Below are 141,139 nucleotides of genomic sequence, written 5' to 3' on the forward strand. Positions count from 1 at the left end.
TGGTTTATTTAAAGTCATTTTCTTTGAGACTCAACTTTCAGCTTCAATCTTTTACTGGATCAGTAGGAACTCATCTAAAATGTTTTGGGGTTTTTTTCCTGTTTGGGCCGATCAGCTCTTATATTTTCTAGATTTAGTTACTGCACATTACAGAATGTCACTAGCACCATATGCATTACGTCACTTTTATCAGCTTGATCTTGTTTGTGTGTGTGTGACAAACTGGGGATCTGCCACACGTCCTTTTATTAGGTCTTTTGGGTGTAGGACTTGACAATATGCTAACCTTGCTTGTATTTCAATTTATATAACCAGAATTTCTTAAATCCCTTTACAAAAATTTACTGTTATTGAGTCTGCTGTGGATGTGGTTTATTTAAAGTCATTTTCTTTGAGACTCAACTTTCAGCTTCAATCTTTTACTGGATCAGTAGGAACTCATCTAAAATGTTTTGGGGTTTTTTTCCTGTTTGGACAGATCAGCTCTTATATTTTCTAGATTTAGTTACTGCACATTACAGAATGTCACTAGCACCATATGCATTACGTCACTTTTAAGCTAGGGCAATTTTGGGGAACAGAGCTGTTATCTCAAACTTTCAGGCACTTTAGATAAGCAGCCTTTAGCCCTGCCCTTCCTGTGACGAGCACTTGGGCCTCTGTCTTCGTCCTTGTAAGCCAGAAGACCTGTTGTGGAGGATCCTGGGACTTGGATTCTCAGCAAAACAGAGGTTTTTTAGGTAAGTGCATGCATTTGTCTAACTATATATAGAATCTTTTATATATTTGTTAACTACCTTGCATAGATTGTTGAGAAGACACTGACAAATGGGATAACTAAACTTTGAGACAGGGTCTACATCAGAGAGCATTTTAGGAGAGGCTGGTGGTTAGGTATGCTCCAGATCCATCCACTTCTCCTCCAAGTGAGTCCATCCAGGGAATGTGCAGATTTCCTCAGGAACACTGGCAGATTGCAGACACTCTGCAGGTGTCCAGCCCTGCAGGGTCATGTGAGCCCACGGGAAGGTGCACTAATGCACCTCTCTGCTTGTGTCAGCACTCTGCTCCCAGACACTGACCTCCAGCTCTAACTGCAAAGATATTATAGGCTGTAATAACAGATCACAGCTCTAATCTAATCTAATCTTTACAAAGAGAAATTTAGCTATTAAGGTATAATAAGTTAAAACCAGGAAAGAATTTGTATAGTCCATAGTACTGTTTTACTACATAGTACTATGATAAAACTATCCAATTAAAGTACAGTATAACCATAATAAGTATTTATGTCATTATGGTAGAAGTTATTCTATTCTATTTATTTATTATAAATAAATTGTACTATAATAGTTCTATATAGGAAGGTTAGAGTTCTGATGGACTACTGCACAGGCTTTATCTTGCTGGGGGAAGCCCCTTGTCTGCACCACACAAACATACCAGGGCAGTGCCCCAAAAATAAAGTAACATCTTGGCTTTGGAAAGCCAACTGCTGGCTTGAGATCAGCCAAGCCTCTTGATTCATTTGCAGAATCTGTGTTAGGATCCCTGCAACTGAAGGTGAGCAGCTGTTTGCTAGAAGAGTGGATCAGAGCTGGGTACATCATGGTCTGCTCTGTGCCTCAGCCCTCCATGTGAAGCTCTAACCATGTTTTAAAAAGAGAGAAAGAAAAATAAAGGAAAAAAAAAATCTTCATTATTAGGCATCTGAAGGATCAACAAAAATTACAGTTAACAAGCTTGTGTCCATTTACTGGGATCAATCCCCCAGAGAAGCAGGAGCTGAGCTGAAGCAGCAGATGAGAGCTGTGAGGAGAGCGGCTGCTCTGCCCGCCTGCCTTGGGTGTAATCAGCTTTTCTTGTTAATGTCTGAAATCCCCTGTAAGTCAGGACCACGGAGATGCAGTGGCAAAACTGATCTGAAGTGCTCTGCATCCCCCTTTACCTGATAACCCAATTGCTCTGCATGCAGCACCCACTGCCTTTGGCTGAGGGCTGTGGGGAAAGGGCCCTGCTGAGCTTAACCAGAGGCATGCAGGTGGTGAGAAATCTTTTCTTTAATGAGCAAGAAATCAGATTTACAGATATTTCAGGTGATTTTTGTGCTACCACATATATATGATGATCTGCCCTGCAATGGACACAAAGGTCACCACTCCCATCCTGTGCAGCAGCGTGCCGTGCCCAGTACCACCAGGCAGAAACACCTCACTGCACTGGTTTCTGCCACATTCAGTCTGCACCTTCAGTCACTGTGGGGATTTGCCCCTTTTTGATAGCAAGGACCAGAATGTGGAGGACAACAGGTTTGCTAGGTGTGACTGCAGGGGAGAACTGGGACTGGGAATCATAGTGGGAAGGGAGCAGTAATGTGGGGAAGGGAAGGGAAGGGAAGGGAAGGGAAGGGAAGGGAAGGGAAGGCTAAAGAAATGTGGTCCTTGGATTGGTTTGGCCCTGTATTGCAGCTTCCCCTGGTGTCAGTTAAGAAAGCTTTTTTCCTCTAAATTCTTAACTGCCCTCTACAATGTTAAAAATGGAACATTGTTAATGTGGTCAATTTTTATTCTTACTGACCTTTGTTCTCTATACACTTCAACATAGCAAATAAAATTGTCAGCCCACTTTACATTCAAAACTTATTAGAGGCTGAGAAACCTTGAAGGAATTTTTGTTTGGCTCAGAGCAGTTTCTTCTGAAATGTGGAAAAATTAACTCCCTGTCACACAAGCTTGTTTTAACCAAACCAGGATATCTGACCAAGTTTCCATTAAATCCTGGAAACTTAAAAAAAAAGCTCTATTGCCTCTCATAGCTGAGGAGTGGAGGGAAAACTGAGCTTCAGCCATCATCCTCCAGCCAACCTCTTGGACTGGTTGTGATGGAAAAACAACTGCTCAGGACAAGTCAGAGCAGCCTGGGAAGCTGGCAGCACCCTGGGAGAACGACATGCCTTGTCCTGCCAGAGCTGAGTGCTGCCTGCCCTGCCTGGGCTCCAGGGGAACAGGGTGGGAATCAGCCCTGAGAGGGCCTGGCCTCACACCACCAAGGAATTTAAAGGAGATTTAAACTAAGAGGTGATTTTGCCCTGAGTATCTTAAGCCTTTCAATATTATCTACTCTTAAGACAGGAAAACAGGTGTGGAGTAAGCACAGAAAGAGAAGGAGTGGCCAGAAAACTGATTCTGCAAAATATCCAGCCATATGCAGGGAGGAGGAGACTGGTGCAGGCTGCACATCTGACCAAACCAGGCACTGGCTTCCAAGTGTCACTGGGGTCACCTCAACTTTGGCTGCAGCATCTTAAAACTGTAATGTAGCTGGAGCAAAGCACTTCTAAAAGAAACAGGAATTGCCCCAAATCAGTGCTACAACAATATCAGCTAATACCTTAAGTGAATATGTTTATCTTGCATTTTCTGTTTCTTAAGGATTAACTGCCTTCTCTCATTTTGTTTCCAAACATTTGGGTTATTTGATAATTACATATTTATTAGCCAGTCTTTCACAGCAAGCTGAGTCATTTCTCCTGCACACACAAGTAAATAACAACTTATGGCCTGGTTAGCCTTTCCGAAGTGACAAATTCTCTATTCTGGTCACTGACATTGCACCATCCCTGCCAGCTGGGCCCACAAGAGAACCGTGGACTCAGGGAAACTGAATGCTTAAAAAAAGTCACTGAGGCACAGGCTCCGCATTGAATGTATTTGCATACATTCCCCGAGTGTTTGAACAATGGGGCTTGTTTCTTCTCTGCCAAGAACCAGTCCCATTCCTGGAAGTGTTCAAGGCCAGGTTGGACAGGGCTTGGAAGAACCTGGTGTAGTGGGAGGTGTCCCTGCTCATTGCAGGGGAGCTGGAACTAGATAGGCTTAAAGGTCAGTTCCAAGCCGAACCATTCTCTGATTTCTTTTCCCTGTGGCTGTCCGGAGGTTTCTGTGGCCCAATGCTGGCACGGGTGAGATTCGCTTGGGCACCACACGGAGCCGAAGCGCTTCAGTCCCACCGGGCCGGCCGGGCGTGCGGTGCCAAAATCTTAGCGGAGGAGGGTGAGTCAAAGGGAAGGAAAATCCCAGAAAGGCCGAGTAGGAAGCAAACACTGGGAGGGAAAGTCAGTGAGTCAAGCAATAGAGTGAAAACCTGAGTTAACTCTCCTCGCCTCTCCACTGCTCGTTCCACAGGCTCCCACAGCTCCATTTCGCGGAGGGGGGAGCCGAGGCAGGAGGCGGCCGGGCTGTGGCCGCTGGCGGGGGCAGCCCCCGAGCGGGGCCCGAGGAGGAGGCGGCGGAGGCGGAGCGGAGCCCCGTGCCCGTGTGTGAGGGGCCGCGCGGGGCGGGCGCTGAGGGGGCGCTGCCGGCACGCGCCGCGCGGGGGGGGCGCGGCCGGCCCGCGCGGCGCGGGGGGGGCGGGGGCTCCCGGCGGCCTCGGCAAAGCGGGCGGAGCCCAGGCAATCTCAGCCGCCGCCGCCGGTGCCGCCGGCTCTGCCTTTCCTTCGTTGCACCGGCACCAGGTAACTCCCGCCGCGGCTCTCGTCGTCGCGTAGGTCCGGGCCCTGCGCTCCCCCGGCCGCCCCCGGAGCGCGGGGTTCAGCCCGCCCCGACCGTTGCCAACCGCCCCCCGCCCGCGCTCACCCGTTCCCCGCCCGCCCCCGCTTCCCGCCGGGCCGGGGCCGCGTGTGGCGGCCGCCCGCCCGCGTGGGAGCCCCCAGGGCGCGGTGTCTCGGGTCTGCGGCCTCCTCCGAACGGGGGATCGGTGTCCCTGCCTCGGGCAGCGGCGCAGGGGAGGCAGCGGGGCGTGAGGCGCCGCGGGCTGGAGTCGTGGGGCGGGCGCTGACCCCTGGTTAGCCCGGAGTTCTGTCGGTCGGCGCTGTTCGCGGGGAGGAGAGAGAAACCTCAGCTGCCCCGGTCCCTCTGGGCCTGGCACCCGGAGGGTTTCCTTGTTAGAAGAAGCTATAACCTGCAGCTTGCTGCCCTGCTTGTGAAAGAGCTGATAAGTGCGCGGTGGTGCCGGCGCTCGCCGCGGCTGCCGAGCCTTGGTGCAAAGGTAACGTGCTGCGATGGGTGTGGGGCAGCACAGGTAGACAGACCTGTCCGCGCTGTCCCCCGGCTGTCACCTCAGGGCAGCTGCTTCTGTGGGGAAAGTGTTGTCTAACAGACGGGTTTACTGTGGAAGAGTTTGGCATCGCTCGCCGAGTGAGTGACTGCTCGTGTTTTCACAGCAAAATGTGCTATTTTAGTGCTGTGCTGCTTTTGAGGTGATAGTGCTGTGTTCCTCATGCCATGTTCACGTTTGGCTGCCCTTCAGTAACCACAGGGGGAGAAGTGTCAGGAACACTGGAGACAGCACCTGTTTTCTGACAGTTCCTGTAAGTTTTAGGTCTGCTGGGAAGAAAAAGTATTTGGTTTACCTTATTTTGCGTTCCTTATTTTATGTTGCCTTATTTAACATTATACTATGTTAAAATAAAATACATTTTATAAATATATTGTTTATAATATATTAGAGGGAAGGAAAATATTAGCAGCAAATTCCGGGTTTCTGCAGCATTTGCAGGCCCCCCCATCTTACCATCTGGTTTTCAGTTTAACATTACGCAAAAAGGAAGTTCAATATTTGCTAATTTTTTTTAATGTTTCTGTTTCATTGCTTTGCAACTGACTATTCCAGGCTAATGCTTCTCTTGAATTTCCCAGTGAATCCTAATGTTCAATTCTTGCTTTTGCGTGTGGGGGTGAATTACTAGTTGCTGATTTTCATACCGGTGTTTGGAAGTGAGTTGCAGAGTGTTTTTCATCCTGAGTGAGCTGGACGGAGGATTTTATTGACAAGCTTAGCAGGCTTTTTACATTGCTCTGTTAGTAAATGTGGTGGTGTACAGATATCCTTAAATCTGCGCTGCTTGGCTTGTAATTTTGTGATTATAAGGCGTGGACGTTTAGGCATTCAGGTGTCCCTTATAAAGAGCGAGATGTGGGGGTTTAATTTGATCGCTGATACTGGGGGTGTTTTATGGGGCAGGTGAAGCGCTTCAGGAGCGTGACGGGCGAGGTAAAGCACGCCTTTTGTTGTGCGCCGGCGGGCCGGGCAGCGGAGCCGCAGGGGTTAAGGCGGTGGGGTTGGCCGGGCCGCCGCCTCCAGTGAATTCAAACTCGGCGAGTGACGGGGAGCGCGGGGGCCGGGCCGGCGGGCGCTGCGGGCTTTGTTGGGGCCGGGAGCCATTTTGGGCTCGATGGCACGGCGTGTGCCGCCCGCCGGCCAGCGCGCCCTCAGCCCGGGCCGCGGCGCATGGCGGAGCGCGGAGCTCGGCCCGCGGGGGCGCAGGGCCCGGCCAGGCCCCGGCGCGGCGTGTGCGAGCGGGCCCGAGCGGGCCGGGCTCTGAGGCGCTGTGCTGGCAGCGGGGCCCTGCGTGTAAACAATGAACCGGCACGCTGCTTGTTTCAGCGCGGCTGAGCGCGTGGCTGGTTTTTGTCAGCGCCTCCTTTAAAAAGCGTTTCGAGAGGTACAGAACGTGAATGTGCGTGTGGCGGTGAGCCTGCGTTTTGTTAGTGCTGTAGTTTGACGTCTGTGTTTGGGGATCTGTGCCGTAATGCTCAATGGTAACATCCACTGTAAAATACCGGGTTTATTACTTGTGGGGTTTTTGTTTGTTTGCTCTTGGGTTGCTCTTTTAAAGGAATAATAATGTTTTATGAATGTGTGTTTTAATAAAATGTTGATTTAGCTTGGAGCTCTTTGCTCTTCAGCCTGTTTAAACCAGTAATTAACTTGCTATGGTGAAACATCCTTTTGTGGAGTATGTATTCGTAGGAATTTGCGTTCTTTAACCAAAAACACTGGTTTTATTGGTTATTCTGAATAAAAGAGTGAAATAAAAATTGAAATTACAAGTAAAAAATGGGTTGCTCTCAGAAACTGATGGAGTTTGCATGTTCCAGTTTCATTGTTATTGGTAGTTTGCCCAAATCTGTTTACATATGTGGCATCAAATGTTAAGTCATAGTGACTTAAACTTATTTGGCTTTAAAATGTGAGGGTAGTAAAGGTTCTATTTGAAACACTACTACCAATATCTAAGGCTTTATTGTGTAATTTATTATCCCTTGTAACATAAAAAATAAGACATGCTGTCTTGGGAATTTTCTCATTGTTTAACTGACTTTGGTGAATATTTCTACTCTGCCAGGGTCCCTTTTGTGCAATGGCAATTTACCACTTCCTTTGTTTCAAAAGGGCTTCATGAGGAACTGCCTGGACAGTATGTTTGTAAAAGTCTGTGTACCCCAAAAGCCATCAGTGAGGGTTTGTGTCTGTCCGTGTGAGGTGTTTGTAGTCATGGTCAGTGTTTGGTGTTGCTCCCCCTGCCTTGTGATGCTTCAGTGCGAAAAGGCCACTTGTAGAGCATTTCATCATCTTTCCTGGAAGCCAGGAAGCTTGCTGCCATGGTGCTAGCATTTTGTTTGAGGCTGGCTGATTGTGAAAGTGACTGTCAGATAAGCTTTTTTTGAGCTAGTGGTGCAGCCTCATGTTACTCAGAACCTTCGAAGTCCTTTGGAGACAGCCAAGAGCCTTGTGTGCAGGTAAATTCTGCTGCACTGATTACAGGAGTTCCTGAGCTTCCTTGTGTTCTGACAGAGTCACAATCTGTTTTCTCCCGCCCTTCTGCTGTGCTGATTTATTGTAACACAGATTCAGTTTAATTGCAAGGGAGAGATGATGCTTAGGATGACTGTTGTGCCTGCTTCCCAAAAAAAGGCAAATAATCCAGCTGTCCCCTCTGCAGGAGTGTGGAAGTTGGCTTGTAAGCTGAGGCTCACGGAGCATCCGCTTGCATTGCAGTGGATCTGTGTGCTTCCCTGTAATTCACTGTGGGCTGTCTTATCAGAGTGTTCTTATCACTTGGGGCTTTTATACAATGACAGGCTTGGTTCTTGCACTATACATACTTTAGTATTAGAAGCAGATGTTTATGGGCTTCTACAAAAGGGAAAAAGGCTATTTTGGACTTTGAGCCTGGTAATCTTGCAACAAAGCTGAGACTAAAAGTCTACATGAAACTGAGTCCAGACAGATCTGTGGTACCTAAAGCAGAAAGGTGTTGGGCACCCAGAAGTGTTCAAGCTGGATCTAAGTACAGTGCCTGCCTCTCAGGTTCTCTGCCAACTTTTTTGATTTAAGATTTTCAACATATTTTATTAGCATGTCTCTTTCTGTTCCAGTTGTGTATGAAAGTTTCATAAGCAAGAAGAATGATAATACATGAAAGGTGGAGTGCTGTTAAACATGAGTGAACAAATTAGAGTCAATGTCCTCCACCCACCCTGTGTCTGTTTTGTAATACAGATGTATTTAGAATATTTCTAAATAAATTGGGTTGATCATTTGTTTTGAAGAGGTGTATAACTAAGATTAAGCTGTTGAACTAAAAGTCAGGCTTAAAAAATCCAGTTTCATAGTAAATTCTAGATGCCCATTTTTGCAAATGGTGGTGGTCATCTGTGAAGATGACTTTCAAATGCTTTTTAAGGCAGTTAAGTCTGTGTTGTTGCTTTGAAAAACTGAGTAGAGATTTCTCCTCTTGAGTCAGAATTAATTTTAGAGCATCAGACAAGCAGTGAATCAAACCAAGCCTCTAAATCTTCCAAGAGTGATTTCTAAGTGTGGTGTTTAGATGGCAAACCTGATATCTTCACTGGAGAGCTGGGTGCTATCAAACCCAGCTATTAATAGACCTACGAGGCTTTGCAGTTAGCACTGCCTTTGTCAAACACATATATTTTATCTATAATAACTTAATGATACAATTAAAACCTTATCAAATAAGAAATATTGTTTATATTCTAGCATTTGATTTATTCAGAAATTAAGTAAAGAGAGAACTGGTGGTGAGAGGGAAAAGAACAGGGAAGAAGCTGAGCCAATATGTTGTTTTTCAAACTCGGCCGTTGCCGTGCCCATATGGGCAGTGCAGACAGGGAGGAGCTGGGGAACTGCTCAAAGCTCACTGGCATAGCTGAGCTTCCCATGTGGGAAAATGTTGCTGCAAGTCAGAAGGATTAGCTACTGAGTTGCCAGTTAAAAAATAGGTTTTATGATGAAATGATGCGTGCTAAGCACACACATCAACTCCAGTGGAAACTGAACCAGTTTTTTCTACCTTGGGGTTTAAAAATCTTTATTGGCATAACCAATTCAAACAGATCAACCTTAATCATAGTTTTCTGCTTCAGCAGTCATGTCTGAGAAACCTGTTTTGCTGTTTTTTAATACCAGTGCTCTCTGATGTTATCAGCATCCTTCATCTTGAAATTCACAATATTTCCATGTTCATTCCTGGCGAGCCATTGCTCTCTGGTCCCCATTTCCTATGTGCTAAATTGAGCTCCTGTTTGTTGATAAAGTGAAGCAGCAGTTGTTGCATATTCCAACAGAAATTGCTGCTCATTCTAGCAAAAGAATGAGGCTGCTTTGCTAATACTTCCGCACTACTGATTTGAGCTTCCTGTAAACAAACAATAAATTTATATACAAGTTAGTGAAAACATTATGGCTCTGGGGCAAATGAAGTGAATGTAGAGGATCACTTAATGGAAATGTGTTCTCTATAATAACAACACCAAAAAAAAAGTAAATAGCAAGAGACCTTATTTTTCATTAACTTCACTTTCCATGGGAGGTGCTTGGATTTAGGAACTGCGATGCTTAGGCCCGGAAGTTTGAATGTTTTTAAGTCTTCAGTAGTAATGGAAATACTCTCCTGCCTTACTGACCTCAGGATTTGGAGGCTGCAGGTAGACTGACTAAGAGCATTTTAATGTTATGTGTACAGATTTCTTTTGAGCTGCTTTTGCCTGTACCTGCTTTTTGTCCCAATTTCTTATGCATATGTAGCTATACAAAATGATAACTCTTATTTCGGCATAGGAAAGTGCATCTCCAAAATGAGATGCTTGTTGATGTTGATTATGAAAATTAGCTGGGGATATTTTTATCCTGGTTCAGATATGTCATCACAGATGTGTGGAATATCTTTTACTGCTGTTGAAACAGGAGCCATAGATAATCTGCAAGTAGCCAGGATTCTGCCTTGCTAACCCTGCAAATCCAGAATAGCCAAATCCCTGTTTGTTAACTACAAATAAGCTATCATCTAAGAATGTTTTCTACAAAATTAAATTTTTTTTTTGCTAATAAAACTGAGGAGGACTGAAGGTTTTTTGCAAATACTTTGAAATTGGAAGTCAGGTTGTTCGTAGTACCACAAGTAGTGACCCGTGCAGCTCTTCAAGTTAGTTGATATGACAACATCAGTTTTTATTTTGTTTACTTTCAAAGGCCCCATGGAAAGTTTTACAAATGTTGCTTGGGTGGTTTTGATTTGGTAGCTTTGGCTTTGGGTTTGTTGTTTTTTTTGGAAGTGGATGGCACTCTGGAAAATGTGCCTAATTCTACCCTATGAGTCACTTTGCAGTTGGCTCTTTTGCTAGGGTGTGTATTCAGTGGTTTTAATGACAGGAATAAATTATGTGAAATGAAGGATACTCCCTCGCTGCTTAGTGGATGGTATTCAGAAGTGCTAGAGCAAAATGATTTGACTATGTGTAAAAACTTTCTCAAATTTCATCTGCATTATTCTTAGTTTGGTGCATAGAGCAGCCTGTGCTTTGCTCAGAGGGCACTCAAAGCAAAACACATTTTGAAGAGATCTCTGAAACATGGCTGCATGGTTCTTTAGATTTTTATACTTAGCTTCTTTAGGGGATACCACAGTAGTTCCTGTGGAAGTGTTGTAATTTGGTTGTGATAAGAGTTTGGCTCGTAACTGCCATGTTCCAGAGAACTTGGAAACAGCTGAAAGTGGGGTATCATAAAGAAGGTCACAGCCAGAAATACCCTGAGCTTCCTGTAGCAGTGATAAGAGATACCTGGCACTAGCAGCAATACTACTCCACTACTGAGAGCTCCATGTTTCTGGTAATAGCTCTTTTATTTCAATGCTTAATAACACAGGCTGAACAGTGCAAGGGCTCCTAGAGTGACTTGATGTAATTTTAAGTCATTGCATTACTTTATTTTCACCTTTTACAGTATGATTTGAAACTGTCACCATGGACTTTTCACGTCTACACACGTACACCCCTCCCCAATGTCTGCCAGAGAACACTGGCTATACATATGCACTCAGGTGAGAACCCTTTTCTTCTTGTAGACAAACTGTCTGTTCTCTGAATGTTGCTAATCTGGAGAGTTGAGCTTTCATGGTAAGTAGCTGACTTCTTTGAAGAAGTGGGCTTTTTCTGGTCTGGTTTGAAAACAAGTGCTGTGTTCTAACTGGAGGAAAGAAAATGTTGAACTGCCAGGACAGTGACTAAGATAATGACTCAGTGTTTATTAGTTGCTATGAATAACTTGTGTCCGCCTAGTTACAACTGCTGTTGGATTTCTATAAATATGTCCTCAAAATTCTTCGATGTTTTGTGTCTTGTAACTTCGGTGTGTGCTTTCTTTTGTGACTTGGGACCACTTTTCCTTTAAAACACTGATTTTTGTGCACTCATTGCTGCTAGTGTGGGACTTGGCTGGAAGTAACACATTGATTACTTCTTTTAGCAAAGCTGCTTGTTGGGTGATTATGAAATCTGTGTTCTAATGAACTTGCTTTTCCTTGTATCTTTTTTTGTATCTTCTAATTATCTTGTTTTTTTCTTGTATCTTTGTTTTGCTTAAATCACTTCAGTTTTCTAGAAACTAACTGTGGTGTTTGGTAGTTTTTGTATTATGTATTCAGAATAAGTGTTGTGATGCTTATTTTGAGTTTTTTACTATTAAAGTAACAGATTGTTGCTGTTCTGTGAGCTTTTCCTGCTGTTGCGATGTATACCTCCTTCAAAATATATCGGTGATTCGAGTTATTGCTTTAGCTAATTTTAAGTTCAAAAAATGATTGTTTCTTAGGATGCAGTATGAGTTTTTCTTTTCTATTCCCTCTGTACATCATTACTATGTGTTGTTATTAAAATCCGTTATGGAGATAGGAGAATACTTGGCTACTTGCCAATAAAACAGAAGTTGGAAAAACTGTAGCATTAAGAGATTACTGAGTTAATGCTCTTCTTTTGTGTGCTCCAAAACTGTACACTTCCATTTTCTGTACCTGTAGCCTAATGTCAGTAGTGCTGCAAAATGTGACGTGTTGTGTTGCATCAATTAAATTGCAGTTTTTCCTGAATTTTACGAAAAACTATTAGTAAAATGTTGGTTATATACAAGTGGGTTTTCTAATGTCAAGAAAAGCTTGCTGGGCAATGAAAGATGATCTACATGCCTTGTATCCAGCAGCAGTTTCACTTCTGTATTACTGAGTGAATTTAGTTACTTTTGTGTTGCAAATGTACCTTAGAGATTGACTGATATATTGTAACTCCTGACAGGTTAAACTCCTGTGGTATTCTTATCCAAAATTCTCATCCAGTGAAACAGTGGGCAAGTAGAAAGGAAGATGCAGAATGATAAATCCTCTTGGACATCTGGAGGATATTTTGACTTTGGTGGGGTTTATTTAGGGGACAACTGAGTGTTTGTCACACTGCATAAATGAAGACTGCTTTGCAAAACTGAGAAGTTGTGAAGGCGTTATTTGTCCTGAAACTTCCCAGCTTGCCATTTTACCATGTTAAACTATTAGGCATAGGCAATTGGAAATGGACAGAGCTGGGTGAGATGAAGTTTAATAACAGAATTAATGAAGGCCAGTATAGTTAAACTAGGTTGAAATTAATTTATTGTAATTCTTCCTCATGTAGAAAAGAAGGATTGGCAAGCTCTTTCTTTAAAATTGTGTGAAGCCCCAAATGTTAAAATAATGGGGGCAAACTACTTGCTACACTGCTATGACACTGCTTTCAGGGTGTCAAGAGAGTAAACCACAGTCTTTTGTGCAGACTCTTGCTGTGCCTCTGCTTGCTCTGTATGTGCAGAATGACATCTATTATTGTAGCTCTTCCTACTCTGGGTCAAACAATATTTGAAGACTCTGAGGAAATTGCTAATCAGAAATATTTTCATGTTGAAATTTGTTCCTTCTTACCCCTCACCTGTGTTTGTTGTGCTTATGTTCTAATCTGGTTTATTCTGCCTTTGACAATTCAATCTTTACAGACTCTTTTCTTTAAAGAAATTGGCTTGGGATGTAGCCCTGCAGAAGTTTGCTACCACAAAGCTATTAATAGAGTTGGCTATGATTTATTAATAGAACTTATATTAATACTCACTGGAATCACTGTGCGTTCATAGCTGTAGTGCTTCTGCTTTGTGCCTCTATACTCCTCCAGCCCAAATGACAAAAACATTTAACTGATATACCTAAATAATCTTTATCTTCCTACAAATGCAAGTCAAACTTGTGAATACCACCCACCTGTCAACATGCAATTTACACCCCACTCTTATGACTGATCTTTCTTTTTAGTCACCATCATCTTTTGAATTGTGTTGTCAGTTTGGGTGGCTTTAACACTTCTTCACAAATATGGGTTAAATCAATAAGAATTTGGTTTGATTTTCTGTGTCAGAACATTCATCTGGGATGTAATTTTCTGCACAGTAATTGAATAAAATCCTTTGAGGTTTTTAAGTATGTTCTGGGTCTGACTGAAGAAATAACTAAACAATTCAAGGTAGTGTCCTTGTTCACTTAATGTAAGTAATGCCCCCTGGTTAAAAAGCCTGTGAATTTTTTTGTATTGACTATATGTCTGTCCATGTTAGAAGATGCCTTTTCAGTTGTAGATCTCTAGGTGTATTGCATGTGCCTGTTATCCTGAGTAGTCAAGAACATCACTGCCCATTTCATTGCAAGGAGTATTTATAAATAAATGATAATTAAGGTCCTTCAGACAAGCTATAGGCATGCTAAAATTGGCAGACCTCATTCTCATTCCACTTGCTTGGATAAATAACCTGCTGAAGTCTAGGACATTCTTAGTGTGTAGAAGCTCATGTGAAGAAGGTATCAAGAAGCTGGAAATGTAAGACTAGATCCAGTCACCAGCTCTGCCAGCAGCCGTGGGAGCTGTTTGCTGGGGGAAGGAACCAGAGTCCTCACTGTTTGCAGAGGTTATCCAGGAGTGTAGGCTAACTGCATCCCACCTTTAGGTGTTTCTTGGTTAGCTGTACATATTGCGTAGGAGGACATCAATGTACAGGTTCATTTCTGGCCCTTGAAAGGAAGGGAATGGTTTTTTATTTGCTGTAGTCTTTTCTGTAGACGAAAAAAGGCTGCATTCCAAAGTATGGGAAGTGAGATGGCAAGTTAGGAGACTTCTAGGTACTGTCCTGCTGCCAGGGGACAGATAATGTGAAGAGAATTACTACCCTGCATAAGTGGGAGACAAGCCCCTTTTGTTAAACAGATTCCATGATGATTTGTTGGGTTTATTTCGATAGTAGAGCTCAAATTCAAACTATTTATTTAACCCACATCGGTATAAATGCTCATTGAGATACTTAGTAACAGCAAGTGTTCATAAACAGAAACAAATTGAGGCCGGTCACAGCTGTCATCTTGTTCTGTGTACTTTGTGTTCTTGTGAATTGAGTATCTGTAAGAAACGTGGGGTGAAGATGAGGAAAAGCAAATGCATAGTGGCAAATGTAAATAGCAAAACTGAGTTCTGAAACAACTGTTTAGGGAGGGTCTCAATAGAAAACTGTTGTGGCTCTGACCCTTTCAGAATAACAGCAGGACGAGCCACATTTAACCCATATTCTTTCTTCATATCTGTCAGAGTATGAGTCGTTTATATTTAGTATTTTTGAAAACTGTAAAATTTAAACTCTTTAGTCTACAATTGGTGGAGTACATGAGAAAACATGTTATTTCTTCTCCCTCTTCCAGCCAAATGAAAGCAAGGAATAACAAGCCTAATGTATTTAGTATATATGCTGGGTTTGTTAAGTTGTGCTGAGGCTCTTTGCTGCCTTGCACAGGGTTGCACTGCACGTGCCAGCATTCTCAGGGCAGACCAGTGAGATCCAGCGCACAGAACCAAAGCCCTGCCATCCAATCTGTGCTACTCTGGGCCGTGGAAGCAGCTACTTTGGACAGACTCTGGTCTGATCTAATGGGCTGAATGCCCAGCTGGTTTTGGAGCCATGAGATATTTTCCAGCAGTGTGTTGTCTGGGTTAGTTTTTTAGCCAACAGAAGTGCAGTTGACATGCTCTGACAGCCCCATCTTACATACTTTGTGTTGAGGAACAATGAAGAAACTGATTTCAAAAGCACCACCTTGTCAGAATTACATCATTACTGTAAGTGTAGCTTCAAGGCCTTCTGGTGTGAACTTATTTCTATGCTGAAGCAATACAATACTTACCATATTATTACTTTGTGATGTTCTGAGATCTTTAATAATGGTGTGAGAAAACTATTTCCATTAAGTCGTTTTTACACAAATACGTTTTATAGTAGCTGTTTGTATGTATTTTTAAAGGGAAAGCTTCCATTTAAAATACAGGTTGCACAGTAAAATCTACTCATTCAGATCTAATTTGCTTGTTTGTTTTTGTTTGGGGAGAAAGAACTGCTGTCATAAACAATTCTTTGCTTATCTCTTCTGAAAAGCCAAACAAAGCCTCCAGGAGTACTGAAGTGCTGTTACATCTCTGTATATCCCTGTGGCCCAAGAAGGGACAGAGTCCTCCTGAAAGCTGGCCCAGAGCACTTAGCATTTGGATGCTGTGGGTCACAGGGCTGAGCAGTTCTAGATCCTGACCTGCTGTGCAGTGCCCTGTGTCAGCAGCCTCTGCTCACTTGCATAACTAATGTTTCCTTTGGTTATAAGTATGAGAATTCTGCTTCAGGCCGAACTTCTGCTTTGGTAAATGTATTTCTTACAGACTCCTCAGCTTAATCTGTTTGTGTTTGCCTTGTGTTGTTGCTTTGTCTTTGCTGTAAGTTTTCATGGAGGCTCTGAGAGAATCACATGTCAAAATGTGGAGTTTGTGGGGTAACGACATGAAGACTGTCTGTGTGTAAACTTGCCTCTGTGGAGAAAAACAAATTGGATTATCTAAACATTTTTTGTTAAATATTTCTAATGGTTTGCATTAGATTGGGAAATATTTTTAAACCACTTTTTTAAAAGCAAGTAATGGTTGTTGAACTGAAATAGCTGAAATAGAGAAGTCTTTAAGTATCTTAGAGGGAGGAAGTTCCTACTTGTTGAGAAGTGGAAATTCAGGGTAATATGGCATATGAATCTTCAGTTCTCAAAACAAGGACTTGGCAAGCAGAAAATCTACAAAAATGAACTTAGACTGAAAATTAATCTTTGCCTTGCAGCTTGGAGTGTGTAATTTTTAATTTGCTGCTAGGCATGGTGAAGAAACTGTGTCATGAATGGCTTCCACTCTCAAGTTGGTCCCAAAAGAATGAGTGCTTGCTCTGGCTAAACTTCATACATTGTTTCCATGGTGGTTGTTTCTTTCTGTGATTTGTTTTCAGTCCTAGAACTCAAAATATGAACTGCCTAGGAGAACCTTGAATATCTACATATATCTAGATTATTTGGGTTATTTGGTATATCTTGTGGGGATTGTACCGTAACCCCAAATAAACTGCATTTAGTGGAAACTTGGACTAGCTTGAAAAACATGTTTGTTACCAGGTTGAATTCTCCCAGTAACTTTGCTGTTCTTATTTTACTGCAGTTCGAGTTATTCTTCATCTGCTTTGGATTTTGAGACCGAGAACAAAATAGATCCAGTGTTTGATTCACCCAGAATGTCACGGCGTAGTTTACGGTTGGCTGCTGGAGGATACAGTAAATCAGATGATGGACACAGTGATTCCCTTCATGACAGCTCTTATGCTGGAAGCATGTCCTTCAGGGATCAGTCTAAGTAAGCATTTTTAGTCATCACTAGTAAATCTTGAGTCTTACTGTTTGAACACAGTAATGCAAAAAGGTTACCTAGAGGTCTTATTTTTTGTTCTTGGTGTTTGCTGCCATACTCTGAAATTTATGTTCAGTATGTGGTTTGCAATGATAATTTTTTACAAAAGTCTTTGTCAAATTATAGGTGCTTGAAGGCTAGGACTTCCTTTTAAACCTTGTTTGCTCTGTTTAGTCACGTCAGTGTTGAAATGACTGTTAATTAATTTATTAGTAAAGTGAGAGAGTGACAGAAATATGTGTCTTTAGTGCTATGTCTTACTTGCCTTTGTTTCCTAGGGCGATGAAGCAACGCAGAAGTATGAACAAGCAGTCTGGCAGTGGGAGACATGTGCCAAGGAAAAATCTGCCCAGCTCATCTATTTTTAGCCAGAGCAGTTTCAATAGCCATGCCAGTGATACATCAATGATGTCCAGTATATTGGATGAGTCTCTGATTCGGGAACAGACAGAAGTTGATCATTTCTGGGGTAGGCAGTAATTGCTATTGCTTGTATCAAACTGTGCAAACTGTTTGTTTTGGTGTGTATAAATTTATGATCTTTGCATCACCTGTTGTCCATCCTATCCCCAAACGTGTGCATTTGCACTTCAGCTGTAGGGGTCTGCTTGCTAAGATGCCCTCTGGAAATTCATGGTCCAGTGTGTAAATTTGGTTTAGTGGCATGGTTAACGTCAAGACGTTCACAGTCAAGTTAATATGCCAGCAAACATAAACACTTCTGTGATGCAATGCCATAATTATCTCTTGTCATTGCTTTCTTCAAAAGGTACACAGAGTTCTGTATTGAAAGAATGGTAAACATATAACTTGTTTTTGAAAAGTCAAAGGAAAAGCATTGTCTTACTTGTTTGTAGGCAGAAATGTGTTTCTTTTTAACTTACCTTAATATGAAAGTTTCAAATTAGTGACATTTCAGAATTTCCCAAAGGGGTTTTTGTGTGTGTGTGTGTGGCTGGCTGGTTTGGCTTTTTAACTGTACCAAAATGTATTTTCCTGGAACCTTTTCTCTTCAATGAAGATAAAATATGAGAGTTGTCTATATAAAGTATTGTCTATGTGAAGCATTGTGTACAACCAGATCAGCAATTTGTTAGATGTCCCAATTCAGACTCTTTCTTTGTTTCCAGTCAGAATACTTGTGACCTTCCCAGAGTCCTAGTGGGAAGAATTGTGTCGATCTTGGTAGAACCCATTCTAAATTTTAGATAACCTGGCTCTTAAAACAGAATTTTAAATACAGTAGTATCAAAGTCATTACCAAGCAGCAGAAACATTGTAAGCTTGTAATTAGCTGCTTTAACTTCTTGTGAGAACTAAGTCAAGGTGCAGTTGGCATTCATGTTGCTTTGCCTGCCCCTTCTGTGGTGGGATGATTTTCACAGCTATTACCCTACTACAATAAGGTCTGGATAGATGTTTCTCTGATGGGCTGCAAAATACGTTAAATGTTAAACATAAAGAGACTTCCTTTGAACTCTTAAAATTAGTGGGACTTCTAACTTGAGTTTGTCAGATACTGTAATTCAGCTTCTTATATTTGGGACCAATTTCTTGTTTTTTTTTCCATTCACAGGCCTTGATGAAGAAGGTGACCCCAAAGGTAAGTACACTTGGCTTTTCCCTCCTCATTGTTTCTGTGTGACAGGCACGGTGCTGGCAGTGCTGCCATGGCTGCTGTGCTCTGTGTTTGCAGGCAGTGACACCACGCTGCTGCAGGGGAACGGGGGCATAGCAGCAGCAGAGCTGCAGCCCACGCTGAACGGCTACACGTGCAGTGACTGCAGCATGCTGTCAGAGAGGAAGGAGGTCCTCACTGCCTACTCACCTTCCCACGTGCCATCCTCCAGGATCTACAGTAGGGACAGGAGCCAGAAACATGCAGCTAGTAAGTTACTTTCTCTTGTGTTTGATTTCTACAGTGTTATTTAAGTATCTGTCTGACCCTGATGAACTTGTCAATAACTGAATTCTAGAGATCAGCTGTTATATGAAATACCTTTTTCTGCATCAGTTGAAATTTTATGTACTTGTTTATGATTCTGATACATGGTAATCTACTGATTTTCAGTGTTGCTGTAGGAATCAAACAACTACAAAATTCAAATGCCCTAGTATCTTAAATTATAAAATTATTTGGCCAGCCAGTACTGATTGTAAGTCTCCTAATCTGACAGATCTGTGTGGCTCTGCCTGTGAAATATTTGGTCATGGTTTCCAGATGCAAACTTTCTATGCTTTTTGGTTTACAATTTTTTATCTCTTATGTGATTTGAACTTTCAAGGTTGAGCAGAATTGTTACTTTGCACTGCTTGTGTTATCAAGGGAGTCTCTGAGAGGCCTTTCTACTTTCTGCTTCCTTCTTTCCTCCTCTTTTAACCTTGCAGCTTTTTATAGTGTTTCTAAAAGCTAAACATCAACTACATGAAAAATTGAGCTCCAAAAGGAAGAACTGATTCCAAATAGTCACTCTAGTGACTGCATTCGTAAAGCTTGAAAAATTGAGTCTGTATAAATGAGATTCTGCCTTTCCAAGACAATCTCCATTCAGTGGATTGTTTTCCTCATTGTCTTGCCCATGTCTGCCTGCTTCTTGCACCTGGAGTTTCATGAGTACTGGTAGTCCTCAGTTACCACAAAGAATTTGTTTCCTTAATGACCTTGAATTAGAAAGAAGCCAATTGTGGAATTTTATAGGCTTGTTAAGTCTTGAATGAAGTTTGTTTTCAGTACAAGAAAAATAAATTAGTCTGTTTGAGCTATATGATATGACTTCAAATACTTAAGTATTTCTTTTTAGTTAGTGTGTAGCACAGGGTGGAATTCTTTTGACTTGAACAGTCAACTACATAAGTGGCACTGCATGAAAACTCTTTCTGTACTTCTGAGTTTGTATTCACGCAAGATTTTTCCTCATCTTTGTGCATTCCTTTGAACTTTAATCTAGGGGTTTGAGTCAAACTTTGGGGATGTGTGGGTGGGGAAAGTCATGGCAGATTTTTGGGATGTGGCTGAGTCTGGGACAGTGGCAGTGGTGGATTTTGGCTTTGTTCTGTGGCTCTGGAGAGGGGTGTGTCTTTAGCACTTCAGGCAGACTTCTGTAGGAACTTCCTCTGACGTAACAGCAGGGAAGATGGTGAGCAGTCCTCACTCCTTCAAATCCAGAATAACGCTGTAGTGTCTCTTTGGAACTGTGTCCCCAAAATCAGGATCAGCAGTTCACGTCAGTGAGGAATCCTGAGTTCCAGAAGCAAGGAATTCATTGCTCTTTGGAGTTCTGCAGTCTCACTAAGCAAAGCTGTTCTTGCTGAAGTTGTACATTTTTGCCTTGAAGTCATTATCCAGGGTGTGTAGTTCTCACAAAAGCTTTCATGCAATATCTAATACACCCAGACTTTTCAAACCACACTTTCTGAAGTTTCATACTCTTGGCTAAACAAAGGCTTTCCTTGTTTTGTCCTCACTCTTACACAAGCTAATGGTGACCAGAGAGCAGAAGTACATATTTCTATGGATGAATAATTTGTATTCACACTGTTTTTTTCAATAGGAGGAACATATTTCTACATGAGTAAGATTCTACGATTGGTCAAAAATACTGCAGCATCTTTTGCATCACTATTAGTGCAACTATTTCAAATGGTTTTGCTGAAGCTGGGTTATGAATATAAAGGTACCATTTCAGTTGTCTTCCTTGGTCTGCAAACAAAGACAGAGTGTGTGTATTGGTTTTTTTTTCTTATGGACTTCATCTTTGGCACTATGGTGTTCTTTAGTCTTTTGGCTGGCTTGTCTTTCTCAGTTTTTGTTTCACTTGTGCTACACTTCTCATACCTTTACTATTTTGAAAGTATCAAGATTCCCTTATATGAGATCCAGATGTTGATTTTATTAGAAAGTGGTAGAGAATAATTTTTGAATTGAGAAACTTGTGTTGATTTTTAAAAATTGTAGTGATAGTATCAAATTCTAATTTTTCAATGCCTTTCATTCTCTCTTATCACCCTTAAACCTGCTGTGCACTCAAAGCTCATTTAGATCTGTCTTGCAAAACTCAGACACTTGCTCTCATCACTCTGCACTACTTTAGAGCACATCCTGTTTTCCCTGAAAATATTTATTTCTTCTTTGGTGCTTTCTCTTCTATAATACCTGCTCTACAAGTGACGTTAAATTGCCATAGGCAGAAGGGAACTGATTTTTGCATGTGAGTAGAACTTTGCTCTCCTCCTTCTCTCTGCTCAGAGCCTTATAATTCCTAATGCTTTCTTCTCCTTCTTGTAACAAGCTTGTTAAAATCAGCACAAATATGTAATGAATTGCTGACCCATTTGATAGAATGTTGGGAACAGGGACTTCGTGATGAGGGGTTGTTTGTTTGTTGAGGTTTTTTTTACAAATTTTGCTATCTGAAAAGAAGCAGAAGGATTTTTTTTTTTTAACTAAGAGCCCCCCTGATATTCAAAGAAGAAAGAACAAGATTACACAGAGTAGGCTTCTTCCTCAATACTTTTTCAGGTTTCCTTAGAGTAATCTGACTTTAATAGTGAACCAAGCCAGTTTAGCTGAAATCTGTCTATTAAAGGCTTTGAATTTGGTAATTAGAATCTGTGTGCTTTTTGGATGTGTTGCAGCTCACTCAGACTACTGTGGAAGCATGAATGTAAAGGAGTTCTACAGAGAAGATCGTCACCTTGGTGTGAATGAGGAATCAATATGTAAGTATAGTGATTGATGTAGTCTGTCCTGGGCTCTACACAGGTTGTTGCTGTAATAGTAGTATCAAATTCCCCCTTCCACAACACTGTGGAAGCTACAAAGTAAATGTTTGGTTTGCAACTTAAATGTGGGGGGGATGGTGATCCCCTGGTATACTGTAGTATTTCCCCCAGCAAGTTTCCTTCTCTGAAGTTTGCTTAGCAGTTTTTGGGTTGATAACTGATGATGTGAGATAGACTTGTCCAAGTTATCTTGTAACAGATCTTGACTTGATCCTGGCTTTATCCCATTAATCAACTGTTACCACAACCAACAGGTGATGACTGTAAAGGGAAGAAACATCTTGAAATGTACACCACAGACCACATGCAGTCCTCATGGGCTAAAAGGGTAGCAAGGACCATTTGGCACACCTTTTCTTCTGCAGGTTGACTTGGATATTTTTGTTTGCTTTTATCTTGCATCGCAGTCTCGCAGTGTTAATCACATATGTTTTGTGTTTGGGCTTTTTTTCCTTCCTTCATCTATCAAAGTAGGGTAGAAATGTAAAGTGCCTAGACAACTAACTTCCTTAACACCTCTTCTGTCTGAATTCTTGCTCTGATTTTGGTTTTTTTACAAGCTTGGCAGGCTGCTTACCTAGTGAAATCAAGGTGTAGGGTAATGTGCACCTCATATGTTAGAAGGAACAAGTCAAATTAATTTATTGCACTTTGGGGAGATCTGTATGCTTGCTAGGTTGAAAAGCTGACTTTAAATGAAAGCAAGGTATGAGGTACTGGTATGCAGATTATTTGAATAAAGGGGTTTTAACATTTTATTTTTGTTCTAGTGATAGTCAGTTTTTACAGGAATCTTATATAGGGATAGAATCTACCCTGTGAGAGTGCGTTCTCTAGCTTGAATGACAGAGGCATAAAGGATCTGTTGAGTGCTCTTTATTCCACAAAGGAAAATGATTTGAGACACTTCAGTCACCTAAATGATTTGCAAAACATTGGGTTGGTATATCTATGATCCCTCAGATTAACCCAGACATATCTGCTAATCTAAGAATGTAGGATTATTTTCTAAACATATATGGTGTAGTTTGTTCTGTAGAAAGATTGGTCCTGGTCTTGGACATAGTATTTGTTGGCCTCAGCAGGCTTTAAGTTACAGCATTTTATTACAGTGCATTGGATGGGGAGGTTGGTGGTAGTTTTGTTCTCTTTAAGAGATACAGAACTGTCCTACTGAACATCCTTGGGAACACTCAGCTTAATGTAAATTTACTGCTTGCAACCTTTAAGTGGGAATACTTTCTATTATTTATCAATATTTCTTAGACATCACTGGAATTTTAAGTTTTTAATTGTTCTCGCTTCTGCACATTAACCCAGATAATGAACTTCATGTATAATTTTGGACAAATAAGATGCTTTTAAAGTAATGATGTGCTTAAAGCTTGTTTTTGTGGTAGTACTCTTGCTATTCTCTGCTACACTTTGCATGGCATTGTTAGATAAACATATTACAAAATGTAAACTTTGATTTGGGAAAAGTGATATTCTAACTGCACAGGTGGTGTTCAGTCTGTTTATCTCTGTCCATGAGAATTCAGTTTCTAAACTGTCTTGGTTTTACTTGACTTCATATTTATTAGTGGCTTGCTTTGCTTTAAAGTAGTGAAGAACCAAGTTTGAGATTACTGAAAGGTACGGTTTAAAATTCTGCAGAACATGTGATGGGCAGGGGACTGAGTCTGTTTCACTGCATGTACTGAAGAGACCTCCAGCTCCTCTGTGTGTGTTACCACATGGAGTTCATTTGTTGTAATCCAGGTTACTTTATGCTTCACGTGTTGCGAACAGCGGGAGCGACCGGATGGCTTGTGTCGCAGAAGGTGTTGTCTCTACTTTGGCTGGCCATTCTCTCTCCAGGTTACTATTCTAATCTGTGTGTGTGTGTGCATTGCCTGTTCCTTTTGGCAAATTAGGGGACTGCAGGGGCTTACACTAATTCAGCTGTGCTTATGCTATAGCTTTTGTGTCTTGAAATGCATGTGCTGCTTTATTGACCAAAATATGCTTCATGAGAGGGTTTCTGTGTTTCTGTTCACAGGCATTACAGGAGACTGACCAGAGGGAATGAGTGTGTGAATATGGGGTGTCAAGAATAATGGGGTGTGTTTGGTTTGGCAGTCAATTGCTGTATTGGTATTCCTTTTACCAAAAACTGCTGCTGCTAATCTGTTTTTCCTGGAGCATACTGAGGTCTCCAGTGTGTGATAAGTTGTGCTCAGGCATTAATACTGAATTTCCAGTGAGGTAGCGTTGTCATAACAAATGAGCATTTTATCTCTTTGCATGGCTGTTTACCTTGTTGAGTAGCTGTTGTTGCAATGCTGTCATACTTGTGGTATCTAGATGTCAATATGCTTTATGCATTGCCTTATTCATGCATTTCTCCAGTCTGCAAAGCATTGTTGGCCACAGCTGCATGTCCCTCTGCTTGGTTTCTTTGAACATGTGCTGCAGTTATTACATTTCACACTCCCACCTTTTGTCTTCTAGGGAGGGCAGCTTCTGGCATGTTCAGGTTGCTTAGAACTGGGTGGTATCAACTTGTTACTCTGATGTCTTTGCTCAAGGTGTTTCTTGTAAGAAGGTGTGTATCCTTTGAAATAATTGTTTTGTGAGCAAGTTATTTACCCAGTTATAATATAAATCAATTAATTATGGTAAGTATGTTCTTTCTTGTAAACTGTCCTCTCTTTCTCTAGATGCCTTCCAAAGAACTACAGGTGGTTACTGTTTCTTATCCCACTCCTGTTTCTACTAGGTATGTCAATTGTTCCCTTGTAATACAAATCAGTGTGTGTACTACAGCTGCTCCAAAATAGCATTTTGAGTTGATTTATGAAGAAGATGTAGAACTGAAAAAGAGCAAGTTTGTTTGTGAACAGGGCAGTAATTCAAGCTTCCAGGGTACTGACAAGTCAGCAAGCTTTCCCCTTGTCACAAAAGCAATATCCTTGATTTAATTGCATAGAGCTCTTTAGAAAAAGTGGCTGAGAAAGTAAATGCACTGGAGTCCTTTTTTTCTTTACCTCCCTTCATTGGAGTAGCAGTGAAAGAGTAGGCTGGGTAGTTATTGCTTTGTCAGTCTCTATAGAAGTGTGGTTAAGTTTTTACCAACTCATCCAAAGTCTTTCCTTTGCTCTAGACCCTGCTTTAGTTGCTTAAGATACTGCTGACTTTAGAGTGGTTAGTAGACAGTATTCCAGCCAGCTGTCAACTGAAATGAAACACATTGAAGTACTTACCAGAAGTGCTGGGCCACTTCTGAAAAGCAGATTCATGTCTTTATGACTCTTAAAAACTTGCAGCTCTTTTGTGGAGAAGATGAAGCTTCTTGGAAAATTACAGTGGGGATTCAAAGTCCTTTGTATAAGGGTGGAAAAAGAAAGAATTTACCCTGTGTAGAAAATGCTGCTACTTCCCACTAAGATATTGCCAAAATAAGTGTAATCTCGTGAAATGCTGTTTTATTTCTACAGAAGCCTAAGTTTCTTCCAATTTTTATTAGCTCTTATGCAACATGATATGTAGTAAGTGTATCATGCAACATGTTTTCCATGGAGATAAAGAGGAGCATTTACATCTGCCTTCAGAAAATGTGGCCTGTCTTAATCAGCAAAGGTGACCAAGGTGCCTGGGAAGCAGTAGTATGAGTTTAGGCTTGTACCATGATACATAGAAGTGCAAGCTGCCTGTCTCACAACTATGTGAGTGGCACTGATGGATGTTCCCTAATATTCTTGAGTGCTTGATTTAAGAATTTTAAAGCCGGCTCATGGTGATGTTTGTTTAAACTGGAGCAGTGTCCATTGTGTGGCACCTGCCTTGCAAACTGAAGGTAGCTGTGTCCTTCAGAAGACCATTTGTAGGTATAAGCAGTTGGAATGGAGAATTCTTTTGAGCACATGTTGCTTTTTGTTTCTGTTCTAGGTTTGTGGTTCTGGGGGCTTAATAGCTTCATTTCATTATTACCTCCATTGAACTGGACAAGAATTGGCAGAATACAGAGAGCAGATGATTCTGTTTGTGTTTCTGAACCACAAGATGATACTTTTCATTCTGTGCAACCTCCAAAGGTAAGGGAGAACAGTCTAGGGAAGAACTTGCATATATTTTAAGGTCTCTTAACTTTCATGTCTTCAGTATTTTGCAGTAGCTGCTTGTTGCACAACAGTAATGTAGATAAATTGATTTTTATATATTGAAGCATTATCTTTCTATTTTAGGATACCATAAGTATCTTTGACTTTGGTCGTATAAGTGAGCTGGAAAAGCAAATGGCCTTCGTGTCTGACAGATGCCATGACCGAAACAAAGAATACAACAAAGTGATGAGCCTACTCCAGAATCTTCAAGACCAGGTTGCCACGATGAGTGACAGAAGTGAAACATTGAATTTAATAAAAAATGTCATGAGTCAGTATCTTAAAGATATGAAATTGGAGGAGAAGGTAAGACAGTCAGTTATTGATGTTTCCTGATACAGACTGTTCTGTTTTATAAATGCAGATTGTGAGCGATTTGACTGGAGGATTCTTTTTCTGCTCTGGAAATAACCAATAAGTAGTAAGGATGAGGGAGTAGTTGTGGGCATTTGTTCCTCCTTTGTTATTGCTGACAAAGGATTCATTCCAGACAGGTGGCCTAAAGTAGATTCCTACATTGCTGAAAAGCTGCTAGATTTGTCCTGTTTCTGTACTGATAAAGAAGACTATAGGAAGGACTAGTGACAAAGCAGGGATTTTGTGGTAAACTTCCCTGTATATAACCCCTACTGCAGCTAAATCAGACTTCTGTATTTATTACAGACTGTAATTTCTCACACTACTTGCAGGATAAATCACTTAAAGGTCCACAGAATGGAATGAAAAGTGTACTTTGCAGAAAATATCAATTACCAAAATACACCCCTTTTTTCTTCTCTGTTTTTTTAAGACTGACTTCCTGGCTTTACATAAAGAACATGAGGTGCGCATCCGGACACTGGAAGAACTTCTTAGAAAACTCTCAGCTGAATCCAAGGTATTGATAGTGAGCTTTGCTGACTTGTTCTGATTGTAACCTGTTGATAAAACACACTGACTTTTCCAAGCAACAGTTTCCTTTACTGTGGCATACACAGTTCCCTAAGTCTCAAAACTTGTTTGTATTTGGGTTCCCCCTTCTTGGAGAGGGTTACATTCATTCCAAAGTAACCCTCTGTATAACATTACCTCGTTATACAGAGGCACAAACACAATTGTGTGCGCAGTCCCATACGGGTGGTGCTAAAATTTGTTTTCATATAACATTCTTTATACTCTTTGTTTCACTTGAATTTCTTTGTATATGTTAAAACTTAACTTTTGTATTTTTTAGGACATCCAGAAGGAGTTTGACCTAGCCAAATCAAAATCAGTGAGGTATAAGCACTTTTCAAATACATTTTTCTTTTTCACTCCTAATGCCAACTGACAGTGATCCTTTTCTTATGTCAGTTAACAGACCCTGCAAGGTTGTATTGTCAGCAAGAGCACTTCTGTCTTGTACTGGATTTCAGCTGTGGTGCTGAACATCAGCACAGGACCCTACTTGAGTGTGGGGCAACGCTGCAACTACATTTTCATTAGAGAAAGCTATATAGGATAGGAGGATGAGGGACTTAGCATCCTCTTATAAATGCATTCGTTTTCCTTCAGATCACTTAGTGAAACATGCAGTGACTGCTTTTGATGGGCTTTGTATTTAAATTCTTGAACTGTATCAATTCTAATTTTTGTCTCTTTGCTTATTTGCTGAATTGCCATTTGAATTAGAACTAAATGTAAAATGGCTTTAGAATGATAGTTGAGATCTTTTTCAGTAGCATTCACTGGACACTGATCTGTATTGGTCATATATGAGTTGCCATTTGTAACTCAGCACTGCCTCTGCAGTTACTCTGGTTTGAGGTAGCCTGAGACTTACTCTGACCAATGACAAACTCACACAAAGTTTGACTGGTTTGCCAGAAGCCCTTAAATTCCCCCAACTCTCTATATGTTTGAATTATTAACTTGTCAGCCTGGTGATAATCTGAAGTCGTCACAGCTGGATCTTTCCATTACTTCAAAATACTTTGAATATATTAATTCTAAGTATGCCTTAAGTAACAATATGTTAGAAGTTCAAGTTCTCTGTGTGTATGTGGTGAACAATTGAACTAGAAGAACACTTTGTATTAGACAAGTATATTCTCACACCTTTGGAATTTGATGGAATGATTCCAGCTATTCTTTCCTAACAATTGACTCCTTGTTTTTGTCAGAGATGATGATCAATACAGTCTACTTATGTCCAAAATTAAAAACCTAGAACTAGAGCTGGCATCTATGAAATCAGAGCTGGTATCTGGCGAAAGTGCGAAGATGAGTTGTGAGAAAATGGATGTCATTCATGAAAAAGTAGGTTCAGCAACTTCTCTAACTGTCCCAGTAAAATTTGATACTACTTGGGTTTGTTCACTAACTTTCTTGAAATGCACTGCAGTCGGTAACATGGGGGTGGTACTAATATTGAAGAATGACAGTGTTGTATGTAGGGTTACTGTGAATTTTTCCATTAGTGAATAACACTACTAGAGAGGAGTTTATTGCTTGTTTTCTACAATGGCAGGGGTTTGCTTGGAAGTTATGACATAGTAGCAGTTCTCTGCACAGTACTTCGTTTATGTATTTTGCTAACCCGTGGAAATACAGAAAAGAAACTCATGTGAAAGCAAATTTGATTGGTTATCTGAGAATTAGTTCTAAAAAATCCTGCCTAAGTTCTTTCGAAGCCTTTTAAGAGGTCTGACTGGAATGCAGCCAACAAAATACAACAATACTGAGATGGGATTATCAACTTAAATAATGACTTGTGATAAAGGTCTGGCTGTGTGCCTGTTGCATATTTTTATATATATATATTTATAAAAACTAATAATTATAATTATTAATGGCTTCTATTAGGTAGATGCCCAGGTGAAGGAATCTGTCAAGCTAATGCTTTTTGGTGATCAACAAGAAGACTTGCCTGAATCACTTCTCCAGTGGCTTACTTCCAATTTTGTGAGCAAAAGTGACCTACAGACTTTGCTGCGGGATCTTGAGTTGCAGATCCTCAAAAATATTACTCTCCATACGTCTGTAACAAACCAAAAAGTAACATCTGAAGTAGTTACAAATGCTGTGACTAATGCAGGGATTTCTGGAATTACAGAAGCGGTGAGTGATTTTAAGGTCTCAAAAGTTCAACTGAAACTGGAGAGAGTTTTTTCATGGGCATTTTGTGGAGCATGACTGTCAACATAAATGTTAATGATTTTAGGAGATGTCAGGAATATCAGCTGAAATGAGGAGAACAGCAGAAAATGCTTTATTGAGTGTATTCTTGCAGTGTCGATTGTTGCCTGTTGTCAACACTTGTGTTTTTTTTGAAGTGTGCTATCTTGAAAATTGAATTCCCAAAAAACAAGTACACGAAAGAAATGCAGCTCAGGGCCTTGGGAAGAAGGAATGCAAATTAAAAAAAAAAAAAAACCAAAAAAAAAAAAAAAACCCCAAAAAAACCCAAACAAACAACCCTCAGTCAATTTTCAGTATGAACTTGTATTTTAAGACAGAGAGCCATCCATTAAAAATGGCCTCTGTCTTGACAGAGGCTTTCAAGGACTTGTGATGAAGTGCAGCATCTCAAAAAGATGCTTGCAACTTCACAGATATGTAAATATCAATTATTTTATTGCTTGATCTTATTGAAATATTTTTCCTTCCATTCTCTTGTATATGTACACCTCTAGCAAGCACAGATTATTGTAAATAATGCACTGAAACTCTACTCTCAAGACAAGACTGGGATGGTGGATTTTGCCTTGGAATCTGGAGGTAAGTAGTAGAGGAAACACCATTTTACTATTCATGCTTTTAGTAGTATTTACTAGAAATATTAAAAGGAAGAGTAAAGCTTAGTAGAGCAATTTTATGTGTTGCCTGATCATCAGATCATTGCAATCTGTGATGGTGTTTACAGGCCTGTACATCAGCCTAGGTGTGCATGGACATGAATAGAATAGTTCTCAATATGTCTACAACTGGATAAGAAAGAAATGAAAAACCTTTAACCTGTTCTTAAAATAACATTTAATCTGATAGAAACATTGTATCACAGAAAATTATTAGATCTTCACAATATCTTTTATCTGTTATTCATTAAGCTTTATATAAATCTCTGCCTTAATTGCTCACTCCTTCTTGAAGACTTCTATTTCTGCTCACCTTGATCTGTCTTTTTTGAGGTGGCAGCATTCTGAGTACTCGCTGTTCTGAAACCTATGAGACCAAGACAGCATTAATTAGCCTCTTTGGAATTCCTCTGTGGTACTTCTCTCAGTCTCCCAGAGTGGTGATTCAGGTAATTAAAGGCCAAGTAAACAAATGCAGCAGTGTTATTTTGTGTGGCGTGGTTTGGGTGGCTCTTTGGGTGCTGGGTGTATCTCTGTAGTATATTGGGGCACAGGTACTTGGAGCTGTGTTCCCAAGAGTGGGATTGTTCTGGCAGTCCCTGGACACAGCTTAAGTCCTAGTCTATCAAAACTGAGAGTCACAGGAAGCTTGGGTGGTGCACTGGGCTTGTGCAAAGTGGGAGGGCTGGGAGGGTTCCTGTTGAGAACTAATCTCAAGGCAGGTCTTCAAAACACCGCTGGTGGCTCAGGAGGGTGATGCCTTCCTGAAGAGTTCCACCAAGGAGATTATTTCTGCACCTTACTGTTTAAGACTGACCCTAAGAACACAGAATTCATTACAACTCATTATTACAACAAAAATAAACTAGAAAACATTGCAACATTGTTTCTATTGTTGTGTCCCATCTTGTTCTCTCCACCTTCCTTCTGTGCAGCCGGACATGTATCCAGGGAACTGCTGGGCTTTCAAAGGATCACAGGGCTATCTTGTGGTGAGACTCTCCATGAAGATCTATCCAACTGCCTTCACATTGGAGCACATACCAAAAACTCTTTCACCAACAGGAAATATCACCAGTGCTCCTAGGAATTTTGCAGTATATGTAAGTGTGTCTCTGAATTTAAGTTGATGTTTGTACACAGAATATTTGTGTTACATACCTTGGAGAAGAGTAACTTGAGGAAGGACAGCTAAAATGATGATAAACTGTTTCACTCATTGCTCTTAAAAATTGCTTTTATTTGTGAGCTTTGAGATTATAAATAAGAAGTGTTGCAACTAATTTTGGGTGAGCTGTTTCTTTACTCTTGCTCTATACAGTAGTAAACACTTCTGGAGGGAGATGTTTTTTTATTTGATCTAGTTTTTTCATACACTTTGTTTCATCCTCCTTCCCATTCTTCCTCTCTCCACCCACTATCCCTCCTATTTTGTCTCTGCACCTTATCTGTGATGTGCCTTAAATAATTTTTTTAGTTCACTTTACCCAGCTACCACAGTTGTGTAGGCAGGACTTTGGAACAGAACAGACCACAGGGTATATCAGAGAACAGTTACAATATCTGAGAACTTTTTGTCAGGTTTTTCTAAATGCTTCAACAGTCAACTGCAAGCATATGAATCTTGACTTCAACCTTGATGTTTTCTCACTGTTTGTCCTGAGCAGTTTATATTGTGCAGTGTGATATGGGTTTAGCCATGAAAACTAAAGGATTTGACCATGGGAACACATAAACAGCTCAACTATTTACAGGGCAGGAAACTGGAATACAAAGCTGTACTTGAACTTTAAATTACATGGGAAACATTCTGATCCTGGCTTTATAGACCTTCAGGTGCTGTCTCTTGATACTCTGTGTAGGCATGCTTCTAGTTTGGGTTGGATTGGAAATCTGATGGAAGCAAAAATCCTTATGCTGTTGTTACAGGGTCTGGATGATGAATATCAGGAAGAAGGCAAACTTCTAGGAGAGTATGTCTATGATCAAGATGGAGAACCACTGCAGATGTTTCCAGTGATGGTAAGTCTGGGCTGTAAGATTTAAAGTGTCAGGAGAAACCTACTTTTATTTTCTACACTTGTGTGCAATGCGTAGTGAAGGGAAAAGCCTTGTTCTCATGTGGGCACTGTAGAAGCTTAGGTAGAAAGTATCTGCCTCTGCCTCAAACCTGTGGCCTAAATAGATGAGAGTGGAGGAAGGTTTGTTGCTGTGTGAACACAAATGGGGGGGAAGTTGCTAAACATGGGAAGAGTCTGTTCCATGCTGCTTCAGACTCACGAATAATTGTAAGGCAAGGGAGGTTCTGTTCAAAGGAACAGAAAATTCCCAAGGCATAGCTTAGGTTCCTGCAAGTACCAACAGTCATTAATAACTAAGAAGGCTTCAGTTGCAGCTGTTTGTGCCAGAACCCTGACACTGGCTTGTGTTTGCTTTTTCCTTCTCCAGGAGAAAAATGAAGACGCATTCCAAATAGTGGAGCTGAGGATTTTCTCTAACTGGGGCCACGCAGAGTACACGTGCCTTTATCGGTTCAGAGTGCACGGGAAACCTGCCGAGTAATCCACACTACAGCTGGGGGTGGCTGCTTTGTACATTTTGTTCCTAATCTGTATATACTGGGAAGCCTACAACACTGGAATCTGTAAAGGACGAGGATGCAAGATGCACACTGCAGAGCTGTTGATCCTCTGATAAAGGCAGAAGACTGTCAGCAGAAATGTATAAACCCCAATTTTTATTTGCTCTAAGGCTCAGCTTGTAATTGCCAGCTCGCTTCATATTTCTGTGTCCATGCTGAGAGAAATAATGCATGCAAACAGCTCTGGTTCATAAAGCCCAGTTGGCAAACAGGTGACACACGTTTTATTACAAATGAATGTATAGGTTTTTTAAAAAGAATAAACCACACTTTCTGCAACTAGGAATCTGTTCTTTTTTAATCCAGGACTTAACTGCATACTTTTGCTAGCTTGGCACCATAAGCCAAAAACTGTGGTACATTTTGAACACTGACTGTGGCTAAAGGTGTCCTTCAGTTGACAGTTGGTTTTAACCTTTTTGGTGGATCCAAAAGGGCTTCTTTGCTACATGTTGAATATAATAAATACTACTGTCAGGGAAAGCTAACACAACCAAAACCAGTTGAAACACCAGCGACTGAGAATGCTTTACTGTAATTTGTGACCGCGAATTGCTCTAAAAGTCAGGGATAACTTTAAGTAACTGAAGTTATTTAAGGGTTTTTACCATGGCAACTTGGCCAGTTTGTTCTTTTTTTAGTGTCAATCCCAAATCGACCTTGATGTACTGACTGACTGGCTCAGAGCTGATAAGCCTGCTGAATTGCTCAGTAAACACTGCTGTACAGCAGTTGCACTACCTTAGTTTGTCCAAAGTGATCTCTTTGGGACAGGATTTCCTTAGACTGATTGATTGTTTACTCCATAAATATACTGTGAGAATTCAGTGTGTGGAAAACAAGCCTGAAGTAATTCTCGCTGCGTCACATTTACCAGAGGGACTCGAGCTCAGTGCTGCTGTTGCAAACACGGGCATTCCTGATCCTCCTCACAAGCCTTAGTCGGGTACCAGATGAGTAGAGTTGCTCTTGGAAACAACATTTTCACATAGAACGAGGTGAAACTGCTTATTGCCCCCCTTAGCCTTGCTGCTTTGAAGATCCTTTTCGGAAGAGATTCCTGAAATTCACTTGTTCGCAGAATTTTTATCTTGCTGTTCCTAGTGCATTTTGTAGTTACACAGAACTGTTACACATGGACCTGCTGACTGGTTTTCTGAATTGAGTTATGTATGTTGCACAACAGTCCTCGAATGTTTGAAATACAAAAAGTCTCCATGTGAAGAACTGTTTTTCACTCGACCTAGAGACAGAACCTATGGCCTACGCAGAGGAGTAGATGACACATGTACAGGTGTTTTCATATTATAGGTTACTTATTTAAAATTAGAATTATCCTGTATAAATTGAAATTAGGTAGCTGGGGGGGAATATTTTGAATAACACTAACTTATTTTTAAAAAAGCAAGATAGGACTTTGTGCAATGTATTTTTGTAAATGCTTTTCAAAATGTCTGTTATTCTTTGCTGCCTCCAAACTGACAAGATGCTATTGAGATGTTTAAATAAAGAGTTTTAATTTTTGAAAGTGCATGTAATACTTGAAACAAGAAATAAAGCCTCTTTTCTGTTTGGGTTTTTTTTTTTTTTAATCAGCTGCTTAAATAAGTGAGGAACTATTGAGATTCCAATGTCCCGAGCTGGGGCAGGGGTGGGGGGATTTCACTCAGGCTTCACAAGGGCCAGGGCCACAAAGCTCTAAGGGCAGGCCCAGGAGCAGCGTGGGGCTGGTGGGTGACACGAGGGTGGGGACGGGAAAAGCACAGCTGCCTTTTTCCTTCTCCAGGAGAAAATGCTTCATTGCTGGATCCCTTCCAGCTCCGTGCGGGGACTTGCTTTAACTCCTGTGCCCTCAGCCTTGCCTGGCTCCCTGTGCCACAGCACGCTCAGCCAGGCTCATTGCCCGCGCTCCAGCAGCCGTTCCTTGGTTTTTGTTAGTTTTTTAAGTTATCCCGCGGTCTCCTGCGCTGTTGTGGCTCCAGGGCCGGCCGTGCCCCGCTCGAGTCCCGGGCTTCCCCTCACGCCGTTCTCCGCCGCCGTTACCGCTCGGGACGCCGCGCGCAGCCGCGCGGGCTGAGCCTCGCGGGCCGCCGTCCGAACGGGCGGAAGCCGGGCAGCGGGGCGCCGGAGCTGCGTGCGCACGCGCCTGGCTTCCACCTCCCCTCCCCGTCCTCCGCGCTGATGGCGGCGGCGATCATGGCGGCGGAGCAGGAAGCCGCGAAAGGCGCCGGCGGCAGGAACCGCGGCGGCGTGCAGCGCGTGGAGGGCAAGCTGCGCGCCAGCGTCGAGAAGGGCGACTACTACGAGGCGCACCAGATGTACCGGACGCTGTTCTTCAGGTAGGGCCGCGCCGGGCCCGCCGCGCCTCCCCTCCCCCGCCCGGCCTTCCAGAGCCTTCCCACGCACTCTCCCCCGCTGCCGCCCGCCGCGCCCACGGCCGCTCCCCATTGGCCGCGGCGCCTGTCCATCTCTGCGTCCTGTTCTCTGATTGGTCCGCAGGGGGGCGGGGTGGGGCGGGCGCGCGGCGCCGGCCCAAGCGGGGCCCGGACCGGGCCGGACCGGGGAGCGGCGGCCGCAGGCTCGGTTCGGCCCGAGCCGCTGCTCGCCGGCCTTTGGAGGCCAACCCCGAGCCCGGCCCGGTCCGCGCCCCGCCGGCCCGGGCACTGTCCGGTGACGCGCCGCGGGTGTTGCGTCACGCTGCCCTGAGGTCACGGGCAGAGCGGAGCTTCGGCCCCCGTCCCCCAGCGCCGCTCGCTGTCCCCGCGTTCCGGCCGGGCCGAGTGAGGCCCCCCGGCCAGCGGGATGGGCTCGGGCTGTCTCCCCGGGCGTCCCCTGCTCTCGGGTCGGGGCTCGCCCCGTGTCCCGGGGCCGTCCTGGAGCTGAGCCCTGCGCGGCCGCTGCTCTGCCAGCTCCGGGTAAATGTCAGGTGCCTGCCTGCGCCGTGAGGGTTTCGGGGTTGTTGCTCCGCCGGGACACGGGGTTACTTCGTTTCACGGCACGGTCACCCTGGAGCCGCGGTCGGAAAGGGGCAGCTCTCAGCGCGGCCGGGATCGCCTGCACCGAGGAGCTTTTTGGAATAAATCCCGCTTGGTGTAGTGTTTGTGTACGTGACAGTGACTAAGTAGAGCAGGCCTGGGCGTTTATTCAGAAATGCTACTACTGCCTCTTTTGTCATGAGGAGATTGTTTTTATTGCCAAACATTTTTAGGCTTCATTTTTCACGTCCAGTGCAGCTTGCAGGGGTCACCCTTTCTCTCATCACGTTTTAACATGGAGACCCTTGCTTGCAGGAGCACAGAAGAAGGTGTTTGTTCTAGGGGCTTCCTCAGCTGGTCCCAGCTTTGTTTACTTGTGGTCATGCTGGGAGAAGACAGGATGGAAATTTGGCTTCAGTTAGGTTGGAAAATACCTCTGATGTCATCAGGTCCAACTTTTGGCTTTGATCACCTGTCAGCTGGACAGCGCCACATCTGGCTGTTTCTTGAACCCTTCTAGGAATCGTGACTCCACCACCTCCCTGGGCCCAGTTCCAATGCTTGACCACCCCTTCTGTAAACAGATTTCTCCCAATGTCTGACCTGAACCTCCTGTTAAAGCCATTTAATGTCATCCTGTCACTGGCTGCCTGGCAGAGGAGCACCTGGCTCCAGCCTCCTTTCAGATGTTGTAGAGAGAAGGGTCCCCCCTGAGCCTCCTTGTGTCCCAGCTGGATCCTACCTCAGCTCCATTGCCCTTCTCTGGCCACGTTCCAGCCTCTCAGTGTCTTTCTTGAAGTGAGAGGTCCAAAACTGGACACCACCCTCCCTGTCCTGTGTCTCCTATCCTCATCCCTCATCAGTGTTAGGAGGAGAACAGGTCTATGAGTAAGCACAGAAAAATAGCAGTCATGGAAGAAAGTGGGGAGGAAAGACCTTGGTGCATAATCCTGCTTGTGCTCCCAGCATACATCACACAGCCTGCCCTGCCCTGTGTCCAGCACCATCACATTAAATCACTTTGTTCTTCCATAACCCCTCTGATGGGATCAGCCAGGCACCATCCAGGCCTTAAGACTTAAATTGTATTTGAGAATAAATCTAAATTTAAGACAAAGCCTGGCCTATTTTATAGTAGGGATTATGTGATGTGGTGTCTGCAGCGGTGTGAGAAGTCTTGGCTCAGGAGGTCACTTCTCCAGTCTTCTGGATGTATTAACTCACATACTCAAGCCTCCCTGAATTAATTTGGAATCAAAGGTCCTGCCTTTTCCATTTTAAATACAAGTGAAAGGATGTGTTCAGTTAAATGAAGAGATGACATTTGCATGGCTGGGTAGTCTTGTCAATCTTCTGTAAAATGTGATAAAAATCAGCATTTTTTCAGGCACATTAATGCTGATTGGGATGACCTGAGCTCTGGAACTGTGATTGGGTTAGCCAGTGCTTATTCCTTTAAACACATGGGCCTGTAAAAGATTTGTCTCATCTGTCAGAGGGTAAACTTGAAATACTGACTCAGTTTCATGCACTGAGCTGTATTTTAGGGTGGAGGAGGGGAAGAAGTGGAGGAGGAAAGATTACCATAAGCCTGCCTCCTGCAGAGTTATTATCCCTCCGTGATCCACAGAGCAGGTGGAAAACTGCTGTTCCTGCCTAACCCTGAGCTCCCTCAGACACACCTGAGCTGGTGGTGTTTGTTACTCCCCAGGCTGGCTGGGCTGAGCTCTTCTCTCTCCATGATTTGGTAACTGAGTCACTCTTCAAAGTGTAATATCCTTGTTACATCCATTTCTATTTCACTGATACTTTTAGGTCATTCTTCTGGTGTAAATAATGTGTTCCAGGACTTCTCTTGTTTTAAATACCATTTAGAGAAATGTCATATTTATTTTTATTAAACAAATTTTCTGATAAAAGTTCTTTGAAAAACCTCAGCTGTTTGTATTTTATATCATAAAATTGTTTTCAGCAGCTTTTAGTATCATCTGTAACAATTCTCAGATTAGGAGTTTCCATATAGCATTCTGAATCTACTGGAAGTAGAATTTGTGGAAGTGGATCCATGCTGAGTCCAACTCCTAGAAGCAAACCTGGCTGGGAGCCCAGCTATAAAAACGTTGGAGCTACAGATTCATTTACCATGGTGATTGCAAACCCGAGTTGCTGAGAATTATTCTAAAACACTGCCATTGTGCCTTCCATTATTTCAGTGCTGTTTTGGATAAAATACCTTGCTGTTTCTCAGAGTTGATGAGCAGGATGGGAGGAGTCTCCTCCCTTTTTTGTTTTCTGTGTGATGTTACCAGTAGAGGACACGTGTGACAGGAATCTGGGGCACAGCACAAGAGGTTTGGGATGCTCTGCTTGTCCCTTTGGTTGGTGTGACCCCCTTGGCCACACTGTCTACTGCACCCCCAGAACCACCAACCCCTCTGTTACCCCACGGGCCCTCTTGGGCTTTGGAACAGCCTGAGGGGCCCTGGGGTTCAGGAGCAGGGGGGCTGCCCTGAGCCCCAGGAGCAGACAGGGGTGACACAGAGGACAAACCAAAGTGCAGGTGCTAAAGCAGCAGGGTAGAGCTGACACTTACCTCTGTGATATGAGCACATCAGCTACTGAGAGCACAGACTTTCTGAGTAGCAGTTGAGAGAAATGGAATTTGGAAACTCCGCCACACCTAAACTGCCTTTATGGGAAATGCTGTGTCTGTAAGCTAGAGCTGGGACTCTCCAAGAGCTGTGGTTACTGACAGTGATGATGTGCAGGAGGCTGCAATCACAGCTCTGTGCTAAGAGTCCTGAGGTAACCACTGGGAGCAAATTCTTTAATTCCTTATTTCTTCATTACCTCTTAAGGGAGAAAGGTGGAAGGTGTGTTTTGAAGCATTACATTGTGTTTCTTTTCAAGTGTTGCATGGTGAATCTTGCTGACTGTGCTTATCTTACTCTCAAAGCCATGAGAGATGAGCTCCTTTGGCTCAGCAGAAGGCTAGGACAGGCTGATGTCCCCTGGCAGAGTTGTAGTGGTCAGAGAGAGCTGGACCAGTGGAAAGGTCAGTGAGCTTTCCAGGAGGTATTCCAAAAGTTGTTTCACTGGGATGGCTTTGGTAGAGGCTCAGTACATTGGCATCTTTTGCTCAGTTGAAATCTTGGGTTCATTCCCTTTTCTTGTTCCAGCCCCAAACATATTTGTAGCTCCCTCAATTTCCATTCTTATATTTGTTTTATTCCATCTGGTCTGGAGCAGAAAACTAATTGCAACTTGCAGTTCAAGCTACATCATTGTTGAAACTAACCTGATTTAAAAACAAATCCCTTGTTGTCATTATTTCAAAATGTAGCAACCTTTTAATCCTTTAAGTAACTTCAAGCATACGCAACTTACTTGGTGGTAATTTTTATTATGGCTTTGGTATTTTTTTCAGGTATATGTCACAAGGAAAACATGCAGAAGCAAGAGAACTAATGTATTCAGGGGCTTTACTGTTCTTCAGTCATAACCAGGTAAGTTGCTGGTGTTGTGTGTGGCTTGAGGGCAGGGAATTGTTATTCCCAAGATTTTGAGAAATGAATGGTGAGTTCCCAGTGGTAAATGTTTGGGGTAGTTGCTTTGTAATCTTTTGTTTTATCTCTTTGTTGAGCCTTTCTCCACAAAGAAGGATTATGCCAAGCTGGAACATGCAGCAGTAGTGTTTGTGAGCATCCAAACAATGCCTGTGTTCTGCTTTCCTGGAGGCCTCTCTTTGATGCCATCAAATTACTATAATTTTTTTATCAGGAAGGCTGAGACTTGATACTGTGCCCTAGCTGTTGATAAAAGCCTTAAACCTGCTGCTGCCAAAATGCTGGTTGATGTTTCTTTTTATGCCCTGATACATTCATCACTGCCAGTATGTGTCTGTTTTGTAGCAAAACAGTGCTGCTGATCTGTCCATGCTGGTTTTGGAGTCTTTGGAGAAGTCGGATGCAAAAGTAGCAGAAGACCTTTTAGGTGAGGTGACCTCTGTTCTTGGCTTGGTGGCATTTAGTTGTGCTTTCCCTTCACAGTGACTTGTTAATAGCCTTGAAAGCTGCAATCCTTTTTTGAATGCCTTCCCAGCATGGCTAAGGGTTACCTTCCCCATAGGAATGGACTGGGGGAAACTTTATTAGAGAATTGTGGGTTCCTGATGACTCTGTGGGCATGCTTGGAACTAAAACTGCTGCCTGTCCTTAAGATGGATCTTAGAACTGCATTAAAAGCAGCAGATTATCTCATTTTTCTTAATGCTAAATATTTTTCAATCTTATTGCTTCTAGAAAACTTGGCTAAATTGTTTAGTTTAATGGATCCAAATTCTCCTGAAAGAGTGGCTTTCGTGTCCAGAGCACTAAAATGGTCCAGTGGGGTATCAGGAAAACTTGGACATCCAAAACTACACCAGTTACTAGCTATTACCCTGTGGAAAGGTAAGAAAAATCAACTGGCTTTTCTGTGTTTTCCTTTGAAAATGTTGGAAGCAAAGTGTCATAAGAGATCTGCTTTGGGAATATCTAAAAAAGCTGAGATGGAAATGATTGATTGAGTTCTCCTATTACCTGATTTTTGCATTAGTGTCTTCCTAATGTTACAGAAAAAAAAATGGGTCTGTAGCTCTATATTAGTACAAAATCCAAAACACAGCTACTGTGAGGCTCTGTGTAAAAGGCAGGTTGATCTTTTAGACATTGAGGTACTTTGTGTCATTAGGAGGAAAATTGCTGGGGAGCAAAGCTGTTCTGTTGGCAAGTATTTTTGTTTTTAAATCTTGGATAAACATGACAAAGATTGAAATACATCACCTGGCATCCAAAACAGTCTTTGGACTGTAATTAAGTACTTTTTGAGAAGTTGGCCAGCAGGGTTATTTCAAAATGAATGCTGTTGCCTTTGATTTATGAGCCATTTTAGCACTTTTGATGGGATGTAAGAGAAACACAAAATGCTCTAAATAGTTATTGTACTTGTGGATGATAGCCAGTATTTACAGTCTTGTGTTCAAAACATTACAAAGGTGATTGAGAACAGTTGAATACATGCCATTTTTTCTGTGGTTTCTCATGGATAACTGTGCAAGATGATTGTTTATTTTACATTTTTCAGTAGCTGCCAAGTGTTGACAGTGGTTTCATGTAACAGCCCTGACCCAATAATGGTCAATGCTGCAGCCTCTCTGTGTGCCATAGGCAATTCCCTAGCTGCTCTCCTGAGATTTATGTTAGCCTGATGGCTGCTGCCGGCCAGAAAGGGAGGATTTTTCTCACTACATTCAAGTTAGAGGCTGCTACAATTAGGATAAGAAACAGTTGCATTCTGAAAGTCAAAGTCCCCATTTTGCAGCCGCTGGCTCACTGTTCTCTTGAAGAGCGAAATGCCTACATTTTCTTAATCTGTAGCTTTTTGAGTTTCATCACAAAAGGCTCAGATTTTTAAAAAAACAATGCTTTCAAATTCAAAATATTAGCAGCTGTATCCAGTTTTGTCATTGCTGTGATTTTACACAATCCTTTGCCTCAGGTTCTAAGAAATCATTGCCATTTCTTACACCATTTTTCCTGTATAATTGCTGTTCTGTTCAGCATATTGAAGTGATTTTAGTTTTGGTAGCAAGAGTGGGCTAAGCTAAAAATAGGAAATGAAAGAAGGATGGTGAAGGTGCTGTTTGACTTCTTGGTGCACTTGGTCTAATATGGAATTTCTTGATTCCTGTCCCAAACACTGGTGATAGCACATCAAGTGTCAGCATTCACTTAGGTAAAATGATACAGCCAAAGTTCAAGCCAGCAGTAGCTGTAATTGAGTAAACTGTATTTAATAGCAGTTGTTCAAATGTACTTAGAATAAAATTTATTATTATCTCCTTTTATAAATTATCTGAAACTTACAAACTTTTTACTAGCTGTCTTGTTTATATACCACACCTATAACTCTTGTTCTTTTACCAGCTAATAAAGTACAAACCTAATAAATTTGGTTTTATGTTCGGGTACGCTGAACTGATTTCTTAAAAGCCTTTTCCTTTTTCTTTTTCTAGAGCAAAACTATAGTGAATCTCGGTATCACTTCTTGCACTCGACAGATGGTGAGGGCTGTGCAAATATGCTGGTGGAATACTCCTCGTCCCGCGGATACCGCAGTGAGGTGGACATGTTTGTAGCTCAGGCAGTACTACAGTAGGTGTTAAACTTCTTCTGAAGCGTTCTGCTGAGATGACATTGTGTGTGGGACCAATCTAATTTAACCACACAGCCTTTGAAAAAGAAACTGTGAAACTGGCCAGAACAACAGGAGAAAACTGTCTGAAAACCGATGTGTTAAATTTGTCAGACTGGGGAGAAAAAAGTAAAATAATGTATTAAGGTCAAGATCTGAAGTTATGTTAATTTCCTGAAGAATGAATGTAATCTGTTTAACCCTGAAAGCACAGTTCTTATCTTTATTAACACCACTTTTTGTCTGGTTAGGGTATATCTATATGTTCTTACAAATACTGGACTCAAGCAGGCTCTGTATTTAGCACAGAACTTGCTCTCACTCAGGTCCTAAGGAGCAGCTTGTCATGGTCACCCTGGTTTGTGAGCAGCAGCTTGATGGTTCTTGCCTTGACAGAGTTGCTGCTGGCTCTTATTTTAGGCATTTATTTTGTAGGAGTGGGAATGCAAGCTATTGTGTGCTTTTGCAGAGCTCATGTAGAATGAAGGTTGACAAAGCCAATTTTACTGTGTTTAATCAGCTGATGGCTTTCTTCAGGCAGGGAACGCAGCTCATGGAGGAGTCTGAGGAGGAGGTGGAGACAGGACTGTGTGGCAGGGAGTCAGGGAGAGAGTAGGTGTTGGGGGAGAGGGAGGAGGTGAGAGCAAGTTTGTCTCTCTTTTGGCAGCAGTGAGCTGTCATGTCAGATTTGTCCTGCTTTCCATAGCTGGTTGCTATAGATTGCTGTGATTTTGAGCAATAGCAAATCCTTTATGGAAATCCAATATGTGCAGGACTCAAACAATTTTATGGGGAGAAATCTGTGAAGAAGTTAAAAGATTATTTTTTCAGTGTTTATACAGCACTTCTACTGCATCCTTTACTGGCTTATATGTCAAATAGTGTGTAAAATCCTCTTGCATGGTAGTTTATTCTCTAATGAAAATAATTGCAGTTCCTTGCTGTCAGTGAGGCAGAACAGCCCCAAGCCCTTGCACATGTGAGGGTGCAGAATTAGAGGCCAGCCTGCCATCAAAAATGACATGGCTTGTGGCAGCCTTCCTCGTGCTTGCTGACAGCATTTGTCCCAGATAAAAGCCTGTTAGGCCAACGGGACTTGCAGAGATTGCCAGTTAAATTAACTGGACCTGAACAAGGATTTGATCTGTTTGCGGGATCGATCTGTTGGGGACAAATGGTTTGGGAGCTCAAAGTACAGCTTTATTATGAGATTTTTAGGCATGTGTGTCAAGCTATTAGTGGTCCTGATGCCACATTATGTTGAGGTGGAATAGAATGACAGAGTCAACAAATACTGACAGATACATACTAAAAGGAGATGTGCTTGGGGATTAATGGGTCTTTAATTCAGTTTTTAACTCACTAAATCCTGAACCAGTAGATGCCATATCATTTTCATGTGAATTACAGGGTAGCCAGTCGTTCCACATTTTGCAAAGTGATGCTCTCTTTTAGTAACTATCCTGTACAATCTGCTTAGATCCTAGTTCAACTCATTCTATTAATATTTAATGTCTGTTTTCCCTCCCCACCTACCTCTTCCACAGTGTGTTCTAGTAGTGATTTTCCCCTTCCTCAGCTGATGGCCAAACCATCCCCAAAGATGTCCATCTCTAACAGTTTCGTTTTGCCATCAGTTCAAGCCTGACATGGGGCCTCTATGCACAAATGAAGTAGATTTTGGCTTCCCTTTTTCTGTGGTGAAACCATTTCTCTGCCCTTTGTTTTTAACTTGCCCCATTCTCTTTCCTTTTTCAGATTTCTCTGCTTAAAAAATAAGACCAGCGCATCAGTTGTTTTTACGACATACACACAGAAACATCCTTCGATAGAGAAGGGTCTACCCTTTGTGCAACCACTGCTGATCTTCATCTGGTTTCTGTTGTTGGCAGTTGATGGGTACAGTCTGATTTCTGTCATGTCCTTCTTGGTTTCCTTTTCAGTTGTTAACTGAGATTACATTTTTGGTTGTTTCCTTTCTAGAGGAAAACTAACAGTATTTACAGTATTGTGTGAACAGTATCAACCTTCGCTGAAAAGAGACCCCATGTATAATGAGGTGAGTTACTCACAAACAGGATTTAACTCTCTCAACGACTGAAATAATGGCTGATTGGCTCCAGCTTTGTAGATAAGAGCTGGTGATTTACCTTGCCTGGGTGACTTCTGCTTATATTATTTCTGCTTGTAAATGAAATAATTGCCTTTTTTTCACCTTGTGTCCCTCCAGTACCTAGATAGAATAGGACAGCTTTTCTTCGGAGTTCCGCCCAAGCAGACCTCGTCCTATGGAGGATTGCTAGGTAAGCTCTGCTTGTAGGTACCTCCAGGCATTGATCAGTGACCTGGATAAAACACCTGTGTTGGAAACAGATAATCTGTTCTAAGCAATTTATAATTCTTTTCATAGCCTGTAGGAACAGCCACTGCTGTAGAATACAAGATAAATGGGTTGCATGTGAAAGTGGTTTGGGGGGAGCTTGTAGACTTTTCATCACTGAGAAGGGGAGAAGCAGTAAAAAGACTCTGATGTTAATTTCTGACATTATGGTATAGTTTCCTAATGTAAAGAAGCATCTTACTGGTGTTAAAGCTTAATTTCCTCAGAGTTCAGTGACTAATTTTTCTTAAAGTATGGGGCTTTGGTAGAGATCTGATTGGTACTGATACAACATGAATGTCTCCAAAGAGGAAGTTCTGAAATTACTACCCTTCTACAAGGACTGAAATGGAATAGAGAAATTCAGCCCTCATTTCCTGGCTCTTGAATAAAATGTGCATAAAATCAGTGTTTTCCCTGAGAACTAAGCTTCTTTGTAAAGTGACTTGAAGCTTTACCTACAAACATCAATTCACTGATACCTGAAGCCTGATGAAAAGCATGAACACCATATTTTTACCATCTGTAATTTGCTTTTCAGCAATTCAGGCATCTTTAAATTGATGCCTCTGAGTTTCAGACAATTTTTTTACAGCACGGTGCAGACTGTGGCTGCTTTTTGAGAGTTTCACTGCTGGAGGTGTGTTTTTCCTCTTTTGCCTGGGTTTTTTTTCTGTCTGAGTGTGCAACTGTACCACATAAATATGTGACTTTGGGTTTTTCAAGTGTATTCTTAGAGAAGGAACAGTATCAGTGTACAGCTAAGAGTATGCAGCTTCCCAAATCAATATTCATAATGGAAAGCAGTGTGGGATTACTAATGTCCTGGTGAGACTTCCACTTCAAAACTCTTGGGGTTTTTTTGTTACAGAAATCTGTACGATAGCAGGATGGAAGATTAGTTAAAATTTTTTTAGATGAGAATGTAAAATTAATGATTTTGACTGTCCTGTATTTTATTCTAGGAAATCTTTTAAACAGTCTGATGGGAACTGGGGAAGATGATGACACAGAAGATGGTCAGGAAGACAGCAGTCCTATCGAGCTCGACTGAATGTTGTTGTCACTGGGTGCCGTGTAAATCTGATGATTCGATGACTCCAAAGACACTTTTGGAATTTGAATCCTGCAGTTGTTTCTTGGCTCCTAAAAGGGCTCCTCTGGTCTTTTAGAAATGGTTGCTGAAATGTTTATACTGTCGGTCTATATTATTTATGTAAAAAAAAAAAAGAAAGAAACCAACAAAAAGTAGCCAAACGAACCAATCGGAGCGGTTGTTAGTGGGTTTCTGATCCAGCAGCTGGGACTGATTAAACATAGTCTGCGGTTTCTGATGCAGTATTCCCTTTTGCACAGTCTTTCAATAAAGCATAAGCACGGGGCTTGTCCTTCACAGCCTACCCAATACCATCTGTGTTCTGACAAAGCCTCCTTGCCCTCTGCCCTCTTCCAAGGAAGATCTCGAAAGGCAGGGGGAGCAATTGAATAATTGATTTGTGAGGCTGGTGCCAAAAGTACTGCGAGACGAGCCAAGCAGCATAATTTGAGATGCACATCCGAGAGACATTGATACAAGAACTTGCTTCCACTGCCATGAGTAACATGCACACCCTTCATACTGCCTGCCCCTCTCCCCAAGGCCAGGCTCTGGCTGAGCCCACGCGTGTGTTTAGCCGATACTTCCTGAAAAGCACAAGGTTGAATAGCTCTTGAGTAAAAGCCCATCAGTGGAACGCAGGTAATTGGCTTCCAGGTGGATCTCTCTTGCCTAGGTATAAAAATTTGGCGTCTAAAATATGTCCTGTGGCTTGTGAATGTACTTTGGAAGAGATTTTGGCAGTGTAAGTTCCCAGCTGTACGTGCAGGCGGCAGCATTGCTGTGAGCAGAGCAGTTTGCCGTGGGCAGGGTATGTGTTTGAACTGGGCTGGATGGCAAGAAAAGGGATACTGCAGAGCTTCTGGTTCTTTATGATATATTTATTTTTCTTGGGTGATTGATTCATTTAACACTTTCTGTTAAAAAAAAAAAAGAGTAAATCAATAAATAATGGAGTAACTTCACCCCCAGCAGTAGGCATAGCCATTCTCCATCTCCTCTGTAATGCAGCACAGTGTGGTACAGGGAACAGGTGAAAGGGTGGGGAAACGCTTTATTTTTTCACGATGAAAATAAAAAGGCTTAGATTAATAAACAGCAATCATGCATGGGGGAGGGATTAATACAAATTTATTGACTGTATGAAAAAAAAAAGGCATTGACAGGAAGACTTTGTGTTAATTGTGAAGTCTCAAATAAACACTTTATACCAGGATGTGCGATACTGCTGCTTTCTAAGAGTTTCCCAAGCAGAGCTTTACAATCCTTGCTATTTTTTTCACTCTGCATTTCACTGTGGGTCATCCAGCCCTCGGTGCTGCACTTCCCCTCTGTGCAGTGAAGGTGTAATCCTCTTGGGCTGTTGGGATATCTGGAGCAGATGGGGCTTGCTTTGCTGTGCAGCAGGTTAAGGGAAGAGCTCCCTCTCCGGGCTGGTGCTATGGACACTGACTGGGATGTAGCAGAGATTTAGAGCCACAGCATTTCATTGCTTCTGGCTGCCAGGAATGTGCTGCTCAGGCAGCATGAGGTGTCCACAGGCATCCAGCACATGTCCCCTGCTGTGTCCCTGTGTGTGACCCCATGGGAGGTTTTTACCTCAGTTCTGTCTGCAGCCTCCAGCAGCCCCCACTGTGAGCTCTGCCTGTGCCCTGACCCCAGAACCCCAGGCCTGACAGGAGGGCAGTGCTCCAGGGCTGGGGCACCTACAGGTGGATATACAAAATGTATATTCAATAATTACAACGGCATATACAGAATGTGTGTGTGTGTGTGTGTATAAAATATATACCTAGGAATTTAAAATACATGTATACACACACACATATAAACAGCCTTTTGTATAGATAATTATATACTTCTAATACATATCATTTATAATACTATTCTTAATTATACATGCACACAAAACAATTTTTATAGCTACCTATAAACAGACAAGGAACCCAGTCTGTTCTCTCCCTGCTTCTGCTCTGCCTGGGTTGGTGAGTGTGAATGACAGTGTGTGGGTAACATACAATTATAAATACTTTAAATATAAGTTAAATATATAATTATAGTTATGCATACACATGTGCATGCAGATATATGTATATTTATATGCAATATATATACCTTAAATTTATAAATATAAATTACATGTAAAGCATGCACATGTGTATATAATATATAATCACATATTTTAGAAAACAAAGTATAAAAATGTCTATAAATAAACAGGTGTGTGAAATACATTTAGCTTATATTTGTAAATTTAATACCTGAGTGCTATATCTGTACATGAATGTGTGCATATGAACACCTCATACATACACATTTTATATATTACAGTCTATCCACTATGCAGTTTATAGCTGTCTGAACAGCCAACAGCCCCTTCCTAAAGCTTATTTCTCCATTCCCAAGAACCAGCTATCCTTTGTGTATGTGTGTGCACACATGAAGAAGTTTTATAGAGAAAACACACAGAATATGCTCTACAACACACACATACACACAAATAATAGATTAAATAATACACATTGTGTGCCAGGCTGGGGCAGATGGTTTTGAGGGTGTCCCACACCCCTGGGGCCCTGCCAGCACTGGCCCCTCTTTGTTTCCATTTGCTGCTTTTTAACCCCACCTCCCTCCCTGCCCCAGCACCACACGGCCACGGCTCTGACATAATAATAATAATTTATTGGTTCAAATGACATTTAGTACCACAGTTGTCTTACCAGTGACAGAACGAATGCACACAGCCGATGAGATGCTCTCAGATACACAACCACCCTAAGAAACGCGTCGGACAGGTCCGTGGCTGGGGCTGGGCCTTCAGGGCAAGCCAGAAATCTCATTTTTGGGTAAAAATCCAGCACCTGGTGTGCAGCTCCCAGCCCGCCCGCCCTAACTGCAGGAATTACAGTGCTCAACACCGCGCTGAAACGTCACTTCAAGCAGCTTTTTTTTTTTTCTTTTTTTTTTTTTTTTTTTTTTTTTGGGCAGGAGAAGAAAAATCAACCAAAAAAAAATTGGATTATTGGGGGAAAAAGTGCAACCACCAAGTCTGAAGAAGGGATGTGCCTGCTGGGAGTGAGCTGAGACAGGCTTTAGTGGTGCCCATCAGCAAATCTGCAGATAAAGCTCAACCCCCCAGCTCCATACCGGGCTCCCCAAATGGGGCAAAGCCCCCCAGACCATGGAACAGGGATGACCCAGGGAGCCAAACACAGGCCTGGCCCCAAAGCTCTGCTCCCCCAGCATCACAGGTTGGCATCTCCCTTGCAGCCCCCTCCTCCCTGCCCTTCGTTAACTTAACGAGGCTGATGATGCCCATTTCCTCTACTTCTAAATCCTATTTGACCCTCTCTGGGTACAGCATCACCTCCAGTCCCCGGGGGGATAATTCACTTATCATTACCCCGGCACCACGGCAGGCTCAGCTGCTTTGCACAGCACCTTCCGTGTTTCCAGGCTGCTTCCCATCCCACAGGGATGTCACCCCTTGGGGACTTGCAGCCCCCCTGGAAAGGGCTGGCAGCCATCTGGAAGTGTGGGGATGCTCAGCTCCAGCACCCAGGGACCTGAGCATGGGGAAGAGTCCCACCTGCCCCTGGGATGTGCCACCAACAGTCTCTGCCATCCTGGTGAAGCTGGGTGCCCCTTCCAGCGGGTGTGGGGTGGTGGGTGGCAGCACCACCTGTCCCACCCCACAGAGCAGCCACAGAGCTGAATTTCAAGTTGGATCAGGATCTTCTCCGACGTTCCACTGCCGCCCTTCCGACATGATCACGTGAATGATGAGGGGAAAGGGAAGTATTATTATTGTTATTATTATTACTGTTATTATGAATTATTTTTAACATTTCAAATAAAACCACGTCGTGTTGTAAACAGAAGCTCGCTCCTCAGGTCTGCCCAGCAAGTCCCAGCTAAGGTTTATGTTTGAAATGGGCTTCCACTGAAAGGCAAAAATAGAGAAAATAAAGTTAGAGCACGACAAGCACTGGCAGGTGGTGACAGCCTGGCACAAGCCCACCCTGACAGTGGTCCTTGTGATGCTCCTTGGCTTCAGTTACCCCTACAACCATACAGCAGCATGGACATCACAGCAGAGGCAATGAAGAGGGAAGGATACCACCCTCCTCCTCCTCCTCCCAGGGCGAGCCCCTCTGCTCAAACAGCCTTTGCATGCCCCTGGGCAGTGAAGAGCTGCTGCAGAACAAGGCAGGAGCGATGTCCTGACCCCCAGGCCCCTCCAGCCAGCCCATCCTCCAGCCCAGGGCACACAGCAGGCCAGGGCTGACATCCAGGGAACGCACCTGCGTATTCCTGAGGCAGCATTGGCCGGCTTATGACCTTCTGAAAGGTGGTGATCCACTCCAGCTGGTCGTCCTCTGTCTCGCAGGCGAAGAGGAATTTCCGATCCGGGGTGACGATGGTGATCCCGTGCTGCCAGTGGTTCCCCTGCGTGGATGGTGGCAGCCCTTCCAGCACCTTGTAGCTGTTCTCCTTGCTCCCAATAAAAACCTCCCCTCTGGCAAAGGCATCCTAGGAGACAGCAGGGGTGAGGGTGAAGGGAGCTCAGCCTCCCGGGCAGCCAGGACAGCTTGTCCTTGTGAAAAATGTGCATTTTATGATTGGCTTTTGGCAAATATTAGGATGAATATTATACATGTTATGTTAGAAAGTTATGCTGCATTGATTTTCTCAAGTAGTGTGTTAAATATAGTTTCAGGTTGTAACATCATGTTAAAACAGGAGCTGTGTATGTGGGATTTTTTTTTTTTTTAATTTAAGAAAGGAATGAGCTACTTGCACCAGATAGCAACCACAGGACACCTAAATCTTGTATGCATTGTATGAATATGCAACAGGCTACTGTTTTTAAGGGTTAATCCTCTGTTAACATGTGTCCTTTTTTGGGCTTATTTTGCCCAGAAAAAGGTACCTGGATGTCCATAACTCTTTGTTTTTTATTGTCTCATATTGTCCTAATCCAAATTGTCCACATTATTATTACTCTAATTATATTGCTATTTTTATAACCATTTTATTATTATTAAACTTTTAAATTTTTTTAAAAACAAGTGATAGGTGTTTTTCACATCCTGTAGCAGCCACAAGGCCATCAGCCAAACTCCAACAGCACCACCCACAGCCCTGCTCCTCAGCCAGGGGTACTCACAGTACAGCACCAACACCAGGGAGCCACAATCCACATGCAGAATATCTGGTGGACAGGGCTTTCAAAGTGGTTTTGGTATTTATAGGGTTACTGCCCACTGGACACCAGGCAGAGCCACCAAACAGTGACAGCACTGTGCCCTCTTGTCTCTCCCACCAGCCTGCATTTTGCTGCAGATGATTACTGTAATTATTACTGCTATTACTCCTATTATTAGTAGCATTGCAGGTAATTCCCCCAGGCAGCCCAGACACCTTCATCTTACCAGGGGATCTTTGAAATACATGAGCCTTCGGTCATCCATGGTGAACCATCGCTTCTTGAATCCCTCTGTTTGCTGAGGAGTCAAAAAATGCCAGATGACACACCCAAACAGCACAGCTGCTCTCTAAGCACGCATGCCCCAGGAGTGTCAAAGCACATGGGGCAGCCTGATGGGCTGGGGCAGTTGGGAGCAGATGGCTTCTGGGCCACCAGAGCCACCACAGCCAGGGTCTGGGCCAGCTGGACCAGGAAGGGCCATTGGATTTGTGATGTAGATTTGGATTTTTTTTCTAATGTTGTCTCTCAGGTGAGGAAAGTGCATTAAATACATTCACAGAGTTATGACTTTGCCTCTTGGCAAGGGTTGGTTTGTCCCAACATCAACCCCTTCTCGGGGCCATACAGAGCAAGACTCATGTTTGGAGGGACTGAAAAATGCTTCAGATCCTACCTTTGGCCCTGTTTTCTCCATGTATCCTTCCTTCAGGTAGTTTCTAGAAAGCTTTGGCACCAGCTGGAGCAACAAAAGAGGACAGAAAAGTGTCAGATGGAGGGGTCTGGGGGTCACTGGAAGGAAAACCCACACTGAGCTGGCCCCAGCCCTGAGCCCACCCCACAGCTCTGCCCGAGAGCTCCAGTCCTGCTCCTCCACAGCCTCAGAAGAGGAGGCTACGACATGAAACACCTTGGAGCAGCTCCCCAGCACAGCCAGCAGCCTCCAGGAGCATCTCCCACACTCCTCAGGGCGCAGGGACAGAGTCACCCTGCAGAGCCACGACTGGATCCCTCCCAGATAATTGGCAGAAGGCAGGAAATGCAATTAGGTTTCAAAATCTACAGCCAAGGAGGAGCAGGGAGTGATCAACAAGCACCACCACAGTGATGTTACACCCCAAGAGCAGCACAGAGCCCTGGCTGGCAGCACATCAGAGCAGCCTCTGGAATTGCATTAGCCCAGGGTAACACAATTAGCAGCTCCAGCCCCCGGAAAACACAGGCATTTATAAACCAGCTGCACTGACCTGTAGAGATGAACTCAGGCAGGGCACTGACATCCTTCTGCCCTCACCTTTGCTGCCTTCCAGCCTTTGTTTTGGCTTTTGTTAGTGCAGAAACAGCCCCTGAGCCAGGTGCCCAGGGCTCCTGCAGGCGTGGCAGTGCTGGAGCTGCTCCCACAGCCCCAAGGCTGCACGTGGGCTCAGCATCCCTCCACAGCCATTTCACCCAGCAACTGCAGAACACTCCGAAGGATGGAGCACTCCCCAAGCCTTCCAGCTCGTTAACAGGATGCTAAAAATGAGCGAGAGTGGGGGGAAAAAACCCCACCCAACCAATGCAGCAGGAACACTCACATCAGAGTCACTGGCTCCAGGGAATGCCACTTGTAAGTAATGGAAGCGTGCTGCCCGGATGGCGTTGAACCAATCCACTATTTCCTAGTAATGAGGAAGAAAAGCAGAGTGAGGAGTGCAGCCTGCACACAAAATAACCTGATCCTGCTGGGTTTCATCTCTCCTGTCACTCTGGACCCAGTGACAGAGCACACAGCAGCAGCAATCCTAAAAAACACGGAATACAGCAAAAAGGTGAAGGATGTGGAACGCTCGGCTGCCGTTCCAGGCTGCCAGACCTGTACAGAGCTCTGCAGCTTCCAGTCAGCACCGAGGGGCTTTCTGCAGAGGGGAGGATTTAAACATCTCTGAAGGGGCAAAAACAGCACCAAAAGAGCACTTGAAATATTGAGCTGACCCTATAAACCCAACTGGGCTGGTGCTGCCTGGGGCAACCTGCCCACCCAGCCCTGTCCCCTCCACAGGACACCCCAGCAGCACCTGCAGCCCACCCGAATTCCAGCAACACACTTCAATGTTTTGCTAAAAGAGAAGCTTAACATCTCTTTATCTCTGCATCCCAATCTATCAGCTGTGTCTGAGAGTCCTCTAGGGACAGACAGAGTGATACCAAGAAGCTCTGGCATTTCTCTCTTTCCTTAGCAAAAAAACACCAAAAAACCAAAAAACTCTCTTCATTTTTTTTCCTCCTACAAAACAATTGTTTTATAATTTATTTATTTTTAAACTCACGCATTCATTTATCTCTGGTAGGACCCAACAGCTTGTGCTGTATGTCTCTGAAGGTCTTGCTGAGAAATGCCACATTAATTTTAAGCGCTCCACACAGGGAGCACTCAAACACTGCCTTGTGGTCTGAGACCGTGGGAGCAGGAAAGGTTTGTTGGAAGGGAGATTGGGAGCTGCCCTGCCTGGGATGCTGAGCACAGGAGAGGGATGCTGAGTGTCTTGCTGTCATTAATGCATGTGAAGCTTCACACATCACATCAGGGACGCGTTCAGTGAGCCACCCTTAATCCCAAAATAAACACTGCCAAAGCCTTTCAGGTGAGGTCGCTGTAGTGTAGGAAAGACCACATCAATGGAGAAGTTGGCTTTCTCTAAGAGTTAAACTTTTTTATGCTTTAGAAATGATCTGGGTAAGGAGGAAAGGCTCACGAAAATTTTGAAATCTCACTTTTAAGGAACTGAATGGGGGGGTATCTCAAAAATGGTCTAATGTGGCCAATAGCCATTCCCAAAATTTAAAGATCTTTGCTTTGGTTTGTTAAGCTACTTCAAGTTGAAAGGAAAAAAAACCCAAAATATAATAGGACATAGACAAACAATGTTTTGAAAAAGTCTGACCTACTTGTCTGAGGTTTTACTCACTTATCACTTGCTTTCCTACCCTAAGCAGCTAAGGACACTCCAGACAGCACCACAAAGAGGATCAGTGAGAAGAATTCACTCCTGAAGTTAATGATGACCAAACAATAAGCTGTGATGTTAAAAATTTGCTAACTTATACAGCCACCAGCTGGGAGGTTATACACATATTTCTTTATTTACCTGTGGGTCATCTTTGTGATCATGATGTGAGGTAGGGTTTCACCTTGCAGAAAGCAGAAGCTGAAACCCTCACTGACTTCCAGCAGTAAATTGCTTTCTGGAATTTTGATAATCCATTGACACAAATGAGATTTGACAAATTCTTCCCTGTGAGGGTGCTGAGGCTGTGGCACAGGTTGCCCAGAGCAGCTGGAGCTGCCCCTGGATCCCTGGGAGTGCCCAAGGCCAGGTTGGACAGGGCTTGGAGCAGCCTGGGATAGAGGAAGGTGTCCCTGCCATGGCAGGAGGTGGAATGAGATGGGCTTTAAGGTCCCTTCCAACCCAAATCATCCTGTGATTCTATGAAATGTAAGAACCAGACCAGGGAGAGGCAGCACCTCTGGGGTCCACAGGACACACTGGGGCTGCTGGGGGAGCCTGAGAGGGAGCAAAGGGCAGCAGGGGACCACAGGTGAGTCCCAGGGCAGCCTGCACTCCCAAAGGACAGGAGATTACTCCAGGGGTTCATCTTCTTGCAGCCCTTGCGCAGCCAAGGAGACAGACCAGATTCAGGGAAGCTGAAGGGAATTGAGCCAGGTCATGATCAGATTTCATCAGAGCACATCCTGCCCTGCGTGGGAGCGGTGACAGGCTCCTTCCACAGCCCCCAGCACAAACCTCAGCAGCACAACCCACACACACAGCCCTGACTGCATCCCCGCTGTGCAAACCACCAAAGCCCAGCAAACCACAGCCTCTGACACAACAGCGGGATGCAACTCTGCCACAAAAGAGCTGCTGCTCATTAGTCTGGCTTAAATTGCAGCAGGGAGGTACCTGAGAGCAGCTGGAGTGACACTGGGCTGGGCTGAAGAAGCACCTGCTGACAAGCACTTGAAGTTTGGGAGCAGCTCCCTGGGACCCACAAAAGAGCACCCCAGACCCACGGGCCCTCTCCTTCACCCCTCCCTTCAGGGACACCTGAACAAGGGCATTTGTTTCAATACAAACACGAATATCTGCATTTTGTGAAGTATGAGACGGGCAGCACCACAACAGTTCCCTGCTTCTCCTACATTCCAGTTTATTCCCCTTTTGCAAGTCTTTGGGCTGAGTCCCCTCATCTTCCAATGCTCCATCCACCCTGCCTCCTTCTCTGGGTACCGAGGAGCCTACCTTGAAAAATCCTCTACTCCAAGTTGCAAGAAATTTCCAATTCCTTCCATTTGCATCTGTTTACTTAGAAGACAGTTTGCCACCCTTTATGCTTGGAAGAACACGACAAACACTCTCAAAGCTGGTTGAGCATCCTGCTTCACCCTTCCACCCTCCAAGAGATTCCACCTCGGTTGGAGCCTGGTGTGCCACCGGCTGGCTCTGGGCAGCACCAGCCCCCAGGAACACAACCCAAACCTTCTCATTACCTCCAGGGCCTCACCTTGCCATCTTCATGATAGACAAAGATGTTCCTTGTGCTATTGTCCTTCAAGTAGGTGATCTGCAGTCCGTGCGGGTTCCCGATTTTTGCAGGCTGGAAAGTCGCGTTTAGGTGCTCGATCTTCATAATTGCTTTGGGTTCTTTTGCCTGGAAAACACAGCTGAGTGAGCAAATTCCTGAGAAGAGGCTTTCAAACCAAAAACCAGTTCACTTGGTCAGAAAAAAGGCCTATTTGAGGCCTCCATTAGCTAAAAGCACCTGAATGCCAGCCCACAAAACTACCTGGTAATGAGATATCCGAGACTCTGCCTGGGTGTCAATGAGCACTACCTGCCAGCCTGGAAAAATGCTCTGTCCTTCTGCAAAACTCAGCAGGGATACAAAACCAGACTGCTAACAGGCCAGGATGCTTTGTGACTCTCCAGCACCCACAGATAGTTCATCCACGTACCAAAAGGAGGATTATCCCCTTTGCCAACAACAGACCCGGGTGCACGGCTGGGAAGCACCATGTCCATGTCCCCACCTGTCCCATCCTCTCACCTGAGCCACTGGCTGCTGACTCTGCTCCTCCCCTTGCCTTCTGAACTGGGAACTTTCCCCTCAATGGGACAAACATAATCCTTAGAGCCACCTCTAGGGTGGGTTAGCCCAAGAGGGAGCCTGGGTCAGGCCCTCCCAGCCCCACCTGCACCCTCAGTGGCAGCACCACAGCTCTGCCCATCTCCCTACAAAGTGCCTCTAGAAGCTGGCCACCCCTCCAGGACTGCACTGAGAAGTGAGAGAGCAACTGTGGAAAAAACATCCCAACAAACACAGGTCAGCCCCTTGGTGACAGCAGTTTCAGAGCGGGGCCAGGGGCAGCAGAAGGCTCTGGGGTGGTTCCATGGGCAGCAGAAGGCTCTGGGGTGGTTCCATGGGCAGCAGAAGGCTCTGGGGTGGTGCCGTGGTCCAGCACTGTGCAGAGGTGTCAGTGCTGCTCTGGGAATTTGGGGACTTTCTGTGGACACACGGCCCTGGTGGGTGAGCATGGTGGGGAAATCCCAGCAGATGTCTATCCCAGAGAGGATGTCTAGACAGCACCATTCCCACCACAGCTGTGGTCAACAAGGAGGCAAAGCAGCTTTAAACTGTCAGAGCAGCCAAGAGTGACTGAATGTGCTGGGACTTTCACTTCTCCCTCAGCAAGGACTGGCTCTCTCTTCTCCCTGAGATGGAACTGCACCATAGCAAACCAAGCTGAAGGGGAAGATGGTGCTGTCAAAGCCATGGAGAAGTGAGGATGGATGTTCCCTTCCTCTGGATCATCACAACACCATGACTGCACCAACTGCTTGGGAAAACTGGCTGGTGGCTCAGCCTGGGCTGCTCTCAGCTGTGATGGTCAGGGGAGACTCAAAGGTCACAAAAAACACCTTGGCTTTCTCCAGTACATGGAGTGGAGTGTCCATCCATTCATCAGAAATGCAATTTTCATGGTAATAGCTCCATTTCTCACAATAATGAAACATGCTCTGGGGAAAAAGCCAAATACTTCCACACTGCTTGACACTGGAGCAGGAAACCAGGGAGCTTTCCCTCTGGATTGCATGCCATGCCATGCAAAGGAGGACTCAGACCCCAGTGACCACTGCAAGGTGGTGACACTTTCATCACAAAGTAGTCACCAATATGAAACCCACGTTAGCTGGATGCTGCAGAAACAGAGCCGAGAAAAACTCCTCTGCTGGTGGATTGAGAAAAGCCCTACAGGCTCTAAAGTGCAACAGGAATGTGTGAACAGGCCTGTGGGGCACCTCTCCGTGACTGTGGTGGAGGAGCAAGACCAATCCCACTAAAGGGAGGGTGAGCTGAGCCTGGTGCTCTTGTCTGGAGCAGCTGGGGACTCAGTGCTTATGGAAATTGGAATAAACCGGTGCCCTGGGAATTCCATGTTCCAGGATGCTCTCACAGCTGCAATCCCATCTGCACACAGCAACCACAAGTACTCACATCGTTTTTGTTGAAGTACTTCAGAGCACCTTCCCTCTCTGATAACACGAATTTTCGGCTTAAGAACTGCCCATTGTCTCGTCCCCTCTTCCAGAGAAATCCTTCTCGGTACCCTGCAGCAGAAAGGAGTGACTGAGAGCCAGGGATAAAGTGCTGTACTTAAAAAGAGAGCTGGGATTAAGAAAAGAACTAAGACTTCAGAGCTAAGCAAACCAAGTGTGTGGCTGTTCTGATGAGGAACAGGCCTTCTCCTTCAGACCTGCCCTTCTCACTCTGCTCTCACTCTCTTGTGCTTCAGACATCTCCACTCTGCACCGAGGAGTGGCTGCCTGCAGGGCCCCCTGTGCATTGCTGCAGCTCAGTCCTGGGTGCCCTCTGTCCCCCCTGCTGCCTGCAAACCCACCCTGCCACCACCCAGAGGTGCAGATGGGATGCTCCAAACCCTCCTTTATCCTACAGCCACAGCCAGCACTGGGGGGTGACCCCACTTCCACCCAATCCCTTCACCTCCAAGCCCTCTCCATCCCGCCAGAGCAGGAGGAGTGCTCCAGCCCACCACAGCATCACTGCCCGTGTGCACCAGCCCAGTATCCCAGGGACCAACACTGGATACACCTGGGAATGACAAGGATAATTTTTTTCTCTGGTGCACCCATCCAGCTTGGGAGAATCTTCCCCAAGGGCAGGAGCAGACACAGCTCATTCAGCCCATCAATTCAACCCTATCCCACTATGGGCTGGCTAGGAACCTTCCTAGCAAAAAGCCCCTTTGGAGGGCACTGCCAGTGTCAGAAAGAGCAGAACACACAGATGCAGCCATGATATTTTCTGAAAAATCCTTTTGCCAGGATTTTTCTCCTGAAGAACCTCAGGAAAGAAATGTAAACAATAACTATCTGCTGCTGTGGGATGCAACAGGTGCATCTGTGTTTGGTGCATGTTGGTTGTTTCTAATTAATGGCCAATCACAGATGCAGCTGCATCGGACTCTGAGAGTCACAAGATTTTGTTAAGCATTTTATTTTTATTTTTTCTAGCTGTTTGATTAGTCTTTTCTTTCTATTTTTTGGATAGTTTTAATGTAGTATTTTAATATATATATATATATAAAATAAGATAATAAACTAACTTTCTGAGAACATGGAATCAAGCCTCACGTCTCCACACATGGGGAGTTCCCAACACACAGGAGGCAGGATTATCCCAAGTCTGAGCAAGGAGAAGCAACCAAAGCCCAGCCAGGGGCAGCAGCACCCAAGAGCAGAGCAGGAGCAGCCCAGGCTGCTGTGCCTGTACCCTCATCAGGGCAGAGCCCTGGGAGCCACAGCTGTGACTGACCCAGGGGCAGGTGCTGCTCCCTGCCCGGCTCCACCAGCAAACCCCCGTGTGCCCTGAGCAGGCTGTGCACAGGGATGCTCTCTGTGCAGCACACAGGCAGCCAGGAGGCTGTGCCCAGCTGAGACACCTCTCAGGTGCCAGGTCTGCCTCACGCGGGGCAGAGATGCTGCCGGGGCTCTGATGGCCAACTGCTCCCTGAATGGCAGCATGTGGAGCAGCTTTTCCTCAGAGCTGAGGTTTGGGAGCCAAGGACAAGTGGCTTCTGCTCCTGAAAGGTGCTGGGTTTTAATGCCAAGCCAGTTGGAGCAGCAGGAGAGTCCTTCAAAAGCTGTTGCTATTCATCCCACTGAAGAGCAGAGAGGGCTTCAGAGCCTCTCTGTGCCTGGCATTTGAGGAACTCTGATGTCTCACAGGGGGCTGGAGAGAGCTGGCATGGAGGAAAGGACACCAAACAGGACAAAAATACAAATACAGACGTGGGGTGATGCAGGGGGAAAGCCCATCCTTTCCTTCAGGAATCCCCACCTGGGCTTGGTGTGGCTCAGCAGAGCACACTGGGCACACAGAGCTCAGCTCGTGGTGGCCCCACCTTGGAGCAGCTCCTGCCTCTGGGTCTCATCCATTCCCATTCATTCACCCATCCCAAACACATCAGTGGTGAAGGATGCTGCAGGTATTCCTGACTGCACTTGCTCCCCTCCACAACACTGAGTTTTTAGCATTTAAGGGATGAAGAATAAAATTACTCTGCGTGTGCCCAAGGATGGTCTCAAATGATTGCTAACCCTGCCAGGTGGGCACCATCACGGCTGTATATGAAGAGAGGGAAGCCCAGAGAGGTTTGCTGAGCTGCCCAGGACAAGGCTGGGAGCCAGGATCAAAGGCAGCCTGGAAACCCAGTTTTCCCTGCCCTCTTACATTGGACATTTCATCATTTTGATGTTCTCTTTCCAACTTGTTGTGTCAAAACACAGGATCCAAATTCACTTCAAGGAAGAATTACAAAAACCCAACACAACCAAGGGTTATCCCAATCTGTGGCTCACATGTTGGCTTTTCCCAGGACAATCACTTCAGCAAAAGAGCTCCTGGCTGTTCTGACAAAGCCAGCTGCTGATTTCAGTATACTTTGCTACAGATTTTTGCTTGCTTCTTTTCTTTTTCTTTTTTCTTCCCTTCAGGGCTGCATCCTTGGGAGCTGCTCCTCTGCTCTGCCCAAACCTGAACCCCTGTCAACACCCATCAGTGCAAACCACCATGAGCAGCCCTTGAACCCAACATGAACCCACACAAGTTCCCCAGGCAAACTGCGTGTCAGCAAGACTGTCCTCAAAGCCCTGATCCAGAGGGTTGAGAAAACAGCCAGAGAAGGTGCTGAGAAACACAACTGCAGGAGGCACAGCAGGGAACAGATCTCACACTGGAGGGCATTGGAGACAGAAAATAAACCTCTCTTCCTTGTCTCATGTACTGCACTATCTCAGCAACAGCTTTGTGTTTTAGAGGCACCTGGTCACACCCAGGTCCCCAGGGGTGGTGGGGCCCTGGCACAGGGTGACCAAAGGAGCTGTGGCTGCTTCCCTGGAAGGGTTGGACAGGGCTTGGAGCCACCTGGGACAGTGGAAGTGTCCCTGCCCACGGCAGGGTGAAATGAAATGATCTTTAAGGTCTCTCCCAACCCAAACCATTCTGTGAGGGCTGCTCTGCTTAGGTGGAAGCTGAACGACCACAAGCCCCACAACATCTGCTCTGTGTTTGTGTTGGACCACCCAGCATTGTGTCACCAACATGTTTGTTCCTCTCCTGGGGCACAGAACGAGGGATGCAAGCACCTGTATCATCCCATGGATCACCAGCACCTAACCACGAGTGCAGAAAGCAAGACTGGGCAAGACTGATAAAGCAATACCACTGACATTGCTAACACTGCTGCTGTCACATTTCCTGCATCACTGCCACCACCTGCCAAGCAGCAAAACCAATCACTTTGTTCTGCAGGCTGCTCTGGCACAAACCTGTGAACTCCTGCAAAAGCCTCACCAAGCAGCTGTGTCAAAGCCAGCCAGCAAATGGCACAGGATACAGCACACAGCCCAGCTGGGTATTTCTGACCCATTCCATGGCTTCCAAGGTAAAATGAGGAACGTCCACTTCCACACCTACTTCATCCCCACAGCTAAAACTCTGGGGCAAGGCAAACAGGGGCACCAGGTTGGCTGACTGAAAAGGAGATAGTGCATGGTCTTGTGCCAGCTCAGGTGGGCTGGTGGCTGCAGCTCCTTCAGGCACATAAAAGTGGCAGCAGCAGTGTGGCCAGCCTTCCCCTGCCTGAGAACCTGCAGAGGAAGCAGGGGAGAGGATTTTGTATAAAGAACATCTATTGTAGCCACCATCTTTCCATCTGACTCCTACCAGCATTTGGTTCAAGTTCCCCATTTTAAAGAAGAGGGATATTGCTACTTCCCCACCTCAGAAGGCTGTTACAGAGCTTAGTAAATGATGGGGTTTGGTCTCTGAGAGTGTGGATTACAGGAAGTACCCAAAATCACTTGCTCAGCTTTACTCTTTGCTCTCAGAGAAGAAAAATCCCTCCTGCAAGGAGGACAAGCAGATCCACTGGCTTGCAAAAACCACAGGGCACGGACTTCTCTTTCTGTCATCCTAAGCCAGGCATTCAAAACTGGGAATTAAAACCATGCCTGATATTCAGTTTCTTTGGCTCCTTATTTCACAGTTTCACCTGGAAAGAGGCAACAGAACTGCTTGTTTCCATGATGTTTCTAGGGCTGTGGTAACACCAGGTCTGGTTCCAGGCTTTTAGAAGAAGCCTGAGTGTATCCAACACCACACAAATGCACCACTGTGTGGTTTCTTGCCTTCTTGTCTCACTGCAAGACAAAGCATTGGGGGCTGCATAAGAGAAAAAAAAATGTACTTGTGCATGTAATCCATTTTCCTGGAGTTCAGGCAGGGCACCTCCTCCTACAGAAGCCATTTCTCCTTCCTCTCAGCAGCTGAAGTGCGTTGACCCCGATTCAGAGCTTTGGAGAAGATTCAAATCCAGCTCCCTCCCTCTGCTGCTAAAATTGCAGGGTGTGCGTTGCCACTCCTCTGAGTGTCAGAGCTGAGCACTCTGCTCCATTAGCACGGTCAGGTGTTAATTAGGGCAGGACAGGGGACAGGCACTCACTGGACACGTGTGCCCACCTCTTCTGAGAGGTTAAGGAGCTGCATAATTATCTGGAGCAGCTGAGTGTGGAATCCCTGACATCACACATCACCTCTGACCCCTGTCACAACCTCCTTTTCAAACAAAGAGTCTGAAGGACATTCCTCTGAAATAAACCCTGCTGCCCACAGTGAGAGGGTTGGATGGAGAAGGTGGCATATTCTGTATTTTCCTTACAGACTGGACTTTGAATAGGGTTGCAAAAATAACTGTGCACCTCTTGTTTAGCCATGCCAGTGTAAATGGTTTGGTTTGACTGCTCTAACTTGTATCATTTCTTCCTGCAGCACACAGCCACCATCAAAGCAAGACATTTCAATGACTTCAACTTGCATACTTTAAGAATTTGCATTCCAATAGAAGCCATAAACCAAGGAATATTAAGTTTGCTCATGGAATGAAAACATCACTCTTTGCCCAGATCCCCCAGATGCAAGCAGGGTCCAGGTCCTCAAATCCCTCAGAGCTTGCACCCTGCTCCCCTGCACAGCACCAGCAGATTGCTTTTTTTTGCCTGTTTGCAAGCTGTGCTGAGGAGCTCAGAAGTTCCCTGCAATAATTCTGCAGCCATCTCTGGATAATCCATTCCTGCAGGTCCTACGCTGAGCAATGCAGATACAGCCGTGCTGGAAAAGTCTCAGCATCCCCATGGCAGGAGGCCCCTGGTGCTGAGATGGAAATCCTCCCCCTCGAGTCCTCCTGCACTGACCAGGCCAGGAGCCACCACAGCCCCTGCAGAGTTCAGTTCTTTGGAAATTACAGCCTCAGCCAGCAGCAAACGAGGATGAGTTCAGTGATCCTCCAGCCCAGGACCCCGTGAGGTCAGTGCTTGCTGCACCCAAGGCAGGGTGGTGGTGGCGTGTCCAGCTCAGCTCAAAGGCTGAGAAGGGAATGATCTCCCTCCACCTCCCTGAAGACAACTTTTTCTCCCCATTTAGGACACCACATCCTCCTCACACCTCACCCAGCCAGGCCAAAGAGCCCAAGAACTCCCATGTGCAGCACCCTGACGCTCACACCATTTTCTTGCGCGCACACGTTCTAGAGGCACAACATTTCCCAGCTCCTAATCAATCAGCCCTCTCCTAACGAGCACTTAGCATTCAAATTACCTTTCCTAAAGGCCATTTCGCAGAGAAGGGTTTCATGTTGTCATCCAGTCTGCCTCTGCTGCCTTCCAGGAGCTCATAAAACAATTATTGTCCCACTGCATTGTCACTTCAGCTATGGATGCAAGCAGCTGATGAGATTGATTGCTTCCACAATACCCAATTAACCCACTCACTCTGCAAACGATTGACTTAATCAAAGGCAATTAGTGCTTGAATGGCTACAGCAGACAGAGAGCCAGGATTTAGTGGATGATTCAGATAATGTTGTACAGACATCTCCTTGGCCTTCTGAGGAAAAACATCTTCACCAGTGCTCAGCTCAGAGCTGGAAGTAGATGAAACCTCAGGTTGGTGGTGTGAGGTGGCACAGAAAACAAAAGGGCCTAGGAACACACACTTCTCTTTACTGATAAAAGGAGAACTTGCATGCTGATGTTCCTTTTTTCCTACTTCTGCTCACGCAGAGCCTGGAGCACCAAGCAGTTGACCAGACCTCAGTGACCAACAGGTCCTGAAATGGTAACTTGCCTCTGATAGTCAGACCAATCCTCTGAGCAAAGTCAACACTATTTTACAAAACCACCTTCAATATTGATTTCTTCCACAGCATCTTATCCCACAATGTAAAAAAAAAAAAAAAAACAAAAAAAAAAAAAAAAAAAACACCCCAAAAGATTCAGTCTGAAGGCAGGACCACATCTCTGCAGAAAGGCAGGTGTCAGTGCCCCAGGGATTTTTCCTCTAGACAAAACACCCCAAACTGGCACAGCAGAGACCAGACAAAGCCTCACCACGGGAAGGTCAAGAACAGCCCATGACACCTAAAGCAGAGGACAGAGATCATTTCAGATCATGTGAGGAACAACTCCAAGACTGAAGCCAAGCATGGAAAACCAATTCTCCAGATCACTACAAAAAGATATTGTCACCTTGATTTTGTAATGGAAGAAGGTGCTCCCCAGCTGCTGGGATCAGTGTGGACAATGGAGCCAAATGCACCATCTCTGTGGAAGGATCGTGGGGCTGAGCTCAACTACACATCCAGATCCTGAGGCTGACAGAAAGAAGACAGGTCTGTGCCCCACACAGGCATGAGGCATTTAAATGCAATGTCCATCCCCAGGTTTCCAGTCCCACTCAAACGTGAGTACACTTGCATTGGTCGCCCACAGCTGAAAATCCAAATTGCTTCTAAGCAAAGCCCCAATAATAAAGCTGAAATCCATTAAGCCTGTGATGTTTGCCACTATTTAAATCTGATTAAAATTGTACATGACACCACTAAGCTGAACAGTCAGAAAACACTCCTGTCAAGTCTGATGTTTCTCCATGTAATCCAGACCCCCCTTCTTTCACCGGGTTGTCAGCTGAAAGGAGCCATAATAAGAGATCATGTACCTAATCCAGCTTCCTAAGCTGTTTTTAACTGGTTTCTTTAATCACATGTTAGGATTCCCCGCGGAGCAGCTCTCAGGTGACAAAGACATCAGCACAGCCATTCATCCTCTCGGAGGGATCTCCGATGGGATCACCTCGTGCCCCAGTGCAGCAGGAACAGGGCACACAGGTGCCTCTGCAGAGCTGGGGGAGCCATCAGTGCCATAAAAAATGGGAAATCACAGCCACTGGGCAAGCCACTGCAGGGTGAGGTGGTGCAAAGGACACTCACCAGAGAAAAATCTCCTTTTGGTAGAGTGGTATTGATCTCCCAGAGAGCACTCACCTCCTCTGAAAATGCTGCGTGGGAGCAAGTATGAGGAGAAAACAACAAATTATACAGTTCCCAAGTCTTCACCTGACTGCTGCAGGCACATCAGGTTTAATACAGAAGACAGCCACATCCTCCCTTTTATCAGTTTATCTTATAATTGACCATCGATACAGTACAACTTCCGTGGTAACTTAATTATTGAGCAAGTGTTTACATATTAAAGATAAGACCACAGCTGGCTGCTGCAAGCACAATTTGATTGTATCTGCTGGGAGATGTTAAAACCCCTTGCTACAGAAAATGCCTTTACTGGAAGCCTTGCACTTACATTGCTGAGAATTGAATGTGGAATCTAATTTTACTTGGAAATCAAATGCTTCCTCTTCGAGTGGCATCCCTGCAACACCCACCTGGGAGCCGTTGGCTGCTTGGAGAAAAAAATCTTGTTACAGGTAAATAACCTTCAGGTTTTGCTCTTTTGAAGCCAGACTTTCATAACCAAGGCAGATGAAAGGGGGGAGGTTGCCAGTGTGATGCTCATCCCGTTCAGCAGCAGCACTCAGAGCCCGATGCAGCTGGAAAGCGTTCGAGGGCAGGCACGCGGCGCTAACCCACAATGACATCCTGCAGCAGCTGTCTTCAGGAGCTCAGCTCTGACAGCCAAACCACTCCCAAACCACAGGGCAAGGATCCTCCTTGGGCAAGACATGAACACTCCAAAAAACCCCTCGCTGCAGCCGCTGTGAGTTCCTGCTCAGAACTGCACAGGCAGGTGTCCCACAGCCTTCCCTCCCCGCAGCTGGAGGAGCTCTGCCACCATCCCACCCCATCCTCCCCCTGCCCAGGGATGCCCACACAGAGCTGGTCCTGCCTGCACCTCTGCAAGGCAAGGGAGAGCCCACCTGCAGCCCCACATGCAATGGCTCATGCAGAAAGCAAAGAGTGAGACTGAAAGGGGACGAGGAACCCTGACACACTCCTCAGGCACCGCACTGGGATGCACCAACCTGCAGCTGCCCAAAACACCTCCAGAGCACCAGGAGCCACCTGAAGGTCTGGATTTTACACAGGCATCCTCAAACCACACCTAGGGATCAGGCTAAAACAGTCTCTGGGCCTGAAGGGCTTTTGATGGCAGATAAATGCCTAGGCAGCTGCTCACACAGATAAATGCAAGCAAGGATGAGAGGAATTTAAACCCCCAACAGAGCTGTAGAAGAGTCAGCAGAGAAGTTCACCACAGACTTCAGATGGGTTTAGGACTCTCTGTTCTGGGGCATCCTGGAATAACACATTCCCCCACACAGGCAGCATTTCCATACAACCACAGATCATGGAAAGCCATTCTCACATGTAGCATTCCTCTTTTTCTGCTTTGAAGAGAAATCCAAATGGCTTCGAGCAGATCTGCTGTGGTGCTGCTATTGCCTCCTGAATGTCTTTTATTGAGAGTTCAATGCATTTACAGTGAAAACTTCATACAGGAAAGGAGAATTTTTTAATTTAGGACTCATTTCTGCCCTGGCTGCTGGTGCTCCAGCTGTCCCAGAAATCAGCTGGTACACGATGCTCTGGCAGCTGTGCATCAAGGAACGAACATTTGGCAGCACAGCCAAACCTCCAGGCTGCACAAGGACATTTGCACACCTTGATTTTTCTAGAACTATCACCTCCCATTCCCTGGAGCAGCATAATCCCACTTAATGAACTCCTGGAATTATATAAATCAAGGCTAAATTCTGTCCCAATAAATCATTGGCCAAAATTCCCATTGACTTAGCTAGGCTAAAATTTTCTCCCACCCTCTGCAATGCATGAAAGCTCGAAATTCACTCCCTGCTGAGCAGCCTCGTTGTCTTTTAGGTATTTTTGGATATTCTGTTTGTTACTGCCATGCCTGTGTCCCTCAGGGGCTGCCCTGGTTATGAAATTGGAGGTGGCTGCTGTGTCTGCACCTCAACAGCAGCAGCATTTGTAAAACCAGTCCCATTCAGCTGGGGAGGCACCTCCCTGTCCCATTTCAGTGTAAGCATCCCAGCAGTGGGGTGTGGACACCTCCTCCACTGCTGCTCTGCAGATTTCAAGGTGAAAACTCGGGTGAGTTCACTACAGGGGGAAAATGCAGGTGGGTGTGGGCTGGTGCTGGCAAGAAAGAAGCATCAGCAAATGCTCTGGTTCAGAGTTGAGGCTGATCTAACTCAGCTGCATCTCTGGCAAACTCCAGAAAAAGACATGACCTCACCCTGGAGAATGTTCTTTATCTGGTGAGAGACAGAAACTGCCCAGCCCTGTGCAGGTCTCTAAAGTAAAACGGATCTTTCTGTAGTAGAAATTGAATTAAAGTACCATGAGTTGCCATGAAAACAGCCTTTCCCATGTTCTTTGTTATCCTATTGCTTCCTGGTCGCTCCCTTCTCATTAATGGAATAAAGATGCCCCAGCTTTTTGCTCCTGTGTCATTTCTCAGGGAATGTGAATGTGCACAGTGTAAAATCACTGAGAAACACCAGACTGGAGCACCAAGAATTACCCCCATAAAGCACAGAAAATACAAAGAGATGATTCTCCTATTCTTTCCTTAAATGTTTATCATCCAAGACATGGAGAACAAAGCCTTCTACTTCTCTTCAGCTGCCTCCAGTTGGTATAGGTCCATTTATTGACTGCAAAAACTCAAGGTTACAGGAACAGGGAGCCTGAGCAATATCAAAATACACTAATTCAAGCTGCTTGACCTCAAAGAGGGAAAGCTCAAGGACAGGAGTGAGTCATGATAATTATAGTTGGGGTGTTTCACACATTCATTGATCTTAGTCTACCCTCAGCAGCTGGACTGACTCTCCTGGGAACTACTCAGGGCATCCCCAGGGAGCATCCAGGGCACACCCCAAAACACAGGCAGCACATTCAGCTGCCACAGGCTGGAGGGGCTCAGACCACCTCACCCATAAGAAACTGCACTAGTTCAGCAAATTCAACCAACCTCAAACTGACCACAAGTTCAATGCTTTTGATTTGAGTTGATAAATGTAAATATTTCGGTTAAAGGATGACACAAAACAAAACAACATTTCTTAGGAGTGCTTTTTTGAGAGTGGGGAAAAAACCCCAAACGAAATATTTTGCACAAAGCCCTTAGATGGAGAACAAAAAAAAAAAAACCCGAAAAACAAAAAGACCAACCTCCAACTATTTAAAATTTCATGGGGCAGCCCTTACCCTCTCAGCAAGGCTCACACCCACGCTGCTCTGCCCCCCCTGCATTGAGCATCGCTGCTGCCTCGCTCCTTGCACAAGAGCTGCTGCTCCTTGCCTAATTATAGAAGCTTGGATCAGAGCTATGCTGAAGGCAGCTTGACAGAACCAGCTGTTAAAATTACAGCTGGATCCTAAACTAGCTGTGAGCATCCAGCTTTAGCTCGCAGTGGTGCTACCCCCCTCCCAGGGCTGGCTGCCAATGCCTTGCTTGGCCGGCTGCTCCTCCTCCCCTAAGTTCAGACCCACAGGTTCTCACCTGCAATTTTTGGCTGCCTAAATGCTTTTCTGCTTTAGGGGAGTTGAAGACATCAGAGCTTTTCTCTTTGCTAGATGTTTTTCTTCCTACAGCAGCTATCTGTAAGCTCCATCACCGCCCCATCACTTTGTCACTGCAATGTTCATGGATTTCCTGGAAAGCATAACAGCAGTCGCTGGCCTGATGCCACAGCTCAGAGAGATGGAAAAAATAAAAATGCACCAAATTTAACTCTAAAAGACAAGCTTTTGCATTTGGAGCCCTCTCCTTTGCCTTTTGGCGGCGACTTTGTGCGGTGTATCCTTATCAAGGCAGGGAAGTGGTGCAGCATCTTCCCTTGATTCCCACAGAGCCCCAGGAGGCGGCAGTACTCCTTCGGAGGGGTCTGCACCAAGTCTGAATCAGCACTTCCAAAGCTCCTGAAAGGCACTGAAAGCTTCTCCAGCTCCTGCTCATGTGATGCCAGTCCTGTGGAAATGTCAGCGCATCCTGGCATGGCAGTGATGCCACGTGTGGGTCCCTGCCACAGCCCTGCTCCCTTGCACAAGGAAAAACAATGGTAAGACAAACCATGCTGTCATCTCCCCTTGCGTCCTCCTCCTGAGTTTAGTTTGCTAAACAGCCCTTTGATGTGCCTTGTCTTTACTGCAGCAAAGTCCTGTTTGATGTTTACACCATTTGTATCGTGAGGCTGCTGACAGGGAGCGAGGCTGGGACCCAGCACAGGCAGCTCTGCAGGAGAGCCCTTCCCAAACCCACTGGGGATGCTGCCGCGGGTGCTGTCAGTCTGCCTGGGGCTCAGATCTGCTGCTGGTTTGAGTGGATTTTTTCAATTGGATCCATTTCATTCCAAGGTAATTTGGTTTAATATTTGTTCACTCACTGAGTGAGTTTTTGCTTTGCTCTGGGTGAGGCTGCAGAGAGCAGAAGTGACCTGCAAAGCATCTGCCCCCATCCACTTCCCACGGTAGCAGTGCCAGGGCACACCAAGGCAGAAGAAGAAGCAGTCATTTGTTTTAAAGCAATGACTGCATTTCCCTCAAACCTCCAAGGAGAGGATGGGGAAAGGTTTCTTGGAGCAAGTCCTGACACGGAGTTGTGTAATGTTAAATGCATAAAGGATTATACTGGGAAGACATGAAAAGGAGACTGAGCATCAGCAGTGGGGACCCATCTGCTTCAGCTGAACATACTTCTCTGTTAACTTTCCTCCTTCAAGCATTTCAATCTTTCTCCAGAGCCTTTCATCTTAAACTCTTCCTCCCTATTAGACAAAAGATTCTCCCTATTAGACAAAAGGTTTTTGGAAAGAAAAAAAACCCAAATCAGGCCTTAATTCCTCTTTTTTGTACCCCAAATCCACAGCACAAGTGCCAAGGCATGGATGCCAGATTTCACACAGCCCCAGTGGGGTCATGCCCTGCTCCTGGGGCTGACACAGGCCAGGTGCTGCACAGGTGAGGGGGGGCTCAGACCCCCCCAGGAGGGGCTTCACCCCCACGAGAGGGTGGGGAGGGGGGCAGCTGCCCAGGCTGGCTCCCAGCGCGACTCGCGTCCCGGCCGCGCTGATGTCAGGCTGCAGAACAGAAGCTGCTCTGTGGCTGGGCAGCAGGAGAAGGAGGTTTCTGTGCCAGGCAAGGTTGCTCGTGCTTTAACCCACTCCTGACTGCAGCACATCAGCCTCCAGTGACCTTGGTGCTGGGCTGGGAGAACTGCAGGGTTTGCAATTCACACCCCAGCCCTCTGATGGAAACCTCTGGGCAGGGGCTGCTGTTTGGGGGCATCTGTACAGCACTCAGAGCACTGCATGCAACCAAATGCTCTTAGGCATCCTTGAAATGCTCCTTTAAAATGCCAATAGTGAAGGCTGCATCATTTTTGGAGAGGGCTGGAGCCTGCTGCCACTTAGCCTGACATCCAGCATGTTCCCCACTGCTCCAACAACCACAAAGAGAAGCATCAGCAGAACTTGCACAGCACCAAGCCCACAGCAGGCTGCAAAACTCAGCCAGGAAGCCAAATTCCCTGATGCAATCCCTGCCTGGCTGTGATGCCAAATCACTGCATCCTCCGGGACACAGACACAGGGCAGAGGTCCATGCCAGAGGTGCAGCACCCCTGTGCCCTGGGCTCCTCATTCAGCCCCAGATCAGCCAGTCCAGAGCTCAGCCCCACCTTCAGCTGCCCTGGGTACCACCACGCAGGGCCTGGGTGCCCCAGCGCCAAGCAGAGCAGCTGGGAAGAGGGAAATGCAGCCAGGCTTTGGGACCCTGCAGCCAAGCCCTTCCAGACAAGGTAGGACTGAGAGCAGAGATTTGTAACAGGGTTTGGCTGAAATCCAGTGAGAGCCAAACCTGGTGCTTTGGTTCAGCCAAACACTGGAATCAGTTGCTGGGAATTTGCTGGAAATGGTGATTTAACAGAAGGCACCACTGCTGCAATCCCAGCGGGCACACCAAGCACCAACACGCACTGCAGGGAACTGGTGCCCTGACTCCCTGCCACAAAGCATCTCCCCCTCCATGCCCACATCTCTGCTTTGCAAAAGCCAACATGAATTCTCCACAAAATACCAGATTTTTGCTGCTTTTTAACCACATGCTGCTATTACTTTTTTATTTCCATCTCTAGGTCTATGAGGAATCTTCTTACAGGGATTGGAAAGAGAGGCTAAGACAGCACAAAAAAGCATCCCACAGTGAGGGATGCTCCACAGATCCTCTGACAGCCACATCTTCCTGATGCATGCTGCTGCCCTGCATCACAAAAACAAGAGCTTCCCATCAGTGAGGGGCAGAGCAGAAAATTACAGAGCTTCTCTCAAAGCCCTGCTCTAATGCTTGAGCCTTTCAAGCATCAGAAGAGAATTTAATCCATTTTATAACTAGCATCAGATAGCAGTGACATTAAAAAGCAGTCAGAGCCAAGCAGCAACTTCTTTTTGAGGCTATTAAGTAGAAATAAATTAACTTATTTCTTTATATTGAAAATTCTTCTCTATGGACTAAGATCAAGGCTGGCTAAAGCTTTTGACAGCTGTTTGCACATCAGCCACATCTGCATTGAGGTTAAATAGAGATTTACACTCACAGAAACTTCTGAAAAACTCAGACCTTTGGATCAAGATGCAGCCAGTATTTTCAGAAGTTCAACTCACAAAATGTTAGAAGAGCCAATTATAATTAGGCTTTTTCTACATTTCTATATATGGTGTAAATCAGGAGGCAAGTCATTGGCATTACAGGAAACATGCCAGCAAAAAAAGCAGAATGAGGTGAAAATAAACTCTTTATTTGCACAATACTATTCACTTTACAGACATCTAACGCAGCCAGGGCTTTCAGGGCATTTATAAATTCCCAGCATTATGTGGCACTAAAGCTTTTACTGTGGTGTTCAGAGTCTAATGTGACCTGGTGTTTATACAGTGACATTTCAAACCTCACTGCCCTCAGCAGAAACACCTCCAGTGGCTCGGGTTTGGGTACAGGAACACAAACACCACAGCTGCTCTGCAGAGATTCCAGCACTGCCCCAAAAACCAGGTTTGGGTACAGGAACACAAACACCACAATCTCTGCTGAGATTCCAGCACTGCCCCAAAAACCAGGTTTGGGTACAGGAACACAAACATCACAATCCCTGCAGAGATTCATTCCACCGCTGCCCCAAACTCCGAGCAGGCAGTGGGGATTAGAAGCTGATTTTGTTTAGCAGAGCACTCATGGCCCGCTTACAAACCCAGATTGCAAAACTGGTGACACGAGCTGGTGGAGCTGCTCTGGCCTCGGACACTGGGGACACCCAGCTACTGGGACATTGGGATACCCGGACACTGGGACACCCAGACACCGGGGCACTGGAACACCCTGACCCCTGGCCACTGGGCCACCCAGCCACTGGGACATTGGGATACCCGGACACTGGGACACCCAGACACCGGGGCACTGGAACACACTGACACCTGGACACTGGGACACCCAGCCACTGGGACATTGGGACACCCGGACACTGGGACACCCAGACACCGGGACACTGGAACACACTGACACCCGGACACTGGGACACCCAGACACTGGGACACTGACACCTGGACACTGGGACACCCAGACACTGGGACCCTGGGACACTCTGACACCTGGACACTGGGACATTCGGACACTGGGACACCCAGACACTGGGAACAACCAGACACTGGGACACTGACATCTGGACACTGGGACATTCAGACACTGGGACACTCTGACACCTGGACACTGGGACACCCAGCCACTGGGACACTCTGACACCTGGACACTGGGACACCCAGACACTGGTGGGGGCTGCCCCAGGCTGGTGCTGCAGCCCCTGAACAAAGGGCGGGTGGAGCCAGGGCTTCACTCCCACACCAAATGCTATTTTTAGCACAAGGAGATGTTGTAAGCTCATAAGGAACTGGGGGAAGGGAGAAAAGCTTTAAGGAAAAGGAAAACCAAACGATGCTGAAGGATTTCTGTACCTTGTCAGGTCAGAGGAGGCGCAGCCCTGCCTGCACCGTGGCCAGGGGCGCCTGCCCTCGCCACGCAGCACGGCATGGAAACGATGGAGGATTGCCTCACACACATGCCAGCCCCAAAGCAGGCAATGCCACCCACCCCTGGAAGGCACTGGGATGCTCCTGCACACCCCAGGGCACCCAGGCAGGTGACCTTGCTCTGCATCACTGCGCTCTCCTCCAGCACACGGTGCCTGGACCAAGCCTGGTGAGATGCTGCTGAAAACCCTCCTCGTGGTTGCTTTTATCTCATGGTTTCTCTTACTGCTCCTGTGAGCTCTGTTTCCTAAGGAACCAGGGCTTCTGTGAGCATTGCTCATCCATCTCTCCCTCTGGCTTCTCAGCATCTCGGGTAATTTCAGCCAGATGTGGCTCCTGCAGTTGCTGAACACTCCTCTCTCTTTCTTGCTTATAAAGCAATGGGGTAATTTAAAAAATCATCCTCATCCCTGCGTTTTGCAGAACCACCCTTGTGGTGAGACACTGCCTCTCCTTCTGTGAGGAGCTGGTATTTACCTGCTCTCACCTCACCCCCAACAACACCCCCACCCTGCTCTGTGTTAGCACAGCATCACCCTGAACACACTCAGACCTTCACCTGGGAAAAGCCAGGAGAGCGGCCTTGGAGCTGGTGGAAATATAAAGAGGAACACCAGCCAAGGATGTGGGCTGCACTAGGGGAAAAAACAACAGTGAACTAAATCTTCCTGCTGGTCTGCATGAGAGAAGCTGAGATGGCAGCTGGCGACCATCCTGACCACACACACGAGCTGGCTCCAATCCTTCCCAGTGCTAAAAGCAGCTCTTGATGTAGCTGACAGCACCTCAGCAACAGAGGACTGATTTAACTCTCTTATTTAAGATGCAGGTCCAGTATCTTGTCAGCAGCTAAGGGATGCTACAGGAAGGACTTGCAGCACTTCCCCCCACTTGCAAGGAGCTGGTTTCACACATCAGCTCTGTCTCACCCTTATCAAGTCACTCCCACAGGGGGGATGCTCTGGCCATGGAGCAGGTCCAGTGGGATGGAGCAGTGCTCCACATAAAGACTTCCAGACAGCATCAACCAGCACAAGCAATAGGACAAAAAACCCCAACAATACAACCCACCTTTGTCTTCCTTGCACCTCTCACGGGAGCCCAAATCTGGGAACACTCTGTTGCCACAACCCTAACACTGCTACAGTGCCCTGAATGGGGACTTTGTTATTTCTTTAAACCCTCTCACCAACACTCTTTTCTCTCCTGGTCCAACTGTCTTTCCCTGCAGCACAGGAGCTGCACCAAGCCCGAGCAGGGCAGTGATTCCCTGGCACAGGTAAGCCTGTGGATGTGCCAGGACCTGGGGAAAACACCCTCTGGGGCAGCACACATCCTACCACGGCTCCACCCCAACCCTCTGCAGCATTCAAAACCTGCACACTGCACAGGAGGTGCCCTGCTCCCCTCTCCACTCTCACCCTCTCTTCTTGCAAGCACACAGATCAGAAGACCCTGCCTGTCCCCATCCATCCATCCATCCATCCATCCATCCATCCTCCCACCCCACAGTGCCACCACACCTCCTGTCCCCAGGCCACCTCCACCCCTGGGCTTCACTGCAAGGTTTGTCTGCAAAGCAAAGGGAGGGGAAGGTTCTCCTGTGGCTTCACACCCCTTCTGCACCAGCACCACCAGTGCCCAGGGCTCAGCAAAGGCCACCAGGAGCCCTTATTTCTCTGCTCAGTGCTTTGGGCTGTTTGATGTGCAGAAAACCCTGTGTCCTCTGAGGCTGCCATTAGCACTGGTTTGCTCCCTGGGTGCTGCTCAGCCCTGTAATCTGTTTCTGAGGCTGTGAAAAAGCCCAGAGCAGAGCTCTGACACCCACAGCTCCTCACTAGCTGGAGGAAATGGGGTAAGAGACAGCAGAGAATCAGGTCTGTCAGTTAAAATAATTGGATTTTAACTGCAACACTGCTCACTGTTTTGTCTGATGAGGCCCAAAATAAACTGCATTACCTCACTGCAGGTCACACTGAGCTAATAAGGGTCTCCTCCTCACACTGGGAAAGGACATTTTTGTGTCCCCTCTGTTTTCTCCAGTGCTTTGCAGTCAGAACTCCTTCCAACTGCGTGAGTGCAGGGGAAAATTAATTCAAACTGCTGCCCAAATTATGCAAGAGCCTTATGGAATGGAAAGTGCATATTAACAGATTTTACTATTTTAGGGTGTTCTTTTATGTCTCATAATTTATTTTGCCATCATATTTGCAGACAAATAGGAAACAACACAGAAGCCAAGTCATCCTAAGGGTGTTGACAGAAGAGAGTACAAGAAAATAGGCACCTCCAGAGAAATGTTACCTGAATAAACCACAACTCACCTGAATAGTGACAATATGATCCAGCCCACAGCACCACAAATACAGGAATACAATCCAACAGAGCCTAAAGCCTCAACCATCACTGACTTGGCTAATATGCCCAAAGTTTTGCCTGTATCTTCCAGCTTTCTCAGCAGCTCCAGTGGAAGCTCAGAGTAGCACCACATTATTTTACTCTGCAGCCCAGGAGGTCATCCCGCCCATCTGTGGGTGTACCAGCCAAATAATCCCAGCCCTCCAACTTCCACCCCAAAGGACAGGGTTCAAACCTTCACCTGCTGCAAATCTGGATTCCTCCAACACTTTCATGGGACCTATGACAATTTTTATCAGCTGAGGAGCCCCAGCTTCCCAAGACCAATGAATGAAAGCAGTGAAGTCAAAGTTCAAAGGGAAAACAATTCCCATTTTTTCTCAGCCACATTCCCATTCTCTCATCTGTAGCTTGAGATGCATCAGAGCAGCTGCACCTTGACCAGATTTTGCTGGTCATCACAGTGGTCCAGCCCTGCAAATACTACTCCCTTGTGCTTGCTCCACATCTCCCTAGGTTAAAATAAATCCCTTTGATTAAGAGAAGTCAAGAGCACCCAACTGAACTAACTTCCAGCAGGTTTTCCTGGAAGGACTGCCATAACTGCCATCTATCAACAGCAGTGGAAAACAACCAAGCTTTTTAAAACTGATCAAAATATTTTTAAAATTTATCAAACCTCGCAATTGCCTTGAGATACAGATCCAGACTTTGATAGCAATTAGGAACTGTCCCCTGTTTCCAGGAGAATTCAGCGCCCATGCCCCATTAAACTCCTTTAGGAGGGACAGTTAGCTGGAGACTGACAGTAATTTTGCCAGTTCATTTACCAGAAAGGATAAAGCCAACCTGAAACAGGTTAATGTGAGAGTCTCAAGACTGGCATCATTCTGTGCTGTTGCACAATAAATGTACTGCTAGAGAAAGGGACGTGGCCATGGTGTTAATTAGGATTGCTGGGGTGTAAATAATATTTTGTTTCATGAAGTCTGGCCAGGGCAAACAAATTATTTAGCTCATACTGCAGCTGAATGAAGAGCTCAAATGTATCAGAGGATGTCTCTAAGAATCAATAGTGGATCACTGAAACATTTAATCACAGTTTTACTGATCTCACTGCACCATCTCAACTCTCCAGTCAATGGTGCTGATAAACTCATCAACCACAGAACCATCAGTCTGAAACACCAACGGGGCACAGGAGCTGAAGGCTGGGAGTAGCACATGGGCCTGTGCTCCAAGGCTTCCCAGGGCAGCAAGGAGCTCTAAATCCCCCTTACAGGAGTTTCCACAGTGTTCTCCCCCAAGGGTGAGTGGCTGTGACTGCACATACAACAGCACATCCCCGAGAGGGGATATCTCCCTGGGGGCTGAACCAGGACCCAGGGATCCACAGCCAGGTTCCTGCCAGGCTCAAGAGCTGGTTTCAATGCCCAGCACTGCCCACACTGGGGATTTCTGCACATGGGAAGTGTCCTTGTTTCCCAGTTCTGATCCTGCTACCTGGCATCAGTCTGCATCCCACAAGGAAGGTGTTTCCCAGCAGTTTGGGAGACATGCAAGAATCTTTGGGGCAGCTGCTGCCTTTGCATCCCACATTGCCTTTTATTCATCCCCCTCCCCAGCAGCTGAAGTTTGCTGCATCCTCCTGCCAGGCTGCCCTGCTCATCTGACACTCCTGTCCTGAGGCTCATTTCTCCTGGGTCTGGCAGTTTAGCTTCTGCTTGGCATCTACAGGCTCCAGACAGTCTCTCCCCAGAGGGTGCTCTGAAAGACACTGAGTTTCTGACCAGGGTTCCATCAGGCTGCCTGGAAAAGGATGTCACCCAAAACTATTCCAATATAGAATTTTCTTATTTTTCATGCAATTATTGAACAAACATCAGAATGCAAAATAGCCTCTGGGATTGGAAAATGGAATTAAATCTTCCAGCAAACATGACAAAACGGATACTGACATTTCTATTAGCAACAAAATGTTTCGTGCTTAGAAACTGGTAACCTGACACTGCCCCAGGGAATTCAGGAGGGTGAGGAAAAATGGTCTGAGACAGCATTAGGAAGGAACAGAGATAGAAACACACCCCAGTGAGACAGCTGGATGTGGGGTGGGCAGGAGGACGCCCTGGTGTCACTGCCACCTGGGTTTGCTCACAGACAGCTCAGGTCAGTGCAGAGGAACAGCCCAGATGCTGTGCCATCCCCAGCTGTGCTGAGCCCGGCAGGAGCGGGCACAGGGCCAGCAGCAGTGACAGAACAGCCCCACGGCACTGGGACGGGACAAGAGCTGCCCAACACACCCAGGAACATTTCTGCTGGGGACATGGCAGTGCTGAGCTGGTGCTGGACTAGGTGACATTTACAGGATGAATGATTGTGTGCATTCAGAGTGCTGCCTTCCTGCAGCACACAGGGCTTTCCCCGGGCTCCCTTCTCAGGACACGACCCCAGGAAACATCCAAGCCCCAGCCTGAGAGCTGAAAACTGCATCAGCAGCTGGTTTGCAGGACAGGCTGGAAGGAGGAGCAGTTTTTGGCACAGGGTGAAGCAGCCACAGCTGGGGGCTGTGATGGTGCAGCAGAAGGGGAAAGCTGGCACTGGGAGTTTGGGGTGTGCATCCCCAGCTTTCTTTTGTTGTAACATCAGCCCGGTGCCCCTCAGGAGGAGCCACCTCAGAATTTACTGTCCAGAACAAGCAACAAATGACATCCCAGCTGCACAGGTCATTTGTGTGGCTCCTGTGCTGGGTTTTGGAGGTAGTGCCATTCTCAAAGACATTTCACAACCTAAAATCACTTATACACCACTTACACGATGCCCACCAGTCTGCTTCTCTTCCCCTCCTCCTCCCCAGAGCACTGCTCACTGAAAATGGCTCACCCTCTTCTCTTCCTGTCTGTATTTAATGGCTTTTGAACTTCAAAGAGAGGTGAGAAAACCCTATCACTTCAGCATGCAGTCAAATATGATGCAGCCACGTTACTGAAGAACACCTACAAAATATGCTGCTAAAATAAACTCCCCTTTGAATTCTTCTTATAATATCTTTCAGAGAGCTCGGAACACACTGCCCTTCTTCCCACACAGCACTGAAGCACCTACTTCACTTTAACCAGGTACACACTCTTCTCAGAGTCGAAAGGACTCATCATGTGCTTAAAATTATTCATTTTCCTCAAGTAGTTGGTTGAATCCCAGCTTTTATATCCAGAAGTTGCATGGTAGAAATTGGAAACAGTATTCTTGGGTGGGTATTATACACACTTTGGCAGATACATTCAAAAACTATCTAAGAAATCAAACTATTTATTGTTAATAGAACACGTCCGACTCCAGCAGACAGCTTTTTAAAAAATCTGAAATAAAAATGCACCTAATGTACTCTCTATGAATATGGATACTCCCCACACACTCCGTGCCTCATGTACACAATACAGCAGAGCTGAAATGCTCAAAACATAAATTGAGAATGTATGAGATCAGAATTTAACTGTGGTTTTCATAACAGCAAACTGCTGGAGCTACCTGCATATTATTAGTCTTGAAAAGCATCATGAAAATAATATTTTAACCTTTAATCTGTAACATGGTCTTTGCTAATAAAATTATCCCAGAGTCATCCAAGCACATAGCTGGTGTCAACTACTTAATATGCAGAATAAATTAAATGCCACTTACATATAGCAAAGAAATACCCAGTTAATTTAATGCACTTTCACGCTGGTGCAGCCACACAGCAAACATAGCGGAGCTCTGTGTCTCCTCTTCAAATCCTGCAAGATTTGTGATCAACCTTTCTGCAAGAAAATCACCCAACCCACTGCTCTGCTACCTGGAAAGGCCACGGTCACCTGCTGGAAGGAGCTCTGGAAGGAGCTCTGGATGGAGCTCTGGAAGGAGCTCTGGAAGGAGCTCTGAGAGGAGCTCTGGATGGAGCTCTGGATGGAGCTCTGAGAGGAGCTCTGGATGGAGCTCTGAGAGGAGCTCTGGAAGGAGCTCTGGATGGAGCTCTGGATGGAGCTCTGGAAGGAGCTCTGAGAGGAGCTCTGGAAGGAGCTCTGGAAGGAGCTCTGGATGGAGCTCTGGATGGAGCTCTGTCACAGCAGCTGCACCTTTGCAGCTGCAAAGCCCTGACTGTGCTGCAGGGAGAGCAGTGCCACTGCTGACACCTGCAGCATCCTGCAAGGACAGGGACAGGTCCCTGGGAGAGAGGGGGACGTGCTGCACACAGCCAGCACCACCAAAGCAGGCTGAGAATGCTGCTGCTCTCCAAGGCACATCTGCTGCTGCATCTCTCCCAAGCAAAGGTCACCTCGAGGACACAAACACCCTTTATCTGCACTTCAGCCCACCTCACACCTCCTGCTCCAGAAACAAACCCTTGGCCTGACTCGCTCCTGGTGGACAGCCCGTGGAAATCAACAGAAAGACTTTGCTTTTTTTCCATCAGGCATCCAAATTCCCAATATCCCCAATCAAACACAGGGAATGCCGGGAGGGATCTTGTGCAAAAGACCATACTCACTTCTGCTTAATGACAGGGAGGCAATAATCAAAATAAAGAACATATCAACAGGGAGGAAGAACATGGAAGGTGCTGGACATCAAAAAACTTATCTGCCAAAAGTGTCTTTCACTACCTGCAGAATAAGGCTCCTGCTTCTCACTGTGGATGAACTCTTTTCGTTCATATTTGGCTCTGATCCACTGCTCCCGCAGTAATCTGGAAAAAAAAAATACAGAGAGAAGGAAACATGGTCCAAGATACACTAAGAAAGAAGTCAAACAATTAATTCTTCAGTGAAAGCACAAGTGTGATTCAAAAGTCTTCCAAAAATTGCATTGTACAGTCTGGAGTCAAGGGTTTCTCCTGTTAATAGTTGGACAACAATAAATCATTTCCTTGTACATCCAATTTTATTGGAAACTTATTTTAAAACAATGCACAGATTTAGCAGAGCAGCCTGTCCCCACCCACCCAATCAGCCTCTGTAAAAAATTCCCTCAGTATATGAACCATTTTAGGCCTAATTTCCTCAGGCCACATTCTTCAGTGAACAGGGTGAGTAAATGAAAAATCCCAGCCACATACAAAAGAGAGATTAATGCCCTGAAGGTATCAATACAGAAGCAGAAGGTGCTGAAAACCCATCTGGCCAAGCTCTTCCAAACTCACAGCCCATAATGCCAAGTTGAAGGAAGCAGTCTATGATGCATGGCAGCAAATATGATTAAAAAGTCCTTTACTTTTAACACTGAAATTATACAGATGACCTATACACCAAGATCACAATTTCCAAAAAGGAAAAAATACCCCAAAGACATTTTTTTTTTTTTTTTTAGCTATTTTATTTCAGCATGAGGGCTTGAACCAATGAAGTAACTTTGATCTGGAATATGCTGGAAGTTGCTTCAAACCATTTTTAACTGAACTTATTTCCTAATTGCCCTAGAACCCTAAATAGCCCAAGCAGGCAGATCACACTCAGAAATAAAGACATGTGTTATCCCAGCTTCACAGCAGACATTTTGGAGCTGCCTACACTGAAGACAGTAAAAGATCCCCCAGCACTGAGTGTGTTTTGTAAAACCATCACATTTCAACACATCAACTTCTCTGCCAATGAAAACTATTCATATGCTTAATCACCTTTTCTTTTTTGCTGATTATGCAAACTAAATGGTATCTTTTCAGCAGCCACATCCCAGAAATGCTCAAAGAATATAAACATACTAACACTGCTTATGAAAATTCATCTGCAGGTACAGCAAACACATTCAATAAATCTGCAAGACACTGTCCAGTGAGAACTGTGTCTGTGACTGGTTTCCTGGCAATAAAGGAGGAAATAATTACCTATTGTTCCCCCAGTTGTGTCAGCTCCTTGGTTGGGGCACCAGCCATCTCCCCAAGGCTCAGGGAGCACCACTGCTTCCCTGGCCCCAAAACCCAGCTGTGAGCTCCTGCTGTAAAACAAATAATGCACCAGGTCTGCCTCTGCCCTTCTGCTCCTGCTTCCATGACTGATCTTCAGCTGTTACCCATCTGCCAAGTTTGATTGTGAGCTCTGAACCCATCTCCCTCCTGCTGCCATCCTGTGCTGTGCTCTGGTCTGGTGCAACCCATCCCCAGGGGTTCAGGTGTGCTTTGTGCAACCACAGAAAGCTTGGAAGGGACCTTAAAGCTCATCTAATTCCAACTCCCCTGCCATGGGGTTGCTCAAACCCCATTCAGCACCCAAGGGCTCCTCTGGGTCCAGCAGGATGCCTTTTCTGGATCTGATATCCACAAACACAGAAGGCTGATGACCCAAAAGGTGGCACCCAAATGCCTGCTCTATAATGCTGTCCCAAATCAGCAAAGCTACCAAAACTTAATCATAAAATCAACACAAACACTTGAATTTACTATTCTTCTTGCAATTTTTCCTGGCCAGCTGCTGTGGACAGCTTGTTATCACTGAAGCCAAACTTGGACCTTTTCAACAAGATGACTGGGGATCGAACTGGGAGGAAGAACATTCACACCACCCTCAGCTCCAGCTGACGTCAGTGGATCCAGCAGGAGCTGCAGCTGCTCCGAGTTCTGAGAGTCAGCCTTCCAGCACGGGGCTTTAAATACAGCATAAATTAAGGTTCATGTGCAGCAGTGGGAAAACTCTCCTGCTGCAGGATGCAGACTGTGCAGCAGACACCCTGCAGGGCTCATCCCTGGGGAAACATCTCCCTGCCTGCCCGGAGCATCGCTGCAGGGGCCCCAGAGCTCTTGTGCAAGAGGGCACCCCCGGGGCAGCCAGCAGGCACCACACCCCAGGGGAGCCCTGAGAAGCTGCAAAATGTTCTAGCTGGCCTCTCCCAACATCTGGCCCTGAGCAGGAGTGGCTGCAATGGCAGCTCCCAGAGCACACGGAATCCAGCTGTGCCACCTTCCCAGCAGCTTCCTGGCATTCACACACTCTTCCCTTTTCCTTACCATCACAAACCCAGGCTCTTTCAGCAATAACTTCCCAAAACCCAGAACACACCAGAGAGCAGCCCACAGCTTGGACAACTCAGTGCAAGGCCACCAGCTGCAGCTTCTGCTCCAGTGGTTATTTATAGAAAGCAGAACAACTTCAGCAAAAGAAACCAAAACAAAAACCCAACCAGGACAGCGAGGAGTTCACCATCTCCCTTCCCTGAAAGAGAGAAGCTGAGCAGGGATTTCACCACATTCACTCTCTTGGACTAGATGCAATCCTGCCATAAAAAGCTGCTCTTGCTAAACCCCAGTTTCACCAGCACAGCTCTGATGAATTCATACAGGAGCAGGAATGTGTCCTGGGATCTGCAGGAGCTGAGAGCAATTCCAGGGCAGAAGATCCTCAAACCACACAGGGATTGTACGAAAACAGCCACCACTTTCAGTAGACTGCTGATCTCATCTTAATTTAAGTATATGTTCAGGGACTTCAGAAATATCTGTTTTAGTTGAAATGTACTTTTTCCAGGCATGAATAAGTGTGTATGTAACCCAGGGCAGACATCACACACCCAACACAGGAGCCTTCATCCAAATCCACCTTTGACTCCAAAAGGAGTTCTGTGACCAGAAAGGACTGCAGTAGCAGCCCCCTGGTATTTTACTGCATTTCTGGTGATGGGATAATGTAGCAAATCAGCAAATATATTATTTGTGTTTGTTAAAAAAATGTAAGTGCATCATTCCTAAACTGTGGAGATGCACAGCTTTCAGGATCAACTCCAAAGGCTTTAACAGCCCACCTAAAGTCTGTCAGGCTGCTGGTTACAGGGAACTTGTCATTTTTTGGCAATTAGAATAGAAAAGTCCTTGTACTCATCAAAAACCTAGAGGCAAAAAACCCCACCAAAAAACCAAAACACTAAGGAAATCCACATTTTCACCAGAATAAGGGAAAATTCATCTCCCAAATGGGAAAGGACTCAGCTTGACTGAGGGACAGCAGGTCCAGAGGCTGACAAAGCACTGCCAGCACCACTGCAGGCACTTGCTTGATTTCCTGACCACCCACATGAACACAAGGGCTCTGCCCAGGGGCCAGCAAGGAAGGTTCCAGAAGAAGCCACTGGAGCAGTTTTATCTTGGTCCCACCTACTCAAAGCTCACAGCAAAAAGCACCACAGGAAAAGATGCTCAAGCAGTTTAATATCAAACTGTGGCTGCATGGCTTCAGTGAGCTGTGTGGAGGAGGTGCTGGCCAGCCAAATTCAGTTTCCAGTTTATTTTTTTTCCCCAAGACTGATTTTTTCTCAGCTGGGCTGGCTGATGCACTCCAGAGCACACCCACAGATGCTGCACATAGAAGCTGTGGCTTTTCTGGAGACATATGACAGACAAGAAACCCCAGCCAGAGGTGAAAGTGGCCCAAAAGACATCAACTGCATAACTGCATCCTTGTGAGGCACCATCAGGTCCAAGAAAGACAAAAGAAATGAATGTCATCCAGAAACACCATTTCCAGAAGCCAAATTTGTAGCTTCTGGAATTTGTCAGAGGGTTTTCCAGCAAAAGCCAACATGCTTTCCACGGGCAGCTTGGTGGATGCAGCTATGCCAGGTTTCTGTCAAACAACTGCTCTAATGCAATTTTAAGTCAGAGTCCAAATTCTTTGCTCAGACTACAAGGAGAGCCACTGCAGCATAAAAAGCCTGTCTAGCTTCACACTCTCTTCCTATCTAGTAAGGTCTTGCTGTGAGGACTTGCTTTTAAAGAGCTTTGTGGAGGCATGAGACAGCTGGGGGCTTCTTCAGGCTCTCTGTGCATCACCTCAGCTTGCAGAGCCTGAGGATTGATGTGCCACCCCCCTGCCAAGAGCAGCACCCCACAGCAAGCTGCCAGAGGAGAGCAAAAAGACAGGGGTTTGGCTCTCAAGGCATAAAGCCCTTGCATTATGATTTGAAGAAGTTAAAACTGATTCTGAGTATGCAAAATCACAACATTCTCAGTTAAAAAGCTAGCAGGTTCCTTTTTTTATTGATTGCTTTACATGCACTGTCCACTACACCCCAACACTATTTTTCAGAACAGTTAAACACCAATTAAAAACATGTAGGAAACAGCCTCTGTTAGTACTACCTCAACCTTGCAGCAATTTCCTTTGGAAATGAAAGGAATCAATATGAATTAACAGGTTTACAAGCTAACAGCAAAGGGAAAATGAACAAGAAGAGAAAATCCTGTGGCTGGTCAGGATTGAAGGACTGGGCAGATCTCAGCACTTGGGTGACTCGAAGAATTCCCGAGGCTGAGTGCCCAGTTTGAGGCACCAAGGAGGCTCCACCACCTGGGAATGAAGTGATGAGCAGCCACTCCCAGTGGCCACACTGCAGCACCTGAAACTTTACATCCAAGACTTCTGAAAGCTGTGAATGAAAAATCTGAAAACGCTTATTAATAACTAGGAACCTCAGCAAATCTCAATTTTACCCCGTGGACATTATGTAATGAAGGTTTTATATCTATAAAGTTTTTTATCTATTTATTTTATAATTTTTTATTATTTATTTCATATTTATCTATGAAATACTGGCAAAAGGAGGTGACAGAGGAGGTGGTGAGAAGTTTGCATCCCTGAGTGCCACAATGCCCAGGCATGGCAGAGGAGGGGCCATGCTGACCTTCCCACACCAGACTGAGGTGATGGGCTTGGTAACTCCTCTACCAAATGTACCAAACTTCAAATGACAAAAAAAAAAAAAAAAATCCAGAGATCTACCAGGCAATTTTTCCCTCTGCACATCTCAATCAACACAAAAAGGCACTTCAGCTAATAACTGTTGTTTTTGGACGAGTACAGGGATGACTCCTCAGGACGTGTGCCCCTCCCTGCCTGAGGTCTCCTCTCGCTGCAGATGCCACAGAGCCAGCCCAGCCCAGGCCATCCCACCCTGCCCCAATCTGCTGTGCTGACAGGCAGCACCCTGAGCTGCTCTGCACGAGGAGCAGATGTAGCTGCCACTTATCCAAGCAGAGACAGGAGCAGAGCAAAGCACTGCAGCTCGCTCTCAATTCCACGGGATGAGGCTCTGCATTCCCAAATCAAGCAACAGAAAACCATGGTAAGTGTTGGGCAGGGACAGGGATGTACTGCCAGCTCTGCAAAAGCCCAGTAAGAGATTATCTCACTTTCTTCTATCAGTTTTCAGCCAAGTAAAAGACTGAACAAAGCCTTTTTCCGTTGCTTTTACTCAAGATGAGTACCTGCTGCTGAGTGGTGACTCAAAACTCAGCCATGTGCTTGCAATGCAGCTGCCCCACAAAAATCTGTTTCACAGCTCTCCATCTGCTGCTGTGGTGTACCAAGCTGGGCCATGACCCTTTGTGACCATCCAGAGAGAGCTTTTGTGGTTTAAATTCCACACCCAAAGCTCTTTGGGCCAACATTGCGGTGGTGTGGGAATATCCCAGAGTCTGGGACTCATTTCACTGCTAGAAACTCCCCAGAGGAACAGGAGCTGGCTCTGGTCACCATCCCTGGGGCATGGATGTTGGCAGACAGAGAAGATGAGAGGAAAGGGGATTTTTTTGTTTGTTTGTTTGTTTTGGGGTTTTTTTTGGTTTGTTGGGTTTTTTTTTTGGTGGGGTAATTTCACCTACGAACTTTCCCTGGGCAATTCCAGAGCACCCTTCCAACTCCTCTGACCTTTGCCAAGTGTCATGCAGAATCAGAAAGCTACAATGGGGTTTTGAAGGATACAGAAGCCAAATCCAGCAGGCAAACACCATGAATTTCCCAAAGAGACAACCACAACGTTGTATGCAGGAAGGAAAAAGGACAAGCTGGCACGACAGCACTTCTTCCCTCTTGCCCCAAACTTCACAATTCTTCATGCAGCCAAAGCAGAGGGATTCCAGAAACAGCATTATACAATTGAGAAGCTTCAAATGAACCAACAGCTGCCCAGGCACTGCAGCTGTCCAGCACGTGCTGCTGTTGGAATTAGAAGCACCAAAATCTCTCAGTGCTGTAGAGCTTTGGAATCATTGGTTGGAATCATTGGCAGCGCTGGATGGAGGTGTCACCCATGGCAAAGCCTTCCCAGGGCTGCAGGCTGGGAACAGCTCATGCTATTGCAGTGACTGGACTGCAGCGAGGCGGGGAAAAAGCTAAATATACATCCCTGTAAAAAGCAGCACTCCCCTGCACTTGTTCAGCATGCCTCTGCTGAGAGAGCCCTGAACTAGAGAAAGAAAAGCACAACTGGGCACAGCATCCTTGAGACACTGCCAGGGTGAAATGTGCCCACAGTGCTGATCCTGCAGCAGTACCAGGAGATTCTCTGCTCCTCTGAGAGGTCACATCCATCCCACTGCATCCTGCTGTTATGGCAGGGACCCAGCAGGGCTGGTCCAGAGAGACCCTGCCAGAGCAGAGCCCCAGGCTGAGCACAGGAATCAGCCATGCAGGGAATTGTCCCAGTGCAGAACAGGCACAAGAAGCTGGGACCAGAAAAGGGTCAGAAATTAATCTTCTTGCTGCTCCCAGGAAGACTGGCCTCACACCATCCTCCCAGGGAATCAGTAAATAACCAAAAAGAAAGAACAAAAATCCTTTCAATGCCCTGCTCCAGCTCCTCACAGGTTCCCAGCCCAGCACAGTGATGCTCCATCAGCCATGGGCACAGGCTGTGGATGGAGTGGCTGCCCCAGCAGGGTCCCTGTGAGCTCACACAGCCCTGGCAGGGTCCCTGTGAGCTCACACAGCCTGGCAGGGTCCCTGTGAGCTCAGAGAACCCAGGCAGGGTCCCTGTGAGCTCAGAGAGCCCAGCAGGGCTGTGGCTGGAGCTGAGGCACTGCCTGGCAGAGCTCCCCAGGGTGACACAGCTCTGCAGGCTGGAGGGAGGAACAGCAGAGCACAAGGCTGAGCTGCACTGGCCAAGCAGGACACACCACCCGAGCATCGAGGCAGCCACAGACGCTGCTGCCAGCCCCACAGCAGCAGGAATGCTCCTGGTCCCAAAGCTGCCTGAGAGCAGGAGCAGCTCCTGCTGTCCCTGACTGTGCAAGGAGGGCCAGGTGTGACTGGCAGCCAGGTCTCAGGACACCCCAAGCTGCCAGGCTCCTCCAGCACGAGCTCTGCATGCCTCGGGCAGGGAGAGGCCATGGAAAGAACCAGGCCACGGAAAGAACCAGAACTCTGCTCCTGGACAGCCTGAGTGCCATCAGATAGGCAGCATCTAACTGAACTTACCTGAGACTTGGGAGTAAACAGAGCCAAAATCCCCTAGAATTTTGTTTCTCATACCAATCTTGCTTCTCCAACCCCAACACGACAAGCACATACAAGTCCCAAAATGGCACAGCCAAACTGCTGGGATTCTGCAGCTCAGAACATTGCATAAAGGGATGCTTTTATCTTGTCAGGCCAGGCAGCTCCACTCACACAAAAATTAAAAAAACACCTTAGTGCACAGCAGGGCTGGACCCTAAAAGCCAAATTCAGTCCATCCCCTTGCACCTTGGATGGTTCAGCACGTTCTGGCTGCTCAGCTCCTTGCTCCACAAAGATTCCACCCAGATTCCTAGGGAGGCTCCTCCACACTGCATGGGAGACACAGCCTCTCAGCTGCCTCCCTGGAGGAGATTATTTGTCATCTAGGTGAAAAAAAACAAAAAAAAAACAACACAAACCCCCAGTATTTTGCATTACAAATGACCCAGCATCTCACACAGCAGATTAGCAACCTCTGCCGTGATGCAGAAGGGAGATTTGGAAAGGCAGAGGAAATCAATGGGTAGAAATTGGCATTCTTGCAGCTCTAGAAACTTGGAAGAGCCTGGGGAACAGACAAACTATTGACTCCCCTGCATCATCTCAACTGTACTTATTAAATAAGATCCCACACGTAGCATAAACTCTACCATATGCGTGCAGAAGGAAAAACATTTTCAGGATCTTTTATAAATGAAGCCTCCACTGTGGCAAAAAAAAACCAAAAAACAAAAAGTCTTAAGCTAAAACTAATGTATTACAGAGGCTGCAGCTGCACAAACAAATAAATGTTGTTTACCAGCAGAGGTATTTACTTACTGGCAGTCAAGATACGTTGGTTTATAATAAAACGGTGGCATTTTAGATTCATATTTTGCTTTTGCTACATTGTTTCCATTCGAGGCCATAAACTGTAAAAAGAGAAAAAAAAAACAAAACAGAAAGAATTAAGGAAATGTTAACAGTATTTTCTTTCATTCTCTTTTACTTCTACAGAGCAATTAAATTATTGGGATGGGGGACCTGTTGTCTTACTGAGAGGTTTGCCCAGGGCTGTGCACAGAAGGGTTGCTGCAAATAAATATTGGTTATTATTGATAGGGGTCCTACAGCTTAAAATGATGCTGAGGACACGTCCCAGCCCCACCTGCATGACCCCCACAGGAGCAGGAGGCAGCACACAGTGGCATTTCCCCTTCAGGAATGGATCCCAGGAATCCAAGGTGGGGATTAGGTACCCAGAGGGAAAAACCTCCCTCTGGCTTTTAGGCTCCATGTGTTACAGCTCCAGCAGGGTGATAGCCTCTGACAACACATCCTGTGCCTCAGATCACATCACTTGTGCCAAAAGGATGAGTTTGTTTTTGCAAAGTCATTGCAGCTACCTCAGGAAGGAGCTTGAAGTGCTAGACAAATAAATAAATAAACAAACAAACAAATACATAAAAGTTCTATCTCCCCTGACAGCCTTCCTTTCCAATAAATAAATATATAATGTTTCTATCTCCCCTGACAGCCCTCCTTTTCTTCTAATACACAAATAGCTGGTTGAGAACTCAGCAAAGAAAACTACTTATTTCCTTATTCATATATTGTGTTTATTGAAATTCACTTTATAGGTGTACAAACCCCATTCTTTTCCAGGCAGCCATGCTAAATACATTTTGGTTTGTGTCAAATGCCAAGCATACAAACAGAACAAGCAGCTAAGCTTTTTTAAATTTTTTTTTTTATTACTGTCATGGTTTTGAATTTCTCACATTTATATATTCAATCTATTCCCCCAAAAAATACCAGGGAAGGAAAAACCCATGCAACACTAAGGCCTATTGTCAAAAAATACACAACTCCATGGGGTGCAGCTTTCAGAAAAACCTCAACTCTACACACAGAAGACAGAAATCAATGACTGGTGGAGTTCTTCATGCCTTTGAAGACATCAGCAGTCAAAGCAGAAAGGTTTCCTGGGTGCCTTTAGCAGCACCACTCAAATCCAGGCTGGTGTGGGGCATAAATAGAGAGAATTTATAATGTGAGGGTTTGGTTTTTCAAGCTGTGAATTCAAGAGGAACAAAGCCAGAGAGAGCTGAGCTGGGTAGGGGGGATGGCAGACCAGAGGTCTAGTCTAGACTAGAGATACCATGAGAAACAAGAGAAGACAATTCATTAACATTTAGTAATTTCTGCATGCTATTTCACTGACATCTTTACAGGGGTGGGGAAATCCTTCACTAAATGGGTGTTCTACCCCAACCAGCACCATGACCTCCTTCCCACATTCATTATCTAGGCACACTTCCCAAAATCCCTGTCACCATGATATTTTATGAAAAATCCTTTTCTAGGATTTTTCTCTCTTGAGGAGCTGAAGGCCTCAAGAAAGAAATGTAAGCAATAACTATCTGGGATGCAACAGGTGCAGCTGTGATTGGTGCATGTTGGTTGTTTCTAATTAATGGCCAATCACAGATGCAGCTGCATCGGACTCTGAGAGTCACGAGTTTTTGTTATTCATTCTATTCTTATTCCTTCTAGCTTTCTGATAAATCTTTTCTCTCTATTCTTTTAATGCAGTTTTAATGTATCCTTTTAATATAATACATACCATAATATAACAAACCACCCTTCTGAACGGAGAGTCAGAGCTCGCGTCTCCACACATAAAACATCAAACACAACAAATCCCATTTCTTGTGGAAGGAAGGGCACCTCCAGGGAGGGTTCCACAGGGAAGAGCCCAAAGGCCTGGTCTGGCCCCTGGCAGGGCAGGGGCACCTACCTCCACCTGGGCATCGTCCCAGTCGTCCAGGCACACCGACTTGACCCGGCTGACCTGCGGGATGCCGCGGTGGATCCCCGAGCAGCTCAGGCAGATGAAGATCCCAAGGCTGTGCGACGCCCAGTCCGGGTCTGGAAGCAAGAAGGAAAAGGGGGAATTGTACTTGACTGATCTTTTGGATGCAGGGAAGCAGGAGGAAGAGAGAGGGTGTGGCAGGGGAGTTCAGGAGTCAACAGGTCTGATGTCCCCGAGTCTAAAGGCATCCGATAAATAGACAAGGAAAATAAATGTTTCTGTTGATAGGAATACAAATTAAACTAACCATTAGCAGATCTGCAATCCCCAATGCAGCTGTTATTCTCCAAACCCCAATATACAGACAGCTACATGTGCCCAAGACCTCCATAGCTCACTCCATGCTCCCACAAAGAGAAGAAGGGAATATCCTTCTTTCATGAGGAAATTCCACCCGAACACTGCATGGAACAGAAACTACATCAGCCCAGGGAAGACACTGTGCTGCTCCCTTCTAATTTATTTATTACATGTGCTCCACACAGAGACTTTCCTCCCACAGCTGCAGCTCCCACAGCAGCCCGGCCCTCCATGCCAGGAGGTTTCCAGCCCTTGCCTCAAAGGAAAAATGCTGCCAGTGGTAGCTCTGTACTTTCTCTGAGCAAAACACGCACTGTTTACAGCCCCGGGCTGACATCTCACACAAAGCACTGTAAACACAGTCCCTTGCCTCCAAATTCCTCCCTGGGAGAAGCAGTGCCCGAAGCAGGGAGACAGAGGGACAGGAGGAGGGCAGGGGCCAGGAGCAGGACACATCCAGCAGTGTCCCTGGCACTGCCTTGCCAAGAAAGCCAATACAGGGATCTTTGTTTGAACTCCAAGGCAAATGTCAGCGCCTGCGGCTCCAGCTGCGCCCCAGCAGAACGAGCTTCACTGCAGGTCACCCAGCCAGACAAAAACCCTCCATCCTCCCCAAACCCCCGGGCTGGGAGCCCCTCAGCTGACCCATGGCATCGGGCTGGGTAAGGGCAGGTCTTCCCCTCCCACAGCCCCTCATCATCCTTTTATTCCCCCACTGTGATCACCCTGAACCTCACTGCCCACAGCACAGCAATTATTTACATAAGGCAAGGGAACTTCCTCCTCCTAATCCATCTTTAATGCCCTGGCTGTGTCAGGGCAGGGAGCAGGCTGGCATGGGGCAGCTCAGCTCCTGAGGGGTAACCAAGGGCTGCCAGCAGCTTGCCTGCAGGGACAGCCACCAGCCTCCCCCAGCACACCCTAGGGAAGAGCAATTAATCTCTCCAGAGGTGGCTCTGCTCAGATGAAAACCCCAGTGCTAAATGAGGATTCTCACCAGACACAGCTGGGTGCCCACATGGGAGAGGGGAGCAAATTCCCTAGCTGACAGCAGACACAAAGGTGGGGTTTTTCCTATTTCACATGGTGTCCTCTCCTCACCAGAGACCCCAGTGCAACAACTCAAGCCTGCTGATGGTAGTTTGTACAAAACCAGTCAGTTCAAGTACAAAACCAGTCAGGTTGATCTAAGGGCCTCGTGCTGCCCACCCTGCTGCTTCCACAAGCACTGGGTGACTCAGCTCCACGCCCCATCCCAGATTAGGGCCCCCACTCATTCCCACCTCAAGACCTCAAAGCCAGTTATTGGGCTGTAGGCTGGCAGCAAGAATCAAGAGTTTTGCATGCTCAGGCACTTTCTGTGCTCTAACTCATCATGTCATCCTCTCTCATCCCAAAACATGTTTGTAACCAAAGCCTGGAACCCTCCAAACTTCCTGCCACAAAAACATCCACAGGTTCAGCACTGCTGAGGGGTCTCAAAGGGTGCAGGTCAGGCAAGGTGACAGCAGCAGGGTCTCGTGTTCAAGGAGCCATCACTGCCCTTAATGCAGAGGATCAGACACACCAAAGGGTGCAGGTCTGGCAAGGTGACAGCAGCAGGTCTCATGTTCAAGGAGCCATCACTGCCCTTAATGCAGAGGATCAGACACATGGTCAGAGGGTCCAGAGGACAGAGCTGTGGCAGTGTGAGGAAGCTGAGGCAGCAAAGCTTGGAGCTGGGTCCCTGGGCTCAGCACAGCCACTCCAGGATAACTGAGCTTCGATCCTTCCCAGAGCAGTGAGATCTGATCAAAGCACTGCCCAACCCAGGGAAACAGGTCTCAAAGTATGCACTGGCCAATAAAACATGATTTATTGGGAGTCCCAATGCCTCTTTAATGTTACCAGATTTATCTCAGGCATGCAGGTGGATTTCTTCATGCTGTCTGCAGTTTTGTGGAGTCAGGCTTCCAAAGTCCTGCCCAGGAGGTAACCCCTCCCCTGCCTGCAGTGCTGAGTGTGATAGGACAGCAGACTGCACACCTTCCCCAGCCTGGGAGGGGGACACAATCTGCTGGAGGAACATCCTGCAAGAAGATCCTGGAGGAGACTCCAGCTGCAGTGGCCACCAAGTCAGCTCATATCCAAGCTGTCCCTCCTTGGCATGTGCAAACAGCACCTCAAGCAACAGTTTTCAGTCACACCTGGGCTTTAGAGCATCCTCCTCACACCAACAGGCTCTTCTGCAGACCAGACTCTTAAACATGCTTCCCCCTGCTCCACACCTTGGCAAGCCTTGTCTAAATAAGCAAACAGAAGCTGGATTACATCCCAGGGTACATACACACACCTACATCCCATCGTGCACACAGGGTCACCCACGTGTGGCTGCCAGAGGGTGACAGTCCTTCAGAGGAGCAGAGACAATGGGGTCAGTGGTGACCCAGCCCTGAAGGGATGTTCTCAGCTTGTTCTTATAACCCACAGCCAGTGGCCATCTCCTCCTGCTCACCTTCCCTTCAGCATTTCCCCTCCTGCCTAGACCCAAATCCGTGTCCACCCAACACCACCAGTGCCCTACACAGATTTTAAGGAGCGCCACGACAGAGATGCACATTTCACCTGCCCCACCAGACCTGCCCCCAGCCACTCACATCTCAAACAGGTATTAATAATTAATAATATCCTCCTCACTGCTCTTCTGGTTTCAGAAACATGTCTTTTGTGGCAAGGGTGGGTGGAGGAACTGTGGATGCTCAGCTGGTTGTGTGATGCTCTCCAGTCACAGCCCAAAACCACCCACATGTGGCAGCTGGGTTTAGTCCCAAAGGAAACACCAGGCAGGAGGAGAGCTCAAAGACCTCAGGTACTGACCTAGCCCGACCCAAAAAATTGCTGGGTAGTGAGAACCCCCAGAACAAACTGATCTGCCAGGGCGAGTCTCTCTGAAATGCCACCGTCACCATAATTTGAGATTTCTCATGGCTCTTGCTCTCCTGGCTGAGGACCTCTAACAGAAAGCAAGGCAGCCCAAACCTTTGCAGGCTTCAGCTGAAAGCCAAAAGGAATTTCTCAGCATCATCTGCACAAACCAAAGGATTACAGAGCCATGCAGGCCCTCGGGCTCGTGCTGCCCTGTGACCTCCCCGTGGCCAGGAAGCAGGGGGTGGAGGACTCCCCAACTCCAGCTGCTGGGGACTGCCAACGCTGCTTCCCCTTGTCCCCACTCCCTGCACTCGTGACCCCGTTTTCAAAGAAGCCCAGGGAGGAGACAGCCACAGCCCCATGTCTGCAGGGGCTGGTGACACAGCAGCCAGGGCTGCAGGGATGCTTCTCCAGAGCCTTTTAAGGCCTTTGGGGCTCTCAGAGGCTGTGCTGCTCCCCAAACACATCATGGTCCCTCTCTCTGCTCTCCAGAACAAATTCTCAGCTCGGGGACATGGTGGATAACGCCAGTGATTCCCCAGCCTTGGCTTATCATGTCGCTCTGATTTTTTAAGATTCTCTAAACCTTCTGATGTTTACATCCTTGTAGCAAACTTTCTCACACACTTTCTGTAAATAACTTATTGTTTTGCATTCTTTTATAGAGGAGAAATTCGATGGACTGTTGGTTTGTCCAGTGTCATTGGAGAGGTGGCACTTTCACCCTCCAAGCCACTGTCACTTTTGGAAATCTGTAAGTGTTGGAGTCACAAAATAAACTTCCCCTTTTACCTTGAGAACAGCAGTGTGTTCGCATCGTGTCCTACAGTGACATCATCACAGACCCCAATCCCTCAAACTACTGCACCAGAGATTAGACATCATCTTATCAAACATGAAAATAAATTTTCATAAGTGTCTTCACGCAAAACAGTGAATTTTGGGGCAGCACCATTAGTTTAGTGAGCCAGTGACCCCGGGGTGCACGGCTGGCAAGTGGAGGCCTCCACAGAGAGGTGAAGTCCACCTTGCTGCTGGACACTTCAACAGCTGCAACACATTCTCCATGCTGAGCATTACTGAGAGCTCAGGAATTTTATTATTCTGTCTGGGCATGTGCCAAAAAAGTGCAAAGAAATGGCAATATGTCATAACCTGGGCTTTTTGGGCATTGCTCGAAAAAGATGATTTTTTTCCTAAGCCTCCCGAATTTTGAGCAAACAGCAGTGAAGCCTAATGAAAACTCTCCAGCATGCCTAAGTTCCACAAAAATTACTTTATTCCATTATTTCAAGCCAAAAGGAATAAAAATGAACGATGAACAACGGGAACATTAAACCAAATACACTGCTGTAAGTGCAGAAAGACTCTTATCCTGAATGACCAATTCCAGCCCTAAAAGGCTTTCACTGCCCAGTGTGGTAGAGATTCCTGGTAACTTATAAACAGATCATAATGCCTTTCAAAATAAAGACATGAGTCAGCTTCATTTTAAAAATTAAAGAAACAAACATAGCTAAACTAAGCTCAGGAGAAGGGCACTGGGCTGGTATTTTCCCATCTTATTCATCTGAAAGCAAAGGCAAAGCCAGAGATTAGAGAAGCACCCAAAACAAAACTAAACCACTTGGGCAACACAGCTAAATTCAGAAATTAACTTGTCCCCCAGCCCTTTTTACCACCACAAGCCTCAGGAAAAGCCAGCACAGTGAACCATGAACACCACAGCTTGTACCCAGCATTCCTGAACTTGGGGAAAAAGAAAAAAATGAAGGCTAGACACAGAAAATATTACGGAAGAAAAAACAACATAAGACACAGGACAACTTATAGAAACCAGAGATGAGAAGCTGGATAGTAATGGAATTTTTAAAAAAATAAATAATCAGTATTTCCTGTAACCAGAATATAAACATGGGGTTCCAGATTGAAAATCCCTAGATGCCATCAATCCAAAATCCCATGAAGCAGAGCAGCAAGAGGCTCAAAGCAGACAAGAGCAAGAACTCAGAGTCCCAAAATTTGGATGCTCATGCTCCACCTTTTGCCTTAAACTACATTTATCACTACCTATAGCACAATATGATTACCAAGGCAAACATCTGAAGCCAATGCACAGCAACACATCCCCAACCCATCCTTCAGCACACCAATGATGCCTGACCCTGCTGCACCCCTGCCACCCCAGCTGGCTGGGATGCAGATTCACTGGATTTTCCTGAACCCACTCCTGGGGTGATAAAGAGGTTTGCAGGCAGACAAAGCCTCTTTCACCCTGCACTAGAAATGTGACTCGTTGATACAGGGTAGAACCGCAGGGATTTCAGTGCAATCCACACAAGCACAAAGCCTTTCCTGCTTGCTGCTCATTTCCTCCATGCCCGAGACAGAGAACCTCGTGTTCAGCACCGAAGTTCTGCAGCTATTTACTCTGGGGAAGGATCAGGAGGCTGATAAACAGACCCCGGTCATGCATGTTGAGAAACAACAATAAAAGAGTTAACACTGAAGTCAAACCACCTCCCACCAACTCTCCTCTCTAAGTAGGAAAATTTTTCAGTGAAGGCACTAAACTTGCCAAGGTCCTTTAATTCAGCTGGCAGGTCCCACAGCCCCCTCTCACTGTCTGCAGCCCACGACTGTGCTGCAGCCCAAGCACCGGGGCCGGACCAAAACCACCATCACATTAAACCTCCTTTGTTCCAAAAAGCCCTTTTTCCCCTGCAGAAAGTGGCATTGAGCTAAACACAGCTGCTGTGGGACTTTCTAATTATTTTTTTTTCTTTCTTACCCATCTGCTTACAGCTGGAGAGAAGGAAAAAAAAAATAAAAATTCAGTATTTAAGTGAGAGGACAATGGAGGTGCAGGAACAAGTTTCCACTTTGAGCTGGATGATGAAAATCCCGTTTCAAGCCATTAGAGCAGCAGAGCTCCGGAACAGCTTTCCAGTGGGAGGCAGAGGGGCAGGAGAGGGAAGAGCGGCGAGGCAGAGCCCCATCACTCCCCGAGGGCAGGGGCAGCCCTTGGCAGGACCCGAAACTCAGTCGCCTTCCCCATCTGGGATTTCAGGAGCAGAGGTTGCAGGGAGGAAGGAGAGGGCTGAGATTAAAGCAGTGCCCTCCTCAATCCCGAGAAAATCAAGCGACCCCCAGCGCTCAGGGCTTCCCTCTAATCACCGCCCTCACTCGCTGACATCCAGGGAGTGGAAAAGCTTCACCTGCTGTAGAACTGAGAAGGAAAAGGTGTTTACAAGCACCTCGGCCACCCTCAGGCTTCCAGAGGGTTCTGTCACACCAGAACAGCAGATCTGCTCGGCTCTGCAGCACAAAGCTCCAATTCCAGACTCCCCTCCAGCATGAGCCTTCTGCTCTTCCTCCATCCTTCACCCCCTCGGGGCCTCAGGCACAGAGGCCAGTATTAGCCAGGATCCATGTCCCAGTAATCCATCCCAAATAAGAAAGATGAAATGATAACAAGCCATGTAAACTGCTGCTGGAGGGTTTAAACTGCAGGATTGCTTTGATGGGATTTCCATTTCTGTCTTCAGAGCCTCTCTGTCCTCCTACAATGTAAAATAATTCTCACTCCATGGAAACACGAGCCTAAGTCATAGAAAAATAAAGAGAGAAATACTCAAGGTCTTGTTATGCCCTGAGATAACCATCCGTCTTATGATGTGAGGAAAGATTGCCTGAGACAAAGAATCATTTAGAAAAAGAAAAGGCTGAACTGCCACATTAGTCTTGACGAAAAAAAGATTATTCTAATGCACAGAGAGCCATTACACACCAGCAATTCAGTAACATTGCTCAGTTTGCACTCAAGACTGCATTTACCATGCTGTCTTCACTGAGAAAGCACAGCTTTAAACCCACAAAAAACACCACACCGAGGATACAGAAGTGTGTAATGACAGAGGACCCAAAGCCCCATCTAATGATTTTATTAGTGGCTCCTACCCCAGAATTCAGTCCCAAAGATGTAACCAAGGCAGTCTCATTATGCATTACAGATCGATGACACTTTTTGCAACTGAAATGCCTTTTATTCAAAACAACATTTCTTTGCAATTTAAGGTTTTATAAAAATGCAATTAACAAAAACCTAAAAAAAAAATTCCAAACACAAAAAACCTGCAAGTGAAAAATGTAATCTCTCAGTTATTTTACACTCTGATTTTCACTTTCTACTTTAGCATCCTTCCTGCATTCCCAGCTGCCATGGCCAGACTGTTCTGTCCACCTCAGACATCCCTCAAAATCTGTTTGAAACCCCTGGTTTTGCACAAGAGATTTTTTTTTTTATTTTTTATTTTTTTTTTTTTTGCCAGACATACACACAGGTCTTGGGGAAGACCCAGATCTGACCTTCCTGAGCACCACACTCAACAGCCCATTCCCACCCAGGTGCAAGTGTGCCCATCCTGTGCACAGACCAGGGGAACACACCTTGGGCAGCACAGCCTTACAGGGCTGGGCCACTTCAATAATCCTCTGTCGTGATTAAGTGGCAAATTCTGGCACAGCAGCAGGTTGTGCCCAGATGTCCCCAAGGACATGGGGTGATCCTGCAGGGGATGAAGTTATTTACCCAGCCCAGGAGGAAAAGCCTCCCTTGATGCCCCATGTCTGTCCCTGGCTTTGGCTTTGGTATGGTCACAGCTCAGCCCAGCGATGCCATGCTGAGAGCTCCACTGCACCAGGGGTTTGTGACAGGACACAGAATACCTGGAACAAGCTGTGGCTTCAGGGCTCTGGCTACTGAGCCTCTCCCAAATGCCAAAGCAGTAACAAAAGAAAATAACCTTTTTTGACAGCAGGGAAGGAAAAAAACAAACAAACTTTCACTGGCTGGCTGATTTCTCGAACAAATATTTCCAAAAGAAAAAGAAAACCCAGCTGGCTTCCAAATACACAAATTAAAGCAACTAACAGAATTTTCCCCTGTTACATTTCCAACCCATCCTATTCTTTGTTAGGAGCATCCCTGAGCTAAATGGCTCCCTCTTATAATGGATCTCATGGATCCTGTACTAACAGAGTATTTCAGGGAAAGGCACTCACCCACCTGAGAAACAGCAACAGCAAACCCTGATTTTAGCTTCCTCCCAGCTGTACCAGATCAGCCCTACGGTGATACTCACATGTGGGCAAGCACAACTCTGCCCTGCTTCCCTCATCTTCTGTTCATTCCACACCCTCCCTCTTCCTTCCTGCTCACTTCATTTTTCCTGCTTTGGTACTTTTCCAGTGTCAGCTGCCACCTTTATCTTTTTGTGCATCCCACTTCTCAGCAAAGAACATTCTTGCACCCCTTTCTGGAGGCCCTCTGGATACTTATCCTGCCTCTGCTGCATTACCTCATCCCCAGAAAGAGCTGGCCTGCCACACCTGCCCAGCCTGAATAACTGAATTCAGGCTGAATATTTTCTATCCTACCTACGGACACAAGTTATTATCTTGTGTTAAGTAGCCCAGGGCATCTCAAGTTTATTGTCACTCCCAGGCAGACGAGCACATTACAGCACCATGAATAGCTCTCGTTTGCCAAAGAACCTGAAGCAAAGTAAAGAAATTGGGTTGATGAACAGGGAGGTGGTCCTAAGGAATAATGCCATGAGGGTTCAGAAGAGGCTGAATGATGTTATATAGCACACCTTGACTTACAAAAGACACTGGCCCAAATTCTCCTCTCTGACTTTCAGATTCACTAAGACATCTCTGTATGCAAATGTCACCAAAACCAAAGTATGGTTTTGTTGTTCTACAAGCCCTTTAACAACAACCTCCTTATCCTGATATGAGCTATTTTATTGACCTACAGCTCCATCTCCACCCTGGTGATGCTGAGAAACTTCCCATTTTTCCTGGGGGCTTTACGTTCCACACCCACAGGGCGAAGGAGAACCACCCTGCTGATCTGAACGGCCCAGGTTTGTAAAGTTTTCTCCAGGAAGGAACAATTTAGGCAGACACCTACACGGGGAGCCCAAGCTGTGCTCTGCAAGACACCTCCGAGGTGGGCTGGTACAGGCAGACAGCAGCAGCCGGCAGCAGATGGGTGGGAGCAGGCAGAGCGGCGCGGCGCTGCAAAGCCGTTCACGCTGCGCCCAAAGTTCTTTGTCCTTTCCAGCTGGGTACCTGAGGACACAGCGCATCTGAAAGTGAGCTGCAGTGTCCTGGGATGCAGATTAGGGATGTAAAACCACTGGGAATGGTATGAGCGGGATAGCGGTATCCAGTAGATCTTGACATCCTAAACAAATCAATAGCTGGGAAAATAGGGCTCAGCTGGATAGAGGCTGAGAAGGACATCCTTTCTACACCCCTGCTCAGAGCCCTCCGGCTCAAGATAATACAAATTGAGGTTTTTCTGTAGGGTGATTTCTTTTTCGTTTTAAAAACAGGAAAGTTACTTGCTCTGCAATTTTTCTAAGGTTGTTCTCTCAAAGACAGATTCCACCACCCCACGCAGACTCTGCTCAGCAACAGCATCACGGCCCGACCCCAAAAATTCACCACCTAAAAGGCGAAGAAGACATTCCCAGCCCAGATTTTCTCCCCTCCGCGCACGAAGACGTCTACAGGCATTCCAGCCCCGCTCCCTGCGCAGCTCAGGCACCCATCGATGGCAGCCGGGCAAAGGTTGTTGGGCAGGATGTCCGCAGCGCTGCCTCCGGTTGTCCCCATGTGTTTGCTCACTGACAGGGCAGGAGCAGCCGAGGGGACACGGAGGACACGCCGCCCCCGCAGGCAGAGCCCCCTCCGCCCGGTTACCGGCCCCGGCAGCGCTGCAGCCCGCGGGGACCCGCCGGGATGACATCAGCGCTCACGGCCGGGCGAGGAGCCGGCCCGGCCCGGGGGAAATTGGGGAAACCTCGGCCGGGGCCGCTCCGCGGGGACCGCGGCAGGGCAGCGCATCCCTCCAGCAGCCCCGGAGCATCCCCGCTGCATCCCCAGCGATGCGGAGGGGGGTCGGGCACACCCTCGGCGGGGCGCAACCCCCGCGGCTCCCGGAGAGGGCAGAGCCCCGCGCCCCGACACTACCGTGCCGAGCCGTGCCGAGCCGTGCGGTGCGGTACCGAGCCGTGCCGTGCGGTGCGGACAGGTGCAGCTGCAGCCGCCGCCCGCGCCCCCCGCCTCCCCTGCCCTTACCCGGGGCGGCGCAGTCGGCGCACGCCGCGTTCCCCGGCCGCTGGAGCAGCTCCAGCAGCGCCTTCCTGCTCCTCTCCTTCGCCATGGGGGCGGCGGGCGGCTCGGCGGGGCTGCGCTCGCTCCGCCGCGCTACGGCAGCCTCATGGCGCGGCCGGGGCGCGCTGGCGAGGCGGCGGTGCCTCCCGCCCGCCGCTGCCGGAGCCGCCCGGTGCCGCCGGTTCCGCTTCCAGCGGGCGCTGCCGGCTCCCCGCGCCGCTCGCCCGCGACCTCCAGCGGCAGCGCGTCACCGCGGCGGCCCCTACCCCCGAGGGGGTCCCCGAGATTCAGGGCATCCCATCCCGCCGGGTGTCCCCGGCACTCAGGAGTGCCTTTCCTGGTTTAATTCCTGCCCGCGCAGGGGATGCTCCGGCGGGCGCCGACTGCGCCGCCCCGGTAAGGGCAGGGGAGGCGGGGGCGCGGGCGGCGGCTGCAGCTGCACCTGTCGGTGGGAGCTGGGGGTCCTCACCTGTGCGAGGTGGCGGCTGGCAGCGACCCCAGCTCTCCCTGGGCAGGGCCTTGCCACTTAAGCGCCTGCAGGTTCATGAGCAGCACGTTTGGGATGCCCCTCTGACATCAGCAGCTTTTGGGGGTACTTGTGAAGGTCTCATGCACTCCAAAACACTCCTCTTTCACTGCTGTCCTTGCACATCACCACCAGCTTCCACGTCTGTGTCGTGGCAGGACTCTCCTCCAATGTCTTCCCACGTTTTTCACACCTCCACGGTGTCAGGGGAGTATCAAGGGGAAAACATCCCTGTGCCATCATGGGTGTCCATCTCATGCCATCTATGAAGCAAGACTCCTTGTTTTGCCAGTCAAAAACGAAAGTGTCACTCAGGGGCAGGATGTAAGAAGCTTTTGGCCAAGGAAGGGCTCAGAGCTGTGTCTCCTTAACTAAGCCCTGCTGAAACCTTCTTCTCACGTATGGGTCACCTGTGATGCTGCAATGTCCTGTTTGTGGTTCACAAGTCTCTGCTTACAAAAACAATCTTGGTTTTGCAAAGCAAATCCCCATTTAGTCACCCAACTCTCTTTCCTCCAACAAAGCAGAGCCCTCCTGCAAGCTCAGCTCATGCCATTCATGCTGCCCATGAGATTGAGGCTGTGCACGAGCATCTGCAGGAGGAGGCTGCCAGGAGCTCCTGGAAAACTTCCACAGCCAAACCACCATCTTGATCCTGCAAACATGAGGATGTGAGCAGGTTCCTGAGAACATTTTGTGGGAGAAAATAGCCCCTTAAATACAGGCAGAGTCATGGCCTAGTACATTTACAATGCTCCCTTTGCCTGGAACACGTTTTCCTAAGTGACCTTTGTGTTTGTGCTGCCGGACAGGTGACTGCATCCAGGTTTATTTCTGTTTTAAACTGATGCTGGACTGTTCCTTGCTGACTCAACCCAGTGTCACAGATCGTGCTGGGCTCACTGGATTTACACACACAGCTTGATAATATCTGGAAACTCACTCCCATCCTAACCAAAGGCATAATCCTCCTCACAGACCTTTTGTGAGGAAATTGAGCTGCTGCATCCAAACCCTCACCTTCTTCAGCCTCTGAGTCACTAACACTTACCTGGAGCACTGACTTCTGACAGCCCCAGCATGAAACCAGCTCAGCAGAGCACCTTAACCCTCCACACCTGTGCTGTGTTCAAGCTTGACAGTGTAAATGTCAGAGGATCAGAGATTTACCTAAGCCCAAGTTAGGCCAGGTTTTCATGTGCACTTTGGCTTTTGCAGAAGAGGCATTTGCTGAATGCTTCATGCAATTGCCAGGATGCTGCACATCGTCATGGACTTACTGTGGGCCAGGGCTGGGAGCAGGGAGGGCCTTTGGTTTGAAAGTCTCTGTTTAGCTTTCCATTAAGACTTATTGATTCTCTTAATTTTTTGTTCCCCTGGTTGCTAGGCAATTCCTGTCTCTCCTCCGTGTGCTGGAAGCCAGGGCTGCAGGCAGAAATTTATATCTTGTAATAAAATCAAATAAAACAGAGCCTGTTGTCAATGATGAGAGGGGAGAGTTTCATAAAGGACAGGCAGAGCAGGGGAGCAGGGCCAGCAAGGGTCGATCAGCAGCATCCTCAGCATTTAAATCTCATCACAATTACTCCAGATTCCACATGGGGAAACAAACAGCCCGTGTGGGTGGAGGGAATGTGGAGAGTCAGGGAGAAAAGTTGGAACTAAATGAGCCAGAAATGAAGATTAACTTTTGTTCAATGGAAATCAGAGGCTTGAGCCAACCTCACATGTACAAGGGCATCTCTGAAAATTGACTCCTGGTTTATCCAAGGTTGAGAGGCTGGGTATTGCCCCAGTGTTGGTTGGCACAATGTTGATCCAGGGCAGGCACTGAGGTTCTCCTGACGGACACTGACTCCTGAGGAGTGTGACTCCTGGCGTAGAGCAGGGACTGCGTCTGGGTTTACATCTCACATGGGTAAAGAGCAAAGGTTGTCCCTGCAAGGCTGGTGGAGGCTGATGGGCATCACTGCTCAGCCTTGTCCATGTCAGACTGTTCCCTCCTCTGAGCTTTGCCCCACGCTTTTCCTGTGGGTAGCACCTTTCAGGGAATGCCTAAATGAATTTGCTCCTTATTGTAAAAGCAGGGTAACTTCAAGGATGGGGAGAAATGATGCATTTGACTCTACTGATATTAGAAGGCTAATTAATTACTTTATTATCTATATTATTCCATACTATATTATACTATATTTAAATTGAAATTGTACAAGTACTTGATTTAACTTAACTGTACAGAATTTCGTGACTGTCCACTGACAGTCCCAACACACACATATAGATTTAATTGGTTAACGAATCAAAACACACTAGAATTTAATTACTAATTTTTTTTTAGGTAAATAATTTTTTACAATGTATTCTACTTGTTCTAAAACACAGGAGCAGTAAATGAGATAAGAATTGTTTTTTCTTTCTCTGTGGTTCAGAGAATGTGAATCTCAGAAATATTTTTGGGAAGTTGTGCTTTGCTTTTCTCTGTGAAGAGAAATGTGGCCATAGCTCCTATTTCTTGCAAAATCTCTGAGCAAACTCTCTGGAGATGGGTTGTTGCTGTCAATACATCACCTTCATTCAGATGCTTCCTGTCTCTCCACTGCTAAGTGACTTGGAGGTCTGGCATAAATTCACATCCATATGTATGTAAGTACTTACATATTTATGTGTGAGATGTGTTTGTTTGTAAACACACACACTTTTAACTCAGTCTTTTCTAAGTCACAAGGTTGTTGCCTTAGAAACGGACGTCATTAATGCCATCTCCCGAGGTGCTAAGCACAGTGGCAGCAGGGGCAGCCTCTGGAAATGCCAGATACTGAGGTCAGGCCAAAGAACGCCCAGAAATTCCTAGAAACCTTTCCATCATCTTTGTGGTGACGCCTGAAAATGCACAGACATAACTACACCTTCTCCCTGCCCTTCCATGTCAGCTCCCTTCACCCCGAGACTGCCTTTTGTTAGGAAAGGGCTGTTTACTCTGGGGTTCAGTTAATTTCCCAGCCCTAGCCCTGAAATGGATAAATCAATGTCACAACCGTGCAAGAAACAGGGTGTTAAACACGAGCCTTGCTGTGACCCGGGAGCGCATTCCCAGCACAGGGTGGGGAAGCATTTCAAATTCCTGCGTGAACAGCAAACCTGAACAGAAATATCAATAATTCATGCCACAGCAACTGCATTCAAGCAAAACTCTGGAGTAGCAGACAGAGCAGGCAGGATTCCATCGGCTTCCTCAGCACCACAGGGGAGGCAGCTCTGGCAGCTGGAGGTTTGTGTGAACAAGCTGCAGCACTGGCACCCGCACCTATGTTGAACAAGCACCAGCTCATTTCCGTTGCAGTATTGGTTTCCTGTTCAAAAGAAAAAAGGAAGAAACCAATCCTAGAGGTTTTTCTTTTAAAAAATAAAGAGTTTTCTGGGTTATCCAGTTAAATCAAGAGTGGGTATAGCTGGGAGGGAAGAATGTCACAGAGCAGAGAGCTCAGAGCAGGGCAGTTGAAAAATTGCTGTATGGGGCTTGACCCAAAAATCCAAAACTGATGCCAACTTTCTCTTATTTTGGACAAATTGCTGTATGGGGCCTGTGAGATTTTTTTTGTGTGGAACAGGAAAAAGCACATTCGTGGCATCTGTGTGGTTAGGATGTGTGGATTGAGTTGAAGAGGATAACACAGGAGAAAATGATGTGAGGGTGGAAAAAGAACTGTGATGTCCTGTGTCTGCAGAGCTGCTCTGCACCTGCAGCAGCCCTCCAAGAAGACAAAGTGTTGTGCAGCTCTAAAAGTGTCTCACTGCAGAGTGATCTGCAGATCAGGGTTTCCTTCCATTTGCCAGTTAATTCTATTGCAGCCCAGTGTCACCAGTGTGAAAAAAGGGGAATCCTTTGCTCCCGTGATTGAACAGTCATGCAGTTACTACCATGCAAACCAGACCACAGAGATCCTTTGTAGGGAAGCAGAACTGGGGAGAATGAGGACAAGGGGGGAGGTTCAGACCAAAATCTCTTTTTAAAGATTTCTGCAACACCCCAGAGCTGATCACTGCTCTCTCACAGCCATGCTGCCACAAAACTTCTCCAACCACCAGCCTGTCATGTGCTCAGGACACACTTTCAGTTTCTTTTCCGCCTGCCTCTGGCCAGCAATGGGCTGGTTGGGGTTCAGTGCATGGTTGCAGGGGCTGCTTAGTTACTCAAACAGCGTGGCTGGGAGCCAGAATACATCTGAGAGAGAGAGAGAGAGAGAGAGGGGAATTGATGGCTTGAAGATGTGGGATATTTGTATGTCTGCTCCATGGCACCTGGGGAAATCTCAGTGTAAGAAAAACAGCTCTTCAACAGTCCTGTTGTTGCACCAAACCCATCTCCTATGATGTAAAATATGACATGGAGGGGCCAGCTGAGGGAATTGGCTCCATGGCAGCTGCAGTGAACCAGCTGGAGATATGCTGATTTCTATTGCCCAATGACAGGCTCTTTTCTGTGCACAGAGGAGATGAAATTAGTCCAAGGAAGTCAACAGTTCACCTACGTCTGTGGCAGGCCACTGCTTTTAGCATTATTCCTGATTTATCCTAATTGAGAGACTGAGGCCTGTGGAATCTCTGAATGGAGAAAGCCAACCTGTGTGTGATGACACTCATACATCAGGGGATTAGCTCCTCCAAAAAAAAGTCAAAGTGATTATTCAGAGCAGGACGTCATCAATTCAGTCTGAGTCAGCCACAGCAGGACAGCTTCGGTGTGCAAACAGCAGGGCAGCACTTACCGTGGAGATTGCTTTTGCTTTATTCCAATAATTTCATCTCTTCCTGGCTCAAATGGCTCATCCTTCCAGGAACAGCTTGGAGACATTCAAGCAGGAGGCTGAGCTGTGTGATGTCACCTGCCAGGGTGGAGACTGAAGTCCCCCACCCCCCTGCTGCCACTCTGGGCGCTGGGAGCCAGGGGCTGCTCCAGCCAGGGACACGGAGCAGGGAGGGTGATGGTGCCACAGGCAGGACCACGGGACAGGGGGACAAGCCCAGCACTTCACTTCTGGTCTGGAAGTCTCTGCAGCAGAGCCTGAGTTCCTCAGAAGAAAAAAGAAAAGTGATTTTAAAAGGCCATAGAAGAAGAGAGAAAGCAGTGCAGTTATGGGCCCCAGTGGTCAGTCTCTGCTGGTCCAGCTCAGGCAGCTGAGAGCACATCCCCTTCTGTAGCACTGCTCAGCTGTGATTTGAGCAAAGCAGTAGATGGAAACAAAACTGTGGTTTTTCTCTAGAAAGAGATTTAAAATGATGGCCTGAAGAGAGCTGCCAAACAGCTGGAGATGGTAATTCAGCCTCTCCCCAATTAACTTTGTCCACAGAAAGTTGAGGGCCGTGTCTTGCCGTTCCTCTGGCTGCTGATGGGATTGTTTGGATGTCACTGTATGCCTCCTAAAAGCTCCCACAATGTCGAGATACAGAGCATGCTGCTCATTTATCTGTTTATTTCAGTATGCTTTGCCAAAGAAAAATCAGCAAAGAATTAATTAACAGCAATTATTTCTAGCAACAACAGAGCAGCCCTGCTCCAAAAGCCATGAAAACAACATCATGAGACCCCTGTGGCCAAAAAGCCTTTCTAAACAGGTGCAAAAATAAACAGTTTTATAGCAGGGGATAAAAAGAGCCCAAGCCAGGTTGGGGAATGGCAGGAGAGCAGCCATTTCAATGGCTGAGTTGGAGCAGTCACCCAGGTGGCTTTTGTGAAGGAGCTTTAATAAACAAACCAGAGCAGAAGCACCAACCTGAGTGAAAGAACCAGCAGGACCAGGTTATTGCTGCCACAGAGGGTTTACTACACCCATCACCCTGTGTTATTAGTGCTGCTGAAGTGATTTACTGTCCCAGTCAGTGCAGCCGATTAGAGCTGTGATCTAAAGTACAGCCAGCTCCAGTTTCAGTGATAAACATCACCCCCCTGCCTATTACTTGCTAAAATAAGCTGAAATAAAGCCATCAATCCAGACATCTCTGTGCTCAAATGAGTCCTTCTAGCTGGCACCACCACACCTGCAAGTCTCCTGCCATGCCTGCTAAAAGGATGGAGGTGGATGTTCCAGACTCGCTCTCATTTTTCACCTACCTGCTTCTTTTTCAGCAGCCAGTGAACTCAGCATCTCTGTTTGACCAGAACTTGCACCTCCTGCCAGCACAGCCCTGCAGTGACCCAGTTCCTGTAACATCTCTGTGCTGCCCATGCACAGCCTGAGCATCTCCCCTCACACAAGGTCATCTCCTGCCAGGGATGTTCCCCTCCATGCCAAATCCTGGCTGTTGGCAGTGGACAGTCCCTCTTTTCCACCAGACTCTGCAGCACACAGACTGGTCACTCCTGATCCGTGGCACTGCCCCTGCTCTCCACACAGATGCTGCTCTGGGATTAGACATGGACAGAGTACACCTACACCTCTGGATCAGACAGAAATTGGAAAGCACTGAGAAGATTTGTGCTGCCTTAGCAACCACTCTGAGCGTGCACATGGACACAGGAGATGTGGCAAACAACAGGCACACCCCAGAGCCTGTGCTCTGAATGGGCTGGTGAGGACAAGGCTAAAGACAACCTGCTTAATCCAGGGGTTGGAGTCAGCACAACTTAACTCCCACCCCCACACTAGTGAGGACAAGGCTAAAGGGGGGTTGGAGTCAGCACAATCCAGGGGTTGGAGTCAGCACAACTTAACTCCCACCCCCACACTAAAGAGCAAAAGCCAAGGGAGGCAACCTCAGCCCCCAGCAAGGAGCCAGCCTCATTACACCCCTGGGATTTCCTACTTGCTGCTTGCTCATGGGACATGAAGAGTCATTTATCAGTGGGGGAGTTTGTTCCTGCCTGGTTCAGCATCCTGAGTTACCAGCAATTTTCTCAGCATTGATCTGATCTGCAGCTTCTCTGCAATCCTGAGTGGCAGAGGGAATATTTTTCTCCCATCTGAGTCTGCCTGCCCAAATCCTGACTTCCTTAGTGGGGTGAAATGCATTTCCATCACCCAGTCCTGCTACCTGGGGCTGTCAGTGCAACCCAGAGGAGAAGAGCCCTGGCTAGATTGGCAGCAGATGGCTGCAGCACACAGCATCACATCAAACCCTCAGGGCCATCCTGGTGTCCCAGATTCAGTAGTGCCATCATTCTCCTGCCTTGCCTACTAAGGAGAGATGCTTCCAAACCCAGCTGAAAAGCAGAGCATGGTTTAATAACAGAGAAATGTAAATTGAGAGACACGAGGGGGTCTGATTCCCTCACAGAGCACCCCCTCCCATGCTGCTGCCTTCCCACGTGCTCCCCTTGCTCAGCAGCTCTGCAAGCAGGATCAGAACTGGGTGTGTGAGCAGGTTCTTGCTGAGCAGGGCTTGCTAGCAGAAACACAACTAGAAATCCTCCAGAAATCAGAGCTGTCATCTCCCCTAAGGTTACTGAAATAGGCAAAGGACTCAGCTGCCCAAAGGGGCTGCAAAAGCACCCCCACCACCTGCCTTTTAAACCCATCGAGGTGAAGTGAAAAGCCTGGGTCATTCTGTCTCCATGCTTTATTCACCCCCCTGCTTTTTCTTTGCCAGGCTGCTTTCCAGCACTGCTCCTATCCAAGTTTACCATAATTCACAAGGACCTGGACAGAAAAGCATCCACAATACAAGGTGGTTTATGGTGTTGCTCATTTCAGGACAGGTGGCCAGATGGACCCAACATCCCTCCCACAGCAGTGGGAACATCCTCACTCTGTGTGGGAAGGGCTGCTTGTGCAGGCATCCCACTGCAGGTGGGAAATGTGGGACACCAAGGGCTGAGCCCACCAGATCTGATCAGCTGAACTGTTTTACCTCCCAGAGAACCGTGGCCTTTGCTGGGCTATGTGGTGAGTGCCAGCTTGTCATGCAGCCAAGCCCAGCAGGAGTCAGCAAGCATAAGACTGATGCACCTGCTGATGCAAATCCCAAAATCTCCTGGATAATGAGAGAGAGCACAAGCATCAGAACATCTAGAGAGAGCCACAAAAACCTGTCCCTGTATCATCATCAGCTCCAGGAAACAAAAAATGGATCAAGGTCTATCAAGTCCCCTGTGCACACTCATTGGACTTCTAGGTGACTTTCTATGAAGCTCCTATTTTGAGCAGTGATCAATTATGCATTTCAAGCCATATGGCACCTTCATTCCAGAAGGAAGGCATTTTGTCTTGAAATCTGTAAGCTAGAAAATCTGCTGCATCCTGACAAAAATGCATCATTGCCAGTTACTCACAGAAGCAGAATCCTTAAGAAAAAGAAAATTAAAACAGAGTAAGTTTAATCAGATGTCCAGTTTTGGCTGAAATACCCTTGAAAAGGAAATATACCCTTGTATATGCACTTCCAGTCTTTTTTTAAATTATTCTGAGTCAGAGCTTTGATTTTTGTGGGAAACCTGATATAACATACAACATTCCCAATTTAGCAGAAGGATCTCTTCCAGCATGGATCTGCTCCAGGTACAAAAGCACTGAAGTCCTCTGGATGGATATGCTACCAGACATGACAGCAGTCCTGCACATAGCAGAAGTATCATTCCCATCCCAGGAATTATGGATGAGAAATGTAGAAAAATACTGCTCTCCAGTGGAGCCAGAACATCCAAGGCACTTCTCAGAGCAGCAACAAGTGATGCTCCTGACACTTTTTTATATGGCAGCAGGCTGTTCCTTCTCTCACAACCTCCTACAACCCAGGTTTCATTCCAGGGGATCAGTGAAAATGGTGTTGCCTCTCCGTTCTCTGCTTGGAGTGAGACAACAACAAGGTGAAATTTAAGAGGTGCTTTAACTCGTTGCCCCTCACCTGATTCAGCCAGAACCAAAGGCAGAAATAAATAAAAGCTGTTTTGATTGCTGCCCCAAGGGCAAATAATCACCAGCAACATGTTCTCCCAAGGAAACCAAGCTGGTGACCACTGACCATCAGTGTAACACCCAGCCACGAGGAGCTCCTTGGGCGTGAAGCCAGGACAGACTGGGAGAATGCTTTGGGGAAGGACCAAGCGTGAAGGTCAGCAGCCACACCCTCTGCTCTGACTGCTCACAGCCCCAAACATCCACCCCTCAGGTGCTGACAGCTGTGACCCTCCTGCTATGCCAGGTATGTCCTTGCAGGTGGCAGATGCAGCAACAATCCCTCCCCAGCTCTGGGGCACAGCCTCATTGTGCTCCTGCAAAGGACTTTGGACCATGGCCCATTTCCAGAGCAAGCACAGGAGGCTCTCTTTGTGTAGGCTTTTCTGTGAAAGCACACCCAGAGCTCTGGAAATGTTTATTAAACCCTTTCTTCCTGGTTCTGCAGGTCACAGTAGTTGTTTGGAGATACACCTAGAGCTCAAGGTTTCCCAGGAAGACGTCACGATGGTTAACTTGCAGCAATGTTCTCTCTGCAAATATCTGCTGTGATCAAGGTTAAGCTCTTTGTGCTTGAGTGGATTTTAATCGGAGCAAAGCTCTGTGTGGGCAAAGCTCTGCTGATCCAGAGCCCTCCAGGGACTCCCTGGGACCGATCCCAAGCAGCTGGGTGCCTCATTAGGGTGTGAATGAGGCTTTGCTGCAGAAAAGCTACAGAAAGGACAATTGCACCTCCCCGGCTTATTGATTTCTGTTGCGATGGTAACAGCTCACACAGATCTTCAACACAGTCACCACTTCCTCCTGCTTCGGGCTATCCCTTCCACACCTGTGCAATTACACCCAGGCTGGCAGGCTGTGCGTCAATCCCAGCTGATTCCCAATGGTTTTCCTGTCTCCGGGTCGCAGGATCTGTCAGCAGGTGGAGCTTCACGGCAGCGCTGGCACGGGCAGCACCTGGCAGGCTCCTCACAGGAAGATTGATGCACTCCCACAGCACAGCAGCTCATCAGCTCCAAACAGCTCCACCTAGAAATCAGTGTCCCTGACAAACTGCCTCCCCTGGAGCACACACACCTCAGCCCAGCGTTTCCAGAGTACAGATTTTTCCCAGGGTGGTGACAGGCTCCTGGAGAGGTTCCTCCTCAGCCTGAGCACAGAAAGTTGGCTATGAACCTATTGCTTTCCTTTGACTTACACCCCACTGTCAGTTTAAAGGAATACAAACCTGGATACCACCAGCAATACTAAAATAAAGAGGTTTCAAGTCGAAATATTTAATTAATGATTTGTATGTTGGCAGGAATTAATTGAAGAACATTCTGGGAACTCTCCCAGATGACTCCAGTGTTGCACGGACTTGTCCCCTTCAGCCAAGTTGGGAAAACTGTTTGACCCCAGGTCTGGCACTAATGGACTTTTTTCCCACCACTTCTCAGCTGCATCAGATCTCAATGTCAGATGTCCCTCAGCAGCTCTGAGCTTCCCTCAAAGCTCCACTGAACATATCCTTTTTGCAGCCAGTGCTTACAGCCAGGACAGAAATGCCTCTGCCCCTTCCCTGAATTTTCAGCTATCCACTCACAGCTCTCCTTGTCCTGGCACGAGGGAACAGCAGCTGTGCTGGGAAGCAGGATGAGACATGCCTATGGATCTGGACAGGATGACACCTCAGGGCTGGTGAAAGGGGCAAACCTCTCACCCCTGCAGTCTTGTTAGGGTGGAAATCACTCAGCACCTCAAAAACTTTGGAACAACCCAGAGGACAGGGCTGGCATCAATGCCTCAGGGAAACACAGATGGAACCGGTGAAGGAACTGCTTGGCCAAAACAGCAGTGCAGAGTAACAGCCCAAAAATGAGACTACCACTGCTAACAGCCCAGATTACTCCCCCACCACTGGTAGCTACTTTCAGACCTACCAGGAATTCAATTCACCTCATAATATTCAGGGAGCACAGAAGCATGAAATTTGATTTCTTTCTTCTGAAGATGCTGGAGATTATTTTAATTCTAACCTGGTATTGCCAAAAGAAAGCTCTTATTCAGTGGTTTAATATAATGTCTTTTAGTATCTGTGGCAGCAACACAATCTCTGTTTTCTTTCCTATAAATGTACTAATCTCACCAAAAGATATAATTTGAACAGTAGAATGAAGTGGGATAAAATATGCAGCAGCAGGCTAATGTCCTTTTCAAAGAGGAACCTGCTCTGAGCTATGTGCACTCTGTTCCATCAGATTAGACAGAGCAACAATTCAAATCTCAGCCCCAGTGATCAGAATGAAGAGCAGAGAATGTTCTCTCACCCTTCCCTGGAACTCGGTATGAGCAGAGGCACAGCGGAGAGAGGCAGCAGCAAAAGCAGCCAGCAGGGGAGGTGAGATCTGCCAGAGAGGGGACACCAGGTAAAGAGGGGAACTGCCTGGGCAGAGAGAGCCAGACAGACAGAGGAATGATTCACTGGGTTAAAAACAAAACAAAAGCAGCAGGGATAACAGGGCAGAACATGGAGTGGGAAACACATCCAGAAGACTTACACATTTATTGCCTGCTTGAAACACATTTCCAAGGGGCTAACAGGCCAAATTATTTCTGCTTGAACTCAACATTAATCAAGAAAGACTTCAACTGCATGAGAACATGCATAAGAAATACCACTATTCCCAGTTAAATGATGAAAAAATTACATGAACACTGCTGGCACTGTAAATAAAAGCACAATCACTCCCTGCCTGGTGTCTGGATCTAGAAACACTCTCCCAACAATGATGGAAGATGAAATGACTGAAAAAACACTGCCTCAAGTACCCCCACAGGACCCTAGTGTCTTCCACAGCAGGGTGAGACCACCCCAGGGATGGGACTAATGCCAGAATTTAATAACAATCAATTTTAAAGTACAACAGTTTTATTTCCACCTGGCAAGTAACTGCTGTGACCATATCAGTACTGCCCACAGAAGATTAATCAGTAGTTCAAGACCTACACAATAAAGGATTGTTTGGTTTGGGGTTTTGTCCCCTTAAAATAAAACTTCACTGTTCTTACAGAGACAGGGAGAACACTTTGGCTGTAACTGTTTTGCCTCTGGAGAAATTAAAAGAAAGAAATTAAGAAATAATTTGGCAAAGCAGACAAAGGCAGTGCTTTTGCTCATTTAAAGAAAAATCTTATTTTAGGACAATTAAACATGGGAAAAAAGGTTCTTTTAGGAAACACTTCCTATTGCAATATGAACAGAATGTACAATATGTACTACATTCAGAGTTATGCTTTCCCTTCATGAGGAGCAAAGTTGTCTGTCTTCATCACAACTTCTCAGGTTTTTCTTCTGATTTCTCATTTATCAGGTCTTTAAATCCCAATTTTTCCAGTGGTTCATTAGCCATAAGTTGCCTGAAGTAAAAAAGAGGAAAACAACAAAAAACATTTTAGAGAACACAGCCTATAACCAAGAGAACAGCAGCATTTTCTATTTCATTACCTATTATTTACCCTAAACAGATCCAAGACATCTGTACAGAGTGCCTGCTGTTTGACAAGACCTCAGAAAATTCACTTTAAGGAAAGCAACACTCAGCAATAATTTTTCCCCCTTAACAGTGGTTTTCGAATTAAATGTGTTATTTCCCTATTTTAGATACTGAGTAAGAGTTTCATAAGAAAATGACCTGACTCCTGGTTATTTTTAATTAACACATTGCATAAGAGCTTCCTAAAATTCTACCAATGCCATTTACATTTCCAAGTGAATCTGGTTTAGAACAGCCTTTGTGGTGCCACTAGACTGCTGTAGTGATTTTCAAACTAATTTTTGATTTGCAGTGTACTTTCCCTAGCTACAGGGAAATTTGTGCATTTTTCAAAGTTCCCTGACTCACCCTTGCACAGGGAGCATTGCAAAGCAATGCATGAATGGAAGCATCCCTGGAAAACCAACCACCAACACTTTCTTCACTTTAACTGACGTACAACAACTTTTAACTTGCCTGCTTGAAACATATTTCTAAGGAGCTACAGGCCAAATGATTTCCACTTGAACTCAGCATTAAATAAGACTCAATTGTTTTGCTGTATGTAAGAAAAATACCACTGGCTCTGATAATTCCTTGTTAAGTTACACACAACACCTGCAGGCGTCTTGAACAGTCAGCTCTTACTGAGCAGGCCACGCAGAAGGTGAGCAAAGTATGGGCTACAAGTTAAAGGTTTAATTTGTAACCACAGCTGTAAACAAAAAAAAAAGCTTCACACTGGCTGCTTGCAGGGTGGAAGCTCCCTGGTCTGGAGTTGGGCTGCTGGCTCAGCAAGGAAGCCAATGCCACCTCTGCTGTGGTCAGTGATTGCTGACAGATGAAGGGGCAGTCAGACATGCCACTTTACAAACAGAGCAACACTGACTTCCTTGTACAAGCACGTGGGCATGGCTGTGAAGATTTCGAAGGATTATGTTGTGTGAACTTACCTGATCATTCTGTTTCCATTCATAAACAGCCACAAAACCTAAGGGCTTTAGCTAACCAAACTACAACAGATGACCCACCCTGGCTAGACTGTTTGATGGCTGTGGAGTTGTGCTCCTTGGCTAAAAGAACTCTGTAAAATAGGCTTAAATATTCTAATTGTAACATTGCAGTTTTAGTAGCAGTACCCTGTATACTTCAGTGTGTGCAAAAAATGATGAGTAAGACAGTGTCTAATATTTTAGCTGCTCACTGTTATCCCTCTGCACAGGCTGGACAACATGGAAACCACAAGGCAGGTGTGAAAAGTGCATGTTGTATGGCTCTACACAGATTTTTACTTTATGTACCATGTTGCATTGATTAGTAGTGCTGTATTAACATTTTAACAGTGTGCTAAGTGTTGTTTTATAGTTAAAAGGTAACTTTTGTAGTTAAAATAGGAACTGTGTATGTGGGATTTTTTAAAGAAAGGAATGAGGTACCCACAACAGATTGCGGCCACAGGACACCTCAATCTTTCAGAGAAACAAACTTCTGAGGAGAAACGAACTTCTTCCTGCTTTGCTCAGCCATGAAGACGTTTAGGATTAAGAGGAACAATTTGACGATGACCAGATAGAATCCTTTCTTTGAATGGAATTTATGCATCATGTATGAGATGTATGAATACGCAACAGGCTACTGTTTTTAAGGGTTAATCCTCTGTTAACGTGGTTCCTTTTTCGGGCTTATTTTGCCCAGAAAAGGTACCCGGACTGTCCATAACTCTTTGTTCTTATTGCCTCGCATTGTCCTAATCCCAACTGCCCAAATTTTTATTACTCCAACTACATTACTCTTTTAATAACCCTTTTACTACTATTAAACTTTTAAAATCCTAAAAACAAGCGACGGGCGTTTTTCACACAGCCAACCTCCAGATACCACACGGAGCACCCGTGTGCTGCACGGGCGAACGAACCGCGGCTGCCTGCGGGCTCGGCTGCCCTTGCGGCCCCGCGGAGCGCTCCCGCTGTCCCCGCTGTCCCCGCGGGGCCACTCGCCTGTCCATGCGGCACTGCAGGTAGGCCATGGCGCTCTGCCGGCAGGCCGCGCTCTCGTAGCCGCTGTGCCGGAGACACTCCATGAAGCGCTCCTTGAAGGCGCTGCACTCCCCTGCAAACACACAGCGAGGGCCGCGCTACCGCCGCGCTCGGGGCCGGCCCCGGGCCCGCGGGCCGAGCGCGGGGTAGGCCCGGCGCTAGGCCGCGCTACCGCACCCAAGTGATCCAGCGGGAACGCGCCCTTGTCCGGCGGCCGCGGCGTGAAGCTCTTGCTGCTGAAGTTCATGGCGGTGGACATGTCGCTGCCGGGGTGGGGACGCGGCCGGCCCGGTCCCTCAGGTCACTCTCGCTCCCGGTCGCTCCCGCTCCTTCCCGCCGCCGGGGGGAGCCGCGCGCCGAGCGCATCGAGCCGGAGTCACGTGACCGCCGCCGCCCGCAGCGGGCGGGGCCGCGCCGCCATGGAGACGGCGTGAGCGTTGCTATGGCAACAGGAGCGCGATGCGCGTCGCCATGGAGACGGCGCGGCCGCCATGTTGGGCCTGCCCCGAGAGGGAGGGTCGCTCCCGTCCCTGCGTCCTCGGCTCCGACAGCCCCTGAGGAATTCACCGATTCCTCCTCAGAAAACCTGTGTCACCGTCCTCATCCCCCTCTGAATGCTCTCAGTGTGTTCTGGGCTGTCCTCTGCAGGACTTTGGGGTCCCTGCGGGTCCCTCCCAGCTCAGGATGTTCTGTCATTCGTTCCTGTAAGGGGTGATGTCATGGTCGGGGGCTGCCGGTCTGTGGAGGGGCCCAAAAAACCAGTCTGTCCTTGGCATTTGTGCATCGGGAAATGGAGGAGGAAAGAGCCAAGCTTGGAGCCTGCTGTCCACAATAAAGGATCCAGCCTTGTCCAATCTTTCTCTTTTCTGGCAGGGCTGAGGCCAGGCTTCTTCCCTTCTGCCCCAAGAACAAATTCCTCACCTCTCACTGCTGAGCTCTGGCTCCTGACCTAAAAGCCCATTTTGTGGCCCCAGCTGTGGCTGGCGTGTGATCTCAGAGCCCTGGGGATGGCGCTGGCAGGAAGGCAGGATGAACTTCCTCACAAACCCAGCAGGATTTTGGATGCGCCGTCCCCATTCTGCTCAACCATCAGCCGCCCATGCTGGCCACTGCGCGGTTCCTCATCTCTCACAATCCTCGTGGTTTGAGCTGTGCACAGACCCTAGGGACAGCACTGAGTTATTTTGTGCCTCCTACAAGCACATGGGGTCCCATCGTGTGGCATAAATGGTGGGGGACACCTGTAAAACCAAGGGCAGAGGCTGGAGAAATGGGGAACTTCCAGATCCTCAAGATGTACGACAAAGAAAAACAACTCTTGTTCAGGTTTACAGCACAAACTCTGCAGATTCACAATCTCCTTCTGAAGGGAGGATGAGAAATAGCTTTAATTTAACTCACCAAGTGTTAACCATGGATTACACTGACGTTTTTTCTTCTTTGCCCATAGCTGCAATTGGTTTAAGACAGTATTTTATCTTTCTTAAGTTGATTTTCTTTTAATTAAATGACTGAGCTAAGCAGAAAGAATTCAAGGCTGGGAGAAAAAGAAATGAAATAGCTTCAATTTTTAAAGACAGCCATTATGGAAATATTAACTGCACCTCCATTTAAAGTGTCTTTTGTTTATGCTTTGATTGCTTTCTTATTACAGTATTGAAATTGTAAATGGAAAATTACACCATGTTCTATTACATAAGCAACTGGTTTGCACAGCTTGAAATATAAGATTTTATTATGAGGTTTTCAGGGCTATGAACAATAGATGGGTTTTATTATACAGTAAATAGCACTTTTCCACTTGACTTCATTATAACACTTAATGGTAAAAGGGAGATACTCCTCTTTCATAAATAAATGCAGCAAACTGTCTCCCATATTTCAGACAACTGAGCAGCAGGGAAGTAACTTTGGTTTATCTGAACACGTTTAACTGAGATGTCAAGGCACTTGATTTTAGCAAACTGCCCAAATTACATTCCTTCCTTTCTGTCACAGTGGCCAGCTTGCTGATTTACCATGTGATGAAGGAAGAAGTCAAAGGAAAACACTGTGCAGAGATCCCACAGTGGAATTATTCCCAGGCAGACAGCACCAACCCTCTCCAGTTCTGTTTAACACCTTTACCAAGGATCTGGTGATGGGATCGGGGGCACCTTCAGCAAGATTGTAGATGACACCCAGATGGGTATCAGTGTGGATATTAGGAAAATTCACTTCCCCAGGCATTGCCACAGGCTGCCCAGGGCAGTGGTGGAGCCCTCACCCCGGGAGGTATTTAAAAGCCATGTAGATGTGGCACTTGGGGACATGATTTTAGTGGCAGCACTGGGGGAACAGTTGGGTTCAATGATCTTAAAACTCTTTTCCAACCTAAATTAGTCTATGATTCTCTGCAAAGGCTACATCAACTTGGTATATTTTATTATATAAATTTTATTTTTTATAACCTATTCCGGGTTTTTCCCTGGGTTTTTAAATTTTTTTAAACCTATTCAGGGTTTATCTCTGGAGTCTTAAATGTTGTAGTTACTCAAATTCAGGTCAGGTATAGTAGCAGGTGTTTGGTTATGATTACTTAATTATTTGGTTATAATTACTTAATGTTTTTATTGCAAATGCCAGTTGTACCTTCTAGAATTTCCTTTAAAGGTACAGGTTCTCAAACAATCTAATACACATGATTCAGCAACTTAGGATAAATTTTTCCCAAGGAGATCAAATAAAACCCCCATTAGATAATCATTGTGAAAGAAAAAAACCTCGTTTGTGGATTAAACTAACCAGTTCCAAAAGGACTCAACAAAAACAGAGCCACAAAGAGCAGTGCCACAAACGGAGATTTAAATGCTGTTCACATATTTTCTTTCAAAAGAGTGAGAGACTTTGATTGCAGCAGGGAAACCTGAAATAGCTGCTTCAGCAAAAAGGTGCCCATTGTACAAGAGAGATTAGATAATTTGTAGTGTTTCTCTAGTATGGAGTCCTGAGGCCTTGCCAAAAATCGGAATGCTCAAATTAGAAGACTTCCCAATGTAGGGAAAATCTTGGCTCTTCCCCTTTCAAGTTACACAGCTGGATAGACTGAAAAAGAAATAAAAATCCTTTGCTTGAATCAGTCCTTTTCATCATTAATTATGGACTGAAGTTACATTTAAAACTGTCCTCTTCCAATGTTGTCAGGTAGTGCTGAAAGCTCACTCCAGTACTGGTGTTTATCCACCAGCTGGACAAACATCTCCTCAGAAGGAGTTATTGCACACTCACCATTACCTTTTGGAAGCACCAAATTGAGTAACACTCCAGAGAAGAACCTTTATTCATTTTACAGGCAGGGAAATGTCCGTGACTTCCATTATTCTCTCTCGCAGCACGCTGCCTCTTCTAAGAGCCTGCAGACTCAAATTATCAGGTAGTTAATTGGAAAATAATTTATTGACAAGCCATGAAAGGCTCGGAGTAAAGCACCAGGGGATTTCGTAGCTTGACTTGGGATAGCTGTAGGAAATTAATGAGCTGAACAAGACCAAGCACATTCAGATGCTGGAATTTGTGCCCTTGAGACTGCTGTTCCCAGCCCAGGCAGGGAACACACCTCAGAGAAACATCCTTCCAGGATCACTCATTGCTACGCCTCCCTGCGTGAGCCGAGCACGCCGCCAGCTCTTACACAAGGCCTCTTGCTCCATCACTGCCACAGGCTGTTGTAAACCATTTTTCTCCCTTTTAATTCAGGTTCCTAGACAAGCAAAAATGCAGAATATTGCCAGAATAGTCTGGGGAATGGGGATTTCTGTTGTGGATGATTAATGAAATATTAGTGTTTTGCAGTTACAGGGAAATCGTAGTTTCATGCCAATAAGGTCAGGGCCTTAATATGTTATAAAGATGTACAGAGTGATAGCTTATTTTCTGTTATTACTGAGCAAAAGCCTCATCAGTTTAGAGAGGAATGCAGTAGAAATAGCAACACTGCACTGAGAGGCAAAACAAACCTTCATCTTAAATTGCTCATTGCAGTTCTGGTACATCTAAATCCACATCTCCACCTGCACCAAGAGAGGGGCTCAAAAGGAAGATGCTGGGACCCTGCTTCTGTAGATACCAGCTAATCACCCTTCATGGTATTCCTCGAATTTCTCTTGGATTAATACAATTTCTGCAATATGTTATTGAGAGAGACAAAAGTCAGAGACCCAGAACAAAAAATCCTTGGAGCTGTGTTGAGGCATTTGATTTATCAGTCATATTTTGAAAATCATCTCTTCATAACCCAACCTACTCAATGATATGCGTATTAAAAAGTACATTACCAGCACCAAAGCCAAGGATCTCCCATGTGTTTCCTTACTGGGTGAGACTCATGAAGGGATGGCATCTATTCAGTCCAAGAAGGAGGCTTTTAAAAGGAGCAAAGCTCCCAAGAATGGCAAATGCTTAACACAAGTGGGAAATACTCTCACCTTAGGCTCTGCACAGGGACAATGCACTAATCTCATGCACAGATTTTTTAATTTTCTTCTCCCAGTGACCAGACTCATCACTATAATCTTTCAACTCAGAACATGGGGAAAAAAAAAACAAAACAAAACAAAACAAAACAAAAAAACCCCCACCAAAACCCAGGAATCTCTCTCTCTCTCTTTTTTTTTATTTTTTTTAAGCCACAAAATAAAGATTTTTAAAAATTTTTTTTCAGGAGTCTTTCTTCCCAGAGTAGATTTGCAATCCACACTGATTTGACAGATGAATGAAAAGAAATTAAGGAATTATTTGTATAAAAATGAGCAAAGTGAACACTTGAGATACTGATCACTACCCTGCAGTGATCCTGTAGAAATACAGATTTGCAGGGTGGGAAGAAATGGGTGTAATCCAATAAAACAATGCAATAATGATGAAAAATTGAAAGAGGTCAGAGTCGGAAAGCTTTTGATTTCTTTTTGCACTGGCATTTGTCAAGGCAAGGAAAATCCATTAGCAAGGAGCAGCCTGAGTTTTAACACATCTGGGTCTTTAAAAATGTTAATGTTTGATAGGGTGTGCTCAGGCTTTATATGTCCCTGATAACAATGCCTGGGCTGATAGGCATCTCCAGGGGCTGTAAAGCAGTGGCAGAGCCCTGCAAGGCTCTCAAGCACTTGGTGCTCACTCTCCTGGTTTATGATGTTATCAGCAGTCATTGACTGAATTATGGCCTTATAACAACCCTTTCCCTGCACTATCCTGCAGTTACTGCAGCACTGTTAACCTGTGTCCCATGAGAAGGTCTGTGACCTTCTCCAGAGGAGCACATGGGAGTTGCTGTGGTCTTTAAGTGCTCATTGTCCAGGAGGAACTGAGGAGTCCCCTGAGCTGTGCCCACAAAATCTGCTCACCTGAAGGTGCTTCTGCCTTGGGCTGGTAGAAAGACAAAGATGTGAGCTGGGAGCAATGTTTTACCCCAGTCCTGAGTGGGACCCTCACCTGCAAGCCTGTGTTCAGGATTGCACCCTGGAAGCTGAGGGATGTGAGGAAGGAGTGGGGGTGAGGGCATCACGTTGGCTCTATTTTAAAACTGCAAAGATTCCCTCGCTCTGGAGAGCTCATCCCTCATTTCTCACAGGGCATCAGTCCAGCAGGCTGCAAGTCCATGGGCTCACTGCTTGAGAAAGGGTCTCACCCTATATTGCCACCACAGATTGAAGTCCTAAAAAAGGGAAGGTGATTTTTCTTGCTCTGGCAGCAGCCAGCTCTACTCCAACAGAGCTCTATGTAAACAGCAACAGATTTCCTCCTTTGGTACCCAACTGGCCCCATGCAGGGTTTTTTTTCCTCCCTCTTACTGCATATTATAAAGTCTCAGGAGTCCCAGTAATCACACAATTTGTTCAGAGAAGAATCTGGCAGAACAGGATATTCTTGGAAGTGTCTGGGAGAGGAGGGTGCAGGCCAAGGCCTCTCAACTGTGCAGCAAATCTTGAGATGGATGTGACCATCCTTTCTTTGCCCACCCTGCCTGGTTGTCTTCTGCACAGGAAAGTTCCTCCTTGTAAAAAACTCCACTCCTGATAACAAGTCTTGGAGAGCAGGCAGATCTGCAGGCAGCTCTTTCATGTCAATCTAGTTAGAGTTTATTGATTCCCCTTGCCTTTGGCTAAGGTACTTTTATTATTATTAATAAATAATCATCATTTTTCCATCAGTGTAGCCTGCACCTGAGAGCCTTGGAGAATTATAGCAAAAGAATTATTAAACGAAAGATTTCTAAAGGGTTGAACAGCAGCAGAGCCCAGTAATCTGCCAGAATCTGCAAATGGGGAGCAAAATATCCCCACTGGAGAATGTGGGATAGAGCATCAAATCAGCTCCTTCCCCCAGAGCCACCATTTCTACAAGCGGCTTCGTGTTCTTGGTCACTTGTGCTTTGTTGTCATCCCCCAAGGATGCAGAGGGTGGGGGTGGCTCTTGGAGCTGTCACCTGGGCACGTGGGCTCTTGCAGGACCCTGCCCTGGCTTGGGACATGACTCAGTACCTGCAGGGCCAGAACTGCTGCCATGTGCTCCTCCTGGCTGCACCTCCTTGGCAGCAGCTGCCCAGGCAGCCTCCCTCCTCCATCCTTGCCTGGCCAGCTGCAGTCTGCTCCTGGCTCCTCCCAGGTTACAAGGATTCAGGATCTCTTTCCCAATCCAGGCAGGATTGCCTGCAGGGGACGGTTTCTCCTAGAGGATGGCATGCAGCTGTTCATAAACAGAGGGAGTCATCACCAATTGCTGAGGCAGGCTTGGCCATCCAGGCACATGGTTCTCTGGGCACTAAACTGCCAAATAGTGACTGACATGGTGTCAGGGGCATTTTGGGATTGCTGGTAGGGAATTTTTGGGACAAAGACAATAACAATGGTTGTAATAAAAAACGCTGCTTTGCTCAAGGAGGTGATTTTACTGGGGTGGCAGGAAAGCAAAAAGAATCAGAGCTGTCACCTGTAAATAGATCTGCTCCTGTCAGCAATCCTGAATCAGCCCACCTTCATGCAACCACCATTCCAGCTCGTCCCTGGTCACTCCTGTCCTCCCTGAGGGCTTTCTTGCCAGGTGCACCCTTGGCCCTGCGCTGTTGTGAGCTTTCCCTCCTGTGTCCTGCTTCCTCCATTGCAGCACCAGTGGTCCAGCTGAGGCCTGTGAGCTGGCACAGTGACAGCAGTCCAGCACGGCTCCTGTCCTTGAGTTCTGACCCTGAAATCATATAGAGAACATGCCCATAACTCAGATATTCACTGGAAAACAAACACCTTGTCCCAGTGTTGTAGATGAAATAAGAGCTCTGGATTACGATAATCCGTGGTTCAGAATAAAGGAGGGTGTTTCATCTGGCAGGAAAATGGAGTACATCTGGTCTGAGTGGACATAAACAAGCTTGCAGAGCCCTTTTCCCTGTGTAAAGCCACTTGCCCAGAAGGTGTGTTCAGGAAATGACAGAAGGGCTATAAAGGGACCCCAAGATGCTCATACCCTCACCTGCCTTTGGACATGGCTGTGCAGAGTCTCCTGCAGTACCTGGGCTCCAGCTCGCTGCTCTGTTTGGCAGCAGGGCTCTTTGCCCTCATTTACTTTCTCTCCAGCTCCAAGAAGTCAGTTTGCAATTTGCCCCCTGGGCCACGACCTCTTCCTCTGATCGGGAACCTGAACGTGGTGGACCTGAAAAAGCCGTTCCAGTCACTGACACAGGTAGGGGCTGAGCAAGCAGGCAGGGGGCAAATGTGCAATTCCTGCAACGGGAAATGCAGCTGGGGAAACGTGGTGGTGTTTGCTTTGTGTGGGGGGCAGCAATGAGATATGTGGCACACAGGCAGAACAACTTTACCTTCAGAGGTGCACACACACACTCTTATATTTACATAACAATACACACACACACTTGTATTTATATATATGAATATAATACACACACTCCTTTCTTTATACACACTCAAGTGTACACCCCCAACCCCTCACAATCTGCTCCAAATTGTTGGTGTTTCAAGCCCTTCAGAGGCTGCAGGTAAACGACTGGAGTTGGGCCAGGCTGCTGCCATCAAGACATGTCTCACTGCCACCAGCCTTCTAGGAAGGATGGGTGGATGGAAGGGATGAAGCAAGAAAAGGTGTCATCCCCACAGCAGAGGGAAAGGGGATGTCCTGTGCTAAAACTAATTACATCTCTGTAATGCAAAGCAGAACTCTGCCTCCCCAGCCCAGGATGGTTGAGGACTCGATGCATGGATTTTATATCTCTAGCTAAACAAATTGCTTTTTCTTACACAACTCCATGGATACTTATATTTCTAAAAGAGAGAGAGGAAAAAAACCCACTTAAATATTAAAAAGCCAGGGGCAATGTTTGTTTCAGAAAGTGTCTGCTGTGTTCACCAGGGACCTGGGGACAATTCAGTGGGAATTCAGATTTTATCTGGTTGCTGTAGAGACAGTTGAGGTGCTGTGAGGGACCTGCCACCTGCCCTGTGTGTGTGCTGCTTACTGGAGACTATGGTGGGGGAAAGCTGGTCCCCAGAGAACTCCTTCAGCCACTTGAACATCTGCAGTGAGAGGGCAGTGCAGACACTGCAATCCTCCTGTGAGCTGTAGAAGAAAGGTCATCCTGTGTTTCCCAAGCACAGAATTCCTACAGCAGGCACCCAGTGCTCATCTGCCCTGATTTATGGGGCAGAGGATTGTGTAGAGATCAGCTCTGATGGGCTTCTGGTCCTGAGCTCCTGGATATGTTTGAAGATGTCAGTATGAAACTATTTATGAACTATTTTTGGCAGTACTGGGGGATTTTATGATACAAATGTCACGTGACAGCACCAGCCTAATTTCCCAAGAAGCTTTATTTGGGCTTTCAGGCCTGCCACATCCAATACTTGTGCTGCTGAGTAAAACCAGAGAGGCTGCCAAGAAGCACTAATGCAAGGAGATGGCCAAAGGAAGGCCAGAGGCAGCTGTGATTCCCTGCCCCTGGCTCTGCCACACGCTCTGTGAGCTGCCAGGGATGGAAGAACCAGTGCTAATGTTATCTCCCCAGCCGTCAAACCACTGCTTGATGAAAACAAATTCAATTTGTCTGGTGTAATAACAGGAGCTGCTTCTAATCTGAAATTCAATTTGTGGAATCTATCTAATGCATGGAAAATGGTAACCCAGGCACATCAGAAACAAGCAGACATTTGGAGTGGATGGCTTGCAGTGTGTTCAAACGAAGCCTAAAATACCAAGTGAATGATTAGCTTGTCAAAGCCACCTTTCAGGCTAACAGATGATTCATTTTTAATTTGCTATAAAAGCCTAACACTCCTGTGACATTATCTACCAGAATATGCTTCCTAGTCAGATTCAAACTTCTGGTGGCCAGCAAATAATTCCATAATGACTGCAACACTACCCACCTTGCCATAATTAGAGACAAGTGCTGTCCTGAAAGAGAGAGTTATTGTCTGGCTTTGTTTTTGCAGTGTTTGTGGCTTCAGCCTCAAAGGTGTGTGCATGCCTGCTTGCCTCAGGTCACCAGCACTACAATAAACAGGCCTGCCTGCTACAGCATTCTCTACCCAGCCTCCCAAGGTGGTATTGCTGGCCTGTTACTGCAGAACACCACAGGAATGCAGTGACACTTTGCTGACTCCCCTGCTAGGAGCAGTGATAGCAGACACCTTGTTGAGCAAACAGGGTGCAAGCAGAGATGCTGGCAATCAATAGCTGCTGCTCACTACTTGAGTTACAGCAGCACCTGGAGACAGCAGGCAGGGCTGGGAGGCTCCTTTTGGTCTAGAAACCACCTAGAGGGGCCAGTAGTAGTGTTTGAGAGCATATCTGGCTTTGAATGAGCATATTTATTCACCTTGACAGCTCTCCAAGATATATGGCAACGTCTTCACAGTGCATTTTGGACCCAGGAAGGTCGTGGTACTGGCTGGATATGAAACCATCAAGGATGCCCTTTTAAATCATGCTGAAGAGTTTGGAGAGAGGGCAGAAATACCCATATTTAGAAAAATGACACAAGGAAATGGTAACCGACCTTTTGCTTGGATAAGTTTTGTCTCTGTTCATTACATTCTCACAGCAGAGAGTACTGTCCTCTTACAGATCACTTTTTGTGATCTTAGGAGGCACCAGAGTGTAAGAACATTTATGAACCACAGGTGCCATAAGGATGTTACACCTTTATTTTAGGCATAGCATTCAGCCATGGAGAGCTGTGGAAAACTATGAGAAGATTTACCTTGTCCACGCTGCGAGATTTTGGAATGGGAAAGAGAAGCCTTGAGATCCGAATCCTGGAGGAAGTAAATTCCCTTATCAAATATTTTGAATCCTATCATGGTGAGTGTCAAATCTTTCATCCAGAGACAGAGAACAGGTCTAGCAGAACAATAAAGATTAATGAAAGTTTAACTCTGAGCAAATGGTATCTCGTGGTTAAAGTTCAGCATAAAGTGCAGTAAGTTATTGAACCAAGGCCTTAAAACACTGAAACAAAATTCCCTGCTATGAATTCTAGGTGGGGAATGAATTTTGTTTGGGAGCTCAGGACTACATTTCCATAGGAAACCAGACAAACTAGCATAGTCATTTTGTCATTTGTTTTCATTGCTTGAAATACAGGGAAACCATTTGATACAAAAATGATACTCAACAATGCTGTATCCAATGTCATCTGCTCTATATTGTTTGGAGAGAGGTTTGAATATGATGATCCAGTATTTCTAACTTTGCTGAAGCTGATAAATCAAAATACTAAACTGTTGGGCTCCCCTATGGTGCAGGTAAGAGCTGAGTTTTATGTTTTAGCTCTTAGTTTTTTTGGGAATATCCGGTTTCAGCATTTGTTCTCCTGGCCTCCCACATATTTCTTCTTGAGAACAAGAACATTATCAGCCAGTCAGCCTGTACAGAACACATATGTGGTTCTGTATCTGTGATGCACAGATTCCCAGACTCCTGCACTTACTCTGTGAAGCTTATTAGTAAAAGAAAAAAAAGCCCAAAAGTATTCACAAAAGGAACAACTTTACCCTCTTTCAAGAGCAGAAGAACAATCCCAAACCTGCCTCCATGAATTACAGAAAGAACATTCTATTTCTGCAGGAATCCAGAGCTCCTTGGACTGTAGAAGGGGGGAAATCCAGCCTCCAATGTCAGGGCATAGGACAAGGGACCAGCAGTGTGATTTGAGATACCAGTATGAGTTCAAAAATACCAATTAACAGTAAAACTTCTCTTGCTCCACAGTTATATAACTTCTACCCATCCCTTGGATTTCTGTCTGGAGCTTCCAAGACTGTACTACAAAATATCCTTGAACTGAATGCTTTTCTCCAGAAGCTCTTCCAGGAACACAAAGAGGAGCTTAATGAGAATGACTTAACAGGCTTTGTCGATGCCTTTCTGGTGAAGCAAAAACAGGTACTTTAAAGCTGAGTCCCAGTGTCTTTCTGTTCCCTTCCCTTAGCTCACCCTTAGGACTGGCCATCTGTCAGGGACTGGCAGTGAGTGGAAACAGAAGATCTGCAGTGAGCAGAACATATCAAAGCTCACACACTGAGCTGTGCTGGATTCGCTCATGGCCCCACTGGAGCTGCTGGTTAAAGGGATTTCCTTGTCAAGACATCCCACAGAGGGGAAATAAGTTCCCACTCAGCACACATAAGGAGGAGATCACCCCAAACCTTCCTGCAAAAATGGTACAGTGGTAAAATATGTTGCAGTAAATAAATTCCAATTCACTGGAATTTTTTCTAATATCTAGACTTGGGGATTACACATATGCTTGGGACCAGACAAATTCCACAGAGCATAGGCCCTAATGCTAAAACACTAAATGTTTCGTTTTCCAGCACATATAAAGTCACAGAAGGCTAAAATGCAGATAAAAATGGTGACATATGTCACATATGGGTATCACTTGCTGTATTACTCCCATGTTTTGAAGGAGTCAAAGAAACCACACACTGCATTCAGCAATGGAAACCTGATGTTTTCAACCCTGGACCTCTTTGCTGCTGGGACTGAGACTACATCCACAACTGTGCGCTGGGGGCTGCTGCTGATGATGAAATACCCAGAAATTCAGAGTAAGGAGGACACATCTCTTGTACAATTTATTGTTGCAAGTTTAAGGCTTTGGTTGTGGAAGGGAGTGGAACTCATTCAGTGCTGCCTAGAGTAATTATTCTGAGTGCTCTGAGATAACGAGCATTGACTTTACAAAGGAATTTTATTCAGCTGGATTGCAATAAACCAGCCCAGCCAAGTGGGAGAGGCTAAGGGGCAGCCTACAGACACAGCAAAGCTCCCTCCTTGTAATGTAATTCACCTGCAGGCCATGGGCTTACGTCACTGAAGGTCTCCTCAGGAGCTGATTCTGATCTGGTTTCTGTTGAGGCTTATGGGGTAACAAAGGTGTGTGATGAGAGCCAGGCATGAGATGGACTGTAGAGACTCCATTCAAGCTGCCTTAGCCCAACAACAAACCTGAAAGAACTCCACCATGTCCCGACTTACCCACTTCTGCCGTTTTCCCTTTTCCTCACCTCTGCCAAACTGGTAGCCATTTCAGTTGCAAGATGTGATTGTTATCAGCTTCTTAATCCTTTCCTCCCTCCAAGGAAAGATTCAGGAAGAAATGAACCATGTCATTGAACCAGGAGAGCTGCCTAAGTTGGAGGACAGGAAAAAAATGCCATACACAGAAGCAGTAATACATGAAATACAAAGGTTTGCCAATATTGTCCCCATGGGCGTATCCCGATCGACTCCCAGCGATGTGAATTTCCGAGGCTACGTGATTCCTAAGGTGAGCCCTGGGGCTGGCAGCTTGTGCTGCACAGATTCCTCACAGCTTTCTTAAAAGCAGATGAAGAAACACATAAATAACTAAAGACATGGTGATGCATGGTTTAATCTGTGCTGTGACCCTTTGTCTTAGATCCAGGATAATTACTATAAACATAGAATGGATTGTGGTCTGGTACAATTGTTTGAATCATGATTAACCAGAGATTTAATTAAATCACACTCGTTTGAATCTTTTATGTCAAATGTGGGACCTCTACCCCAGCAGCTTTGTTGAAAGATCTGACTCTGTAAGAAAGAAATGTTTTGTGGTCCAAAAAAATAACACAGCAGGTACTGAAAACAGACAGAGCCACAATGGGGCACAGAAACATTCCCCAGTTCTATTTGTCATGTTTTATTTGCCTCTTCACATAAGGAAAAATAACACAGTTGTAAGGGAGTGATCTCCTCTTCCATTAGTTTCTTTGATCCCTTTCAGGGTACTGAGATTATTCCACTGCTGACCTCTGCTCTGAATGATGAGTTACACTGGAAAACCCCAGATCAGTTCAACCCTTCCCATTTCCTTGATGCCAATGGGAACTTCATTAGGAGAGAAGCATTTATTCCATTCTCCATAGGTAAGAGGAGTGTGAGTGCAAGACTAATGCAGTTGCCCCTGATGTCAGGAAAGTATGAAAGCCAGGAACACAGGATAAAGGATTTCTGGTCTTTTCTCCTATCCACCATTGCTGTAGGTAACCACCTCTTCTTTGGGAGAGATGGGAGACAAGGATTTACTCACAGTCACTGAACAATTTCATATATCTACAGACTTCTGTGTAGTTTGAGACCAAATCAGTAGCAACTCTAATGTACAGAGAGAAGGAAGGGAAAATTTCCTACCTCAGCAGCCTGCTTTTCCAGACTGTACCTCCTGTTTAGAAGGTCTCAGACATCAACACTAACAGTTACAGTGCTGATCATTGACTTCTCCCCTGGTTGTTTTCAGGACGAAGGGCTTGCCTTGGTGAAGGACTGGCCAGAATGGAGCTGTTCCTCTTCTTTTCGGGCTTGCTCCGCAAATTTGTTTTCCAGCCTCCTCCAGGAGTGGAGAAGTCAGACCTGGATCTCACTGCTGATGTCGGCTTTACCTTGACTCCCATGCCTCACCTGGTTTGTGCCGTGCCCTGTGAATGATCAAACAACACAGCATTAGAGTAGAGAACACTTCAAGCTTTAAAGCAAATCTAGCTGCAGTGGGGAAAAGCTGTCCCTGAGCTCTAGGGGAAGGAAGACACCAGGCACTGTTATTTTATTTTCCCTCATTCGTGACATCCTCTCCAACAGCTCTTGCAATGTCTGTATAATGCAAACCCTTCAGACAGCTCTGAGTTCTGCTCTCAGAAAGTGTGATTCATTCCTGGAACAGCACATCAGAGATGCTGTTTTCAGGCCAGTTTGAAAGAGTGAAATGCCTTCAGACCTCCTCTGTAGATGAGACCCTCAGAGCTCTACCCTGGCAGTCTCTATGGGGAATTTCTCGCCCAAAGTCCAAGCCCTATAGCAGAGCTGATTATAAATGGCCCAGCTGGAGACAACAGACACTCAAAGGATCTGGAAATCTCCTCAGGATGGTTGTTCAGCTGAGCCTCAGACTGAGCTTCCATTGTGTGATACAACCTGCCTTATCTTTATTGCAGAGTCCCAGACACAAGGGTGTAACACGGGCTGATGCCAAGACCCAGGCACGGGACAGTTATCAGAAAACATCTAAGTGGTTTGGGAAATGGGTTCTTTCCACCTCACACCAGGCACTTCATGCTGAACAGCCCATTTATGATGGGGCTAATTGAGCAGCTTTCTGCTTCTGCTAAGAAAGGTATTTCTACCACTCCCTCACCTCTCCTGGCTTCATGCTGGCTCTGGCACTCATCCAATCCCTTACTGGGCCATCTTAGATCCCTAACCTGGCAGAAAATGAGCAGCCATGGGAAGGGAAGAGTTTCAGAATCAGCGTGGCTGAAGCGACACCAGCCTGCGGCAGTGTGAGAGCAGTGGAGCTGGGCTGGGCAGGGACTGCCACGCTCCAGCAGAGAGCTGGGAGAGGCTCAGCCCCCTGCTCCCTGCTCCACTTGCACCTCAGGGGCTGTACTTGCTCTGTAGATCTTCTCTACTCTTCAGAGAGAAAGCATCATTCAGGGGATTAATAGCTGCCATAAGGTTTTCATTTCTCACTCTCTGCACTGACTGCATGGTGAGCTATCATCCACAGGCTCCTAATTCCAAACTTACCAGGTATGTTGCTTCAGGGGATTAATAGCCATAAGGTTTTCATTTCTCACTCTCTACACTGACTGCATGGTGAGCTATCATCCACAGGCTCCTAATTCCAAACTTACCAGGTATGTTGTGATGAATAGGGACAGTATTGTCCATTCAACTGAAAATGGGGCAGTTATGGTAAGCCTACAACATAAAACTAAAGTTACTGTTGTTTAAACCTGAGCTGGAAGGAAATGGAAGGAAAGAAAGGAGAAAGAATACGAAGGGATGACAAAGTAAGGCAGCCTCTGACCAAGACACTGACTCTCCTCACTAGCCTTAGTTCACACAACTAAAGGCAGCACTTTCCCAATGATTCTGCACCTTCTACTTGTGCTGGTGTTGCACTTGGTCAGGGCCCATACCACAGACCCAGCTCCAGCTCTGGGCTCAGCTCGGGGAGTGCTCTGCAACAAGGAAGCCTCTGCTGCTGCGCTTGCTTGCGTTTGTTTCACTGTTGCTCTATTTGCAGTCTAGCTACTGCAAGCCTGACCTTATCACCCACTTAATCATTAAATATTTTGTTCTGTTGCTGTTGATCTATCTGGTGTGACAGTATGCAGTTGATTTCAGGTCAAACTGATAAAGCTGGGCTGCACCACCTTCAATAGTGCCTCATGAGAGAGGTGAGCACAGGGATCCGTGGGCAGCCTGCAGCCAGGACAAGTTCAGCAGCACAAAGACTGACGATACTGACAGCCATAAACACCTCAAAGGAAATAGCTGGATTTCTAGCTCCAGAAAATCCCAGCTGCTGTGTGAGGCAGGACTCTGCAATGTGGCCCCTTTCCGTGGTTCCTGTGTCCCTTGCCCTTGCTTACAAGGAACCCATCACAGTAAAAGCCAGCAGGAATTATCCAAGGCTGCAGTCTGAGGTGCACTGCTGGTCAAGAATGGGACTGGCATGGGAGGTGCAGAGATTTTGGGGCATTTAAGTTGATGCAGGGCCGGTGTTTTAGTGGCCCAGGCTGGCTGACTGGCAGTGGTGTGGTTGCCTTTACGTCGCCAACACCCAACATTCCATGTCCTCACCAGGACCACTAGTCACAAGCAGTGGCAGAATGCCAGACGGGCACAAGGGATGGAAGACAGCTGGGCCACAAGCACCTAGAGGGGCCTGGCTGCCCCAGGAATGCACCCAGAGCAATGTCAGTGCCTGGCAGGTGTTTTGTGCTCGGCTCTGTGTGCTCAGGCAGGGCAGCACGTAGCTCCGGAGCGAAACACAAAACACGTACCAGACACATCAGTGAGACAGGAATTTCTTGTCATCGTAAGACTTTTACTTACCTTTGTCATTTTAATGCATTGCACTCAGAGCCTGGCTCGAAAAAAACCACAATACACTCCCGCTGGCTTTTCAGAGATAATTTAAGTCTCTTTCTGAAAGGCCTTTTTATGAGTTCAGAGGCTCCCAGGGCAAGGTGAAACACCAGGAGAGGAGCAGCAGCAACACGTAACTTTTGCCCTGCAGGCTGCTGCTGGTCCAAGAAAACCCTGCAGGAACAAACATTTTGCCCAGGCACAGAGCATGTGCCATTGCAAGTTCTCATCACAGTGCCCACGTTTGCATCCTGTGCCAGCCATATTCCTTCCTGCCTGCCTTTACAGCCCCTCTGTCTCTTAGCTCATGGAGCAGGCAGGGCTGAGTCATCCTAGGCATGCTCTGGGGGAAACCATTGCCTCCAGCCCATTTCTTGGAAACTAATAAAAAAATAAATCTCAGAAATGTTGCGACACACTTGCTGCTCCAGCTTCTGGGTGGCTGCTGTGCTGCAACATCTCCTCACCACACAGGCAGCTCCGGTGAGTGCCCAGCAGCCGTTCGCTCCGGCACCCTGCTGACCATGCCCCACTCTGGGTCAGATCCACCTCCTTCCTTGCCTTCTTTGCATTTACAAGGCTAAGGACCCATATTTGCTGAATAATGGCCTTTATATGATCTAACCTTTGGACAAATGTACCTTTAGCCTTGTGTTTCCTCATCATATAAGACAGCCCTTTCTTCCCTGAATGACCGTATTCCTTTGGCTGGTTATGCCAAACTTCCTCCTGAAAACCACTATTCAACCAGGTAACCTCAATTATTTTCTACAAGGTTTAAGCCTTGATAAGGGATGCAAGCTCCAGGTGTTTAGTATTTTTGACTTAAAATCATTCCATTCTCCTGTCTTGTTCCCTTTCTGGAGTCTGCCAGGTCAGATGGCTTCATTAAATTCGTTAACTTCTTCCCTCTATCCCTTAGAAGCTGCTCTCACAAAATGAAGTCCTCCCAGAAGTTTCAAATCTAATTTTGTCTTTCCATTGCACTCATGAATCCACTCATGATCACTTGATCCAAGCTAATTTTCTGTGGCTAGCTATTACATGTCTTCTACCTCAGACACAAAGTCTGAAATCACATCCCTCCCGGGCAGTTCAGAGCTGACTTTATGAAGAAGTTTATGGGCTACAGCCCCCCAGGGATAATTGGGCTTTACCATTATTAACAACCTTTGATCTCCACTTGACATCAAGAGAGCCAAAGTCTCCTGTAAAAGTACTGGTATTTTTCTCTAGTAACACGGAGATCTCAAATCCTACCTAAGCCTGAATCTGGAGGTTCTAATAGGATTCCAAGAGTCTTTTTATTTCCCTGTGTCAGCAGAGTGCTTGGAGGGTCATAGTACTGCTAATGAAGGACCTTGAGGTCTCAGGGAGGAGGAGGTTAGAGAGGAATGCCAAGCACCTTTTCCCATGTATATGTTCTTGCACACACATGCATGGGTTTGTAATTTGAAACTCTCTTTACTTCTGGACAGGCTTTGCAAACTGCTTAGACCACATTCTCTGAGGTGTTTAAAGAGGGTGGAGTATGCAGTATTTATTTAGGTACTCTACAAACCTTAATAAGAATTGAGTGCTTGTAACAATTGCAGAGAGCAAACAGAGAGCCAGCTGGCAGAAACTGAACAGTGCCACTGCATTTTTATTGCTTCTAACCCCAAAAACCAGATTATTACTTAAAAAAATGTCTTTTTTAATTTCATTTCTCTCTGATCCTGCATTAGTTTGTCTGCTGTGTGCAGCAGTATTATTAGCTGTAGCCTATTTTTCAACTGGCTATAAAAATTCAGCTTTTAAATTACCTCCTGGTCCAACTCCTCTTCCGATCATTGGTAACCTGCACTTGGTGGATCTTAGAAGGCAAGATAAATCACTAATGAAGGTAGGACAAAAACCCCTAACCCAGACCTTCATGGATTTTAAAGCTACCTGGGATGTTTCAGTGAGAACTTTTTGTCTTTTTTAATTCAAACTAAATTGTAAAGGTGTGAAAATTGCTTTATGATGTCTTTCTGGGCTTCTTCTAGTCAATGTCTGTGTTGATGCAATGTAATTTAGGAGCAATCAACCATTAAAAAAAGACCTGTGGGTAATATGGGATTTCTTCATGTAATTGTGATGATGTACATGAAGTCTATAATGACTGTGGGATTTGAAATATTAATTTGACAGCTTGGACACCCAGAAATCTTTTAAAGCATTAGGATACAACTAACATAAATTAAATTGCTTCCCTCCCCTATGCCCCGGAGATGTGGCAAAGAGGAATTCCACAATGCAGTGACCCCAAAACTGCCGCGGAGAGGGCCAAGTCCAGACGCTCCATCGCAAAATCCCTTTCCCTCTTAATGAATGGTCACGCATTAAAGTCTAGATGGCAGTGCAAGGGAGAGATGGCAAAGCTGTGCTAAGGAACAGAGTGAAAAACCTGTGAGCTCTTCCACTAAGCTGTAATTAAGAAAACTTACCCCACTGCGTGCAGGACGAGGCTGCTCCTGGAGCTGCCGGGCATTCCCGCCTGGTTTTAGGGGATGGTTCCCTTGGGGATGACTCCACTGGGGATGGCTCCATTGGGGATGGTTCCCTTGGGGATGGCTCCACTGGGGATGGCTCCACTGGGGATGGCTCCATTGGGGATGGCTCCACTGGGGATGGCTCCATTGGGGATGGCTCCACTGGGGATAGCTCCATTGGGGGTGGCTCCACTGGGGATGGCTCCCTCAGGGATGGTTCCCTCAGGGATGGCTCCCTCGGGGATGGCTCCCTCAGGGATGGCTCCCTCAGGGCTGACCCATGCTGGGGTCACGGAGAGAGTGCGCAAACAGGCAGGGGGGTTCACAGCCAGGTGTCCACGGCTCCTGTGACAGCCGTGCTCAGCAAACACGGGCTGTGCTGCCACGGGGCGAGGCCCCAGCACCTGGAGCTGTTATGGGCAATGTCAGGGTTGGGGTCAGTTTACCCAGCAGGGCTGGGCAGACGCTGCTGCAGCCTCCGAACGGCGCTTTGGAATTACCTCCGCGTGCTTTTGTCCCCTGCTTGGCTGTGCTTGCTGTTGCCTGTTTGCCTTGACTTTGGGATTACTCCAGAGGGGTTATCCCTCCATCTCACCCCACGGAGAGCAAAAAATGGTGTTTGCACAAAGCAGCTGGCACCGACTGGGGTTTGTTGGGTGGGAAATGAGGAATACCCTCTTTGTCCTATGAAAGAGACACTGCTTGTCTCCCAGCAGGATGCAGGAGTGCTTTAGTACATCAGGAGCATCAGACCAAAGCTTTCCTCTATGACAGAATCATTGTTTGCACTGAACTATCTTCTCTTTTTTGGTCTTTCTCCAGTTTGCCAACTTTATCTGCCATTTGAGGTCCAGTCTTTAGATTTTTTTCCTTTTTTTTTTTTTTTTTTTTTTGGGGGGGGGGGGGGGGGTTTTTTTTGGGTGTTTTGTTTTTTTTATTGTTTGTTTTTTTGGGTTTTTTGTTTGTTTGTTTGTTTGGTTTGTTTTTTTGGGTTTTTTTGTTTTCCATTTATTTTCTCCTTAACAGCAAAGCCAGATTAGTGATGCACTGATGGGGGTGGGGGCTCCTTCATGGCAAGAAGCCTGAATTCCATACAGATGCCAGCAAGGCACCTGTACAAAATGCATTGTGTTAGACCATGATGAGCTCACAGGTGCCCTTCTGCAGGTAGTGGCTCTGCAGACATTCCCTGCAGGATGCCAGGATGAAAAATGTCCTTTCAGACAGCACAAGGTGCTGTTCTGTGCACTCTCCCTCTCTTCCTGACCATCACAGCTTGCCTCTTTTTCCAGCTTGCAGAAAAATACGGCCCCATCTTCACCCTGCACTTTGGGTTCCAGAAAGTCGTGGTCCTGACCGGGTACGAAGTTGTGCGAGAGGCGCTTGTGAACTACACAGAGGAGTTTGTAGACAGACCATCCATCCCCATATTTGACCAAATTCAGAACAAAAACGGTACTAGAGCAATGACTGGGGGTGTGGGAGGGACAAGGCTGTCATTTATTGCCCATGATGATGATGATGATGATAATGATGATGATGATGATGATGAGGCACAGCCCAACTGTGCTTCCCTGGAGCCCAGCTTTTAAACACGCCCTTGGGCCCTTCTGAAGCCAAGTGGCAGTGAATGTTTGGCTTTCCTTGCACACAGTGGCTCCTGGCTTTCCATCATTTCTGCTGATGCACTTGCAGCCCATCCATATCCAAAAACCTGAGGCACTGTGGTAACTCTGGGGTTAATCTCTGTGCGATGTTGCTGTGAGCAGCTCGCTGTCACCACTGGTTTATGAACCCTCCTCACGTTTCCAGGAGACTTTGGACTACCTGGCTTGGCTGTTGGGAGCTGTTGGGTTTTTCCCTTTCTCCCACTGCCTTTGTCATGTCAGTTCCCACACCTTTGCCTCCCCACAAAAGTTCTCAGGTAGTCCAGCCTGAAACAGCTTCAGAAGCAAGAGGCTGAGGCTAGAAATTCACCCCCACAAACAATCCCATAGTTTTTCCACTCCTGACTATTTCAGAGGTCTTTTTGCTTTGTCTATCCTCTGCTTCATGTGAGGCTTTAGTGGGAGAACCAAAAGGCAGCTTTATATGTTTGTCATAGGCTGAAGTTGGAATTAGAATTAGAAATAAAATTACCCAGCCATAATATCAATAGATGATGAATTTATCACTACATATATAAAAGGAATTTATGAGGAGAAAGGTATTTTTTAGAGCTAATTTACATGTAAAACATCCCTGTGGGAGAATATCAGTATTGCATCATAAGTCCTTTCACATTTACCTTCTCAGCCCAAGTCTGAGGCACTAAGAGTGACCCAAAGATGGGAGCTCTCAGGGGCTCTTAAGCAACAATGGTCACAAATTTACCATGAAACATTTTTTCTTCAGAAAATGCCAATTTGTTGACTTTGTGAAGATGGTCTCAGAAAAGGAATGATCCAGATGAAATTACATAAATTAAAGAAAAATTAAAAATTGAAGTCTAGAAATTTGCTCTGGCATTCTTAGAGCAAAAAGTTTTGTTACCCAAATTAAAATTACACTGCTTTAAAACAGAAAAGTAAACATATTTAAAAGCCTCACAGCCACGATGAAGACATGAAATGCTGGCATCCAGCTTTTCAACTGACCACAATCTGAGATAGTTTTTGGATTATTGACCCAACTTTTTCTTTACAGCACTCTGACAGGATGAAATACCCATCCCTGCTTGGAGGTGCTAGAGATCATCGTGGCTTGAGCTCAGAAACCTCCACAAAAATGTCAGTATTTTCACCACTGCTGAAAATACAGCGCTGCTGGGAATCTCCATAAAACACTTCAGGGTTGAGGAGACTGAATTATCCCATCTCACATAGATAAATTACCTTTATGACTAGAACAGGATGAAGGGAGCAGCTTCAGACACACAAGGTGCTTGAGGCCCTAGACTTGCAACCTTCAGGGTCAAAAATGTCCCATGACTAACTCAAACCAACATCTCCCCCCAGCTCTAGAGCCAACCCATACTGGTCTGAAAGCCACACGTGCCCGTCTTCCACTCAGGAGAGGACTGGGGTAACTGGACTGGGAGGGAGCTTGCTTTTCCCAAGCTACAGCTCAGTGAGGATGGAGCTGAGAGGATGCAGGGATGAGGCACACAGAAAGGGGAGATCTTTAGTCCCTAAAAATCCATGTGAAAACAGAAACACCTGTGGAGCTCCCTGCTCACCCAGTGCCCTGTTTGGTGTGGTGTGGGGGGCTCCTCCGTGCCTGAGCCCAGCACATTTCTCACGGGCTGCCCAGGTCTGTTCTTCTCCATCGGGGAGCTGTGGAGGACGACGCGCAGGTTCACCGTGTCCAGCATGCGCAACCTCGGCATGGGCAAGCAGATGATAGAAGGCAGAATCTTTGAGGAGCTCCACTTCCTCATCGAGATGATCAAATCCTTCAAAGGTGAGCTGGGGGCCAGGCTGGGGCTGCCCAGCCTCGTGTGTGTCACAGCTGCTCCACGTCTCACAGCTTTCCCACCCTGCTCCCGCTGCAGGGGAACCTTTCAGCCTGCCCTCCTTCAACTGCGCTCCCATCAACGTCACCTTCGTCATGCTCTTTGGGGACAGGTTTGACTACAAGGACCCAACCTTTCTCACTCTCTTAAGACTCATAGACGAAATTATGATTCTTCTGGGATCCCCAAATTTAAACGTGAGTAAACTGTCCTGTCCCACAGGTAATTTTTTTGCATGAGCCACACCAACCGTAGGGTTTACTTCAGCAGTTTTCAAATGTTCAGAGCCAGCCATTACACCTAAAACATGACAGTTTGGTGCCACTTGGGTCACCAAAATCTGCTGCCAGATTCCCCTTACCTACTTTCCTTTTGACCCATCCTGCACATCTGTGTGGAGTTAAAATGAGATCTGAACTGTGGTTACTTTAGCTTATGAAAATCTGCCTAGGAAGTCCCTGGGATGCTGAGCTATTGCTACTAAAGACAAAACTCAACTGATTCATTGGCCCATAGGAAAAAAGCTGTTTCAGCATGTGCCAAGGGGATTCTCTGTGATTCTGTGTGGTATTTCTGCAGGCCTAATGCTTCTCTTTTTAAATTTCTCATTAGTATTTCAATTTCTACCCGTTCCTTGGATTTCTTTTCAAAACCCACAAGATTATGCTCAAGAAAATCGAAGATGTGCGTGCCATTTTAAGGCAATACATGAAGGCAAGCAGGGAGGATATCAATGAGAACAGTGTGAGGAGCTACATCGATGCACTGATATTCAAGCAACAAGAGGTATTGGACTGCTTAGCTCTGTTGGCTGTTTGCAATGTCTCCTTTGGATTTTCTAGCTAAAAGAGTTGCTGAGTCTTGATTTCAGTCATGTTGTTTAAATCTATTGAAACCCCTGCTGTTATTTCAGTGGTACTTAAATCAGATGCGAGACTCTTACAATTGGAACATCTTTCTATCAAAATTAAGACACAAAAGCTACTCTCAGTCCACTCCTGAAATCGTAGCACTAATAATGTGAGATCAACTACTCTCTTCTAGTAGAAAATGCATGAATTCACATGAAAGCTGACTCTGCCTTTCTTTTTATGAAAACAAATCTATTAATCATTTATACTGTTGCTCCATCAAGATGAATGAGCCCCTTAAAGCACTTGAATGATAAATCATCAGTACAAGTCCTAACCCTGCCCTGCATCTTACTTAGCAGAGGCTCGGCAGTTTCACACATCAGTTGGTTTCATTCAACACAAAATATTTGGGCTCTGAGCTTTTTCTTTCCAGCTGGATCCAGGCTGACCTTAGGCACTAAGTATTCTACTCAGCTGTGTGGAGGAGGAGTTATCACAGTCCTAAAGCCCAGGCAGAAATGGCCTGAAAGGTGATTTTGAGCAATGCTGGGAATTCAAACCCAGCCTTGGGCAGGAGGAGTCCCTCAGAGATAGGATTAGCTGAATCTGCTTCTGTTCAGGGCAGAGACCAGGCTCTTTCAAACCTGCAAGGCTGAGTCTGTGAGCAGCAGCTGGCTCTGGGTTTCAGCCTGCTTCCAGGGGAGATGGATGTTGAACCAAAACTCCCCTCCAGACCTTCCATCTGTGGTGTTCCATCTCTGGTGGAAGCTGTGCATTCAAGATCAGGTCTATTTTATCACCCAGTTCACAAACACAAGACCACAGCCAGCTGTGCTGTAGGTTATGCAGCATTTCCTGAGCTTGCTGAATACTCAGACTGATGGTTTTATGACTTTTCTTGCCTCTTGTGTTTTTCAAGGAGAAGAATAAGAAAGACAGCCTCTTCCATGATGACAACTTAATGGCATCCATACTTGACCTGGTCATGGCTGGAACAGAGACCATTGCCACCACGCTCCAGTGGTCCATCCTGCTCATGATGAAATACCCAGAGATTCAAAGTGAGCAGCTGTTACCTACTCCATCCATGAGTATGGGCTGAAATGGGGAAGGAAGAGGCCCTGCCTCAGATCCACAGCAGCTCTTTTGCCTGAGGAGCTGAATCCTAGCTCTCCTCTGTGATGAGCTCCTAACGTAACTAGGTGCTGATCAAAGTCACAATAAAATAGCCCTTTTGACTTGCTAGGAGAGAGGATGAGTGGAGATCAGAGTATGATGCTGCAGGAACCCACATGCCTGATTAAACACACAGCAAGGAAACCCACACTGCTGCTTTAAGAATCCTCTCTCTTCAAACTCAGGAAAAATGGGGTTTTTTTCCCCTAAACCAAATCCAAGGAGGGCGTTGGCTTCCTTGCTGGGACACATCCTTTTTGTTTGTTCCTTCCAGAAAAGGTGCAGGAGGAGATTGGGAGAACGGTCAAAGCTGGGAGCTGGGCCACGTACGAGGACAGGAAGAACATGCCCTACACCAACGCCGTGCTGCACGAGGTGCAGAGGTTCATCACCCTCCTGCCACACGTGCCCCGCTGCACTGCTGTGGACACCCACTTCAGGGGCTACTTCCTTCCCAAGGTAGGTATCTGCTGCCTCCCAGGAGCACAAAACCCTCCCCAGATTCACCAGTGCCACTGGAGAATGGTTTCTTAGAGGGAATTACACGACAGAGTCCAAAACCATCCCCAGAAGGGTTTCTGTACTGAGCCCAGAGTTGTCATAGGACTCAATGCAGTTTCTCTCATGCTCAGGACTTCCTCACTCCATGAGCAGCCCTGGTTTACCTCCTTGCTGCCATCTGCACAGTGAAGTATCTGCCAGAGAATTGCAGGATCTTACCTTCCACTTGAGGTTTTCGCAGCACCATGTGGGGTTTGGCTTCAGTCCTTGGCACTAGTGGGAAAATCTCACTGATGTCTCTCTGCTGAATGATGGGATAAAACCCTCATGGTCTCCACCTGCCACAGGTGGAGCAAATCTGGGACACCAAAGTCTGTGTGAGAAAATGAACCAAAACAGCACTTGGCAATCATTTGTGCCTTTGTGTGCTTTTCTTCCAGGGTATAATTGTAATCCCATCCCTTACCTCAGTGCTGCTGGATAAGACACAATGGGAGACACCACATCAGTTCAACCCCAACCACTTTCTTGATGCTGAAGGGAATTTTGTAAAGAAAGGAGCTTTCCTGCCTTTCTCCACAGGTAACTAAAGGGCTGACCTGCACAGAGCTGGGGCTGTGGCAGGGCCACTTAATTACAAGACACACTAATGAGTCTTCATGTGTAAACACTGCCCTTAACTCAGTCAATGAGCAACCAGACAACTGAATGGAATCAATTGTTCTGCATCTGGGCAAATGGCTGCTGCCAGAGCACAGCTCTCCCACTGCTAAAAGAAGGGTAGTAAAAAGAAACACACTCTTATCTAAAAGTGGTATATGAGGATAAATTGCACAGGAAAAGTGAGCTTCAAACTATTCCACTTTGGAAGGAGGTGGCATTCTTCTACCAGGCTGCTTTCCAAAAGAAAGGGTTAAAGATGCTGAGAGGGTTGGAGGAGCTTAGGAGAGGAGAGAGCACAGCATAAATGTGCAATAACCCTGCAAGATGGCTGTAGCCTGTGACAAAAGAGAACCTTTAGCAACACAGGCCCCTCTACTCCAAAATGCTTTAGTGCATTTCAAGGTTTCCCTCCTGCTCCCATTGCAACATCTCAGATTCT

At 46.2% G+C, this 141,139-nt stretch overlaps 6 protein-coding genes across 15 annotated transcripts in view; 4 read left to right on the forward strand and 2 right to left on the reverse strand.

The window, feature by feature from the left end:
* Positions 1 to 646: 646 nt before the first annotated feature.
* Positions 647 to 33,869, forward strand: SUN1 (Sad1 and UNC84 domain containing 1). Of its 10 annotated transcripts, none has more exons than XM_041401469.1 (23): positions 647 to 740; positions 11,089 to 11,185; positions 16,713 to 16,904; positions 17,237 to 17,427; positions 18,535 to 18,561; positions 18,655 to 18,846; positions 20,510 to 20,632; positions 21,594 to 21,677; positions 21,995 to 22,105; positions 23,502 to 23,600; positions 24,234 to 24,327; positions 24,443 to 24,501; positions 25,671 to 25,816; positions 25,967 to 26,191; positions 26,676 to 26,762; positions 27,099 to 27,142; positions 28,027 to 28,162; positions 28,709 to 28,963; positions 29,539 to 29,623; positions 30,034 to 30,149; positions 30,636 to 30,803; positions 31,630 to 31,722; positions 32,149 to 33,869. In XM_041401469.1, the coding sequence occupies exons 2-23, from the start codon at positions 11,109 to 11,111 to the stop codon at positions 32,260 to 32,262; spliced, it is 2,718 nt and encodes a 905-aa protein (XP_041257403.1). In that variant the 5' UTR covers positions 647 to 740; positions 11,089 to 11,108; the 3' UTR covers positions 32,263 to 33,869. The 10 variants fall into 10 exon arrangements, 9 of the variants coding, with proteins under 9 accessions (XP_041257403.1, XP_041257409.1, XP_041257404.1 ...); XM_041401470.1 differs by lacking the exon at positions 647 to 740 and adding an exon at positions 3,933 to 4,052; XM_041401468.1 differs by lacking the exon at positions 647 to 740 and adding an exon at positions 4,398 to 4,513.
* Positions 33,870 to 33,982: 113 nt separating this feature from the next.
* On the forward strand, positions 33,983 to 46,242 carry GET4 (guided entry of tail-anchored proteins factor 4). Its single transcript, XM_041401477.1, has 9 exons — positions 33,983 to 34,680; positions 38,744 to 38,822; positions 39,228 to 39,309; positions 39,618 to 39,767; positions 41,372 to 41,510; positions 43,309 to 43,449; positions 43,534 to 43,609; positions 43,781 to 43,853; positions 44,896 to 46,242. The coding sequence occupies exons 1-9, from the start codon at positions 34,523 to 34,525 to the stop codon at positions 44,982 to 44,984; spliced, it is 987 nt and encodes a 328-aa protein (XP_041257411.1). The 5' UTR covers positions 33,983 to 34,522; the 3' UTR covers positions 44,985 to 46,242.
* Positions 46,243 to 47,695: 1,453 nt separating this feature from the next.
* Positions 47,696 to 100,212, reverse strand: ADAP1 (ArfGAP with dual PH domains 1). Its single transcript, XM_041401476.1, has 11 exons — positions 100,057 to 100,212; positions 89,620 to 89,750; positions 87,660 to 87,751; positions 79,248 to 79,330; positions 56,773 to 56,885; positions 54,781 to 54,927; positions 51,813 to 51,896; positions 50,912 to 50,974; positions 50,462 to 50,533; positions 49,331 to 49,559; positions 47,696 to 48,969 (listed from the first exon to the last, which is right to left on the reverse strand). Exons 1-11 carry the CDS (start codon positions 100,139 to 100,141, stop codon positions 48,941 to 48,943), a joined length of 1,128 nt encoding a protein of 375 aa, XP_041257410.1. The 5' UTR covers positions 100,142 to 100,212; the 3' UTR covers positions 47,696 to 48,940.
* Positions 100,213 to 112,036: 11,824 nt separating this feature from the next.
* LOC121334667 (cytochrome c oxidase assembly protein COX19) lies at positions 112,037 to 115,432 on the reverse strand. Its single transcript, XM_041402007.1, has 3 exons — positions 115,235 to 115,432; positions 115,019 to 115,130; positions 112,037 to 112,905 (listed from the first exon to the last, which is right to left on the reverse strand). The coding sequence occupies exons 1-3, from the start codon at positions 115,314 to 115,316 to the stop codon at positions 112,818 to 112,820; spliced, it is 282 nt and encodes a 93-aa protein (XP_041257941.1). The 5' UTR covers positions 115,317 to 115,432; the 3' UTR covers positions 112,037 to 112,817.
* A 6,975-nt stretch (positions 115,433 to 122,407) lies between these two features.
* On the forward strand, positions 122,408 to 129,052 carry LOC121334454 (cytochrome P450 2K4-like). Its single transcript, XM_041401607.1, has 9 exons — positions 122,408 to 122,764; positions 124,922 to 125,084; positions 125,249 to 125,398; positions 125,681 to 125,841; positions 126,308 to 126,481; positions 127,008 to 127,149; positions 127,684 to 127,871; positions 128,352 to 128,493; positions 128,865 to 129,052. The coding sequence occupies exons 1-9, from the start codon at positions 122,567 to 122,569 to the stop codon at positions 129,050 to 129,052; spliced, it is 1,506 nt and encodes a 501-aa protein (XP_041257541.1). The 5' UTR covers positions 122,408 to 122,566.
* A 4,045-nt stretch (positions 129,053 to 133,097) lies between these two features.
* The window catches only part of LOC121334496 (cytochrome P450 2W1-like), an 8,295-nt gene continuing 253 nt past the window's right edge, over positions 133,098 to 141,139 (forward strand). Inside the window, exons 1-8 of the mRNA XM_041401694.1 lie at positions 133,098 to 133,382; positions 135,306 to 135,468; positions 137,305 to 137,454; positions 137,546 to 137,703; positions 138,119 to 138,292; positions 139,280 to 139,421; positions 139,811 to 139,995; positions 140,478 to 140,619. Coding sequence (XP_041257628.1) covers positions 133,185 to 133,382; positions 135,306 to 135,468; positions 137,305 to 137,454; positions 137,546 to 137,703; positions 138,119 to 138,292; positions 139,280 to 139,421; positions 139,811 to 139,995; positions 140,478 to 140,619 — 1,312 coding nt within the window. The 5' untranslated portion in view covers positions 133,098 to 133,184. The remainder of the gene's footprint in view (positions 133,383 to 135,305; positions 135,469 to 137,304; positions 137,455 to 137,545; positions 137,704 to 138,118; positions 138,293 to 139,279; positions 139,422 to 139,810; positions 139,996 to 140,477; positions 140,620 to 141,139) is intronic.

This window comes from Onychostruthus taczanowskii, unplaced genomic scaffold, assembly GCF_017590055.1.
Source record: "Onychostruthus taczanowskii isolate IOZ18803 unplaced genomic scaffold, ASM1759005v1 scaffold19, whole genome shotgun sequence".
NCBI lineage: Eukaryota > Metazoa > Chordata > Aves > Passeriformes > Passeridae > Onychostruthus > Onychostruthus taczanowskii.

Excerpts from the sequence above, each read along its gene's own strand:
- GET4 (XM_041401477.1), top strand. The coding sequence starts at position 34,523 with ATGGCGGCGGCGATCATGGCGGCGGAGCAGGAAGCCGCGAAAGGCGCC. Across the intron at positions 41,511-43,308 it reads GTAGCTCAGGCAGTACTACA|ATTTCTCTGCTTAAAAAATA; the intron begins GTAGGTGTTAAA and ends TTCCTTTTTCAG. Across the intron at positions 43,854-44,895 it reads GTCCTATGGAGGATTGCTAG|GAAATCTTTTAAACAGTCTG; the intron begins GTAAGCTCTGCT and ends ATTTTATTCTAG.
- LOC121334667 (XM_041402007.1), bottom strand. The coding sequence starts at position 115,316 with ATGTCCACCGCCATGAACTTCAGCAGCAAGAGCTTCACGCCGCGGCCG. Across the intron at positions 115,131-115,234 it reads GTTCCCGCTGGATCACTTGG|GGGAGTGCAGCGCCTTCAAG; the intron begins GTGCGGTAGCGC and ends GTGTGTTTGCAG. Across the intron at positions 112,906-115,018 it reads CTGCAGTGCCGCATGGACAG|GCAACTTATGGCTAATGAAC; the intron begins GCGAGTGGCCCC and ends TTTTTACTTCAG.
- LOC121334454 (XM_041401607.1), top strand. The coding sequence starts at position 122,567 with ATGGCTGTGCAGAGTCTCCTGCAGTACCTGGGCTCCAGCTCGCTGCTC. Across the intron at positions 122,765-124,921 it reads CGTTCCAGTCACTGACACAG|CTCTCCAAGATATATGGCAA; the intron begins GTAGGGGCTGAG and ends TCACCTTGACAG. Across the intron at positions 128,494-128,864 it reads ATTTATTCCATTCTCCATAG|GACGAAGGGCTTGCCTTGGT; the intron begins GTAAGAGGAGTG and ends GGTTGTTTTCAG.
- SUN1 (XM_041401469.1), top strand. The coding sequence starts at position 11,109 with ATGGACTTTTCACGTCTACACACGTACACCCCTCCCCAATGTCTGCCA. Across the intron at positions 23,601-24,233 it reads GCTGGCCATTCTCTCTCCAG|GGAGGGCAGCTTCTGGCATG; the intron begins GTTACTATTCTA and ends TTTGTCTTCTAG. Across the intron at positions 26,192-26,675 it reads ATATGAAATTGGAGGAGAAG|ACTGACTTCCTGGCTTTACA; the intron begins GTAAGACAGTCA and ends TGTTTTTTTAAG.
- ADAP1 (XM_041401476.1), bottom strand. The coding sequence starts at position 100,141 with ATGGCGAAGGAGAGGAGCAGGAAGGCGCTGCTGGAGCTGCTCCAGCGG. Across the intron at positions 87,752-89,619 it reads GGGACGATGCCCAGGTGGAG|TTTATGGCCTCGAATGGAAA; the intron begins GTAGGTGCCCCT and ends CTCTTTTTACAG. Across the intron at positions 51,897-54,780 it reads TCTATCATGAAGATGGCAAG|GAAATAGTGGATTGGTTCAA; the intron begins GTGAGGCCCTGG and ends CCTCATTACTAG.